The sequence below is a fragment of the Dipodomys merriami genome, unplaced genomic scaffold, assembly GCF_024711535.1.
Source record: "Dipodomys merriami isolate MVZ:Mamm:240054 unplaced genomic scaffold, mDipMer1.0.p SCAF_11, whole genome shotgun sequence".
Classification (NCBI taxonomy): Eukaryota; Metazoa; Chordata; class Mammalia; order Rodentia; family Heteromyidae; genus Dipodomys; species Dipodomys merriami.
Window position 1 is genome coordinate 5,111,319 of NW_027202382.1, and position 121,896 is coordinate 5,233,214.

At 38.8% G+C, this 121,896-nt stretch overlaps 1 protein-coding gene across 3 annotated transcripts; it reads left to right on the top strand.

Moving 5' to 3' along the window:
• Positions 1–77,055: 77,055 nt before the first annotated feature.
• Mtap (methylthioadenosine phosphorylase) lies at positions 77,056–119,791 on the top strand. Of its 3 annotated transcripts, XM_070008025.1 has the most exons (9): positions 78,550–78,639; positions 79,952–80,061; positions 89,679–89,765; positions 90,927–90,985; positions 92,892–93,059; positions 106,730–106,832; positions 110,259–110,498; positions 114,703–114,825; positions 117,836–119,791. In XM_070008025.1, the coding sequence occupies exons 2-9, from the start codon at positions 80,038–80,040 to the stop codon at positions 117,872–117,874; spliced, it is 843 nt and encodes a 280-aa protein (XP_069864126.1). In that variant the 5' UTR covers positions 78,550–78,639; positions 79,952–80,037; the 3' UTR covers positions 117,875–119,791. The 3 variants fall into 3 exon arrangements, 2 of the variants coding, with proteins under 2 accessions (XP_069864120.1, XP_069864126.1); XR_011368902.1 differs by lacking the exons at positions 78,550–78,639; positions 79,952–80,061; positions 117,836–119,791 and adding exons at positions 77,056–77,634; positions 111,598–111,673 and having other exon boundaries at positions 114,703–114,771; XM_070008019.1 differs by lacking the exons at positions 78,550–78,639; positions 79,952–80,061 and adding an exon at positions 77,070–77,634.
• Positions 119,792–121,896: the final 2,105 nt, after the last annotated feature.

A 121,896-nucleotide genomic window follows, 5' to 3' on the forward strand; every position in this document is an offset into this window, starting at 1 on the left:
TGGGAGGTAGGAAGCAAGCACAGGGCTGGCAAGTGGGCAGAGTGAGTCACCTCTTTGATGTGGAGTGGTTATTCTAAACACAGCAAAGGTGAGCAAGCATTTCCTTCCCCTGACTATAACTACTAAGGTATCAGCCCATTAGTGTAGGAAACTGAGTCACAGGCTAGGAAGCTTTTCGAGTCACAGGAAAGGAAGTTGCTGGTCTATACTACAATATCTAGTTTATTAAGATATATTTGGTCTCAACCTGGTAAAAATTCCATTCTGCTTTGGATATATAAACTAGTTTCCTCCATATTTCCAAAGTCTTTCCTCTCTGTTTCCCACTCTTAGTAGAATTATTAAGAAGTGTCCATGTTCAATGACACCCTTCAGAAGAATTAACTATTTAAGGAAATTCATCAATATTAATAAAAAGGGGACTCTGGTTTGTCTTGCTCAGAACATACAAATGCTATGAATAAAGGATGTTTCAAAGTTGCTGGTAGGCCAGGTGTTGGTGGCTCATGCCTGTCATCCTAGCTACTACAGAGGCTGAGACTGAGGGTCACGGTTCAGAGCCAGACCAGGCAGGAAAGTCCATGAGACTTTGTTTGTTTGTTTTTGAGGTTTTATGAGAGATTTTATTTTATTTTATTAGTCATTGTATTGTTTATTGAGCAAGTGCAATTTTTCAAAATGTTATTGTAAAGGTGATGTACAGAGGGTTACAGTTATGTAGGAAAGGTCATAAAGTACATTTCTTTTTTAAACAGTTTTATCCCATCCCTCATTTTCACCCATTCCCCGCCCCCACTCGCTCTCCCCCAAGTTGTAAAGTTCATTTCTAACATAGTGAGACTCTTATTGCCAGTTAACTACCAGAAAACTGGCTCAAAGCGGTAGAGTGCTAGCCTTGAGCTAAAGAGCTCAAGGACAGTGCCCAGGCCCTGAGTTCAAGCCCCACAACTAACAAAAAAAGAAAAACCTTAAAAGAAACTCATTTTTTAAAGAATTACTTATTTAAGAGCAGAGAGAAAGTGTTGCCCTTCTCATCGCTTTGGACTTAGCACAGAACTATGCTGGCATCTTAGCACAAGGATTACATTTCCTGTACTCTTTCAAAGCTGTACCCCAGGATAGAGTATCACAGTGAAAGATAGTTGCATGAGATCTGGAAGATGGAAGAGAGGTGACATTACTGTACTGCAGGTAGAAAGCAGGCATGGAATCTTCAGCAGATTGCAGAGGTAAGACTTTGCCAGGGACTTGTGGGAATTCTCACTCACCTCAGAGTTACAGAGATGAGATAACCGATGGAGGCTCTCTAAAACTCCTACCTTTGTGATTTTCCTGAAGTGGGAGTCTCTCCACTTTCTCTTTCTGCTGGTAGTTTATAATTCCCTCAATTAAATTTCTTTATGATTTAAATAGCTAAAATGGTTTCTATTTTCTTGACAAATTCTGCCTGACACATACATCAAAAGGGCAAAAGACATGCCCTAACAATTCACTGTCCATACATTTCTCAGGAACTATTCCCATCTAAGAATTCAGCATTTTCAATTTCTTCTTGTTTCAATTTCTTCTTATGAAATGAATTACAAAATGTAATACTCATTCATGAAATGTATTTCATTTATTTTTTCACATACAATATATTTCAAGCTTCAAGGCATCTTGATATAAGAAATAAATATATATTATATATTATATAATGTATATATTTCTATGCAGCCAGATACTGTATATGTCTCATCCTTATAATCCTAGATACTCTGGAGGCTGAGATCTGAAGAGTACAGTTCAAAATCAGCGTAAAATGGAAGGTCCATGAGTCTCTTATCGCCAATCAATATGCAAAAGGCCAAAAGTGGAGCTGTGGCTCAAGTGGTAGAGCACCAGTCTTGACTGCAAAACCTAAGGGACAGATCCAGGGGTTCGAACTCAGCATGTTGCAAGCTCGGTTGTTTTGGTTTCATTTTGGACATTCAGAGTTGCCTTCTGATATGAGGTAAGGTTTTAATTATTATTACTTTTTTGTTTGTTTCTGTGTCCAGAAATCATCTTTATTTAACAGATACCACTGAAGAACAGAGTTTACCTGTATCTATGTGCACCTGTTGGGTGGAGGTGATTATTTAATGAAAGGTAGGCAAAGAGGTGTTGTCTCCTGGAAAATCAAAATAAAGAATGCTGGCTCAGGTTGTGGCCTACTTCATCTGTTAATTATCAGTATCAGAAATTGATCTGAACTGTTCGGGAAATTGACAGATGATAAATAGCCTCAATCATTGTACATATTTTCCATGTCTCATGACTCAGAAACTATTATATTTTTATCTTCCTAATTCTAGTAGCCAAAAAATGAGGGCTGAGTCAGTCAAATATTTCCTGAATGAGTTTCAGAATGAACACTTACTCATGATAAATACCATTGTACGCAGCAGACTTGTTCTTGGTCAGTAGCAACTTGTGCCTAGATCATTACATATTTAGAGGGTTTTTTTTTAATTTAGCAGAACATGACTAAATGTTGTTTTTATAGCTAACCTGAGCCATCATAAAATCATATCTAAGTTCACTATTTTAATTTTGTGGTACTGGGGTTTGAACACAGGGACTTGTACTTTCTAGACAAATGCTCTACCACTTGAGCTATTCTCCAAGCCCAACTACTTGCATTTAAATTCTAATTAAAAAAAAAATCCAAGCTGAAAATGTCAGAGTAAACCTAGCCAGAAAAGATTTCAATGGGAAAAAATGCTTAGTAATTTCTTTAAGATGATTCAGGAAGATGATTGGTTCATTCTGAAACCTCTTTGTAAGAAAAATGCTTGCGAAAGCAATGACAAGTAAGTCTTAATGGGATTCGTGGTTTATTTAGGATGTATGCGTCCTCTAGTTTAGTCAGCCAAGCAAGCACACAGAAATAGTCTTCGTGGTGGAAAATAACTAAAATAACTGGATCTTGCTCAGGATAGATAGAAGCAGAGGTAATTTCAGCTACAGCAGCACAGAAAATAAAACAAGAATGGAACATCTACTGACATTAGACATTGCAAATTGTTGACTTGGAAATATAGGACATATTTGTTTAAATTCAATGCTACTGTGTTAATGTTCTGGGTCAAAATTTATGGAAAAGATATTCACAGAGAGAGATTTTTGTGCCAAAAGCTTATTAGCAGTACTGTTGGGAAGAATTCCCATGAGAGAGCAAAAGAAGCAGAATCGGACAGAGACATTTTCCCTGTAAATCAGTAATAACAAAGTCCATAGCCAGTCTTGTGGCAAGCTCAGAAAATGATATGGTTCATCAGAGATGTCCTAAAGAGAAGCAAAGGCATTTATGAAGCTGGAATTTATCTGTGAATTTTTATTGTCTAATATGTCAGCTGGGGCAATGAATACCATGGCCATAAAAAGAAAAATCTGGTATACTTCAGCATCCATTACAGTAAAAATAGTTTCATCCCTCAAAGACAGGAAATGCTGTGTCACGGAATGGTGAATGATATCTGGCTCTTGTTGAGTTAACATTACACTGTGTCACAGGATGAACCATGGTTCATTGTCTGGAAACTGAAAAGCTAGGACCAAATTGTAACTTGGATTTATTAGCTTCAGGCAGCAAAGCTACATAGTTTCCAAGGCCTAGTACAAAATGAAGTGCAGTCTCATGTTAAAATTGCAGGGGGGAAAGCACCATTAAATATGGGAAAGTATAAAGCCTTTTCCCCTCTGACTGTCTCTCAACTTGACAGGGTGTTTTTATCTAGTTGATATTGTTCTGAATTTTTTTAAAAAATTACAGGTAAATTTAAATCTTATATATTTAAAACATAATTATAAGAGAATTCAGCTTGTACATGACTGCGTGTTTTATTCTTACTGGAATAGTAAAAGGGTTCTGCTAACACAACTGCTTTATTTCATTTCCTCATATGCTTACATTACACTAGCCCTCTCTCCTTTCTACTTTATGGTAATTAAGGAAGGAAATAAAAGGGTGAAAAAATGCAGCAGTGATACTCTCTAGACACTGTGTTGAAAAGAAACTATACAGCTTGTGGGGGAAGGGGATAGGGAGGGAAAAACTGGGAGAAAACAAGGGAAGAGGTGACACTGTTCAAATGTACTCATTACCTGACTTATGTAACTCTAACCCCTCTGTAAATCACCTTTACAATAAAAAAATTTTTAATGCAAAAAAAATTTTAACTACAGATTACCTTGTATTTTCCCTACTTTCTTGGTTGTACTCCTGTGGTGGGGGTTTGGGGGGAGTGCGCACGTGTGTGTGTTTGTGTGTGTGTGTGTGTGTGTGTGTGTGTGTGTGTGTGCACATATGTGTGTGTGCATGTGCCAGTCCCCGAGCTCGAATTCAGGGCATTAGTGCTGCCTTTTAGCTTTTTTGCTGAAAGCTAGCACTCTACCACTTGAGATACAACTCTATTTCCAGCCTCACAGATTTTCCTCCCCTAGCTGGCTTCAAACTACAATCCTCAGATCTCAGCCTCTTGAGTAGCTAGGATTACAGGCATAAGCCACCAGCACACAGCCTAGAAGTACTCTTAAGTAAAAATGGTTGACTCATATAAGGGAATAGCATATATGAAATGATGTGATGGTATTCCTGGGTTATGTTTCCTGGAACACCATGGCCTTCTGTTTACATTTAAAGCCAATTCTGTTTTTGAACAGAAAGCTTTCCCAATCATAGCAATGACATGCTTTCCTTGTACAAGATTTGAGTTTTACTGAATCCCCACATACATCACGCCAAAATGCTGTGTTCAAATGACTGCAAGAACTGCTTTCATCTTCAAAGTTGTTCCATTAAAGATCTAGAGATATTAATGACAATCAAGCAGAGATAACGATGAAAGTAGAAGCTCACTGAGTGATTTGGTGGTTGTGATGAGTGGGCCAACTTTTAGATTTTAAAATATTTCAGAAGTGGGCCATTGATCACGAGGACAACATGAACCAGATGAACTAGTGAGAAAAGGGACTTGTGAGGAAAGGAATTGGCATTGAATAAAATTCAATCCAAAATGTTTCTTCTATTCTATCAAAATGCAATGTTTTAAGTATTGCTTATATTCCTTGAAATTTTGAAATTTTTGAAATTGACATAAATTTTTAAATAATAATAATGAATTTGTCAACTGAATTTTGAAACTAATTACATGTCAGAGAGATTTCCTCACTATATAGACATGTCACTACTGGGAGTTTTTTCATACAAACTAATGCAAAAAGCTATTTCTCACTGGGATACATTTACAACTAAATGATTAATTTCTATTGATTCATAATCCTAAGAATCAGAAGACTGTCTGACAATAAAAACATTTTAAAGCAATGCAACTAATATGCAATAAACCCCAACTTTAACTCATGTTGGACTTATGAGAGAAAATGACTGTGTGGTTTTGACAGGATACATTTATCCAACATTAAAAAAGAAAAGTAAAAAATGAAAGAAAAAAAAAAGAAAAGTTCCCAGTATTTTTTTTTGTCAGTCGTGGGGCTTGAACTCTGGGCCCTCTGCCCCTCAGCTCTTCAGCTCAAGGCTAGCACTCTACCACTTGAGCCACAGCACCACTTCCAAGTTCTGATAAGTTTTCATCTTCCAATAAAAATTAATTTCTTCCAAGGAGAAAACCTGTTTGGTTTATATTGTTACCTATGAAATTATATGTAACTACTGAATCATTGCTGTCTTATAATTCTGAACATGTTTCTATTGAATGATGAGCAGGCCATTTGAGTTCAGTAGAATACCAGGAAATGTAGCTGATTGTAAAATGCTGGCTGTGTCTGAGCATATCTAAAATAATGTGCTTTATTACTCAGTTTAAAATCCCCTGAGTCATTTACTACTTATAAATTAGAACAAGCTGTTGAATCAGAACTTAATGACTCCAAATTAAACTTATTTATCCAGTAAATAGAAAAAAAGAGTTTTCTAACATGACATATAAAATTAGACCGTTGAACAATTTCATTTTTAATTTGACAATTCTTATTTTTGATAAATTTTTAATTTGACAAATATTTATTCATAGGAATGGTAATAAATACCATAGATAAATGAAAGGCAAACTAAATGAAAACTTTTCTCTCAATGCTAGAGGCTGAGGAGGTCAAAAGCAAGGTTCTAGCAGATTCCATCTCTGTTAAGAACTTTCTTTCTGGCTTGCAAAAGGCAATGTTCTCACTGTTACATAGATGCCTGTGCAGAGAGCTCTGTGACTCTTCTCTTCTAATAAGGTTCCATTGCATTGGATTATAGTATCATGCTTATAACTTGATTTAACCTTTTTCTTTTAGAGAAAGGCTCTTTCTCCAGAGTCCTATTGGGAATTTGGAGATGATGCAAATATTAATTCCATAACTACAATTACATTAATTTATTAAATTATATATCCTTTCTCCTAATTTGTATACCTGATAGCCATTTAAGTTATTCTTAAACAGATTAGATTATTTTGGTGGTTCTCAGACTTGACTGCATATTAAAATCATCAAGAGAAATTTTGAGAAAAATACTAATGCCTGGAACCCCCTTTCAGGAATTTTTATTTAATCAATTTGGAGGGAAGTCTGTGAATATGTTATTATCATTGCAATTGATGAAGAAGAGGATGAGGAAGATGAGGAAGAGGATCATATGAGATGGTCACTTGAAAAAAATGTGATTGCATATACTTTATTCCATCATCTATACCTAAAACAAATCTGAGCTATACATTACATATTTATTATTTGACATAAGTTGTATGTACAATGAAATATTCAGGGCTATATAATTCAAAGACTTTTGATAAATATCTGTACACATATAACTATAATCCCCCCCAAATAAAGACTTTCTGTCACCAGTTATCCCCCTAAAGCCCCCTTCCAGTGAACTTCTTTCCCTCCAACTATAATTCTGCTTGTTTCCACCTAAAATTCATATACATGTCAAGACATAGTATGTATTCTTTTGTATCTGGCTCCTTTTAATAGTTTACATTTAGCCCTATTGCTGCATTCTTCCTTGTTTTCTTTTATTGCTAGCTAGCATTCCATTGTTATATATATATATATATATATATATATATATATATATAATTATGTATCCATTCTCTATATCGTAGTGTTGCTATAAACTTTCTCACGCAGATCTTTGTGTGTGTGTGCACTTGTGATTGTTTTTCTTGGGTATATATAAAGGACTAGAATCCTCCAATAGTAACATAGATTGAGGGTTTACCATTATGAGGAACTGCCAAATTGTTTTCCAAAATTATCATATCATTTTACATTCTCACCAACATTCCACATAGAAAGCCTTTGCTGCACATTCTTTTTTGACTGGCATGGCTGCTCTTTAATTTTCAGCATTTTAGTTACTGTGAAATAATCACTATAGTTTTCATTTGAATGTGTTTTTCTTAAGCTTATTGGCCATTTATGCATCCTCTATAGTATAATGTGCAAATATTTTGCTCATTCTTCAAAACTGGGTTCTAATTGTTATTATTCACTTGTCACGGTTTTAAAATAGTCTGTATGAAGCTCCTTTTGCTGTAAAATCATTTCGCTCTAGCATAGGCTTCACTTTTCAGATACATCTATAACTGATCTGTTGCTTTTGCCATATTTGAAATTCTTGCTCCTCGAATTTTCCCTAGTGTCTCTAAAGTAAGGGCTACCTTTTTCTTTTTGAAAACTTGTCTAAAAATTGTTCATTTGTTCCATCGATTCACCACTATGTTGAAGTTTGAGCGTTATTATTTTATTATTTATATTATTTTATTATTTTATTTTATTTCAATTTTCTTACCTGCAGAGTTTAAGCTTGAGTAGAAAAATGCCATGTTCTGTGTATTATATTAATTTTCAACCCAGTATAATTTAAATTAATCTAAATGTGGTTACTCATTTTGATGAAGTACTTCTGATTTAAAAGAAAAATCCTCCAAAACCTAGAACCAACATTTTTCCTCAAGTGATCTAAAATTTAGCTACCACTCATAGATGACACAACAGACACAAATTTGATTCTACTGTAAATTATCTTCAGATTATTATTACATAGAGAAGATAACTATTCAATACTTCATTCACAAAATAAAGTGTTATGAATATTTCATTTCAAAATCTTTTCTGACTTATAAATGAAAAGTCCAGAGTATACAATATTTTTACCTAGTTTCTTTACTATTCCTTCACATGTTATTACAGCATGTTAAACTAAATGAAGACATGAATGTTTCACATAATGAAAATCAAATTAAGTATAATGGAAACTAATATTGGTGTCACCATTCATAAGCAAACAATTGTAGAATCATCATAACTTTTATTGGAATATTTAACTCATCCTCAATTCTGCTTTTTTTTTGGCAGTATTAGGGTTTGAACTCAGATTTTGTGCTAGTAGGTGAGGAGAGTTCTACCACTTGAGCCATGCCCCAGCCCTATTTGCTTTTTTTTCTTATAGGGTTTTTATGGTTTTCTTGGCTGGCCTTTGGACTATGATCCATCCATCTCTATATCCTAAATAGCTGAAGTTTCAGGCCTGAACCTTACCCAGATCTGAATTCATTCTTCTCTCTGAATCCTTTCTTCACCTCAAGTCCTTCAGGCCATTAAATACTGAGCTATATTAGTATTTCTCTTAGGAGTTCTGTCTTATTTTGCCTACAATGTTTGTATCCTCTTTACTATTCCTTTGACCACTCTGAAGTATTTTAGACCCTTGCTCTTGAAAAAAAAACTATCTAATTTCTCACCTTCACACTTGGCCAATCTTCTTATATTCATCCTCAGAACCACTGCCTGCAAGATAATTTTCAAAGAAAAATTAATCAAATTCCCTCTCTACTTCTAATGATTTCCTTTAGCTCTTTCTTGTCTCTAGAACCCCAGATCCTCTAGCATAGCAACAAAATCTTGTTACAAATTATCCTGCTAATTATTCCAGTACCATTCTTATCTCCTGTCCATGGTACCACCCATATTTCATTCTAGGAACACCAACTTGTCACTTTTCCATCTATGATTTTACACAAGTTGGTATAGCTTTCCAACATCCACTTCTTTCTCTGGTGAGCTTACCTCATTTCAGATGAAGCACAGATGTTACCTCATTGTTGAGGAATCTCACATGTCTTTCTCACCAGATGTCATTACCAAGGTAATATGTCAAAATATTCATCAGATTGACAATATGAAACTAACGCTGGGTAGAAGACTCTGGTGTCAGGGATGAGTTTTTAAGACGCTCTTTTTAAGCGTGGGTAGTATGTGTTTTAATTTGACGTGCGAATTAATTAGAATACATAGAAAATATAATAATAAGTACAAGACAGAAGGATAGATAATTTTCATAATCAACATCATGAATTAGCCATGTACCTTTTTTTGATTAGGTAAGGAAATAAACTAACATTTGCCAACTGTCTTCTGAAGGTACATTTTCTTGAATATAGCTGTGCCATTTTGGCAGATAGAATACAACATGAGGGGCAAACCCCAGTGAAATCCTTTAAGGAGGATGACCATGAATATAACTGAGCTACCAAGACTGTAATGCTAACTTCTTTACATTGGCTTCCTCATTTATAAATGAGCCACCTTGGAAATAATTAAGGAATTTGAAAAATCATCTCTTATACAGACACATGCTTAGAACGTAGTAAATATTCGATAAATAATAGCTTTTGTACTCTATAACTATTGATTGGTTAAATTGTTTTGTATAAAAAGAAAGAAAGACATTCAAATGTTAGGCATTAAAGATGAAGAAAACTAAGTGTTCCAATTAAGTGGGGGAGATATAGGAAAGACTAGGTATTACACTTCAAAAAAGTAAGCTTTACCCTGTCTCATCCCAGAAGGTTTCAGATATTTTCAGCAAGTCTTCTTTTGCTAATAACTCCTTAATAAAAAGAATTCTAATAATATGGTTGCCTTCATTTGGTAAATCCTTCCTAACTATTATCCAATACTTTGGTGTTGAGGTTGAATACAATGTACCCAGGCATGTTGGCACACATCTATAATTTCAGCACCTGGTAGGCTAAGGTAGAGAGATCAAGAGCTGAAGCTAGCTGAGGCTACATAGAAAGATTCTGTCTCAAAATACCAAAAAGAGAATTAAAAAAAAAAGATTAAATACAATCTAAGGAACTACTCTGACCACATTCTGTCTTGGTTTTTCCTTGATAACTTATAATATCACCTTAAATTTTCATGTTCTCATCTAAACCTCTGGTATAGGTTGTCTACTTAATACCAATATAAGTTGGAACTATATTAACTGAGCCAGAGACTTCCAGCACTTATGGACACATTGCTTTTTAACTTATACCAGCATTGTCTACATCATTCACCGACAGGGTTAACATGGAAATAACTCAATGGTCAATGGTAAACTATTTTACCTTCCAGCTAAACAAAGCTACCCTTTAAAAAGCATCAGAATACCGAAATTACATTAGACTTGATTCAACTTGTTTCTCTATTGTAGCATAAGATTAAAGCATTTTTTCACCTACTTCCCCCACCCCCACTCCCACTCCCCGTCCTAATCCTCTATCCGGCTGATTCATAACAGCTGTTAAATAACCAGACATTTAGGTAAAGGCAAACTGAACCTATAAATCAGTGTGTGTGTGTGATATAATAACCAACTCTTTCAGGCACAGCTTTTCTCATACTGTCTTGGTTTGCTTTTCTAATGCTGACTTCAGCTGTAGCATCTGTATGAAGGGGTTTAGTGCAATTGTAAATACTAATCTCCAGGCTGCCAATGTCATTATGGAAATAGATACAACTAAAACTCCCAGTACATTCCTAGGGATGGGGATGGGAGATTTTGAGGGCATGTGTATCCAAAACTGTTACAATCTTGCTAGTTCTGGAGTCAGTATTACTAGGACATCTTGGCTATAAAAACAGAAACTAACATGAACTACTTGCTGTCAACAGAAGAGGAGAACTTTTAAGATGGCCATGGAACCTATTTTCAGGGATGCTATGGCACCTCGGGAAAAGAGCTGACACTAGAACCTTTAGAAATCCTTCAAAAATGTCCCCATTTCATCTAGGAGGGAAAAAATCAAGTTACATGAAGTATGTCAGGCTCAGGGAGATAAAGGATGCATGTTTTCTCCCATATGTGAAAGTTATATCTAAATTATAAACATCTACAAGGTCATATGCATATCCACACAAACATATTGACTAAAGTATACTGTATGCAGGGGAGGATTCCAATAGTGGAACTCCCTCCAACAATTATCTTACAGTTTGACAAAATAAATACAAGGAAGCAGAAACTTGTGGTATTAGGGGTGTGGGTGAGGTCAAGTGGAGGGAGGTAAATGGATCGAGAGAAAGAGGAAGCATGGGCAAATGTAGTCATAATATTCAATTAGTGTGTGTGTGTGTGTGTGTGTGTGTGTGTATGTGCGTGCGTGCGTGCGTGCGTGCGTGCGTGTGTGCATGCACATGTATGTATGTGAAAATGGGACTGGGAAAATTGAGGAGATGAATTGGGTTGGAAGAGATAGGAAAGAATGATGAAAGGGGCAACACTCCATGATCAAGATGCATTGTACTCATGAACTTCGTGTTGTATTGAAACCCCTTTATATAACTACCTAATAATTTTTAAAACTATAAGTAATATGGAAAAAAGAATGTCGCCATGTCATCTCTCTGTGTATATGCCTCTCAATCCATCTGTGCCTTTCTTTTGCTCTCTGCTGATCAGTTTTCTTTATGCAGAAGACATTGGCTTGTTCAGCAAGGCAAAAAAGACAATGTCTGAGGCTATATATCTAGACTATATATCTATATATCTAGACCACATATCTTAAGTGTTAACTATGTAGCTTAATTCTGATCTCCACTTCAAAGTCTGGCCTATAAGCTCACGTGGAACTTCTCTCTCTCCCTTCACCCTTCCTGCCTTTCTTCCCCCTCCTTCTCTCTTCCATCCCTCCTTTCCTTCCCATCTATTGGAAAAATGTTGAAAACTAGACATTGGACCACAACCGACAAAAACACCAAAAAAACTAGAAATTGGAGGGAAATTAGATCCAAGGTTAAAAGCAGCTCGGTCCCTGAAGAACTGCCCCCTCTTCCATCAACCTCCTCCCCTCCCACCAAGTATATGACATGACTGAAGAAAAGAAAATTCTATCCTAGTAAACTTTGTAAAGCTATTAAAAAGTAGGATTTATATTTATAGCATCTATTATAACTCTAAAGCAGGTTTCCTATTATGGAAAACTTCCATTGTGCAGCTTCAAACCTATAGTTTACAAATATGCGTCCCTTCCCACCCCTCATAACAACATTGATCAGTTGCCCTCAATTCTACACTTTCAGGAATCAAGCTGATTAAATATGACCCTTGATAAAAAGCAACTTGAAGATAAAGGCGGTTCTATCCTAATCAAAGGGGCCAGTAGAAGATTCACCCTATGAAGAGGTGCTTGTTAGAATAAAATCAAAACTTCAAAACTGAGGGTTGATTCCGTGTTACTGAGGAAGATTTAGGGCTATGTAGGCACATAGGGAGAGACAGTGCCCTGGTAGAAGTGACATCATCTCCTCTTCCTGGGAGACCACCCCTTGATCCTATCCCACCCCCACTTCCTGGACAAGTTGAGAGAACAATTCTGCAAGAGGAATGGATCTGCAAAGGGACAGGTGCCCCCTCTCCTTGGGGTGAGGTGGGCAGTGACCCAACTAGATGCCAGATCAGCCAAGACTCACCAAAAGAACTATGAGCCTACATACAGAAGGCTACCAGTTTCCAAGCCCCAGATCTCATTCTTTTACACTGAGACTATACTCTTCCTCTCTTCTTCCTCACCTAGGAGACAGGTGAATAACCTCATATGGCATAAGGTGACCTTCCCACAGGAGTCTGGCTTTGGGGTTTATACAAACTTTCTAATAGCTAAGGGGCTTTTCCTCAGTTTATCCTGACATGTTGTTCTTTCTATCTTTCTTTCTTTCTTTCTTTCTTTCTTTCTTTCTTTCTTTCTTTCTTTCTTTCTTTCTTTCTTTTTCTTTCTCTCTCTTTCTTTCTCTCTCTCTTTTTTTCTTTCCTCTTTCTTTCTTTCTTTTTTTTTTTTTGCTCTTACTTTGCCACTCTTTCCACTTTTCTTGCCTTTTAATTCTTCATTTGGCAGAAAAGAACCCAAACCCTAGATGGAAACACCACTTCTAACTTTTTTACTAGTCCTGATTAATACCCTTAACCACTTAAAATTCCAAGCTTAAGTGAGGACATTTTTAATGTCTGAATTATTATTATCTGAAACAATATTTTCTGAATATTATTAATATTATCTGAAATAACATTATCTGAAACCATCCACACAATGAAATGAGGCTCTCCATGAATCTTATGCAGTTTAGTATAATGTCCAAGATATCACAGAATAGTTGGAATTCCCAGATGGCTTGCTCAGTGCTCTAACAACAAGGATGCCATTCTGAAATATAATTCTATGTTGTGAGGAGTACACTAATGGTTCACTGGCTCAGTTGTATAATTTCCAGGATTATTATACTTCCAAATCATACTATGCACAATCATATACTAGGTATTAAGAGCAAAGATATCAAAGTCAGATTGCCTGAATATAGATCCCGATTCTACCACTTACTAGTTAAGAGATATATCCCTTAGAGTATTAGAGTATTATTGTAAGAATATTTTTAAATCACATATACAAGGTGGAAGGGATAAGAGAGGGGAAAACTTGGGAGAGAACAAGGGAGGGGTGACACTGTTCAAAAGGAAATGTAGTCATTACCTGATTTACATGTGTGTAACCCCTATATATATCACCTTACAATAAATTTTTTTGGGGGGGTCTGTTCGTGGGGCCTCAACTCTGGGCCTGGGCGCTGTCCCTCAGCTCTTCAGCTCAAGACTAGCGCTCTACCACTTAAGCCACAGCGCCACTTCCAGCTTTTTTCTTTTTGCTTATGTGGTGCTGAGGAATCGAACCCAGGGCCTCAGGCATGCAAGGCAAGCACTCTACCACTGAGCCACCTTCCCAGCCCCACAATAAAATTTTTTGAATCACATATACATGACTCTAGCACATAAGAGTGTTTAAAAGATAAACTCAACTCCTTATATTTAGCTGTTTAAATATTTCTCTACACTATTGCACTTCAAACTCCTAATACATGAGCATTAAATTTTATTGAAATTCTTGTTATTCAGAGTCTATCACATTCCCAGTCTAGCACATAATAGTTTCTTACTAAATGTTTTTAAATTAAAAATATATGGTATATAGTGCTATATAGAATATTTTATTTACTTTACAAAAATATAAATATTTTATATTTTCCTCATTTTGGGGGGGGTCCAGTCATGGGGCCTGAACTCCAGGCCTGGGCACTGTTCCTCAGCTCCTCAGCTCAAGGCTAGCACTCTACCACTTGAGCCACAGCGCCACTTGCAGCTTTTTTCTTTTTTGCTTATGTGGTGCTGAGGAATCGAACCCAGGGCCTCATGCATGCAAGGCAAGTACTCTACCACTGAGCTACCTTCCCAGCCCTATATTTTCCTCATTTTAAGGTCTTCCTTTTATTACTATTATTAAGGATATCCCTTCTTAGGCCATAGAATTCCTTTCTAAATGGCTTTAAGTTATGGACATTCTACTTCCCAGGGCTTCTATACCATGTGACTGTAGACATTTGGGGAGCCATGAAGCTCTTTAATACTGTAAACTGATGCCTGGGTTTTCCTCAGTCCTATTGAATTAGAATCTTGGGCTTATGTAACAGAATGTTTTCTGTTACATAAGGTAGAAGCCAGGGTAGAGAACCTCTATTCTAATTCATGTTGCAATGATGTATTAAGTATATGTTTCTTTCATTCTTGTAACATAGGTTTCTCATCCTTCCACTTGGTCGGCATGGTTATTAGGACAGGGTATTAGTCAGGGTGCTCCCCAGAACCATAACCAACACATACAGAGGAAGAGAAAAAGAGAGAGAGACAGAGACAGAGACACAGAGACACAGAGACAAAGACACACAGAGAGAGACACAGAGAGAGTCAGAGAGAGACAGAGAGAGAGAAAAGGAGTGAGGGAGGGAGAGAAATCACATAAAAACCTAGAATATTGTTTAGCAAAAAAAAATACAGTTAATTGTAGCCTAGCCAAGCTGACATATAAAATTAACTGCTACCAGCGCATAGAATCACAATTTTTGTTGATTCCTCTGCTTTTTAAAGTGTTTCCCATCACATCTATTAATATGCCCCAGGATGATTTACATTACAATAATCTTTTTCTTCAGAAAAAAGATAGGACAGCAATCCTAAAAGAAGTGGGAAGCAAACCTGAGGGGTGAGGGTTAAAAATCTGACTGAAAGTACAGCTATTATAATAGCCTGGGGAGAATTTTGCATGGCTGCCTTTATCTGCACAGTTCTCTTGTTTCCCATTCAATTCCCTGTGAATGTCTCTTAGAAAAACTGAGCTACTATGTCTGTCAAATGAATGTACACATTCATCCATTCTTATGGGAATTACATCCAGGAAATCTAGATTAATCCCAGATCAAAACTGCCAATGTAACCAGAAAGATTCTCCTCTGCATGTAGACACAATAACTATATCAACATTGCACTTTTCAAAAATTATGCTTCCAAATCTTGACACTAGCCAGAGTCCTCAATATAAAATTTATAGTGTGCTTTCCTTGCATGGATGAATATTTTAGATTTTAAAACACCTGTATAATCTATGGTTCTGAGGTCAAAATTATTTCAGGAAATACTACTGCTAAACAATGGCTTTTAGTTAATTTAAAAAATGGTTAGAAGGTTAGAAGATCCACATCTTCAGAATAATTGGAAATGTCCTCAGTTCATTTGACTCCAAGCATTTGAAAACAAGCCCTGTGTGAAAATTTTGTAAAATGAGTTTTGTGGCCAATCCTGCCTTCTTCACACTCAAAATCAAAAAGAAATACAGTCTTTAGAATTACTAGAGTTATTAAATAGTCAATAATTTTTGGCTTATATCTCATATATCTGTTAGATAATTCTTATATCGTTAATATAGAGGGTCTTGTTAAATTAAATGATTTATAGATTTGGTTAGTTCTATAAAATTTTAAGTGATCTTTTCTATAACAGTTCTTAGTTTATGTATCTGTGTATTGAATTATGCATCATCTCTATAATTAAAGTAAATGACTTATACTACTAATAAACCCACTTATTAAGAGAATAATTACTAGTTCCAGAATTAATAAAACTATCACAATTTAGGTCCTACCTGCTACTTTGGCTAAAGAGGCATGTAATGCCTGCTCAAAACTAAAAAGATATCTCCTGCTGACTAAAAAAAATAGGAATATGCTTTGAAAATTAAATCATAATCCCTTCTCACAAAATAAAAATTTTGTATATATTTGACTCCAAATGATTTAAATTTAGGCATGATTTTATAGATGTCACTAGATACTGTTGAAGGATAAGGAGTAATCTTGATGGATTAGGAAACTATTGATTTCCCTAAAAGTATTGCAAAATACTGGGATTGAAATGCAAAACTATGTGCATCAAGTTTGCCTTAAACCTGAGAGTTGGAGGAGATTTACATGGGCATAGCATAAGCTCTAAGAATGTGTGACCAGATCATTTTCAAGATCCATTACAATATGTGTTTATGACAAGAAAAAAAATGTTGTTTTAAATTTATAAAATTGCTTCATTTCCCCCTCTGCCTTAACTTGTAAAGAGAAAGATTTCCCACTGCTCAAATGCATTTTCAGCATGCTGGTAAAGGGGAACTTAGATGTTAATAGAAGCAAAAGGTGTTGACTTACACACTAAAAAGCTGAGCCAGAAAGCAAAGGGGAGGGGAATAAAAGTCAATCAGATTACGTTTGTGAACATTGTTTAAGTCAGTAAGAAAGGAAAGATAGGTGGGAACATATGGAAATAATTTGGAAAAAGTGAAAGTTAAGAGGATTTAAGATTTTTTTCTGCACATTTTCAGTACAGCTAAAGAATTACATTGAGTCTCAATTGTTTTGAATGTTTATATTAATGTGATTCCCTACAGAGAAGAAGCCATAGGGAGGCTAAGCTTTACTTACGTTACATTAACAATGACAATTATATTCTTTATTCAAAAATTGGAGTAATATAACTTCTCTATTTTCTCTGACATAGCACTCTAAATGGAAAGGAAAGATAAAGTTAAAGCACTCTTGTCAGAAACAACACATCTCATAATGACCTGAACATGTAATAGTAATTACTAAGGAAAGGGAAGGAACTGAAGGGAAGCTGTATTTGATCAGTGCAGACCATATGAATACACTGAAATGTAACTGCTAGTTTTCTATTGCTATGACCGAGTACCTGTGGTTACCAGTTTAGAGCAAAGAAGTTTATTTTCATTCACAGTTATGGAGGTGTCAGTCCAAGATCAGCTGGTTCTATTACTTTGAGCCTGTGTATAATACAGCACAACATGGCAGAAACACATGGTATTGGAGTTCTTTTCACCTCATGGTGGCCAGGAATCAAAAAGAGAGAAAAAAGAGGCTGCCAATATCACCCTTCAAAAGCATGCCTTCCAATAGCCTAACTTTCTCTAACTAGATCCCACCCACAATCAGATCACAATAGTGTCACAGCCTAGGGACCAAGATACACAGACATCTGCGGGACATTCAAGACCCAAACTAAAGCATCCACTGAACTCTATTTATGAACAATGAATGTACCTTATACAATTTTTTTTAATTCAGAATCTCAGATATTGTCCCAGAAACACTAAATTAGAATGCACATTTAACATGATCTTCAGATGATTTGTACACATATTAGAGTTAAGAGGCACTATTAAAACCATCACAGCATCTCTTCAAATGAACAAGTTACAATGTATATTAGAATCATCAAGGTTATTTACTGCATATGAATAGCCTGGATTCCCACCACAGGCCTTCAAGTCTAAACTCATGAAAGTGTGCTGCCTGACTGTGATACACATCAAAGCTAGAGGTGTAAGGTACTGTGCTATACCTCTGATGTGTTCTGATATTTTTCCCTGTCCATTTTTCCATTTGTATTTAGATCTAAGCTCATAACCATGTGCTACACTTACTTGATGATGGCAGCTTTTCTTCCTTGGTGTCAACTAGTATTCTGTCCTTTTAAAACCTAAAAATGCTAATCACATTTGGAAATTTTTTCTGGGCTAGTTTAATTGGTAATTCCCAACTTCTTATGTTGCTATTTAACTATTGGATAAAAGTAATTAAACACAATTAAAAAGGATAATAAAATCCTTTCCAAAAGGACTCTTTGTAGCTAATTCTACCTTTTACAGGTAATACTTTTGTTTTGCTTGGGATGTTTTAACTTAACAGAATATATTTTAATTTATAATACAATGCTTAAGGTTTTCAGCATATTTTTTAAAAAGAACGTTGCCATGCCAATGGCAACACCTATTCCTAATACCTTCTCTACCACCTGTCAGCTACTGGCCTTAGATGGATTATGCAACATTCCTAAGCCTCCTTGCCTCATCTGTAAAATGAGAATAATGACTCTGCCTGAAGGTTGGGCATTGCTCCAGCTTGTCCCTTGAGATCTCTTCCAACTCTGAGGTCCATGATTTCCTAATTCCACCAAAGTTAACAAACACAGCAATGATCATCATATCATGTTCTACATCTCTAGCTTCTTTCTTTTTCTCTTCAATCTACCATCTCCTTTCAATCACATGTATTATCTTCTCCCTTTTACTATCTCTAGCAGAAATGAATTAGAACATTCTTATCAGAGAAACTTACTTTCACTGTAACTTTAAAATATGCTTGTATTTAAGACAATTAACTTGTCATAGTTAAACCACCATGTGTCTATTAATTACCCAGGTAAGTGGGTGCAGGTAAAATGTATGGGTGTGGATAAAGAGCTTTGCTTGGGAAATTTAATAGTAGCCACTTAATTTAACTACCAACTGACCTCATCCAAAATGCATGAGAACAAAATGGCAAGGTGGAGTTTGGCAGGCTTCACCATAGAAACATGTCAGCAAATATTATTAGGGAATGAGAAAGCTGTAAGATTCGGCGAGCTTACTGGAACATTTCAAACTGGACAGATAATTCTGTTAGATATATACATATAAAAAAAAACCTAATTTCACCTATAATTGAAAAATTCTTATTGAGCCTTTGAATACTGCATTTAAGCATCTCTCATGGTACACAGCTTACAAAGGATTTGTTAGAGTTGTATCTTGCTATACAGATATATGACAACATAATATATTGGCTAAGAGCAGAAGCATTAGAACTTGACAAACCTGGGCATGAATCCTGGAGTATTTGTCATCGATGTAACACTAGGCAAATACCAAGTTTCCTGGAAAATAATGACTAAAGAAAATGATGTATGGAAGTCATGCATTCTTCCAGTTTCCATTGTGAGATTCACTGTAATATTTACAACATGCACATAATGTCCTTTGATTAAATTCTCCCCATCTATATCATTCTTTTGGGGAAAAGAGTAGTAGGGGTTGAACCCAGGGCCTTGTGTACTTGTTAGGCAGGATCTCTATCATTTGAGTCATACCTCCACCTCCCCTTTCATTCTTGTAGTAAGTAAATGTTTATTATGATCTCTCTATATGTCAAGCACAATGTAAAGGCTTTAAGAAAGGCAGGAGACCAGCTAGACAAGCCCCTACTTTCATTGAGATGGCATTCAAGTGGCCTACCACAATTCCTGCCTTAAAGTAATCGCTTAACAGTTAATAACTATTATCATTGTTACTGTTGATTTTATTATTGAATGTGTATACCTCCAGATACTCAGGTGGCAGGGTGGAAGGCTCATGATTTGAGGCCAACTCCAGGCAGAATGTTAGTGAGACCCCTTTTCAACTCAAATTGCTGGTATGGGAGTGCATATCTGTCATCCCAGATAAGTAGGAGGTGCTAGGTAGGAGGATTAGAGTCCAAGATCAGCCCCAAGCAAAAACATGAAACCCTATGTGAAAAGAAAATGAGCAAAAAGGATTTCAGTGTGGCTCAAGTGGTAGAGCACCTGCTTAGCATGTATTAGGCTCTGACTTAAAATCTCAGTACCATAAAAATAGATAAATGAATAAATAAGTAAAATGTTCTATAATTTGAGGTTTCTTTTTCTTTGTTAGGAGCAAACTCAGAATATTGTATATTCTCAAGTGGTCTACACTAAGCTATAATTCCAGCCCTTAAATGTATATTCCTTTGATCTAAAATTCAATGTTAAACCCTGAGTGCCACTAAACATTTTGTTATACATCGATAGGAGCTCCTTTCATACAGTGCAATTTGCACAACAACATTTGTTCTTGAAATCTTTAGGTCATTTCTAATCTTTATAATATATTACTGTATGTTATTCTGGCCTTCTTTAAAATATATTTTATATAATTAAAGGAAAACAAAAACATTAAAGTCATGTGTTAGAAGCAATTTGAGCTAACATTCCTGCTTTTGAAGGGTATTGTGTACTTTTGCTTCTTACTTCCAGATTGTTTTGTACTCCTTTTAAAAATATTTTTCTAAACAGTTGGTAAAAATCTTCCATGTGGGAATACCTACAATTATAGCAGCTGGTGTTTATATCAATTGACAAAGCTGAATTAAACAATTATTATCTGTATTTCTATGTGGGTAAAAACAGCAAACCTTTTAAGAAAGCACTGGATTTTAATGACACCCAACTTGTTGTTGATCATATCTTCTTGGAACTCTAGCACTTGGAATCAAAACTACCTATATGAAAAGTGATGTTTAAAATTGTGTAGAAGTTTAAACAAACCTTTTTGAAAATGATTTATAAATTTGATATGCTAGGTAAGCTGGCAAAAGTCTCAGAAATTTTCACATAAGATCTCTGATAAATTCTTAGCACTGAAAAATTACTTTAACAACTCCTACCTTTTATGTTTAAGGAAGGAAGCCTAAACAAAAGAAAATTATTTTGAAAAATAAAAAGATTTACCTCAAATTAAAGAACTTTTTATTATTTATCACATCTGTTTTGTTTTTATACATATTTGATTTTAAGCAGCATTATTGATTATTTATAAAAGTGGTAGGAATGAAGGCAATTTTATTCATTCCTTTCTAGCTTCATGGTAAATAAAATCCATTATATTAGAAATGGTGAATGGTGAATAAAGTATTTTCCTGATTGCATTATCTCAAAATTTAAGTGTACAATCACAAGATGCCAAGTGTCATGGGAGGTTAAGTCAGTGGTCATAGGGATTTTCAGCTTCTCTAGCCCTACGGAGAATCCAAAAGCCCTCTGTTACATATACAATGACTGACAATCAAAACTTAACTATATATAAAAAGACAGTGAAGATCATTCAAAGCAGTCAGGAATAGAACATGTAGAGAAAAAAGCTGGCTGCCCAGCTAAGCAGTACAGTACTCCCCTAGCAAGCATAGACCCTGAGTTCAAATCCCAGTATCACAAAATTAAAAATTAAAAATTTTAAAGAATGAAAATAGAAGATATAGAGAGAAGACAAATGTATTTCACTGAACCTCTATTTATTTTATTTATTCCCCATAGACACAAACACAACCCAGACCAACAACACCATAGGAAAAAAAGTTTTTGAAGGTCTGTGGCAGTCTCAAAGGGGAGAGGGAGATAAAAATGTATTTCAGGGCTACAGAAATTAGTTATTATTTAAGGGATGAACAGTCTTTTAAAAATGGGTCCAACATCTAGCATTGTACTTCTAAAACATTTGTCAATCTTTAACTCAACATTGGTAATAAGGAGACAAAAAATGTGGTTCATATGGTATAAAGAGATACTACCTGGTAAATATGTCAATAACTTATTTCATAAGTTTAAAAGCTAGTGCTTAGGAACAAAGGCAAGTTATAAATATACTAATCTTCCCAAATTCCAAAATCAAGTTTCAAAACAATTTAGTCTCTAATTTACTCAAGGTATTTTCATCTCCAATAATTTTTCATAGACAACATTCAATACTCAAATCAAAATATAGGCATACCAATGATAAGATTATTTCTTTGTTGCTTTGTATGTCCCTTCCCCACAGTATAACCCCTGCTTTCACTGTATTTGATGTCGTATAATTTGTGGAGGGGAAGGGGAAAAAACAAGTCGTTTAAATAAGGATACAGGTGGACTTGTTGCAACAATGAGAAGTACAAGTTGTCATGTCGAAAACGAACTTTACAACTTGGGGGGGGGGGAGGGTTGGGGGGTAGGGGGAGGATGGGAAGGGATGGGAAGGGTAAACAAAGGAGGAGGCTACAATGCTTGATAAGAAATGTACTCACTATCTTGCCCATGTAATTGTAACCCCTCTGTACAGTATTTTCACAATAAAAAAATTAAAATTAAAAAAAATGTAGGCATACCTATGCAAAGAATCAAACGATTTAAGCCAAGAGCAAAACTAGACAATGGAACCAGAGCAATAAATCAATCAAATGCTGAAGTTATTAAACACAGATTTTAAAACAACCATGATTAATATCTTCAAAAAGAGAGATCTTCAAAAGAGAGCACTTCATCAGAGAACTCTAGTCTTCTTTTACCAAGCAGTCAATTGAAAAACACCCAACAGTGGACCCATCAGCTGCACTGGACATTGATCAAAATGAACTAAGCAACTCAATGGCAGCGATGGGAGGGAGGGAACAGCTGTCACTGTGCAAAAGGAAAGGAATGTACACATCATCTGATGTGGAAGAAATAACTGTATTGTCAAAGCTCATATAACTCATAAACTTTATAGACCATGATAGACAATTTGCCCCATGAAAGTTAGAATATGTTTGTGAATTTAACTAAGCTTCACTATCCCATAATACTGTAAAATTTATGAAATTATGTAATCACTTAATCACAATAAAGAATTTGCAAACACATGAAATTATGAAATGTAAAAACATAACACCACTAATTAAAATTCAAATACAAGAAATGGGATTATATGATGATAACAGAATACAGAAGCAATTAGCTCAATTAGAGTTCAATAGAAAGTACAAAAATTGGTGCCCAGAAATACAAAAGGAACAAAACTACAGTGACAAAATAAACAGTTAAAGCACAAGAGGCATACATGTAGCACTCAGAGAAAAAAATCTAGCATATATCTAAGCTTCCAGAAGAAGAAAACACTGAGCAAAAACTTTAAGAAACTGATGAAAGGAAACAGAAATTTAAGGAACTCTCTGTGCCCCAAGTAAGATAATGACAAAGAAGACCATGCTTATACCTATTACAATAAAATTACTAAATGCAAGAAACAAAGGTGAGATTTTAAGAACACTTAAAGGGAAAAGCACATTATCTTCAAAGTAATAACAAAAACCCAACAGCTCACTTTTCACATTTTTTAAAGAAATATTGCAAACTAGAAAAAAAAGAAACAGTATCTCTAAGTTGTTGGAAGAATGTAATTCAAGACAATATGAGGAACACAAAAAAGAATAATATATAGGTAAATTTAAATGCATATTACCTGCAAAAATAGTAAGAACTGAAATAACCACAAACTACAACTTGCAGCTTGAAAATCATCATCCCAGTCTTCTGAGCCATATGCTATGCTAGTTGTTTGTCTGTGATGAAGATGAACTCAAGATCTTGTGCATGAGCAGAGCAAGGGTATCCAGACACTCTGGAGATACAAGAAAGACGTTCTTAAGAAACTCGTGAACATCAATGATACCTGATATTCCAGTTATTAAATTCTTTGCTGCTGGCAAATTAATCTATTGTTTCTTATATTCCTTTCCACTTCTCTAATCTAGATGTGTTGTTTTCTTTGACATAAGGATGCCAATCCTCTCTATCTCACTTCTCAAGCTTTATTTATTCAATGCTTTGGGGGTATAAACTTCAGTTTATCTATCATTTAAGCCTTCTCAGACCATGACCTATTGCTATTCTTGATATTCAGCCCAAACTGCAAGTATTTCTGTTCATAAAGAGTGTTTATGAGATCTTTTCTCAGAATTTTGGTTTTTCAAGAACGTTCTTGTTTACAAACCTTTCCCAGCTAAAGTGATATGCTAATGTTATAGAAGCAAAGCCGCAGAAGTGGAATTGAGATGGGTGTCCATTCATAGCTAGCATACAGTATGCAGCTGTAGAATACACAGTTGTGACTATGCCCACAGATAGGCCGACGGGTAAAGATAAAAGCTGCACCATCAAACCAGATGAGACGTTTTTCTAAAATCCAGCAGGTCTTCACTCTGGGCAGAGAAATGTTGCCTAGTTGGTATAAACCTGATAAGAAAATGTACCTTTAGATAGATAGATAGATAGATAGATAGATAGATAGATAGATAGATAGATAGATAGATAGATGTGAAATCATGGCTGTTCGTAACATTCTTTATTTGGAAATTCAAGATTTCAAAATACCAACATCCTGCCAGTTTAAGGGTACATTGTAGAGGGTACATTGGTAGAGGTCTCAAGGTGCTCAGCTTGAAATAAAGCAAACAAAAGCCATGTATAAACTTTGTGACCTTCTTTTCAGCTAATAAAGTGTTACATGATATAAGTTGGACCAATGAAATAAAACAGAAATCAAGCGCAAACCTCTGAGAATTTTCCCCCTAAAATAAACACTGCTTTCTCCTTCTTTCCTCCTGTTTGGAATATGGAAACAATGACTAGTGCTGAAGCTGCACTGTTCTGATATATCTAGGTGTATAACCAATGTTAGCCATTACATAACCACCAGATTGACCAGTTGGAAAGATGAACCCATGTTATTTTAACCAAAATGTTTAAGTGTTTCAGTTACATTTAGTTGAAATTTAATTGAAGAGTGATCCACCCCCTGAAAATGTAAAACACTTCTTACTATCTCTCTTACTAATGACCTACCAAGTGTTGTGTTCTCCAACAAAAGATTTGATGAATGAGTAATTGAATGAACTAAGGAATCATTCTATTTTTGGTGGCAATATATTTAAAATGTTAGGAGAAAAGCAATATCAAACACGTTGTCAGGTAATATGGATTAAAAATAGATGTCTGAACATAATCAGCCTCAGAATTGGCATTGAGACATTTCAAAAGTGGTTACTATTAAAGCTAAGCTGTTCATAAAATACATGCCTCAATTCAGCCAGCATCCTGCCTGAAAGAGGCATTAAAACTTGAATATTATACCTGTTAGAATCTACTTATTTTCTGTGATCAGCTTCATCAGCAATGGAGAGGAAGGTAATCATGGCCATGGAGATTATCAGTAGCATCAATGGTAAACCAACAGGGAAAACAGGAACTACAGTAGGGGGTTGAAAGTGCACCCCTTCCTCCTTCAAGGAAGGTCTCTGAGCAATTATGTCAAGATTAACAGATAAGGAAATGAAGATTTTTGTCTACTCTATTCAGGAACTTTTTGAGTTAAAGACCTTTGACCTCACTAGCGATTTCAGACTTCAGAAAGGTTCAAACTTTTGAAAAGTCATTTTACATTATTAGAAAGCTTCAGGACCCAACTACATCCTGCCATTTAGAGTACCTCCAGGACTTGGACTAGCATCATTGGCATCTACTGGAAATTTATAAAAGAACAGAATCTTGGGCCTATCTCAGACAACACTTTGCATACTAAAGTCTGAGATACAGTGCACCAGCAAACCCTATTGGAAAATATCTGTTTTGATATTTGAGTAACTGCTTGACTGTATTTAAATCAATATAGATAAGAGAAAATTTCAAACTTCTTTAATGTACAAAACTTTTCATTATGAACACATTTGGATTACAGATACATGAATTGGTAGAATTTGTGTGAAGATCTTTTGTGATACTTAATTTTTAAATTTCCCCATCTCTGTATGTATCTGCATAAACAAAGAAAATAACTTTCTGCTTTGCTTTTATTGAATGGTTTCCAGGACTGTGTGTCTGCTCTCGGGCTTTGTTTTAAGTATGCATGTCCTTTTCTTCTATTTTGTATTAAAAAGAAAAAGAACCCATTATTGTCAAGCATGTTGGCATTGTCTCCTTTATTTTTTCCTCCCTCTTTTGGGGATATATGATGGAAGTTATTATTTTCCTGTATCTCATTTTGCATTTTGTAATCTTTTGTTTTGTTTAAAAAGGGCTTTTATAAACACCCCCTCAAAAGAAGAAAACCCTTGGAATTTTAGTATCATTAAGTCCTATATATCAAATTTTAGAAAAATATTTCATGCAAGTTTTCTTCACTATCTTATAAAATGATTATGTTTTTAAAAATAATCTTGAGGATTGGGAAGGTGGCTCAGTGGTAGAGTGCTTGCCTTGGATGCATGAGGCCCTGGGGTCCTCAGCACCACATAAGCAGAAAAAGCCAGAAGTGGCGCTGTGGCTCAAGTGGTAGAGTGCTAGCCTTGAGCTGAAGAGCTAAGAGACAGCGCCCAGGCCAAGTTCAGGCTCCATGACTGGCAATCATCATCATCATCATCATCATCATCATCATCATCATCATCATCACATTAAATTGATAAATGAAAGAAAAGTATTCACTATTCCTCTCTGAAGACTGGGAAAGGACACCAGTCTTTCAATACTACATTTAGCAAATCCTGAAACTAGTCCCTTTCATAATGCTATGTGCTCTCTTTTATTCTCAATTTCAAGGTGAACTTTTGATTGTGTCCTTTAAGAGCCTACACATCCATGCAAATTTAACTCATTCTTTAATCCCTTGTGTCAGCATGAGCCAACATACTTTCACTAATAAGGAATCTCTAATTGGATGACATGAGAGAAGGCCAGATAACTCGACTGGAAGGCAGATGGTTGATTTTTCTTGAGCTCCTTTCATTTCCAGACATTCTTAAAGAAAACAAATAATAGCAAGGTTTGGCAATTGGAACCCTTTGTGCTAGCCATGACTATCCCAGAAATGAGAGAACTGTGAATAAAGTTATTGTATCTCTATTTATTCAAAGAAACATGCAAGGGTAAGCACGGGAAAGTTAACCTACCAAGTGCTTATTTCTCCCTTCCACAGATTTGCACATTCCTTACAAACAGTGGTTGCAGCTGTAAACATTGCAGGCCAGATGCGCAGGGGAAAGAGTATCTATATTTTCTTTGTAACCTATTAGGGAGGCACTAATTTAGTTCAATCTCACAATTCTAGTCTGATACCATAAGTAGTCGACTTGTGTAAATATTTTATCTGTTTTTAGTTAAAGAGCTAAGTCCTTCAGATTCCACCCCAGCCCAGTAACTCTCCAAGATGGCTTTTTGAGTAGTTTGTGATGAGTGGAACTTATGTAACCTCAGGATGACCTAAGAGAATACTGTTTTGTGTTGTCCCCTCTTTTCTCTACTGAGGAGCAAGTGTTCTGTGACTCTCTCTAATGGCTCTTAGGACTGGCTCCAGCCTTGAGCTTACTGGCTAATTTAGCTTGTATTCTGAAATAGCAGACTAGTATAAGCTTCAGATATGTCTAATATCTCTGAAGGATTTTGATCTCACCATGAGTCACACTAGTGCTGCATTCCTCTAGGACCCAGGTATGTTCTCTTGACCTAGTCTACTCAACTCAGTCATGATGCCCATTTCATGGATCTCGGGTTAGAAAGAAAGAAAGAAAGAAGAAAGAAAAAGAAAGAAAGGAAAGAAAGAAAGAAAGAAAGAAAGAAAGAAAGAAAGAAAGAAAGAAAGAAAGAAAGAAAGAAAGAAAGAAAGGAGAGAGAGAACAGGAAGGAAGGAAGAAAGAAAAAGAAAGAAAGAAAGAAAGAAAGAAAGAAAGAAAGAAAGAAAGAAAGGAGAGAGAGAACAGGAAGGAAGGAAGAAAGAAAAAGAAAGAAAGAAAGAAAGAAAGAAAGAAAGAAAGAAAGAAAGAAAGAAAGAAAGAAAGAGAAAGAAAGAAAGAAAGAAAGAAAGACTGCCCTCAGCATCTGCAAAAGGGTACACAGACACTCTTGAATCCTTTACCTGTCTTCCTTGCTACTTATTCCAATGTGATGTGCTATTTTCCTTCGCAAGAATGCAAGTAAATACTACAAAACTACCTAGGGGGATGGAAGTATAGAAAGAACACAAGAGACTGTGCACTGTCATCTCACTGTGTTTCTCTCTTCTCTTCCTCAACATCTCCAGAGCTAGAAGACAGAGACTTCTGAATTTCTAAAATTAAACCAAACAGGTATTTTAGCACTGTACCATATAGAATAAATAAACATTTGTAATGGTTCTATATTACAATGTTACAATTTCATATTTTTCTTACTGTCAGGTTGGCTCTTATTCATCAATAGTGTCCAATATTTTAGCCCTGAGTTGTTCTTTCTCTCATTTAATGATCTGAACAGGACTTCAGGAGCACTGGTACTACCTCCATGTTTGCACCTCTGATTGGCTCTTTAGAAACTGTAACTCTAACAGGTATAAATATTTTTGTTTCAGAATGGGATCAAAATATAAGAAAGAAGATCATGACAGAAAGGGACTTTTCAGAAGAGACATTTTGAACACCACTATTTTTAAAGGTAGCATAAATTTTTGTAAAGGATTATCTGGAAAGATAAATAATATCTAATGTCATCCCACAAAAGACAAGGAAGCAATCACTCATGTGAGATTGTGTTTTTTTAAGTACTATGATTTGAACCTAGGGCTAGAGAAATATTCTACCACTGATCCATGCCTGTAGACTTTTGTTGCACTAGTTATTGTAAGATAGGTCTCTTTTTGGTCCATGCTCACTTCTGGACTACAGCTCTTTTATTTTACACCTCCCACCATAGCTGGGATGACAGGCATATGTCACTCTACCCAGCTTTGTTTCATTAAATGTAGTCTCATGAATTCTTATTGCCTGGCTAGCCTGGAACCAAGATCCTCCTGATTTAGCCTCCTGCCTAGCTGGGAGTGTACAATATCACATTCAGCTGTTAGTTAAGAAGGCATCTTGGGAATTCCTGCCTGTGTTGATCTCAAACCTTGATTTTCCCACCTCAGCCTCATCGTTAGCTAGGATTGCAAATAAGGGTCCTAACTCTCAGGTAATGAGAACCTTTTCACTAATATCATGTAGGTTTTTTTTTAACACAAGGTGATTATGAAGAGCAGGCTGCTTCCCAGATGTTTCTAGCTCTCAGTAGGCAATTCATCCCTTGGTTGGTTCCCCCTTAAGTGGGTTGTTTTGCTGCTAGTGTCTCTTCTCCCTTAGTTTGCTTTGAAGTAATACAATTTGTATTATCAATTTGTATAGTGAGTTCCACAAGTATAGTCATATCATCACTCCTCTTCCTGTAAAAAATATTCTTTTGGGGGAAAAATTCATATCTTGCAATCTACAAACAATGATCTTGGCAAACGCATTCTGAATATTGTAGAAATTACGATGTGCAATACATTTCTATTCCCTGAGGACATGTTTCTGCCTTTCTCAGGTGTCTGGCAAGCCCCTAAGAATCATGATATGTCAAGGGTTTATTCTTGGCCTCTGTGCCACAACAATGGCATGTACCTTCAAAGGCATGTATACAGTGAACCACTTCCTCCAACTAACTCCTACCTTCTAATGGCCCATTCTACAATAAACACATCAATGTGTTCATCTATTAAGTTTTACTCACATTATCCAATCACTTCTCAATAGTGCTACCAGCTAGAGACTGACACATCAGCCTAATTTTAGGGTTACTGTATAGCTAAACCCATAGCGGAGATATACACATGAGTCTTTCCAACATCCCTTTCTTGCCCACAATTCTATCCCTTAACCTTTGACCAATAAAATAACAACTTGTTTTAATGCATGACTTCATTACTGGATTAATGAATAGAGTGTCCACTGCACAAGTCTTCAGTGTTAGCACCCCTAACCAGACAAACTACTTTCCCAGTAGCCACTTGCTTGAATTTTTGGAAAAAGCTCTACATAAATTCTTAATCCCCTAGTTTTCATAAAATTGCTTCCGCCCTAGGGGATAATGCTTGGCCCAGCATAATGGAACATGACATAATGGATGTCAAGAGTCAGGAAAATGGGAGGATGGGATTCATCAAAAAGGAAAAATAAAACCATAAAATGTTCTGCCAGATCTTTCATTCTAGACTTTGGAAAGTCGGACCTACCTTCATAGGCTTTGGTAGTCAAAGCAAAGTTTGAACAGTACTAAGAAATTTTGACATGTATAAATTGGCAACCTGTGTTGCTTCTGACTCAGCATAATTTTTTAAGCTGCCTGTCGTGTTTGTTAAAAGAGAAAATATCCTATATCCTGATTGTGATGGTTTTACAATAGGATCAAGAAAATAGGTACTGAGCAGTCTTTGGTCACAGTTAAGGGCCTTGTAGAAAATTGGTTAGAAATAGAGATTTCACAGGCCAGGTGTTCTCATGAAACTGACATCCCTAAGTCTACTTGGAAAAATCGTGGTCTTGTTTTACCTACTTGTCATTATCTTGTCAACAATGATTCTTTCATAGCCTCTGTAGATTTGAATTCAGTGTCCAGTGTTTAACAGCACCATTAAACCAATGATATAAATGACCAGTCTGTTTGCTTAGTAAAAAAAAATAGTTCTCCGAAAAAAGGGATAGGACTCAATTCCTTAACTTTTAAATTTGTAATTTTTCATAGTCCTGATTAAAGACATAAATTCAACTATCCAACTCACAAGTTGTGCAGAGATGGGGCAATATATGGACTGGTATAATCAGGGTACATATGGGCTTAGTATAATCCATTCGAAATATGTGCTCCCTCCTGCTTTGGAACACTATGCTGATACTTTTGATCAAGTTTTCTGACTAGACCAGAGGAGGAACAAGGAAAGTAGATTCCATCTCTGGCTTTGCTCCAAATTAAATACTATATTCACTAGAGATGTCTTAGTCACAGTTAAAAGTAACTTTTCTCTGGAAGACCTTCAACTTCACAAGCATTCGGTGAGAGCTACTATATGTCCAGGATTTCTAGGCTCTGTAGAAGAAACAGTGAACATAAAGAACTATCTTAATGATGCCTACATTCTAGAAGAGATACATAAAATATGTAAAGCATGTAAAATGACAAAAGTAATAGAAAGATATCAAGGAGAAAGCTAGGGGTCAATTTTAAATAGTGCAGTCAAGGAAGACCCTTCGGAAAAGAAACTAACATCTGAGTAAGAACCTATAGATGGGGTCTGAGAAGTTGGCTCAATGGTAGAGCGCTTGCCTTGCATGCCTGAGGCCCTGGGTTTGATTCCTCAGCACCACATAAGCAAAAAGAAAAAAGCCGGAAGTGGTGCTGTGGCTCAAGTGGTAGAGCTGAAGAGCTGAGGGACAGCGCCCAGGCCCAGAGTTCCGGCCCCACAACTGGACCCAAAAAAAAAAAAAAAGAAAAAGAAAAGAACCTATAGATGGTGAGGGCAAGGGTCTCATGGAGATCAGGGATGGTCTGTGTGACTCATGCAAAGAGAAAAGCTCTAAGAGGGAAAGATGCACATTTTCTTTTATTGCAATGTGGAGGACTGAGAGTAGAACTAGTGAATGCGTTGTAAAAATGTATTCTGTGTTTGATGAGCACTCTGTTGGAATATCTGCTGAAATTGACTTCAGGGTAGCAAAGACAAGTGGAGAAGCTAATCAAGATGTCATTGCAAACCTCTAAATGGCACATAATGTTTGCCAGGACCAGAGGAGAAGCAGTGAAAGCAGAGAGAAATGAACAAATCCATATATATTCTAGAGCCAATGTTGACAGCATTTGCTGATGGATAAGCTACAGGGTGGAAAAGAATGAGAGGAATCGTGCTAGACTCCAAGCTAGACTGAGAAACAAGAAGGCTGAAATCCAATGGGTAAACAGAATCATCTCATTTCAAAGAATCCAAGGCCGGGGCCAGATGGGTTTATATGTTATGTCTACATGCAAAAGAAAGCTAATATAGCTAGAATGAATTAACTACTGGTGTGTGTCATTTAAGGACAGGATATGTTCTCCACACATTTAAGTTTCATAACAGTAAATAATTATCCCTGTCTCATTAATTAGGAGTTGACATCACCCTCACTCAGCCTGTGGTTGAGTCTTACATAGAGAATGCTATTGAGTTTTTTAAGCCTTAGGAAAATAATGTGGGGTTTTATCTAATCTAAAATCAAGAGTTATGAATGAGAAAATGCAAACTTGAATGTGTGAGCAGAAATTAAATAGTATAGCAGAATACTTTGAAAACATGGAATCATGCCAAAGTAAATTTATGGCATTATAAAGTTTTAGTCATAGTATCTTTTCTTTCGGAGAGTTCTTTTCTTAAAATGCTTAGCAATTTTTTGCTCTCAAAATATGGTGAACTTAACAAAACTGGAGAAGAAACATCTTTTTAATTTTTAAAATTAAAGGAAAGGAACAAACTATAAATTATTCTATATTTTTATATTAACAAACCATCAAAAATGATTCCAATGTTTAATTCTACTTTTAAAGAAATACAAATCTCTGGAAATCTCAAGGATTGCTAGTCTGCTTTCTATTCACCGTACTTAATTTGTTTTTGAAATTGTGAGAAAGAAGTTCTGAAAAAGATATTGAAAATCCAGGTGCTAAGGCAAGTCATCTTCAGAAATGTGACTGTGGGGAGTTACTTAATTACTCTAAACCTTAACTTCTATAAAGGATAACAATGAATAGATAATATTATTAGATAGTAACTGATGGGCTAGTTGTAAGGGTTAAATGATTTAAGATGTATAAAGCCTCTATGGAAAAAATATGGATTTAATAGGGAAAACTTATTATTATCAGTAGCTTCAATCCATACAGAAACACAATGAACATTGCCCCAGTTTTTGGCTGTTTGGTTTTTATGATTTTAAGACAAGGTTTTACTTTGTAGCCCAAGCTAGATATAAATTCATGTTCCTCCAGTCTCAGTGTTCTAAGTGCTAGGATTAGAGACATGTGCCACCATGCTGCCCCAAGGTTGCCACAATTTTTTTTTTTTTGTCGGTCGTGGGGCTTGAACTCTGGGCCTGGGGGTTGCCACAATTTTTGAAAAGCTGAATTTTGAGACCTGCTCAAGTTAGGTATTTCACTCTATCATAAAGTAAGGCTTGACTTTCAAAGATAAAGGAATGAACGTTATTGCATTTTCTTTCCTGGAATTTGTTCCCTCCATTCTTGCTATCCATGCAGAATATCATGAATCTCACAAATATGATCAGTTTGCAATCCACTTGCTCATCATGGCCCCAAACACTAAAGCCTAGAGACTACTAATTATTTATTTAAGTTCCAGAATTTGACAATACCAATATACAATATTTTAAAAATGAATAGGTAATATAGTGGTACTCAAAAGAAACATTTTTAAGGCACAGTTCTTCTCTGATCAAAGAAGTGTGTGGTGGCTATCATGTTATCAACCCACCATACCTCCCAGTGATCAACAAGCAGATACACATGCCTCACTTACTGAAGGATGGAACCCTTACAAACTGGGCAAAACTCTTCTCTAGAATATCCTTGTAATAATGGGATATCTGTTGGGATTGGGGGGGAGGGAGAGGCTGGGAAGGGATGTGAAGGGTAAACAAAGGAGGAGGCTGCAATGCTTGGTAAGAAATGTACGCATTATCCTGCCCATGTAATTGTAACCCCTCTGTACAGTATGTTCACAAATAAAATTAAATTAAATTTAAAAAAAAGAATGGGATATCTGGACAATTAAGGAGAAAAGCCTGGTATATATCTATCCCTCAGAAAGAACCAAAATCAAAGCCTTCATCTCAAGTTCCAGTCCCAGAACTGTGAAAAAATAATTTTCTGTTGCTCTGGTACTCAGTCCAGTGCTCTATTACGAAAACACTAGCAAACTAATACACCATACAATTCATCCATTTCAAATGTCCAATTCCATATATCTTAATATACTCACAGTATGTGTGACCGGACCACAGTCAATTTTGGACATTTTCATCACCTCAATAAGAAACTCTGTATTCATTAGCTACTACCGTCTTGTCATCACACCCTCCTGAGCCCTAACCTACTTTCTTCTTTCTATAGATTTGCCTTTTGTGGACATTGCATATAAAATGGCCTCTTTCACTTAGCATGTTCTTAAGATTAGGTATTATAAGAAAGAAACAGAAAGAAAGAAAGAAAGAAAGAAAGAAAGAAAGAAAGAAAGAAAGAAAGAAAGAAAGAAAGAAAGAAAGAAAGAAAGAAAGAAAGAAAGAAAGAAAGAAAGAAAGAAAGAAAGAAAGAAAGAAAGGAAGGAAGGAAGGAAAAAAGAAAGAAAGAAAGAAAGAAAGAAAGAAAGAAAGAGAAAGAAAGAAAGAAAGGAAGGAAGGAAGGAAAAAAGAAAGAAAGAAAGAAAGAAAGAAGGGAAGGAGGGAGGGAGGAAGGAAGGAAGGAAGGAAGGGAAGAAAGAAAAGAAAGAAAGAAAGAAAGAAAGAAAGAAAGAAAGAAAGAAAGAAAGAAAGAAAGAAAGAAAGAAAGAAAGAAAGAAAGGAGGGAGGGAGGGAGGGAGGGAGGGAGGGAGGAAGGAAGGAAGGAAGGAAGGAAGGAAGGAAGGAAGGAAGGAAGGAGAGAGACAGAGAGACAGAGAGAGGGATTAGGCATTGCTTCAAGATCCACACATTGCTTGTTATATCCATTATATAGATACACCACATTTTGTTTATTCATTTGTCAACTGATAAACATTTGAATTCTTTCTACCCTCTGTCTATTATGAACAATGCTGCTATGAATATTCATGTAGAAAGTTTGTGTGTGTGTGTGTGTGTGTGTGTGTGTGTGTGTGTGCCAATCCTATGGCTTGAACTCAAGGCCTTGGCAAAGTCCCTGAATTATATTTTTTTTCTCAAAGTTAGCATTTTACTACCAGAGCCACAGCTCCAGCTCACTTCTGGCTTTTCAGTGGTTATTTAAAGAGTCTCACAGACTTCCTGAGCCAGCTTGAAACCACGATTATAAGATCCCAGCCTCCTGACCAGCTAGAGTTATAGGCATGAGCCACTGGTACCCAAGAGAAATTTCTCTTTAAAGGGGAAAGCATTATATTTATTGGATTATAACCTAAATGAATCTAGTGATGAAAACTCACTATTTCTTTGAACTGATTTTTTTTGAAAATTTCATGCTTTCTTATTTTCACTGGAGCCCCTCTCATTCCTATTTTAAACAAGCTATCATAATCCATTCTCGAAGACTGATTTGTGGTCTACTTGTTCAATGATTGCCTGGCTCTAAGTTGACAGAGGATTCAGGAAGTCCCTCAAGACAGAAGGAAAGTGACATTGTAAATGAAGTGTCATGACTATTATGAAGCTCAGATGGCAGGGACACATGTGGGTGAGTGAGTGAGTATGCATGTGAAGGATTGTGTTTGTATTCAGAAGCATAAAAGAACTCCCCAGGTGTGGAAGGGCTGGCCATATCATGTTAGGTTTAAATGCAGTGGTTGAAGCAATGCCAGGCAAAGGAAATATTTGATTTAGATGCAGTACACCTGGCCCATTAGCTCATCAGACTACACTACAGTTTTCACATAAAGGTGTGATTTATGAGAGTTCTATTTTATCAGTAGTTGTAATATGAACCCATACAGAGTGGGAAAGTCTCAGGAATCTTGATTATTGCCAAATTATATCATGAGGCTGAACACAAATTTATGAGTACATTGATGTAGCAGGTCACCAAGTCCCTGTTTTGACTAAGTGTTTCTTTCCAACTTTTTGACATAGGAATGCAATGTTTAAAATAAGAACATTCTCACAGTAATGATATAACAGGTGAGAGTGTATACTATGTCTCTCTGTCAGCTTTGTGAGAATAATGGTCTCTCATGTTGGTTTAGCAATTTACAATATGCCAGACATCAGGTTAAATGCTGGAGGTACTGTTGAGAAGTAAAATAGATGTGGCCCCTGCTCTCCCACTATCCCAGAAAGTTTACTCACTGATTTGTGTATTAGAAAATTACTCCAGACACATTTATGAGAAATTCCAGTTCTCTTAGAAACTGGTTAGACATATGTTTGTACTAGACACTGGGCTAGGCATAGCAAGTTGAGAAAACAATCAAAATATATGGCCCTTGCTTTCAAATAACTAATAGGCTAGAATGTGGACATGGATGTGCATATACCACATACCAGAAGATGAAGACTGTGTGCTATATACTAGCCTCAATTCCCATCAACAAATGAATAAAGAAAAGATGATATATAAACACAGTGGAGTTTTATTTAGCCATAAAGAAGAATACAATTATGTTGTTCTCAGGGAAATGGATCATAATGTTTAGAGAAATATTCAGACTCCGAAAGGCAAGTATAATGAGTGGAATTTAATGGAGAAAAAAGGCATGAAGATAAGAAGGGGAGTATTAGGGATATGAAAGGGATAAAAGTGGAGGAGGAAGAATGAGAAAGGGTAATAGAAGTGAAAATGACTTAAGAACATCATATACCCATATAGAAATTACATAACAAAATACATTAATTTGCATAATTACTATATGCTAATAAAAATCAAACATGATAAAACAACATTGCTCTATAAATAATATAATATTTTAGAATAGAGGTATTGAACCACACTAAAGCTACCAGCACAACTATGTTTACTGCAGCATTATTTACCATAGCTAAGATATGGAACCAACCCAGATGCCCTTCAGTAGATGAATGGATCAAGAAAATGTGGTATATATACACAATGGAATTCTATGCCTCCATCAGAAAGAATGACATTGCCCCATTTGTTAGGAAATGGAAAAACTTGGAAAAAATTATATTAAGTGAAGTAAGCCAGGCACAAAGAAACACAGGTCCCATGGTTTCCCTTATTTGCAATATCTAGTATATGTATGAGTCAAGCGGAAAAAGTCAGATAATGTGATGTTAGGAAAATGAATTCTTAGATAGGTATTTTAATGTTTTTTTTCTTTCATGCATGTGTTTCTAACGCATTTATAAGTTTATTTCTTTGTTGCTTTGTATGTCCCTCCCCCACAGTATAACCCCCGCTTTCAATATATTTGATGTCAGTATAACTTATGGAGGAGAAGGGGAAAAACAAGTCATTTAAGGATTCAGGTGGACCTGTTGCAACAATGAGAAGTACACATTGTCATGTCAAAAAGGAGCTTTACAATGTCGGTGGGGGGAGAGCGGGGCGGGGGGAGGCTTGGGTGGGGGGGGAGGGGGGAGGCTGGGAAGGGAGGTGAAGGGTAAACAAAGGAGGAGGCTGCAATGCTTGGTAAGAAATGTATGCATCATCTTGCCCATGTAATTGTAACCCCTCTGCACAGTATGTTCACAAATAAAATAAAATTTAAAAAAAAAGAATAGAGGTATTGAAAAGTAGGCATATCACAATCACTCATTCTGTGAGTCAGTGGGTGTTTGTACAGAGGAAAGGGTCTGTGGAGTTTTTCCAAAGAAAATGAAGGCTAAGATCTTTGAGGACTTAAAGGATTTGGACAGACAGTGAAGAAAGAATAAAAAATTCTAATTGGATGGAACAGCTTGAGAAATTGCCTAGAGGCATAAAAGTAATGTTTTGTAGAATAGCAACTAAGTAGACATCCTGTCTACTCCTTCTTCTGTCAGATCCCAAAAAGGAAAGGCACAAACTCAGATACTGCTCTGGCTAAATATTTCAGTGGAAAGCTAAGACCAATCTGTCATTCCTCATTTGAACACCTGGAAAGTCTCAAAGCACATCGAACCATGAACAGCTTTCTTGGGCTTGCCACATATTAAACTTGAATTTCTATGAAAGCAAAAGATAAGTTTAATAGGCAAATAATATTGATTGATAGAATCCCACCATGTCAACATCAAGTATAACTAAAGCTTAAGAAGTACAATATGTCTTTAAACAAAACTGACATTAAGGAGCTGAGAAGGTGGCTCAGTGGTAGAGCACTTGCCTTGCATGCCTGAGGCCCTGGGTTCGATTCCTCAGCACCACATAAGCAAAAAGAAAAAAGCCGCAAGTGGCACTGTAGCTCAAGTGGTAGAGTGCTAGCCTTGAGCTGAAGAGCTGAGGGACAGTGCCCAGGCCCAGAGTTCGGTCCCCACGACTGGACCCAATAAAATAAAATACTTAAAAAAAAAACTTACATTTAAAAAAAAAACTGACATTAAGTATTCCTCCAATTTACTATGGATGATCTTAAATTGACTATAGTTGGCAATGTTCTTGGATCTCTACAGGTTGAGGGAAAACTGTATTTAAACTTGAGGAAGGCAACACAGAATAGTGATAGGCCTTGATTCAAAACTCCCTTCTACCTATTAGATTTAACCTTTCAGAGTAATAGAAACTCACTGAGCCTCAAATATTTTATCTGCAAAATGTGGGTAACAATCATGCTTGCCTTAGGACACTATTGTGAGAGTAAAATAAAATACGTATTCAGCCTGATGCATGTACAACATTGGCGTCTATGCGATGTTATTGTAATGCAAGGAATCTGAGCTTCTTTCTATTCATATCTATAGCTGAATCCTGCTTCTGTCAGATTCGTGGCATCATTTTTAGTTTTGAGCCTTTGCTTCCTCATCAATACACAAGGAATTATTAGAAAGTAATTTATGATTTTTCCAGTACCTGACTCATAGCATATATATTTTAAAAGTTCTTATTAACATTATATAGTTCAAACTAAAGGAAAATTAAATTTTTCTCAGCAGCCATATTTTCTAAGCTTTCAAAAATTAATTTTTGCAAGGATTGTTAAAAATCAGCATCATCAATATAACAAGGCACCATATCAAAAGAAAAACCCAATACACAAAAATGTTCAACACCTGTATCCATCAGAGAAGTTCAGATCAAAACTATACTGAGATGCCATATCAATGGAAAGGCCATTTTTTAATGGCCACATACTAGTGACTTATACCTGGAATACTAATAATACGCAGGAGACTGAGATCTGAGAATTGTGACTCGAAGCCAGCCTGGGCAATCCATGATACTCTTACTTTCAATCAGCCACCAAAAAGCTGCAAGCGAAGGTATGTCTCAAGTGGTACAGTGCTAGTTACCTTCAACTGAAAAAGCTAAAAGATAAGGCTGGGAATGTGGCTTAGTGGTAGAGTGTGTGCCTAGCATGCATGAAACCCTGGGCTCGATTCCCCAGTACCACATAAACAGAAAAAGCCAGAAGAGGTACTGTGGATCAAATGGTAGAGTGCTAACCTTAAGCAAAAAGAAGCTCAGGGACAATGCCCACTCTGAGTTCAAGCCCCAGGACTGGCATATATATATATAAAGGAGTTAAAAGATAGTGACCAGCCCTGCATTCAAGCCCCAGTATTGTGCAAAAAAAAAAAAAAGTTGGTGAGGATGTGGAGGTAAAATGAAGTGTGCTTTTTTTTTTGTGGGGGGGGTTCCGCTCGTGGGGCCTGAACTCTGGGCCTGGGCGCTGTCCCTCAGCTCTTCAGCTCAAGGCTAGCACTTTACCACTTGAGCCACAGCGCCACTTCCGGCTTTTTTCTTTTTGCTTATGGGGTGCTGAGGAATCAAACCCAGGGCCTCAGGCATGCAAGGCAAGCGCTCTACCACTGAGCCACCTTCCCAGACCCAAATGAAGTCTTCTATATGTACTGTTTGTGAGAATGTGAATTAGACCAGCCATAATGGAAAGCAATAAAGAAGTTCCTCAAAAAATTAAAAATAGAATTTCTATATGATCCAGCTAACTCACTCCTGGGAATAAAATCAAAAGGATCAAAGTTGGTTTGTTAGATATCTTCAAATATGTATATAAATATATATGTATATATAAAACTTCTCTAGTTACAATAGCCAAGTTATAGAATCTGCTAGTGTCCACCAACAAATGAATGATGAAGAAAATGTGATATGTGTGTATGTGTGTATAATATTTGGACACAAACAAAAATAAAATACTGTCTGAAAGAAAATGGATAGAACTGTAGACTATGATGTTTGGAGAAATAAATCAGTCTTACAAACATGGTATCATATGTTTTTTTTCATATGCGAAACTTAATATGACAAAAATAAAAAGTCTAGGATGGGTCTATGGGTGTGGAAGAGGAAAAAGGGGGAGAAGGAATGAACATGGGTAATAGAAGGGGCAAATAGGACCAAAGTACAGTATATACTTATGAAAATCTCAAACACATTAACATGCATAACAAACATATTCTAATAAAAATCAGGCAAAACAAAACAAACATACAATTAAAAATAGTACCTTGCATTTTCTTTTCTTCAATTCCTACTTCATTTTCCTTTTGCCTTTCTCTTTTGCTTTTCTCTCTCTGGAATCACACTTACAAATGGCTGCTGCATTTTAGTACATCTACTTCATTTTGAGCTCATTCACTGGACTAAGAAGACAGTTAAGAATTATCTGCTGTGTAGTATGCTTTGGATGTATTCTCTCACTGCATTCTCAAAATACTCTATGACATAAGTATCATTATCATTTCTGATTTTTAATAGGTTAGGAATTGGAATACAAAATGGTGAAACATCTTTCACAAGGTTCTACAGCCAGTACTTGATAGATCAAGGACTGGAACCCAGACAATCTGAGTCCAGAGTCCCGGTCCCTATTGTTAATGCAGTTAAGTATTATTCTCAAGTCTGTTCCTGTGTTAAATGCATACATATAAGATATTTCATTGCCAAGGAAGTTATCATGTGTCATCTAAGGAGTGTAGTACTGAGTTGCACACAATATAAATGTGTATCTAATTAGAATTTTTTAAAAATGCTCTTTGTGCCAGTCCTAGAGACTGAATTCTGGGAGTAGGTGCTATCCCTGTGCTCAAGACTAGAGCTCTACCATTGGAGCCGCAGCTCCACTTCCAGCTTCTTTGGTGTTTAATTAGAGATAAGAGTCATGGATTTTCCTACCCAGTCTGGCTTCAAACCACAATCCTTAAATCTCAGCTTCCAGGGTGGTTAGGATAACAGGATTGTGCCACCAACACCTGGCTCTAATTAAAATTTCTTTTACAAATAGAGTAGGAACCACCAGAAATGGTCTTCAGGGTAATATTTAGAAGGTCTGAATTGTCTGAATCCATCAATTTCGTTAGCCATTTAAATTTGGGTAAACAACAACTCTGTGGTTTGATTTTTTTCATCAATTTCTAAACTACTTGCCTCACATGATTTTTGTAATAATTGAATAAGTCACATCTAAGAAACCATTTCTTTTTTCAGATCAGGGTAATTGCTATATCTATCATCTCAGACATTTTATCACATCTTTCTGTTAGGAACTTTCAATATTCTCTTAGCTGTTTTGAAATATTCAATTCAAATATTGTCAGTCGTAGTTATCCTACTGTGGTAGAGATTATAAGCTATTGCTTCTATCCAATGGTAGTCAATAACCATCATCTCTCTATTTCTCCCTCCCCTACACTTCTCCCAGGTTCTGGTAACCACTACTTTACTCTATACTTGAGTGAGATTTTAACCAAAATTCTAAGCCAGAGGTCCAACTGTAGATATTTCCATGTCAAGTTTGGACATTCACCACAAATAAAGACAAGAGTAGCAATGAGAATAGAGAACAATCACACTTCAGGAAAAGAAAAAAAAAGCATTTCCTGTCTTTGGTGTGCAGGCATGAGCTTTAGATTGAAATAGGGCAGGGGAGAAAGTACACACAATTAAAAAGTCACAGGGAAAGTATCACCTGATATCATTATCTCATTCTGCTTCTACAAGGGGTTCTGGACAAGTTGTTGTCACTGTCTTCGCTTGAGGAGAACAATATGATTCTAATGAGGTGATTACTCCTGTTCCAGTGTATAGCCTCATTATTACACATAATTAAGAGGCTGTGTTGTTCCATTCTTTTTTGGGGGGGGGGGTCCGGTCGTGGGGCCTAAATTCTGGGTCTGGGCGCTGTCCCTCAGCTCTTCAGTCCAAGGCTAGCGCTCTACCACTTGAGCCACAGCGCCACTTAGAGCTTTTTTCTTTTTGCTTATGGGTGCTGAGGAATCAAACCCAGGGCCTCATGCATGCAAGGCAAGCACTCTACCACTGAGCCACCTTCCCAGCCCTTGTGCTGTTCCATTCTTTAGGATAGTTTCAGTCTCTTGTCATAAACATAGAATTAGCTGTGGTAGCTCACACTTGTACTCCTAGCTACTCCAAGAGCTGAAATTTGGAAGAACACAGTTTCAGGTCAACCTGGGGAAAAAATAACTAGCAAGATCCCATTTCAAAATAAAAAAGCTGGTGTGGTAGCACACATTTGTTATCCCAGCTCTCAGAAGAATCGCAGTTTCAGACTATCTGGGCAAGAAAAGTAAGATCTAATCTGAAAAATAACTAAAGCACAAAGGGCTGGTGGCATGGTTTAAGTGATAAAGTATCTCCCTAGCAAACTCAAGATTCTGTATTCAAACTCCAGCATTACTAAAACAAATACCAAAAAAAAGTCAGATGAAACCAAGTCAGAGGCATTTTGCTAACACATACTGGACTGTTGAAAAGGAAGAATAAAAACTTTGGCAGAGATTTGTCATGCAAGGGTAGTTACACATGCTGTGTGTGGAAGTGAAAAGGAGCGGGGCTAGTCTACCCAGCAAATAGTGATGCAGGAAAAAAAAACCCTGGGCCTTGTGGTCTGAGGGTCTGTAGCCTAGGCTGAACTTGAGCTTGCTGTGTAGCAAGCAATCACCCATGAGTGATTCTTCTGATGAAATTACAAGTGTGTCACCACCACAACCAGCATGGATTTTTCATTGGAAGGAAAAGCTGGCCATACAACATGAACTCATCAGACACTGGAGAGCAACCAATCATTTCAATGCTGATGTCCAAAGGCTCTGGAGCGGTAGAGCACTGCCCAGAACCTGAATTTTAAACATCATTTGGATGTGGTTGGTTAGTTGACTGCTTGACCAACAGATTTACTTTACTCTGGGGTAGCATTCGTCTTATGATTGTGTTTCTGAATCCTCTGAGATCATCAGCCAATATATATGGAGCATGTGCTATGGTAAGATTTCATTGAAATGTATAAAGAAAATGGTTTTATACTGCCTCAAATCCCCTTTAGTCTAGGAAATATTTGCTATACATAACCTAAGTGTGTAGCATGGCCAGTATTCATGGAGAGGAGCTCAGGACCCATGATGACCCTAAACCCTTCAGTCCCAGTGTAACTGGAAGAGTAGGTTATATATCAAGGCCATTAAGAACCTCAGTAGCTCCCTGATCAGAATACAAATGTCAGCAAATACAGTCAGATCAATAGAGCTAACTCTGCATGAAGACTTGAAAACACTAGCTGTGGGCAGCTAGCTGTGTTTATTGGAGCCAGTCCCTGAAGAGCAGTTGGAAGTTAGATGGAAACTTTGGTGACTACAGTTGTGTGATGGAAGCCAGGAAAGTTGACTTGTAATTTGCACCCATCCAGAGAGACCAAGTCCTGCCCTGACCCCAATTAAATTGGACAGGGTTGGATGAGAGAGGAGTTGCAGGACCAGCTCTCATCTTGACACCACTCATTCTGCCTAGATCACAAGATTCCAGCCATGCCCCTATTTTTACATGTTTCTCCCTGACCAATGGGATACAAGAAGTGGGGCCACACCAATATTCCATACTACCTAGTAACACTGGTATTCCCTCTGTTGATTTACACCACTAAGAGCGGTTGAAAGAGGTAGAGGGTGCTGAGTGCTAAGTGAGAGAATCAAGGTGACTTTGGAGATGAAAGTAGACATAGTTGGTGATCCTCGTGATACTAGAGGTGATTTCAGAGACGCTGGAATGAGCTCCACATTTCCCATCCCAGCACAAAGATATCTGAGCAAACAAGATGAAAAAAAAATAGCTATAGGAAAGAAACTACTACAAGAATACCAGCAGAGAAATTGTCCTGATGGACCTGTAGAATACAGAAGGAAAAAAAGACGAAGAAAACTAAAAAGGCAGGTAACCCCAGGACAAACGCTACCGGGGATTATAGTTCAATTATAGGGGCAGCCAAAGATCACGCTGACCCTGAGCCTTCCCAACTTTGGGTACAGTCAGAGATGAAAAGATCAAGTGAGTCACTGGTCCCAATAGAACCAAGAATATTGAATTGCACTACTAATACCTGGTGCTTGCCCTAGACTCCAGCAGAACATAAAACTGGCAGCTCTGCAGTGAAATCAAGCAACTGAAGCAGGAAAAGAAAGACCTGTAGGATCAACAAGGGAAAAAGAATGAGAAGATGACCAGTATGCAGGAAGCACTGAAAACAGAACTTTAGCTCCACAAGCTATCAATAGAGAAGTTGGTTTCAGAAAAATTCAATTTACAATCTGCCCTAGCCTACAAGCAGCAAGTAGCCAATGAAAGAGAATTGGATCATGAAGATCTTGCCAGCTGCCTGCTGGCTTCACAGCAGCATGCTGCACAAGTAGAGAAGACATTGTCTGCAGTCTCTACCACACAAAATGAGACAGACAAGAACAACCCAGAGCTCATTAAAGACCTGAGCAATATAAAGCTATAGCTCCAGGAAAAGATCAGAATCTATGATGACCTGGAGGAAGAGAACACTGAACTTCAGGAGAGGCTGGGAGTGCTCCTGACACAGAAGGCCAACATAAAGATCAAAATTCACCAGTTTCAACAAGCACTAGTGGAGCAAGCAGAGTTGGAAAGACAACTGGACAATATGAAAGAGTAGTTGACAGCATTAAAGTTAAAGAGAGACAACTCTATTGAGGACCTGAGGGTGGAGAGCTTCAAGTGGCTGGAGAAGGTCCAGAAGCTCTTGGAGCAGATGAAAAAGGAGAAAGAAAAAGGGGTGAGGCAGGTGTGGAATTGAGAAAACAGCTGGCAGAGCTGCCACCCCCACAGCCTCCTACAGGAACCATATCAGGATGAGCAGCAGCTGCAGGCCCAGACCTACCAGATGCAAAAGGAGCTCAAGAACCTGGAGGAACAGCTTTACATCCAGATACAGGAAAACCAGAGCCTGGGACTCCGGCATATGGAGCAGCAAGAATGAATGTGGATACTGGAGAAGAAGGCTGAGGAATGGGATGAGCATGCTGAGGATCAGCACAAGATCCTTGAGATAATGGAAAAGGAACATGAGACCATGAGGTGCATATTGGTATACAACTGTTAGCTGAAAGATCAGCTGGTCCAGCTGACTGAACAGTGAGAAGGAGGAGTTAACCAGCACCCTGCACTCAGCGCAGCAGGTGAAGAAACAGCTGCAGGAGAAGCTGAGCCAGTTAGAAAAGAAGTTAGAAGAATGGAAAGAGATGGCTGGGTTAAAGAGCCAAGCGGCTCAGAATCTGCAGGAGCTGCATGACCTGGCTAGCTGCAGGAGCTCAGAGCTACCCAGGATCAGCACATGGCCTCCAGTCAGCAGCTGACCTCAGAGAAGGAGGCCCTGCAGCACCTGCTGAGGCACACCCCACTGCTGGAGCAGCTGAAGCAGGAGCAGGTGCAGAGCAAGTTAGGGGATCAGGTGGTGCCTCAAATTTACAGGAAACACTGACGTGCCTGGAAGCAACAAGACAGGAAAATGAGCAGCTGCGGGCCCAGCTGAACTTCCTGGCTTTTGCTTGGCAAGGTGAAGGAGTAAGCAAAGAATAAAAGGATGAGGAGGCAACTCCCCCTCATGTGACTGTCCCAGAGGACATAAACAACCCACAAACCATGAGGGCTTTTTACCTTAAAGCACTATCAGTTGCTGAATCACAAAAGGTGAAACTCAGCCAGCAGCTGCAGGAGCAGCAGTCCAGCTGTGGGTGCCTGGCCAACCTGGCAACCCAGTGCCAGACAGACCTGGAGCACCAGGCCCTCTTCCCCCAGAGCTGGAACCATGGAGTGTCTGGGGAGAGGAAGCAGAACAGACAGGTGCTCAAGAAGCTGCTTCATCCATGACCTGCCTGACAAGGTGATTACAGAGTCAAGTGGATGACCTCCAACATCAATGCAGCCAGCTGTCAGAACACATGACCGCCATCGAAGTCTGTAAAGAACAGATGGAAGTTTTTGATGGGCTGCATCAGGAGAAAGATGAGTTTGTTAAACAGCCATCTCAGGAGAAGAGGAATATGAAGGAACTGCAGGAGCTGCTGTTGCACCTTGCAGGTGTAGGCACTGAGTGTCAGAGCAAGATGTCTGCAGCTACCCAGATCCCAGCTGCTGAGGACCTCTCAGACCTGCCAAGCCCCACAAAGATGGAAGTTATGGAGGAGCAACAAGGTTTTGAAGAGGTGCTACTTGAAGACAATGTAGAGCCTTACCCAAGGAAAGGCTGGGGTGCCTTGCCCTCTGGATGGCCCCACCACAGAGCAGATCATGCTACTGCTGTCCCACAGCCAGCACCACCAAGAGCTTGCAGGCTTGGGCAAGGAGCCCTCCTTCCCTTTCTTCTCCAGGCTTTTGCAAATGAGTTTGAGATAATTACTATCTAAAACCCAACAGCCACTGCCTAGGCTTCTCTTGCACGTACTTCAAAATATGACAACTGTGTGTCATTCTCTTAAGCTTCTTAAAACGCTTGATGGGAAGGAGCAACTGCAAGCTAGACAGGGCAGAAACTGCTAGGAAGTAGCCCAAACTCTAGGGACATCTTCCATTGTTTGCTAGGGAAGAGGCCCATGTGATGGTTATTACAAAGAGTAAATTCTTTCCAAAGGAAGATGGCATAGTTTTCCATTAACATATTGTATTCACAATGTTATTTTATAAACTACTTCTATATAGCATATTCATTATTTTCTGATATATTTGAATGCTGACTTATAGAGTAGTTTTTATAATTCTTTAGATTTTTAAGGAAAAATTTATATTACTGAAATGAATTATTTCATTATTTAGCATCATATAGTGGTGCATTCATGCATTTTCAAAAATCATATTGTGTACCAACAGCACTGAATTTTTTTGTTTGTATTTTAATATAGTACAATGGTAGTACACTGAGGTGAAAAAACAGTACAAACTGAAAAGTGCTAGACATTTTGGAAAAAAATATTAATAGCACAAATGTGCTATTTTTCTACCTGTAGTGGAAAAACACACCAAAGAAGTACAGAAATGTAATGCAGAATAATATAATACAGAATCATAAAACATCTAGCATGAGAATATCAAGCATCTTGTTTTCATTTATGAATTGTTCAAGTTATAAATATGACATTTTGGTCACTGAATCAAGTAAGATATTCAAAAAATTTTAAAGATTTGGCATAAATCAACTCTTATCTTACTTGTAAGATAAGAGATAATCGAAACACTTAAGTTTATTACTGGGTGGGATGGAAGAGACTAGTAGTTTTGAAGGATCCTCAGCTGTGCTCCTAGTTAGACTGCATCCTCAGAGCTTCCTATTGGAGATCATCATTTGTTTCTGGAAATTGGATTGAACTTGAAAGGTATAGCTAAATCTCTAATTCGATAGGATTCAGGTAAGACTTCTGCCTCAGCTTCACAGGAAAGGAAACCTCTCTAAAACTTATGGATCCACAGTGTCTGAAACACAAGTATTTTGTATAAGATGCCCTTTTGGCACTTTGATGAAGCCATTGGAAATATTTAAATTCTCTGTTTTTCTTTCTTTGTGTTTTCCTTTTCCTTACTTTGACCAGAATTATGATGTGACTGCAATAATTAGGTCCAAAAGAGAAGAGAAGATGGTGGTATGGGGTTTTTGTTTTATCTTGTGCATCATTTGTGATCATTTTGCATTATAAGAAGGTGTATCTGACAGGCATAAGTAGTTGCTATTCTCTTGGCATTTTAGTATATAGTTTTTAAGTAGAAGGTGTCATAGATTGCTTTAATAATTATTTTTGTTCCATTAAAGGAAAATAATCAGGTAAAAGTGGTACTGGGATTCTTTTTTTTTTTCTGATCCTGGGTCTTGAACTTGGGGCCTGGGTGCTATCCCTGAGTCTCTTTGTGCTCAAGGCTAGTGCTGTACCACTTGAGCCACAGAGCCACTTTGAGCTTTTTCTTTTTTCTTTTTTTCTTTTTTTAAATATATATTTTTATTGTAAAGATACTGTACAGAGGGGTTACAGTTACATGAGCAAGGTAATGAGTCCATTTCCTATCAAGCATTGTTAGTCCTCCTTTGTTTTTCCTCTACTGTCCCTTCCCTTCCCACCTCCAAACTCCTCCCACCCCCACCCCCACTGGCAAAGTTGTAAAGTTTGTGTTCAACAAAGTTTCTTGTACATCTCATTATTACAGTGGGTCATCCTGCATCCTTATTTCAGCATTTTGTTATTTCCCTTCCCCTCTCCCAATTAGAAAAATGTATATAGAAGATGCAGGACACCAGAATCAAATACAGTGACAACAGGGGTTATACCATGAGGGAAGAACATACAAAGAAACAAAAAAAAATCACATAGTACATTATAAGTACATTAAAAAGAACAAAAAGAAAGATAAAAAATCTCTTGGGTCCCTATCTTGGGGTTCATTTCACTTAATATCAAGTTATATGGTCATATGTACATAGCTTTTGACCTCTTCTGCTTGTTCTGAGTAGTTAGTTTATTGGAGATAAGAGACTCACAGACTTTTCTGCCCAGGCTGGCTTCCAACCGTGATCTTTAGAGCTCACCCCCCTGAACAGCTAGAATTACAGGCTTGAGCCTAGGCTGGCACTGAGATTCTTTAAATGCAAGTCAATTGCAGCTCATTTCTTTTTCTTATGGTCTGCTAATGTGTTCTACCATTGGCATCTCATGAATCTATATAACTGCAGGAAATGGGCAAGTATATGAATTTAGGGATGTAGGATGCTCTCCAAACAGGAAATACAAAACAGTGGCTCCAGGCAGTGGACAACATAATTTCTCAAGCTGCCAGAAGTAGTATAAAGTTCCCCCTCATGTTTTAGTACCCCCCCTCATTTTCTTTTCCTTTCCAAATATAAATAATGTGCAAACCTTTGCATATTCAGGTTTTCAATCCCACCAAGAAACATTGTACTTGAGTGATTACAGAGTAGACAACACTACTCCTAAATTCCAGAAGGAAAAAAAAAGTCCAAAATCAAACCACAGAGTTGATGAGAAGACCCTGGAGGACTCAAAGCTTGTAAATGAAACACATTGTTTCCTTTAGTCTGAGTTTCTCCTTTGATGAGAAAAACTCTAAGATACACAAAAAGAGTCCTTTATGGCTTGAGGCTCTTAGGTTGCTAATAGCTTTTGACAGTGTGTTACAGCTTGTTTAATCCAATTGAATTTGATTATTCATGTCAGTAACAAGATAAACTAGTTGACAGAAAGAATTTTTTCAGCCACTGGTTCATATTAATGTCTGAAAATTCAGCTGTCTAGAAAAGGAGATAGGGTAGGGGGAAAGCCAGAGAGACATGATTGTAATCCCAAGCTGTTTCTGAAATTTGATTTGACTATGAGAAAGCACTGATTGTAAACCAAGACTATATTAATGTTAATTCTTTAAAATAGAACATTTTCAGTGAAGTACAACATGCACACACACATGCACACGTGCGTGCGCGCACGCGCACATCCAGCTGTTATGGAAATCTTGGTTGTTTTCAGAATATATAACACCTTCCCTGTTTGTATCCTTTACCTAGAATATCTTTCTCTTTACTTACAAATTCCTCGTTTTTCAAAATGCAGGGAAATTATTCCCTTTGCAATGAAGTCCCCAGAAACTCCCTCAGTGTCACACAGCAATGTGAAAGTCCCCTTAACTCAGTTCTTGGGATCTAGAACAATCCTATCTGTCCCACTGGTTCAGGGAGATTCCTGTGAGAAGGAGTGTTGGTGGAGATGCTTCTCCCCTCTAAGTCAAAATATTCACACTTTCAGTGCAATTCGAAAACTTGCAGTTCCTTTGCACTGCTACTAACCCATCATAAATGTTGGTATATCTACCTTGATGCCATGGCTCCAATCATTACTCTTATCAAAACATTGTGTATCTGCTTCTTTCTCTGATACCAACTTGCATTGTTCACTCTTACAGCGATCATGCCTCTTCTCCACAGTGGAATTCTTCAGTAGACATTTGTTCTAAGAGTAGGAAAGAGCATGAATGATTGGCTGGATAGAGAAATTATTTCAGGAATGCTATAAGCAGTTATAAATCATAATTGGTAAAGAAATGGGCAGAACATAGTTATATTAACTTGTATAGAGTGAGCTGGAAAGTTCCATCTTGTAAGTAGCCACCAGCACTGACATGTCTGTGCTGAGATGTGCTACAAGTGTTCAATGCACACTGGATTTCAGAGTCTTGCTATAAAAGAAGCTAAATAGCTCAGTTTTATCTTGATTACATGTCAAGATGAAAATTTGATATTTTGAGTTATAGCCTATTAATGAAAACTACATTTACATGCTTTTTATTTTTTGAATGTGGCTGGTTAAAAAATAATAATCCAAATTTTAATCTTACATGAAGCTCACTTTTATGACATATATTTCTCTGGAAATATATAAGTGGCATTCTTAGTGGCATTAATTAAGAAATGAGGTTTGGTTCCTGAATAAATGAGTCTAACTTCAGCCTAGCAGATGAAAGCCTCAGTGTAGGGAAAGGAAGGAAGTGGGTTTTTACTGTACATTTATCTCCTTGAAAGTGCATTAAAACTGAACAGAAGAACAATGGTGTAAACATTAATCTCTCAACAACTTTTGACTCTCCACTATTTCAAAAGTATCTAGTCAGCCACACTTCCACTGAAACTTCTCATACAAGCCACTAGGAATTTGCTGATGCAAACTTCTCTCCAACTCCACAGCTGTATCAGCTTCATTCATGTGTATGTATGTGTATACATGTATATTATATATATGTATATTCTCATACATGCATATTCAAACCTATATGAAGTACCTTGTGTCAAGATCTCTTTCTGCAAAAAGCATGCAGTACTATTAGGTAAATATGATTGCTATAACATATTGGATTTAAATTAACTGTTAGTTCTTATTTCTCAGGTAAACTGAGAAGACCATGTATAATTTAGATTTGTTCCAGAATTGCGTGATGAGAGTTCCTGTAGTGTCAAAAACTGAGATGAGAGAGAGTCCCCTTATAATTTGAGCTCTAGTCCTTAAAGTGCAACCTAAAGCACATTCAGGCAAAAATTAGATTCCTTTAAACAGATACTTATTAGGGGTGCTCCTAACCATGTGTTTCCACCCAGGAAACCTCAGTCATCATGACTTGCACACTGCATGTTGGTCCTCCTAACTTCAGCATGCTTATATTTGTAGAGAAGATAGCCATGTTTTTCATATGTGTGAACATATATGTATTTTTAGTGCTTTCTTGTAAGACAAACTTTATTTCCATGTATTATAGAAAACAAAATTTTAGAAGTTGGATTTTATACACTTATTTACAACAGATTTTAATATACTTCCCCAAAACATCTTAGAGTTCGTATTCCCACTGTAGGGAATTAATTCTGTCCAAACTGCAATATATTGTGTTAGTTATTTAGAGATTTGACTTTCTTCAGTGGTAGGAAGTCTATGAATGAAATAAAAATACCTTAAAATTTTCCAAACTTTTCCTTTGATTCTACTTACCACCACTTGTCAGTGAAATGTTCCAGGAATGAGGAATTGGCAGTGAAAAGAAGGAAGGAGAATGAGAGAACCCGGGCTATTGCCATTAGAGTTTCCTATCCACATTAGTTTTCATAATGATCTTATATTTGGGCAATTGGTTCAGAGTACAGATGCTAAATGTATCCATCTATGTGAAATACTTTAAACACTAATTTAAATACAAACTGAGGAGCATCTCTCCCAGATAATTGGAAATACTTTGATACAATCTTTGAGGTGTTTTCAGAGTTTCTCAACCATACAAGTATATTACAAGTTATAAGTGACTTATGAAGTGGAATTGCAGCAAGCACTGATGTTAACTGCCTATCCTTCAGAGTATAGGTGTCATCTTTAAGCAGTCATGACCAAGGTAGAGATCTGTGTCAATGCTAGTCTAGATGTGCCTCGTCCTTGTGTCTCAAATTTGTGTTTTTAAGCCATGATATTTCCTACACTTCATACTGCTCTTTGGTGGATTAAACCCTTCTTGGGCATAGAAGGATATGGTAATTTCAGAAGGTAGAAAATTTCTGTATACTTAAATTAAGAGTTACAAAGGCAACTTCATTATCTATATTGATATTGCTCCAGTTATTTCTGTTTCTGTTTTGGGATTCATTAAGTCTCTATTGCAATTAGAGTTATCATGATACTTACAAGTGACTCCTGTCAAATCTCCTAGCCTTCACTCCTGGACCATGAGTGGAAGGGTGGGATTCTGCTGTGGCTTTCAGAACAAATAACACCATTTGCTCATATTGGCCTTTGGGTTGACTCCCAGATGAAATTCTGTCTTCCACTACAGATATGTCCGTCGTATAGAGCTCAGACTAGTCTACCATGACTGGTATGAGCTGGTTTTAACCCCAGTGAATATCGTGGAGGGAAACTGACTCACTGTTCAATGAGGAAAGCAGTCCGCACATTCCCATTAACTCAGTAAACTTTCTTCAAGGTTTTTTTAATGTTTTTTATTGTAAAAATAGTATGCAGCCGGGCGCTGGTGGCTCACGCCTGTAATCCTAGCTACTCAGGAGGCTGAGATCTGAGGATCGTGGTTCAAAGCCAGCCCGGGCAGGAGAGACCGTGAGACTCCTATCTCCAATAAAACCACCAGAAAACCGGAAGTGGTGCTGTAGCTCAAGTGGTAGAGCGCTCGCCTTGAGCTGAAGAGCTGAGGGACAGCGCCCAGGCCCAGAGTTCAAGCCCCACGACCGACAAAAAAAAAAAAAAATAGTATGCAGAGGGTTTACAGTTACATGAGTAAGGTAATGAGTACATTTCTTATCGAGCATTGTTACCTCCTCTTTTGTTTTTCCCTTACCATCCCTTCTTTCCCCACTTCCTCAACCCCCTTCCTCCCACCAAGTTGCAAAGTTTGTTTTCTACATAGTGTCTTGTACATCTCATTGTTACAATGGGTCAACCTGTATCCTTGTTTCAGCATTCTCTTCAAGGTTTTTAAGCCTCTTTATGCATCATTAAAATAGACTATGGTGATGAGATGCTAAGATGCCAGAAAATTTTCTTTGTCCACTGAATTCATAAGGCGTTGAAATTAGGACTAATGAGATTCAAGTTACATCTGAGGTTATAATTCCTGATTCTATGGTTTTAAATCTAGCAGAAAATCAAATACTTTGTCTTCTGTTATGAGACATTAGAACAGAGGAAACAATTTTGTTATGATAGAGGAAGTTCAGAGCACTCTAAGGTCAAGAAAAAGTGAAGAAAAATCCCTCTGGAAGCAGTGCTATCTGAAAGTTAGGGAAAAGGTGATTCAGTTAGAGATAGCTAATAGAAGAGGGAGAGGAGATTTGAAGCATTCCTCAAGTCATTCATTTGTTTATATAAATCAGACCACAGTGAAATACATAACTGAGAAATTCAGAATGGCTTGTTTATATCTGGAATGTGCACTCCAAAAGTGAATTTGTTGGAAAATTAATCCGCAATTCCTATGTTGATGGTAGTAGGAAATGGGGTCTTCAGGAGGTAATTTATTAGATAAGATTATGAGAATGTGCCTCTTGCAATGGCTTTATAAAAAGAAGAGAGTCTCACCATGCACTACCTTCTGCCATGTTACAATGCAATAAAACTCCCTTTGACATATACTGGTGCATTTGAACTTCCCAGCCTCCAGAACTGTGAGTTAAATAAATCTCTATTATTTGTAAACTATCCAATCTATGGTATTCAGTTATAGTAACAAAACAGTAAGATGCTGAAATTCAAAGGGATAAAGCAAGATGTCTCTAAAACCTTAGGAACAGACTGAACTTCATCCTCAGATGCCAGATTTAGCATGCATTGTTTCTACTAGGTGGTAATGATTCTGGATGTTGAAACACGTTATGTCGTTTAATCCTCAAAAACTCCAGCGTATAAACACATCAGGCACATGCACACACGCACGCATGCGCGCGCGCACACACACACACACACACACACACACACACACACACACACACACACACACACACACAAAATGTCTTAGTACAAAAATGCCAATAAAAGAGAGTTAAGCAAGTGGAGAAGCTATTGAAAAGTAGTTTAATCATGTCCAAGTGCATATTATTTGTCTTTTACTATCCATTGGATTAACTTGTGGACTTATAGACATATTCTAGTTATTTCAAATGAGGGAAAACTGGCAGCCTATGTTTGTCTGAGTCTGGCTTGCGTTGCTTAATACAATTTTTTCCAAGTCTTTCTATTTCCTTATGAATGGGGCAATGCCATTCTTTCTGATGGAAGCATAGATTCCATTGTGCATATATACCACATTCATCTACTGAGGAGCATCTGGGTTAGTTCCATATCTTAGCTATGGTAAATAATGCTGCAGTGAATGTAGTTGTGCTGGTGGCTTTAGTGTGGTCTTGTTTGTGATCATTTGGGTAAATGCTCAGGAGTGAGATTTCTGGGTCATAAGGAACCTCTATATTTAGTCATTTGAGGAACCTCCATACTGCTTTCTAATTAAAAGGCACTTTAAGCATTCTTTGCACAGTTGAAAACAAAGGAGGATATTCTTTGGAGAGGTTCACAATGGCTCAATAGCTATGTGCATATGACCAAGTATAATGATGCTTATCAAAATGAATTCCAAGAAATGGAAACAAGAGGGTTTTTTTTATTATACTGTTTGCAGTTATTTCTTTTTTCTTTCTTTCTTTAGTTTATTTCCTGTTGTCACTGTTTTTGATTTCTGTACCCTTTGCCTTGTATATGTTTATCTGATTTGGGGAAGGATAGGGGAATCATAGAAATAGTGGGACAAAGGGTGAAGCAATTCAACAGTGATACTCACTAGATACTATGTTGGAAATGAACTTTACAACTTGGTGGAAGGGGTGTCAGGAAGGAAAAAAGTGGGAGAAAATGAGGGAGGGAGTAAAACTGTTTAAAAAGAAATGTACTCATTACCTGACTTATGCAACTGTAACCACTCTGTACATCACCTTTACAATAAAATTTAAAATTAAAAAAGTAGTTTATATCTATCATAAAGCATACTGAAATTGGGAACCACATACGGATGTTTCTAGCTGAACAGAAGTACCATTTCTGCAGACTACTGTGTAAAACAAACAGTTGTAACCCTTGAAGTGACCATCTCAGTGTAAGGTCTGCACAGGGATACTTACCTCCCTCTTGGCTAAGTTTCTGCCCAGTATCTGTTATCTAGGTACTGGAAGACATGTAAGCAGTTACCTTCCCCTCCTGCTAGGTCACATCCTGGGCCACCTCTGGTCACATGCCTCCCATCTGACCTTAGGAGGGTCCCAGACCCTGAGGTCCTGTCCAGATCCAGTGTGGCCACACCTTTCCCCTACCTGGCCACACCTCCTCCTGTCCCTGGCCTAGATAAGTACTGGCCTTATGGGTGGGTTGACCCCTTCCTTTTCAGCCATGCCTCTCCACCATGCACAGTGGGGGCAGCAGTTTGGTAAATAAACTTCTTCTCCTGCCTGAATATTGCATGGTGTTCTCTTCATTAGCTACCTAATGAACTCTACCTATTTAATATACCTTACATTCATCATCTTCAGCATCATAAAGCCAAGCCCTGGTGCTGGTGCCAGCACATCACACCAATGTATTTCATGATAAACCCCATTTGTGTTTTATTAAATATTACCTTAAATCCCCAGCTGCATAACTGTGAATAATATATTTCTATAGTAAATCCTTCACCAGGCAGTGATCTAGACTGAAACTAAAATTGCCTCAAGCACCTTCAGTTTTAGTACTTCGTTCCAATGACTTTAATCTATGGCTTACTTCATAAGCAAATAAATACCAATATATCTACTAAAGCCTAAGCACTATTTGGCTGACAATACTATTCTATGAGAGGGGAAAAAAGTGAAATGAGGTTCATTTATAACATGACAACTATGTTTAGAAATCTATTAATTTCACTTGTAAGGCTCAAAGCAGACAGCCAAGACAATCATTTCTTTAATTACTTGTTCTTTATCCTTTTTCCAATGACAAGCTGTCTTTGGATAGCTCTTAGCACTAAGCTGAGGATGCTGGCTGGGACAAGCTCTATCACCCACAAAGCTCCCTTCCACATAACCCTCCACATAACCCTCTTGCTGTTCCAGCAAGTAAACACTCAACTATGTTCTTTCATATATATTCAGCTCATGGATTTAGGCCCCTAAGTTACTAGCTCTTCATTTCTGTCTTCCTGTCTTAAATAACTCAAAACAGAATAAATAGTATGAACAGTGAGTGTTTTTTTCCTACATATCTCTAGTGCATATTATGTGCATATTTATGTGCATATTATGATATCACTCAACTGGAGGTACATCACTAAAGACAGAATGCTAACAATCTATGATTTAGAACAACCAGCATTTATTCTTATACAATGGATCTGTAAGTGGGGTGGTTTGATTAATCTGGACTTTTCAGGATATGAGTTGGCTTGACCTTCACTCCTGGCTACAAGTTTTCCTCATACTGTTCTAAATGGTTTTTGTTCTGGAATTGGGCTAACAGGGAAACAGCTCTCCAGGGCATATTCTTTTCATACTGAAGAGCTTGGTTATAGGAAGGCAAGAAGAACCATTCAGGTACATTTCACTGGCATCTATTTCATCAAACCATGTAACATATCTAAGCTTAAGTTTAAGGAAGTTCAAGAGTAGGCAAAAGTATAGTTCACTAACATGAGAGCAGAGCGACAAAGGGAATGATGCAAGCCTGGCATGGGGTAATATAGAAAATGCCCATCTACCACAATGGTCTTTATCCACACCTTATATGAGCTTCCTGGTGAGCCAGTTCCCGGCAGTAGAAAAAGAAAAAGTAGAAAAAGAAGAAGAAAAGAAAAAGAAAAGGAAAAGTAGAATGTAGAAAAAGAAAAAAAACAACATTTGGAATAATTATGAGTTCCCAGAAATAAATAAAATTAAGGTGCTCTGGATTTACATAACATTAGATAGTTTTATTCACTAGCATCTTTAATTCTTGCATTCTTTTGCATGCATATCTTCTACAATTGCTCTTCCCATTTCCCTCCTGTTTAGATATTTCATTGCTGAAATTAGCTACAGAAAAACTGTGCTAGTTCAGGACTATGAATGACCTGGCACATTTCTTAAGTAATCTTGAGCCATTCCTTCAGTATTTCTTAGCCTAAGATATTCTGTCTGAATTATGGCAATATCTGCTATGGAGATTAGATAGAAAATATCAGACTTAACAATACTTTTGGCATATATTAAGGTATAAAAATTCAAACTATTTTTCTTCAGTCTGTCCTTTCACCCAGCATTCACTACAGAAATATTTTTGTTTGTTCATTTAGAGTAGACAGTGAACACCAGTGACAATTTGGGCCATGCCATTGGGGGTTATCAGAAACATATCATCAGGAGGACTTTCTCACAGGTCAGCAAATCCTTTGCTTTGCTCAGTTCAGTCCTATTCAATATGTTGTGGTATATCATGAGGTAAGTATAAGTTTGGACCTCCAAGCAAGACAGTGTTTAATTATATAGTCAGTTTTCAACTAAGCTATGACGAAGCCTGGCATCCTTCTGGCTAAAGGGCTTTAGATTCTGTAAATATTCCTTTATGACAAAAGATGAAGTACCCAAACTTCACCTCAGACTTCATGTTGATCCCTGTGGTGGTTCACATCTGTAATTCCTACTACATGGGAAGGTGGTATAGGTAAGAGGATTGTAGTTCCAGGCCAGATTGGGCAAAAAGTGAAAACATATCTAAAAAATAACCTTTAAAAAGAAAAAAGAAAAAGAAGACAAAAGGAGGTGTGGCTCAAGTAGTAGAATGCTTGCCTACTTACATTTACAAGTGTCAGAGTTCAATCCCAAGTATTGCTGGGGGGCGGAGGGGGGGGAAGGGGGCACGGTAAAGAAGCAGAAGGAAGGAAGAGAGGGAAGAAGAAGATGGGATGGAGGGAGGGAGGGCAGGAATAAAAAGACAGAGGTCTTTTTCACCATTGTATACTCTGCATATTTAGCATTGGCACAGTATAACTATAGCTAGACAAGAAGTTTAAACAAACTGAAGGACTTCCTAATTAAATACAAAATAAACCCATTGCTTTAACTTCTCAACTCAAATGAACTTTCATTACTCTCATGTGTGTCATCTTTAAACTGTTATTTCAAATAATTGTCAGTCTAGGGCTTTAAAATTTGAATTATACTAAATTACTCTAAGATATTTATTGTAAATCAGCTGAATTTCCTACTTCGTATACACGCAGAATTTAGGGGTTAAAAGAGAGATCATTATAATCTTTCTAGAGATACACTTGAATTTATAAGATGAATAATAATGATAAAATGCAAAACTCTAATTATTCCACAGCTGGATCTTTACACAATTGGATTTTAACTTTTTAATTCTCAATTAGAAAACAAATAATATAAGTGTATGTAGACTTGTTTATTTTTATTGTACTTGCTTTGGAGCAAAAAGAAAATGTTTGGCAATCATCTAATATGATTGTTAGAAGTCATAGTTCAGAATTTGAACTCAAGTAGTAGCTCAAGGGTCACAGAAGAATTTGATAAACTATGAAGTTATATAAATATGTTAAGACATAATATATACATCTGTACATATACAGCATATATGCAGTTTATGTATATAGTATGTACACATGTGTATATGCTATATCTATGCATAATATATACAGTATAAAATATATACAGTATATTTGAATCTGTTACTTGTTATAAATATGTGTGTAGTACATAATGCTATACAGTTAATATACAATGCACATATTATGTAAAGTATGTTGAAATCATCTCTTTTTGTGACTGCCTACAACTAGTTTTAAAACTGGCCCAGCAAAATCCTTTTATTTCTGTTTTTACCACAGCATCTTGGTATGGAGCAAATAATTAATAAAATACCTGTTTGGTGTACTAAAGTTAACCTTGAAGAGTAAAAGGCAAGGTTTTGTTGTCTGCAGAGAAGGAAATGAATGAGGCACATTTTTCTTGTAAGCATTTCTGGGTTGTAACCTTACCAAGCTAAGTGTGCTCATTTATAACCACAAATAGCACTTTTGTTTTTTACTGGTGAAAAGAATTAAATTAACATAATTTGTGCCAGGAATTGATGCAATAATGTATGTGTTGAATTGCTACATTAAGAAATCAATATTTCTAGTTCACACTAAACACATTACCCATCCCTTAATTCAAAAGCAGGAACAGTGTTTATGCCTAAGATGAATTTCATGAAAAGAAAAGATAAATTAAGTCCTCAAACCCAGGGAAAACAATAAGATTTCAGCATTGTCTTTAGTTCTAAGTTTTTCACTCTCTTTGGGGCACAACTTTTCCTTTCAGGAACTTGTTGTTTGGAATTCTGACAATCTAATGCAAAAGGGAAAGCAAAGATTCTTCAGTCTCCATCTGCTCTTAGTTTCTTCTGAATGTGAATCCCTTATTCTATTTCTATTTCTCTCTTATTGCTAATTATCATCTCAAAAATCTAAATAACAGATGTTTATTATGCTAGTTTCTGACAATGTTTTTTTTAATCTTCCTTATGTGGCATAGCAAACTCAAGAATTTATTTAAAAGAAAAATAGAAAAATAATTTTTTGGTGCCAGTTCTAGGGCTTGAACTCAGAACCTGGGTACTGTCCTTGAGGGTTATTTTTCTCTCTCAAAGCTAGTGCTTTACCACTTGATCCACAGTTCTAAGTATGCAAAATTTTATAAATTCAGAAAGATGCAAATGACAAATATCCAACTGAAGGAAAAATCATTTTCACTAAATGTGCAAACAGATAAGGATTATTATAGATAATAATATATAGATGATAATAATATATAATCATCTTTATTATCTATATTTTAAGTTCATGGGAATATATATTCATACCAGTGGTTTAGTAGTCAAATGATATGAACAATAGTTTCATGAATAAAGAAATATAAATTTTATATAACCTAAACAAAAGAAACAAAAATTCAAACTATTAGGTTTTTTTATCTATTAAATAAGCTAAAAGCTAGTAAAGAAGTGTAAAGCAGGGCGCCTGTGGCTCACACCTATAATCCTAGCTACTCAGGAGGCTGAGATCTGAGGATCATGGTTTAAAGCCAGCCTGGGCAGAAAAGTCCATGAGACTCCAATAAACTCCAATAAATCTCAAATAAACCACCAGAAAACCGGAAGTGGAGCTATGGCTCACGTGGTACAGCACTAGCCTTGAGCTGAAGAGCTGAGGGACAGCACCCATATCCAGAGTTCAGGCCCCACAACCATCCAAAAAAAAAAAAAAAAACCAGTGTAAAATATTCACATAATACTTGTGAAAGTGTAACAGAGCAACCAATTGGGAAAGATATTAAAATGTCATTTTATATTAAAATGCTCAAATTTTATCTTCAGTGAATGAATTCAAAATCTTCATTGTGAAATTATTCACAAATATGAAAAATATAATAAAATTATAATGTAAAAATTGAAACAAAGGGATCATTGCCAAACTGGTACAACAAAAACTGTGTAGCACTATTTACCATGGTGAGAACAAGGGACTTCATGGAGCTATTAACTTCATATCATGAAATGTAAATAGCACATGCAAAGGTATTTATGCAGATAAATAAAAAAGTCATTTTAAACTATATATGTTCTAAGATTGCACCCAATAAAAATGCAAGCAATTTGTACAAAGATTACAAGGAGTGACACTGTGGCTCAAGCGGTAGAGCACTTGCCTTGAGCTGAAGAGTACAGGGACAGCGCCCAAGCCCAGAGTTCAAGCCCCACGGCCGACAAAAAAAAAAAAAAAAAAAGATTAAAAGGGACTACATTTTTAATTTCAACATTTCAAACCTGATCACAGTAGCAGCTAATATTTACTAAGTAATTATTACATGCCAATCACTTTTATAAGAGCTTTGTAGGTTTGATGTAATGCTCAAACAAAGTTATTGAGTAGGCACTATTAATAACTCCATTTGTGAGACAATTGAAGGAAAAAGACTAGTAATAAGTTTTTTTTTTCAAGAACACTAAGTTATAAAGTAACATGGGCAGAAATCAGACCCAAGCAATCAGGCCTCATGATAACAGAATTATGGATTATTTTCCTTTTCAAACTTTACTGTATTAGGTTTGCTATAATGCTTAAATTATTATTATTATTATTATTATTATTATTATTATTATTATTATTATTATTATTATTATTATTATTATTTGTCGGTCTTGGGGCCTGAACTCTGGGCCTGGGCTGTCCCTGAGCTCTTCAGCTCAAGGTTAGCACTCTACCACTTGAGCCACAGCCCACTTCTGGCTTTTTCTGCTTATGTGGTGCTAAGGAATTGAACCCAGAGCCTCATGCATGCAAGACAAGCACTCTACCACTGAGCCACCTTCCCAGACTGCTTAAATTATTTTAAAAAAAACAACAACTCTGTAGCCTTTTTCACTTAGAAAAAGGCTAATGTATGAAAACTATATCTCTAGAAAAATAAGAATTAGCATACCATTCCCAAGTATTATTCCTAATGAACCAGTTACTCCATCAAAAGAGAAATCAAACCCCAGTACTGCCAATAAAGAAAAAATTAAAAGACAAATATTTTTAAAAAATAAAGCAAGAGTTTTTTTAAATCTACCTACAAGGAGAATGACAGTACAATGCATTGTACTTGTAAATTATCATGTTGAATTGAAACCCAGCAGGTACTTACAAGAAATAAGTAAGTCTATACCAATCCCCCCTAAAAAAATCTAGCTACAAAATACAAATAAAATTAGATAAAACTAAGAAGAGGAACTAAAGGAAACAAAAAATTAAATATAAAGTAAAAATAATAAGAAAAATATAGTAAAAGGGAAAAAAAGTTTTGCACAATGAATTGGAAGAGCCAGTATCATTAATATTTGACTCCACTAGACCTGGGGGGAGAGGGAAAAGTGGTATAAAGGAGTAGGTGCATCATAGGTGGCCTTTTTTGTAGCTCTTCTCTGTTCCCACCATCCTGGATGGAGCTGCATGACAGCTCAGGGCCAGACGTGTCAAAGGTCATTTGTCAGCATCAAGCCTACATTCATTTTGGGACATTCCCTTCTTTGCATACCAGGAGGCACTTCTGGCTCCAACAAGCTTTGTGGCCTGTGGGCCAGGCAGGTTCCCATTTGATGTGCCCCTCCCCAGTCAGCGTGAGTGGCAAATGTCCAGAACAGAGGACAGAAAGTGAAGAAAGCAAACAGAGTTCATCACTAGGGGTAAAGGAAGAACCAAGGGAACCTGTTACTCTACCTGCTGGTCTCAATGTTTTAAGAGTCACACACACAAACACACACACACACGCACACACACGCACGCACGCACGCGCGCGCACACACACACACACACACACACACATTGCTACCAACTGCAGTAAACCATGCTGAAGGAAGGAAAAGGCTGTGGAAACTAAGTGATTGAAGGATCTAAGCCCAGAGCTCTTCATCCCATCCTACACCAAACCACACGTTGTAGCCAAGAAGCTCTAGAAGCCAAGCAATCAGGCAACCACAAGTTTGGATCCCTCCACCCCCGAAGTAATCCACAGGTTACAGGTCTCACAGAGGGCAAGGCCATTAACCACACTTAAAGTCCAAGCTCTCTGATGTTTTAATTTCTCATTGGGTCCATGTCTGACCTTCTTCTCTGTGACTGCCTCTTGAAGCCATCTTTCATCCAGACACAATGGAAGGATGTCCTACTTTTACTGAATTGTGATTATTCCCTTTTTTCAGGTTCCCAGAGTAGGTTAGTCTCAAACACTAGGACCCTCTCAAGATGGTGCCTAGCTTTAGATCTCTGAGTTATGGGTTATTTATTTTCCAATGCTAGCAAGCCATGCTGAGAGAGTCACTGTCACGCTAAATCCCCGCTCTGAGTTTAAAGGTTGTAGGAACAGCTAACACTGCCAATCTGTTGTCTCCAGAGCTGCCTGGATTAGCTTTTGGTGTTAGTTTGGGCTCTTCCCACCAGACTCAGGAGCTAGTGTTGAAGCTGAGTCTTGCTCCTACTTTTCTGTGTTGCTTTCTTGTTTCTTCATGTTTTTAAAATGTTTTGTTGGCTCTTTCTTGAGTCTCAGTGCTCTCCCTCTTTTTTCTTTTTTTCTTTTCTTTTTTTTTTTTTTTGTCGGTCGTGGGGCTTGACCTCTGGGCTTGGACGTTGTCCCTGATTTCTTTAGCTCAAGGCCAGCACTTTACTACTTGAGCCACTGGGCCACTTCTAGTTTTCTGGTGGTTAACTGAAGATAAGAGTCTTGCAGACTTTCCTGCCTGGGCTGGTTTTGAACAGCGACACTCAGAACTCAGCCTCCTGAGTAGCTAGTATTACAGGCCTGAGCTACTGGCATCCAGCTCCCTCTTTTTATCTCCTAGGAATACAATCTTTTCCTTGTTATCTTTCCTCTCATTCGGTCATGCAAATGAAGTCCCTGAGGTGTAATTTCAATGTGAGGTGGAAGATTGGAATATATTTATTTCCAGTCAGTCTTGTCCAACTATGAAATCCTTTTTCGAGAATTTTATCTAGGCACTCTCACAGAAAATTTTAGGGAAAAACTGTGTTCTCGTTTTCTTTTTTCCAAAAAGTAGTTGTAGATATCCACACCAAGCAGACCTCCTCATGGGTCATAAGCTCTCTACTCTCAAGGATGCTCTTGTACTATTGTATTTTGAAGCACAACTATGTGTTTTCAGGCGAGTTTCTTCCACTAGACTGTAAATTCTGAGGGGAAAAAAATTGTCATTCACTTGAGAGTGCTGGAGGGTAATTTATTATATAGCCTTGGATAATTTTGAAAGGAAAAGAGGGATTTAATAAATACTTTAGAATAATAGATATAAACTTGGATGAGCCCGAGAAAATTAAGTCACGTGAACATCCTACCTATAGCCTTCAGCAGAAAGCTGTAACCACTGGTTTCAGACATACTTGGTCCCAATCTGGATTTGACATCAGTCACCTATTTGGCCTGGAGCATGTTGCTTATCTTCTCTAAGCCATAGTTTCCTTACTTGTACAATGTGCATGTTAAGACTACCCATTTCAACTTGGAAAAATTTATATTAAGTGAAGTAAGCCAGGCCCAAAGAAACATAGGTCCCATGGTTTCCCTTATTTGCAATATCTAGTATATGTATGAGTCAAGTGGAAAAGGTCAGATAATGTGAGGTCAGGAAAATGAACCCTTAGATATGTATTTTAATGTTTTTTTCTTTCATGCATGTGTTTCTAAAGCATTTATAAGATTATCTCTTTGTTGCTTTGTATGTCCCTCCCCCACAGTATAACCCCTGCTTTCACTATATTTGATGTCAGTATAACTTGTGGAGGAGATGGGGAAAAACCAGTTGTTTAAGGATACAGGTGGAGAGCTGGGAAGTTGGCTCAGTGGTAGAGCGCTTGTCTTGCATGCCTGAGGCCCTGGGTTCGATTCCTCAGCACCACATAAGCAAAAAGAAAAAAAGCCGGAAGTGTGGTGCTGCGGCTCAAGTGGTAGAGCGCTAGCCTTGAGCTGAAGAGCTGAGGGACAGCGCCCAGGCCCAGAGTTCAGGCCCCACAACCGGACCCAAAAAAAAAAAAAAAAAATATTTTGGAAGTGGCGCTGTAGCTCAAGCGATAGAGCGCTCGCCTTGAGCTGAAGAGCTGAGGGACAGAGCGATAGAGCGCTCGCCTTGAGCTGAAGAGCTGAGGGACAGCGCCCAGGCCCAGAGTTCAAGCCCCACGACCGACAAAAAAAAAGGATACAGGTGGACCTGTTGCAACAATGAGAAGTACAAGTTGTTATGTCCAAAACGAGCTTTACAACGTCGGTGCGGGGGGGGGGGGAGGGGGGGGGGAAGGAGAAGGATTGGGATTGGGGGGGAGGGGGGAGGCTGGGAAGGGATGTGAAGGGTAAACCAAAGGAGGAGGGTGCAATGCTTGGTAAGAAATGTACGCATTATCCTGCCCATGTAATTGTAACCCCTCTGTACAGTATGTTCACAAATAAAACAAAATAAAATTAAAAAAAAAAAAAAGAATCAAGGTGTCAGGATCCAGCACAAGGAGGAGCACTTCATAGATGCTCATTTAAGATTTATTACGGTGAAGTGTTCTAAGTATAAGAGAGGCTAGAGCCAGGCTCCTCCTGTAGACAATTATATGAAAGAGAAATACACATCAAGAAAATTCTACGTTTAAGCAAAATAAACACGTGGATCATGAAAAAAAAAAAAAAAGACTACCCATTTCAGCCAGGCATTATGGCTCACACCTGTGATACTAGCTACTCAGGAGCTGAGATTCTAGGATCATGGCTCAAAACCACCCTGGCAGCAAAGTCCATGAGACTCTTATCTCCAATTAATTAGAAAAAGCCAGAAGTAGAGCCATCACTCATGGTAGAATGCTAGCTTCCAGCAAAAGAGCTCAGGGACAGTGCCCAGGGCCTGAGTTCAAGCCCCAGGACTGAAACAAAAAAAATCATCTCAACCAACTTATTGGGTAGAACAATATATTCACCTTTCAAGGAGTAAGAAGTTATGAGGTTCCTTTTAGATCCCTTTTTGGTCTCCCAAACCTGTACTTTTTACAGATTTAGTTAATAGTAAAAAGCCATCAAAATGACTTCTACCATTATTTTTGTCAGTCTTGGGGCTTGAACTCTGGGCCTGGGCGCTGTTCCTGTGCTCTTCAGTTCAAGGTGAGTGCTCTACCACTGCAGCCACAGCACCACTTCCAGTTTTCTAGTGGCTTACTGGAAATAAGAGTCTCACAGACTTTCCTGCCCGGGCTGGCTTTGAACCGTGATCCTCAGATCTCAGCCTCCTGAGTAGCTAGGATTACAGGTGTAAGTCACTGGCGCCCAGCTTGACCTCTACCATTTTGAAGCATTGGACAGAAGACTATTCTCTTTTCTGAAGTGTTCCCTTCCGTAAGCCTCCATGGTACTCTGGGGTGCCATTCCAATAGCAACCTAGGCTTTATTACAAACCTGTGTTCCTTTTTCCTTCAAGGCTGGCCTTCAAGCTCAGTTCTTGGATTACTCTTCTATTCTTACTTTACTCTTCAATTCTTCATTGAAGCTATCTCTTTTTAGGACTAGGTCAGTCCCATTTCCTCTAGTTTGTAATTTTGTACAGAAGGAGTAATGATTAAGGTTTCTCCTCCCATCCCCATGACAAATGTGCTCAGGAGAGCACATTTGTTTTTGTGCAACTCTTCCTGAGATGATTTTTGTCTTAGTGCAAACACTCAGAGACACACACACACACACACACACACACACACACACACACACACAGGCACACACACTAGAGCTTGGTTTAATGAATTAATTAATTAAATACTGGTGGAAGAGAGACACTGAGGCATCTCGATTGATCAGGTCTGCATAGGTATCTCATGGAGAATAGATACAGTGTTTGTGGACTAATGCACCCATGCTGTTGTCATGGAGTGGGTCTGAAACTGCAAGAATGGTTTTGTTTCCTCTTCTTTCTGTCACATTCCCTCTATATGCTTATGAATTGCCTTCCACCATGAAGTGCACAAGAACAAGGCTCTTGCTAGATGCCAGTACCTTGACATTGAACTTCCTAGCCTGCATAACTGTGAAAAATAAACTTCCTTTTTTAAAAATAAAAATAAAAAATAAAAAAGGCATCAATAAACCATAAATTTTTCTTTCATTTCAGTGGATATTTGTGGACCTAACTCAGGTATTCTATAGAACAGAAATTTACCAGAAAATGCAATGAACATAAGGTATTACGATGTCAGTTGAGCCCACAAACTACTATGGAAATCTATTGGCAAATTATATCTTGTCATGTTCAGCAAGTGAGCCAAGAGACCATAACAGGAATCTGAGCAGCTTTGACATTTCTGGTTTTGAACAATATACTTCGTAAAAGTAACATGAAGTGTGCATTCAAGTTCATTTAGCTTGTTTGATATAATAACCCAGTAATTATTTTGTTGAAATATCCTCTGAGACCATGTAGACTTTCTAAGCACTGAATTTTCTCATTTAAGAACCTTGTTTCAAATTTTAAACAACAAATAGAGAACACAGCATATGAGAGACTGAAAAAGGTGAAAATCAGAACCGCTCTGTAATTCTATAGTCATTCTATAGTGGTTCTTTTTCAGACATGCTTCACTTCCATGGGAAGCCTCTCTCCCGCACATCTCTGCCCTCTATTCATTCTGGGCCAGACTATTGGCTGGGTATATGTGCTCAAGCCTGAGGTATCTGCCTCATGTTGCCTCTCATATCATGGTTTCTATGCCCCACTTTACATTGCAGTGTAATGGGCAATGAAGGCAAAGAACCAGAGGTAATTTGTAATGCATGTAGTGAGTTTGGCCCAGGTGTTGGGGTGGGGAGAGATGCTTTCTGTATGTCCACACTCCATATTCTAGAAAGTCTGGAAATCTGGATATAAGAGGTCTCAAATTTTAAACGTTGACACTTCATTTTTAAAAAGAAAAAAATATTCCCAAATTCAGTCCATTGACCCCCTAATCACAATGCTGGTTCACTTTGGTTCACCTGTAGAGGTATTGTTCTCATTCAGCTCCCTAAACATAGCCTATGTTCTAATCAGATTCATTTGGTAGTAGCTGTATAAATGCACCCCAAAGGTTTCCTCTACAGTGCCTCTAGACATGTGTTCTCTAGTCACATGTTCAAAAGTGCCTACTCTCTCTCTTTTGTGTCTGTGGATACACTGAAAGCATCTCTCCCACTCCAACACCTGGGCCAAACTCACTACACAATCCTTTGTACCTCTCTGTCCCCAAAACCTTATAACCTCATATTCTGCCTATATTTTGTTCTTTCTTATTTTCCTCACTCCTCCTAAAAGCTTCCCAAAGACAGGAGCAGTAATTTATTGATCTATGTATTCTCATCTCTAGTTTCAGTACATAGTATAACAACTCCTTCATCAATATGATCTTTCTCATCATCATCATCATCATCATCATCATCATCATCTATAGGACTTACCATGATTACAAGTACTTTACAAATATATACTTATACCCTCACAACAATCTAATATAATCATCTTCATTTTGTAGATGAAGAAACAAGCACAGAGTGTGACAAGAATCAACACCAAGTAGGCTAAAGTCAGAGATCATAGTTCCAGATCATGCTTTTCTACCATATTTCCTTCCACATGGCACATTATAATTCTTTGGAAATAAAGTTAAATCTAAAGGTCATTGCCCAGTCCCTACTGTTCCCCCTGACCATCCTTTAGTATTCCTTGTCTCTATCTTAGGTATCTTTTAGTTGCTAATGAAGTAGAGAGAGCTCAGAGATAGATTTACCAAGGACTATAATCTCTAAACCCTCTGAGCCTTCCTAAAGTCATCTGCCTTGATTCAGCTTTGGCTGACCCAGTGATAACCCCACTAGGTAGTTTCTTTGGGTGCAAACAGCGACTTAAGCAAATATGCCCTTTCATGTTTTTTTTTCTAGTACTCTTTGTTATTGTAGTGAAATCCAAGTTGGACTTGATGTGAGAAATCAAACAACAAAGACAGGGGGACTTTTTGTTAGATACAGAAATGTGAGGGAATGCTTTTTAATTCCCATTCAAGCAGTTACTACTTATCTGCATGGCTAAGGAATGGTGGATCTGAAAAGAAACTAAATGCTAGACTGATCTCTGCTCCTTCTCCCAGATGGAAGTTTCACAGGCATGTTTGAAGTTTCGGGTCAAGGGCTGTCACTCAGAAACCAGTGTGTCTGCTTTTCCTTTACACTCCAAGTAAGCTGACTACTGATACTGTGCCTGTTCTTATCTGATTACCAATGTCCAACTAAAGTAGCTAAATGTTTAGAAGAGGTGAAGACCTGATAATACATAAGAGGAGCTGAGATACACTGCTGACACTTAAATAACATAGCCAAGGACATGAGGGAAATCATTTAGTGCTATTAATCAGTAATCTAGAACTATTGTGTTTATGTACTTGTCTTTCTCTGGGCTGACTTTGGTGAATTAATTGAGCTCTGAAAAATCTGATAAAAGAACTTTCTAAATGTACACAGTAAAATACAAATGTTTTCCATCAATTACAGCTCACCTTTTGTAGGGCTTAGATTTGACATTTGAGAAATGCTTCAAAATGAACTAAGTACAAATGGTTAAAATTCAGCTTTCCTTTAATTTACATTTGAGACATAGAAAGCTTACTCTTTGATTTAACATTGATTTTTTAATAGCTTTAATTTTTAAATAAGATGTCATCCCCTATTCATGTATTAGTTTATTTAAAAAAAAAAAAAAAACTGGCCCTATGTCCCTGACTGATGAGAATTGCTGCCATCTGCAGGCTATTCGCATATAACCCGCATGAAGACTGAGGTCCTTCAGGAAAGAACTATGAAAACGACACACACTGTTTTACAACCAGCTGGGCTAAATCACAAAAAGAGATCATTAACATCTATTAATTATGTACTCTTCACCCTTTTCTCTCTCTTTCTTCTCTTTCACACAAGAAACCAATATTACTCAAACTAGACAACACTAGATTTGGGGGGTGGGGTGGAAACACAACCTTTTGCTGCCCCCTACTGTTTATATTCTTAAGCATTTCTCTGTTTTTATCACTAATACTTTTATTTTTGATTGACACATAGATGTACATATTTATAGGGTAGAATATGGTGTTTAATATGTGAATAGAGTGTATAATAAACATATCAGAGTAATACCATATCCATCACTTCAAGCATCTATTTTTTTCTCTGTTGGGAAATTATTCAATTAATTAAATTATTAATTCTATTAATAATTGTCCAGCGTTTTCCCTTCTGTGCTGTAAAACATTGAAAAGTTGTTCTTCTTAACTGACTCACTCTTTACTTCTTTCTATTAGCATCTACTATTTGTAAAATTGAATTTCATTGTGATACTGTATTTCCATACATGCATACAATGTTCTTTAATCCAATTTACCCCATTTCTCTTTCTTTCTTTTTCTTTTTTTTTTTTCTTTTTTTTGCTGGTTGTGGATCCTGAACTCTGGGCCTGGGTGCTGTCCCTCAGCTCTTTCAGCTCAAGGCTAGCACTCTACCATTACAGTCACAGCACCACTTCCAGCTTTTTCTGCTTCATGTGATGCTGAGGAATTGAAACCCAGGGCCTCACGCATGCAAGTCAAGCACTCTACCATTGAGCCACCTTCCCAGCCCCCATTTCTCTTTCTTTACCCTTCCCTATTTCTGTACCTAGTTTGTTAAAATAAAAAATTAATTAATGTGCTCATTTGGTCATTTAGTTCATTTGGTTATTCATTCAAAGAATGAATTATGAAACTATGAACAAAAATCTATTTGAGTTATAAGGAATTTTTATGTTTAATCTTTTAAGGAAACTCCATACTCCTTTCCAGAGTAGTTGAACAAGTTTACATTCCCACCAACAGTGTAGTACTGTTCCCTTTGGGCCACATCCCCACCAGCATCTGCTATTGTTAGTTTTCTTGATAATGGACAGTCTGGGGTAGAATCTCAAAATTGTTTTGATTTGCATTTCTTTTAAGGGCAGAGATGTTGAACATTTCTTCTTGTGTCTATTGGCCATTCTTACTTCTTCTGAGAAGTCTTTCTTTAAATCTTTAGTCCATTTACTAACTGGGTTCTTGTTTCTTTGAAGATTTGTTTTTGAGGGCTGGGAAGGTGGCTCAGTGGTAGAGTGCTTGCCTTGCATGCCTAAGACCCTGGGTTTGATTCCTCAGCACCACATACGCAAAAAAAGAAAAAAGCGGGAAGTAATGCTGTGGCTCAAGTGGTAGAGTGCTAGCCTTGAGCTGAAGAGCTGAGGGACAGCACCCAGAACCAGAGTTCAGGCCCCATGATCGGACCCCCCACCCCAAAAAAAAGATTTGTTTTTGAGGGGTTTAATTTTTTGAGATTTAAGTATATTTAGATATAAGGCCCTTGTCAGATGAATAGCTAGTAACAATCTCCCATTCTCTGGGCTTTGTATTTTTTTTTTTTTTTTTTGCTAGCTATATCCTTTGCCATTCAGAGACTCCTCAATTTGATGCAATCCCATTTATCCAGTCTTTCTTTAATTTGTTGTGATTCTGGATCTGTATTTAGGAAGTTTCAAGCCATGCCAAACGAGCCCTAGTGTTTCCACTATCTTTTCCTGTAATATTTGTGCACCTGGGAATTTATCCAATTGACCCAAACTACCAGTACAACCATGTTCACTGCAGCATTGTTTACCATAGCCAAGATATGGAATCATTCCAAATGCCCCTCAGTGGACAAATGGATCAAGAAAATGTGGTATATATACACAGTCAAAGTCTATGCTTCCATCAGAATGAATGATATTGCCCCATTCATAAGGAAATGGAGAAAAAATTATATTAAGTAAGACAGACCCAAAGAAATAGGTTGCATGATTTCCCTCATCTGTAGTTAGAATGTGCCTATAAATGTATAAGTAAACACAATGGATAGAAAATGACAATAAGGGCTGGGAAGGTGGCTCAGCGGTAGAGCGCTTGCCTTGCATGTCTGAGGCCCTGGGTTCGATTCCTCAGCACCACATAAGCAAAAAGAAAAAAGCCAGAAGTGGCGCTATGGCTCAAGTGGTAGAGCACTAGCCTTGAGCTGAAGAGCTGAAGGACAGCGCCCAGGCCCAGAGTACAGGCCCCACAACTGGACCCCCCATAAAAAATTGTAGAAAATGACAATAAATTACACCTAGACATGATAAATTAAACAGGACTCTTAACATTCACACAGTGAGACCAAAGGAGGATATTCTTGAAATCATGAAGGCTCAATAGCTATATACATGTGGTCATATAAAATGATGGTTATTGAAATGAACTCCAAGAAATAAAAACAAGAGGTTCTTTAATTATTTGTCAGTTGTGGGGCTTGAACTCTGGGCCTGGGTTCTGTCTCTCAGCTCTTCAGCTCAAGGCTAGCACTCTACCACTTGAGCCACAGCGCCACTTCCAGTTTTCTGAGTGGCTTATTGGAGTTACAAGTCTCACATACCCGGGCTGGCTTTGAACCATGATCCTCAGATCTCAGTCTCCTGAGTAGCTAGGATTACAGGTGTGAGCTACCCGCACCCGGCAAGAGGTTATTTTACTTTTTGTAGGGCTTTTTTTTTCTGTTTTCTTTTTCTCCTTTTGTCACTGTTTTTTATTTGTGTACCTGTTATCTTGTATGTAAGTTTATCTTATTTGGGGAGGGCAAGGGAAAGCACCTAAATGGTGAGACAGAGGGTGAACTAGTTCAGCAGTGATACTCACTAGACACTACTTTGAAAATGAACTATACAACTATACAACTTGTTGGGGAGGGGGTTAAGAGGGAAAAAATGGAGAAAATGAGGGAAGAGGTGATACTGTTTTAAAAGACATGTTCTCGTTACCTGATTTTTGTAACTGCACCCTTTCTGTAAAATAAAAGTAAAAAACAAATAAAATTTAAAAATAAAAAATCTATTTGAAATGGCATACAAAATTTTAACCAATGGAACAAGGAAAGAAAAATATGTTTTAAAGTGTTCCTAGAGTCCATCAGTATAATGATACCAGTATCCTCTGCTCCATTTTACAGTTGAATTCGAATTTTCTCCAGTGACTTTCAATACTCCATTTACCACTTCCAAGCCACTTGAAGTAACTGGCAGTTCTTCAGAAATGACTGTAGAGTGGTGTGCCATGACTTTAAACTTAGTACCTTTATTGTCTCCCCCAACCCCATTCAAGGACCTGTCCTTCAGAAACCCATCATGAAGTGTTCCTGTAGCTTGTTATGTGATTAAGACTCCCCCTTTCTGTTTTACCCCCCTCTTCTGTTAATTTGTAAAAGTATATTTATTAATTTACATATATTGATCTATCTGTGTATTCCAAGGATATATCTCATTTGATTTGATCTTTTTAATTCTCTTCTGAATTTGCTAATATATAATTTGGCACATGAACAGACAAGACAAAAAAACATGACTACCTCAATAGATGCAGAAAAAAAATCTTGACAAAATACAACCTTTTGTGATAAAAACTCAACAAATTATATAGAAAAGGGATGTTCCACAGTACAAAGGTTATATTTAACAAGCCCACAGTTAACATCATACTTTCCAGTGTGTACATATGAATGTTCATATGGATAGCCAACAGATATACAAACACAAAAGAATCACTAATTACCAGAGAAATGCAAGTTAAAAGTATAATGAGATATCATTTCATACCTATTGTAAAGACTATTATTAAAAAAAAAAAAAAAAAAGAGCAAATGCTCTCATTGCTGTTTCTAGATCAGAAGTTCCTGAGGGCTGATTGTGTATGGGCCAAATTTTGTTCTCCCTAGAACACTTATTTTAAGCATATTACATCCTGGGAAGAATGATATAGCAAGACTTCAGACTTTGGCTGGAGAAGACTTCTTAAAGGTTTTCAGCCTCCTAGTGACAGTCACATCTACCCCGGTGATTTCTCAAACATACTATTCTATCTAGAGTTTTTTTGTTTTTGTTTTTTTTTTGGTCCAGTCATAGGGCCTGAACTCTGGGCCTGGGTGCTGTCCCTCAGCTCTTCAGCTCAAGGCTAGCGCTCTACCACTTGAGCCACAGCGTCACTTCCGGCTTTTTTCTTTTTGCTTATGTGGTGCTGAGGAATCATACCCAGGGCCTCATGCATGCAAGGCAAACGCTCTACCACTGAGCCACCTTCCCAACCCCTATGTAGAGTTTTAAAAGATTAGTTTAAGGGTGGATCCACAGGCCTCTTGGTAAGGTAAATTTTAAACCTGTTTTTGGAAATTTATGCCTAATTTTTTTACCAATGTTTTTATTTTGGCCATATTAGTTTAAACTAGGATCTTGCACATACCAGACAAGTGCTCTATCATTTGATCCATTTCCCTAGTCCTTTTTGCTTTCAATATTTTTCAAATAGCATCTCATATTTATGCCTGGGCCAATCTGCATCATAATCCTATTTATACTGTCCATATAACTAAGATTACAATGTGGCTCACCACATCCAGCTTTTATTGGGTAAGATGGGATTTCATGAACTTTTTGCCTGGGCTAACCTCTCCCAATTTCTAATCTCTGCCTAAGTAGGTAGAAACACAGGAATGAGCCACGAAGCCCTGCCTGGAAATGTACACTTTAACAGGAGTTATAAGTCTGATTATATATTAATAGGGGAAGAGAAGGAAAGTCTTAAGGTTGTAAATAAAATGAAGTTTTTGAAGAAGCGAATACATTGAAAAGATGAGAGCCGGGCACTGGTGGCTCACACCTGTAATCCTAGCTACTCAGGAGGCTGAGATCTGAGGATCGCGGTTCAAAGCCAGCCCGGGCAGGAGAGACTGTGAGACACCTATCTCCAATAAACCACCAGAAAACCGGAAGTGGCTCTGTAGCTCAAGTGGTAGAGCGCTCGCCTTGAGCTGAAGAGCTGAGGGACAGCGCCCAGGCCCAGAGTTCAAGCCCCACCATCGACAAAAAAAAAAGAAGAGAGGAGGGAAAGATGAGAGGAGGATGATTCAACTTCTCTTAGTCTCCTCATCTATAAAATGAGTACTATACTATTATTTACATCAACAGCTATGAGGATTAAATAAATAATATATGGCTCTTATCTGACACCAATTGCTCAGGAAAGAAGACTTGGAATTCCGTATAATTAAACAGCTTCTGCACAGCAAAAGAAACATTGCTGGAATCAAAAATATTCTGGTTTACAGAATGGGAGAAAATCTTTGCCAGCTATTCCCAAGATGAAGAACTAATATGCAGACTATTTGAAGAGCTCAAAATATTAACCACAAAAAGATCAAACAATCTAATTAATCTAATTGATCCAATTAGGCAAGAGAATTGAACAGGCAGTTCTAAAAACCAAAAATACAAATGCACCAAATACATGAAGAATGCTCAACCTTAGCAATAAATGATACTGCTAATCAGCACAACACTGAGAATCTGCCTCACTACAGTCAGAATGCTATCATCACGAAAACAAAGTATTCAAAGTATAAAGCCAGGCTGGACAGGAAAGTGAGACTTCTATCTCTAACCACCCCAAAAACCTGGAAGTATAGTTGTGGCTTTAGTGATACAGCTAGAGTCCTGTTGTCAGAGCATTTTAGACTTTTGACAGAAAACCAGACATCCAAGTACAGAGCACAAAGAAAGGTTTATTGCTGGGAAAGGGGGCGGCAAGCCCCCTTCTCACAAGGGAGAAGTGAGAAGAAGCACCTGTTATTGTCTAAGGTGACCTATATAACCTAGAAGGCTAGGAGGCAGAGACCCTAGTGTGGACATGTGGGCCAGGGGCTTCATCATGGGGGACTAGGATTTATGGGTGCTGTCCAAATAGTAGATAAGGGGCCCTGCAGCTGCCCATACCTGAAGGTCACTCTAAGGGGCTCTTGTTTTATATGGTGGTAGCTGCTCCAGAGAAGTGCCATCCCAAGGTAAAGGGGATTGGAGGCCGATTATTTACTGCCTTTACTAAATGGGCCTAGTGTTGCCTAGGAAGAGAGCATGCTAAGCTGTGGAGAGGGGAAGGAGTGCACTAAGCTACGGGAAGGGAGCTCATTGGGCTAACCCCTGTCTCGGGTGAAAAAAGCTAAAGGAGAGTGCCCAAGGCCTTGAGTTCAAGCCCCAGTGCTGGCACGTCCACACACAAAGAAGAAAAAAAGGAATGGAGATGTGACTCAACCAATAAGAGTGCTTACCTAGCAAGGGAAGAAGCCCTGAGTTCAAACTTGTCCCGACCCGCAGGACTTCAACGAGGGCGGTGAACCTAAGCGAGAAGGAATGAAGGGACAAGAGACACGAAAAAGGACAGCAAGACAAGGATTCTGATCAAGCTGCCAAATTTTATTTTTCACACAAGGATATTTATATGCTTGGACTTAGGGCGTGGTGCAAAGGTGGTCGTTAGTAGATTTAGGGCGGGGTGAAAAGATGGTCATGAGTAGCTGCAGGGTGTTTACTTTAGGGCGTGGTGAAAAGGTGGGATTCTGTAAACTCAGCCTCAGATTGTTCCAGAGATAGTTAAGCCTATCAAGTATGAGAGACTTAACTTTTGGCTCCCAACAAAACTCTAGTACCATTTAAAAAAAAAGAAAGAAAGAAAACACCGTGAGAAAACTTAGACTAAAGCAAATAATCTTGAGGGTGAAAATCTATACTGACAAAGGAAACAGGTTATACAGACAGCTAAACAGACAGCCCAACAAGGCTAATGGAAGACAGTGACACTTGGAATAAAACTGTGGGTCACGGTGTTTTGCGGCTGTAGGGAAACAAGTCAGGCCTACCTCCACTGTCCTTAGCCTTTCCCAGAGAAACGGACAGCACGTCGGTAACCTAGAGGCCACCGTTCAAATCGTGCCACCCCAGTGGGTGGCTTGGAAGAGGTTACCCCATGAACCAACAAAGCTGTATTGAATTACTCCAGAAGGAAGGGTTGGGGGTGGGTCCTCGCAAGGGTAGATTGCTGGTATTCAATGACGGTGACATGCTATGCATCCTGAAAGCACAGAAAGTGGTCCACTGGACTTTGCCTGGTAGAGCCAGGCTGAGTCTGGCAGAGTCTGATCTTAAAGGCCGCCCTCAAACTGAAGATGGGTGAACCACAGGGTGAGACAGGACGATTCCTGCAACGGAGTGCTTTACTCCGTTATGTGTGTGTGTGTGTGTGGTGTGAGTCCGTCGTGATTTGAACTCTGGACCTGAGCACTGTCCCCGGGCTCCGGGGGCTCCAGGCAAGCGCTTCGCCACTGGAGCCGGGCCCCGCCCCGCCCCGCCCCGCCCCGCCCCGCCCGCCAGTGCGTGGCGGGAAGGAACCTCAGCAGCCCGCCAGCTCCCGCCGCGCACGGTCGCCTCCCGCGAGAACTTCAGTGGGGCCGCGGTGGGGCCTGACTTGAGCAGCGACCCGGGCACCTAAGGCTGGGCCGAGCGCCGCGGCGCCTGCCCGCGCCATGCTCCTCACAGGGCCTGGAGGGAAGAAAGTTCCGCGAGCTCCCTAACGAGCGTGCAAAGCACCGCGTCAGAAAACCGCAGAGGCGCCTCAGCCCAGCGGCCGCCCTCACGAGCCCGCCTCAGCCCGGCGGCCGCCCTCACGAGCCCGCCTCAGCCCGGCGGCCCGCGCGGCCGCCCTCACGAGCCCGCTAGAACGAGGAACGCGCCACCGGAAGGGTCCGCCGGAGGGCGGGACGCGGGAAGCTGGATTTGAGGAGGGGGTGACGGGAGGGAAGCCCACGCGAGCAGCCAATCGTGCTGTCCCCGGGAGGAAGAGGCGGAGTCAGGGCCGGCCCCGGACTCCACTCCGCGCCGCGCGCTCTCCTCGCCGCCGCTGCCTGGCCGCCCGCCGCTGCCCGGCCCGCTCGGAGCCCCGCGCCCCGCGCCGACATGGCCTCGGGCGCCGCGCCCGTGAAGGTGAGACCCCAGCACCCTTCCCCGGGGACCGCCGCCCGAGCGCCCCTCACTCCCCCTGGGGGGAGCCTACCTGCTCCCGCACTGCCCCGCTTCTCTCCCCGGAGATGCCCCGGGCGGGGGGTTGCGGGTGCCCCGGCTGGCTCTGTCCCGGACGGGACTTGAACTTGCGCCCCGTTGACTCCCCTGACTGTCCGCGGCCCACGTTGGAGAAATGCGCCCTTGCTCTTTGGCAAGCTTCCGGCTCCCCCCCCCCCCCCATCAGTCAAACTTCGCTTTTTCTTTCTCCTTACTGAGATTTTCCTCTGCACCGCATATGCGGGGGTTTCTGAGACTGTGTGCGTGTGTGTGCGTGTGTGTGTGTGTGTGTGCGTGTGTGTGCGTGTGTGCTTCCCGGCAATGGGGCTTGAACTCGCGGCCTGGGCGCTTTTTCGCTCAAAGCTGGTGTTCTGCCATTGGAGCCGCAGCTCCACTTGGCTTTTGGTGGATGATTGGAAATGAGAGGCTCTTGGGTTTGTCTGCCCGAATCCTCACATCTCAGCCTCCTGAGTAGCTAAGTTTACAGACATGAGCCCCCGGCGCCGGACTTTCTGAGACTGTTTTTTAATACCGCAGAGGAGCCCCGGGAGCCTTTCCGTAAGTCTGCTTAGCTCCCTGTTTGGAGGCGTCTAGCTTGAAACCGCTTTGTCTGCAAACTTGAAACTTTGAGCTCAATTTTCTTGGGCCCTGGGTCCTCAGAGGTTTGGTCATAGAGGATCATTGTGTGTTGGGAACCTGTGGCCCGAGGGAGGACGTGAGTTCTCAGAGATGCAGAGAGCTTCCCTGGAGCTTTTACGACAGAAAGTAGAATTCCAGAACACAGGGAAAATTGATCATAAAACCAGACTATTGTTCTTGGCTAAGAGCACAGAACCTTTAGGAATTCCAGGACCATGGGACAGCAGGTCCCTGTCTTCTCCAGGCAGGTCTTGATTCCTTGCACCTTGTGTCCAGTTCTCTTGGTAACAGGTAAATCTCTGCAGTCAGTGTGCAGACAACTTAGATTAGCAGGAGCCATTAGTAAAGACAGGAAGGGATGAAGGTGCTGCAGTGAGACTTAGATATGCTTGTAAGTAGAGAAGCTAAAATGGAGAATTTATCTTTTCTCCAATAATCAAATCATTAGGTTTATTGTTGGGACACAGCTGTCTGCCTTTTCTTTATGCAAATACATGTAGGGTGTCATCAAAAACAAGAGAGAGATGATATTTAAGACAGTTTCATTCGAATGAGGTTAGTTAGTATTCTCCCTGATGCTCAGTTCCTCTGTAAATTCAAATAGCCAAGAGTGGGCAGTGCAATTGAAGCCCAGATGTAAATATTGAATGATGGGTATTTTTGGTCTTAGCAGGCATCTGGATTTAAAATTAAGAGGTACAAATTATGCTCATACTGCCTGCTGGTTGCTCTCTTTGAGAATAGAACCAGTGACAATTTTTTGTTTTTGAGAAACTGCATTTTTCCATTTCCCAAGACTGCTATAGAAATATATATAGGAAATATGAAATGTCAGTATCTAGAGCAAAATAGGCTAATAAAAGCCATCTGCTGTCCCCATGTCATGCAGTAGTGGAAGTGGAATGCTTGTTCAAGACCGTATGACCCTTTTTGCAGATGTAAAACTGAGGCCCTGAAAGGTCAACTGAGATGTCCAGTGTTCTAAAGCAAAGGCCTGGAAAATGACAGAATTGGGTCTGGAGCCTGGCATTCCACCAAGATGGGAGTTATTTCTGAAATCTGATGTGGTTCCTATGTCCTATTTTGTTGTGTGAGTAAAGAGGTTATTCATCCTTAGGAAGCAGGCTGCTTCCCTAAACCTACTGGATACTTCATTTGTGGGCATAATAGACATATTTTTATGTCTTGAGTTCCATTTTTGGCACCAGCACATGGCATGTCACCTGGCTCATCCCCCGCCCCCTTTTATCTAGTCATTTAGTGTGCTTGGAAATGAAAGGGTAGTAATGTTAAAACTCAGCTCAAGGAGGTAGTGAGGGAATGAAAGAGATGTGGAGCTAAGAAACCCACAGTCATATACCAGCACCACCACTTCCTGTTGGCAAATTAACCCCAGAGCTTTAGCCTTCATGAATGGCAATAGTGCCCTTATAAAAGAGGCTCCAGAGAGCTGTTCTGTCCCCTTCCTTCCACCATGCAAGGCAACACTACCTATGACTCCAAGAACAAGCCTCTCCAGATATGAATTTCCTTTGATCTTAGATTTCCTGACTTGCAGATGTGACAAATTTTTGTTGCTTATGTCTGTGGTATTTTGTTACAGCAACTTGAACAGAGTACTAACAAGCTGATGTGAAGATACAGAACCTGACTTCTGTCAAGACAGCATCAAGGTCTGAGGAAGAAGAAATGAGTAGAAATCTCAGTGCTAGTGTATGTCAGAATTCAGGGGCCTGGACTAGTAAAAAAAAAATTGGATTTGATTCTAAATGCATAAAAGCCATTAGATTCTAAAGAGAAGTAACATCTGATTTACATTTTTAAGTGATTGCTTGGCTGCTGTGTATAGAATAAGCCATGAGAGAAGAGCTAGATCTGGCCAGAAGCCATGGCACTGGGGTGCAAATCTCAGCTGGTAGCTGCAGATGGTAAAAATCTGCAGTGGATAGAGTGGGGAGTGGCAGGGAGAGAGGCAATGATTCCTGGTCTGACCTGTGGAACCAAAAGATGGTAGCACTGATGAATTGTTTCCAAATAAGAAGCTAAAAGGCCCATGAGTGACTGGTTAATAAAGGATTCTTTTCTCTAACACACTGCTGGGTAAGGAGTCGGGTCATGAGTGCTGAGGGGCCTTTATTCTATAGATGTAGAGTCAGGTATAGATTGAAGGAGGGTAAAAACCGTGACTCAAGTAAGAGTAACTGAGACATTTTATGGTTCGCTGGATCCAGGCAGGCACGAGGATACCACATGTGGGGCAGCCATGGATTAACACCTGGCATTGTCCAGAAAAATCTCAGGAGACATTTTCCTTCAGCTTCAGCCATGAGCAGGTGACGTATATGACTGAGTAGAAAGCCAAGCAGGTCTGTAGCATCCAAAGAGAGGCCATTCTGGAGGGCTCTTTCTGTGAACTACAACTTGCCCATCAGCTGCCCTGTTTTCACTCTAGGGAATAAAGAAGTAACTTGTTAAGTTACATTTTCTGAAACAAAGAAGAGATACGGTCTTACTATACATGGGTAGTGGACTGCTAACACAGTGGTGTTAAGAGAGACAGCAGGTCATGGTAGGTGGTTTGTGGAAATGGGGGAAAGCAAAGGAAGGACAGGGTGACATTGTCCAAGAAGAATTGTACTCATTACCTGACTTGTGGAATTGCAACCCTTCTGTTCTATACCTTAATAATGTTACATTTTGAAAAAAATTCTAAAAAGCTTTCTTTGGGCCTGTCTTGTCCAAGGCTGAAAGAGGACTTCATCCTGAAAGTGGTAGTCTGAAATTGGAGGCAATACTTGGGTACTATTTGAAAATCAAATGACCAGTGCCTTGATTTTTTTTCCCCCCAGCTTGGGTCACAAGTGCATTTGGGGCAGGATAGTTCTTCTGCAGGATTGTTCTGAGCATTGCAAGCACATGGACCACATCCTTAGTCCCTCCCTGAAAAACACCAACAGCACTCCCCCAAGTCACTGTATGGCCAGAAATGATCCATACTTCATACTTAACATATAACCTCTAGGGCCTCTTCTCACTTAGTTGAGGGTGCCCCCCTGAGCTTCATCCCCAAGAGCCTACCTAGGGAGGAGAAGTAGGGGCAACAGGCTTGTATATTGAGCAGCAGAGAAAAGTGAAAACATTGGATATTTTATTGCCTTGAAAAATTAATTTGGAGTGTGTGTGTGTGTGTGTGTGTGTGTGTATGCTGGTATTGGGACTTGAACTCAAGATCTCATGCTCTTAATTGGCTTTTTCATCAAGACTTGGTGTTCTGCTATCTGAGCCACACCTCCTCTTCCTTAATTTGGATTTTATGTGTTTGCCAGCAATGATAGATATTGAGAAACTAATGCCATATTTTATAAATCTCAATCTATAGATTAAATAGAAAAACTACTGAGAGTGGCAAGGAAGAAACCAGATAAGGTAAAGATTTGTCTACAGTGGACTCTGGATTCAGTTCTCTCTTTGTTTTCTTCGTGCTGGTTCTGGGGCTTGAACTCAGGGCCTGGGTGCTGTCTCTGAGCTTCCTTTGCCATACCACTTGAACTATAGCTCAACTTCTAGATTTTTCTGAGTAGTTTATTAGAGACCAGAGTTTAATGGACTACGATCCTCAGATCTTGGTCTGTTGCATAGGTAAGATTACAGGCATTAGCTACCTAACAGTGATTGTAGTTGTAATGTGCTGCCTATGACTCCAAGCCATGTATAATGGTTCTCAACATGTACAGTCCCAGGGCCTCACCTGGCGCTTTGTTAGAAAGTGAATTTCTAGTCTCCAACCCAATCTAGCTAAACCAGAAATTCAGGAGGCGGGGCCCAGAAATCTTGGCTTTAACAAGTCTCAAGATATTAGATGTTTACTGACTTTTGACATAGCTGACCATGGGTGCTTGGATAACAGTGTCCTGTGCTTTGGAACAAGCTCTTCAGCTGACTCCTACTCTAGATGTTCCTTCCCTGTGGCTGCTGTCCTCATCCTGAGTACCTTTAAATGACACGTTGGCTCAGGTGGGGAGACCAGAAGTCCAAAGTGAGCCTTAGGAAGAACTAAGATCAAGATGTTAATAGGGCTGATTGATGGCTCTTGGAGAATCAAAGGGGGAATCCATTCGCTTGTCTTTTCCATCTTCTGGAGAGCCCAGCATTCCCTTGTTCACAGCCCCACAGTTGTCATCACCTTTTCTTTCCCTCTGCTTCCATCATCACATCACCTTAAGTTTACTTTCTTGCCTCCCTTTTATAAGGGTCCTCATTACATTTAGGACCAACACAGGAAATCTAGGATACCATCATGTGGTCCTTGATGTAATGACATAATGTATCATTCATAGATTCTAGGAATTGGTCTGTAAATAGGATCCTTTAGGTCTATGTAGTTTACTCGATATCCCCCAAAGACATATATACTGAAGTCCTGGTCACAAACCTCTGGCACTTTTTGAGTATGAGAGGGGGAGGATTGGAATCCTTAGGAGGCAGGGCCTAGTGGAAGAAAGTTAGGCTATGAGGGGGCATGTCCTTGAAGGGGATATTGCAACTCCAACCTCTTCTTTCCCTTCCTGTGCCATGATGTGAGTGAGTGGTTTTGCTCCACCCTTCCATAATGTCCTGCCTTGACACAGAGTCAGAGTAACAAAGCCAAGTGACCCTGAAGTGACACTGAGGCAAAATAAACCTTTTCTCCTGTAGGTGACTTTTACAGTATTTTATCATGGTAACCAAAAGCACACTAATATAGGGATCATTGTTCCATATACCTCACTCAGCTAGCCCACATTTCAGCTATTTGTGGCTCAAGTCCTAGAGTAGAATGGTCAATTCTGACTATGTATCATAACCACCTGAGAGCTTCAGTAAATTGTGCCTTGCACATTAATCGGGATCTGAGACCTAGGCCTTGGTATTGAAAGCTCCCCAGGGGATTTGTTATATATCAGGTGATTGGAAAGAATGCTGTGCCAGAAGCAAAGAAGAGCTCTAGAAAATACAAGTGCTGAAGAAAATTTTCCTTAAAAATCTGATGGACCGTTTCAGGAGTGAAGTATCTTTAAAAAGAGGTCCACCCCTTAGACTAATGCCATTTCTTTTCGGGGAGGGTGCAGTATTGTTTGTGTTTTGTGTTTTTTGTTTAGGTTTAGAGCCACAAGCTCTATGGCTGTAGAAGCTGTGTAATTTTATTCTTGGGTTTTCTATTCTGTCCTTTTTGTTCTTCTGGTATGCTTTTATGACAGTACTATGCTGTTTCTACGACTATGTCTCTGTAGCATAATTTGAGGTTCAAGTATTGTGATACCTCCAGGATTGTGCTTTTTGTTCAAGATTATTTTGGCTATTTCAGGGCCTTTGTTCTTCCATACTTCTGTGTTAAGTTTTAGCTTGTTTTTTTTTTCTCTTTGAAGAATGACCTTGGAATTGAATTGAATTGAATTTATAGATTGTTTTCAGTTGTATAGATGTTTTCACAATCTGCCAACCCATGATCATATGGGAGGTTTTTCCATCAGTTAGTGTCTTCTGCGGTCTCTAAATGGCCTGTAGATGGTTGTGTTCTCTGTGTCTTCACTTCTCTTGGACTCCGTCTAGGCATTGTCCGCAAGCTTTTTTGCTCAAGGCTAGTGCTCTACCACTTTGAGCCACAGCTCAACTTCTGGCTGTTTAGTGGTTGATTGGAGACAAGATCTCATAGACTTTCCCACCCAGGCTGGCTTTAAACTGCATCATCAGTGTTCGCCCCCTGAGTAGCTAGGATTAACAGCATGAGCTACTAGTGCTGGGCTCATACAAAATGAAGATTCCTTTTGTATGGTGTCTGTGCCTCTCCCAGTGACCTCATTTGACTTTAATTACCTCTGTGAAAGATCCCATTTTCCAAATATAGTCACATGCTAATGTACTATAGGTGTTATAGTGAACTTACAAATGGAAAGAGCACCCTTCCTACCTACAAAAGAGGTTCTTGGAGCAGGGTTTAATCACCAGTTAGCCCTTTAAATCATATTGGTAGTTTTCAACAGGTGTTTGGCCACTCTGCCCCACTACAGCTAGGCTACCCAGATTTTGCTTCCAAACCAAGTTGGCCTAACAATAAAGGCTTCTGTCTGCTCCTCTTATCAAACTTTTTAGTAGCAACCAGAACTGAAGGGCTGAAATGCTTAGATCAGGAACTCTGCCAGCTCTGGCGCTGGCATGAATTGATCTCTGCTGTTTGGGGTTGTAGTATTTTGAAAACATCATTATGGAACACTGCCCAGGATTAGAACAGTTCCTGAGACCAGAAAGTAAAGTCTTCTGGGTCACCAATGAAAGTAGACTCAGGGTAGGGATTATTATGCAACTTTTTTTTTTTACTGTGAAAATACTGTACAGAGGGGTTACGATTACATGGGCAAGATAAGGAGTACATTTCTTATCAAGCATTGTAGCCTCCTCCTTTGTTTCCCCTTCCCATACCTCCCCCACTCCCACATCCGATCCTCCCCCACCATTTTACTCTTGCTGAAAGGAAGCATTCTGGCTGGGTAAGCAACCCTTTGGATAAAATGCTTTGACAGTTTCTGAGAGTCAGAGCTTGACTCTTGTTTTAGAGCGAGTTGGCTTATTGGTTTCCTCTGTGGGAAAGTGGGAAAAACCAGGAACTGTTGGTTAAAATCTGGCAGTGACCTCATCTGACCAGGAAGTCCCTATTTCAGAGCTTGGGTAATAAAAAATTCCTGACAAAGCAAAATAGATTCAGAAATTCTTTAAGGCTTTGAATGCATGCCTGTCCTGAGGACTAGTGCTCTGGTCCTGGGATCTGACTGGGGCTTGTTATTGTTATTCTGAGTATGAATGTCTGATAGAGGATGAGCTCATGAAGGAATCTATGCAATATTGGGAGAAAACACATGATAACGAGGAAGCCTCAGAGAACTCTGCCCCTAACCTAGCTTTGCTCCTTGTGATATGCTCTTAGATTTTATTATTTTTAGTTTTCCCTCATTGGTAAAATAGGACTAATACAATAGGGCCTGTCTTACAGCTAACAAGATCAATAGAAAGCCCACAGATTGGGAGAAGAATTTCACTATCCATACAACGGACAAGGGTCTCATATCTAAAATATACCTGGAACTCAAAAAATTAAATCCCCCAACAACAAATCTTCAAAGAAACAACTGCCCAATAAACAAGTGAGCTAAAGACTTTTAAAGAGAAACTTCTCAAGAGGAAAGAAGGATAGCCAATAGACACATGAAGAAATGCTCAACCTCCCTAGCCATAAAAGAAATGCAAATCAAAACAACATTGAGATACCACCTCACTCCAGTTGGAATGGCTAAAATCAAGAACTCTAATAACAACAGATGCTGGAGGGGATGTGGACAGAAGGGAACCTTACTGCATTGTTGGTGGGAGTGTAAACTTGTTCAACCACTTTGGAAAGTAGTATGGAGGTTCCTCAAAAGACTCCACATAGAGCTCCCCTAAGACCCAGCAATCCCACTTTTGGGCATTTACCTAAATGTTTACAAACAAGACCACACTAAAGGTACCAGCACGACTATGTTTATTGCAGCATTATTTACTATAGCTAAGATATGGAACCAACCCAGATGCCCCTCAGTAGATGAATGGATCAAGAAAATGTGGTGTATATATACACAATGGAATTCTACGCCTCCATCAGAAAGAATGACATTGCCCATTTGTTAGGAAATGGAAAGGCTTGGAAAAAACTATATTAAGTGAAGTAAGCCAGGCCCAAAGAAACATAGGTCCCATGGTTTCCCTTATTTGCAATATCTAGTGTATGTCTGAGTCAAGCAGAAAAGGTCAGATATGGTGATGTTAGGAAAATGAACCCTAAGATATGTATTCAAATGTTTTTTTTCTTTCATGCTATTGTTTCTAACACATAAGATTATGTCTTTGTTGCTTTGTTCCTCCTCCACAGTATAACCTCTCCTCTTCCACAGTATAACCCCTGCTTTCACTGTATTTGATGTTGGTATAATTTGTGGAGGGGAAGGGGAAAAACAAATCGTTTAACTAGGAATACAGGTGGACCCATTGCAACAATGAGATGTACAAGTTGTTATGTCGAAAACGAACTTTACAACTTTGGTGTGGGGTAGGGGGTGTGGAGGATTGGGTGGGGGATGGGGAGAAGGATGGGAAGGGATGGGAAGGGGAAACAAAGGAGGAGGCTACAATGCTTGATAAGAAATGTACTCAGGGCTGGGAAGTTGGCTCAGTGGTAGAGCTCTTGCCTTGCATGCATGAGGCCCTGGGTTCGATTCCTCAGCACCACATAAGCAAAAAGAAAAAAGCCGGAAGTGGCGCTGTGGCTCAAGTGGTAGAGCGCTAGCCTTGAGCTGAAGAGCTGAGGGACAGCGCCCAGACCCAGAGTTCAGGCCCCACAACCGGACCCAAAAAAAAAAAAAGAAAAGAAATGTACTCATTATCTTGCCCATGTAATTGTAACCCCAGTGTACAGTATTTTCACAATAAAAAAAAAAAATAGGGCATGTCTTACAGAGTGGTAGAATTATCAAGTAAAAGCCTTTGAAACACTTAGCATATACCTGTGATATGTAAAATGTTCAGACACACTCACTTATCACAAAGGCAAATACTGAGTTGCTGATTAAATTTGGAGGCTGGAGGAAGCATAGATACCATTGAGAACTGAGAACTTGGGTGCTTCATTCAGCTGTACTTTGCTGTAGCCAGCAGGGGGCGACATTGGCTGCATCTTGATACACTGGCCTCCATCTTGTCTAGTTCCCTCCTGTGGTCCTTGTTATGTTGTACCCCTTCCAAGAAATGGATTTCTATTACTAACTGTTCCCAGTTGGATGACCCAGTAAGCTTATCTGCAGATCATTCAAATGTCAGAGACCATCCTAGCATTTCTAGCATGCAATAGCCACTTGCTTTCAAGTCAAGCGTTAATAGTTCCTTGTTGCTAATAATGCTGGGTCATCATGGAGCCAGCATGGTGTGTACTGAAGCTTGGAGCTGTTGAGACTGAATTTCAGCAGGATACTTGGCTGGCATTTCTTAATTATTGTGATCTGCTGGAGTAGTGGGTCTAAACTAAGAGGATAGTTCCAAAACAAAATTAGATTTGTTTTGTATGTATAAGCCTGAAGGCCCAATGTTGAATTCAAAATATAAGAGGCTGTGCCCAGGGAATATCTGGAAACAATCAAGTTAAAGTGGTCATAGTAGCAAAGCCAAAAATTTTACAAGTAACTGCATTCCCTAAGAGGAGGCCGAGATTTCAGTCAGCAATTATCTCTGTGGCCTAGACTGGGGACATGGGCTGGGCATTAATCTCATTATTGATGGTTCTTCAGAGGTACATGAAGGGTAAAATGGAAAAGCCACACTGGAGAGATGACAGTGAGTGCATAAAATGGCATATTTTTGGACAAATATTTTTGTTAAAGTGCATATTTAAATGTATTGAAATGAGGGAATGCTACTGTTGGTTTGAAAACTATAATACTGATTAGTTTTCAACTGTAATAATACTTAGTTGACACAAAATATGCAACCTGCTGCCATTTCCATAACGTACCACAAGGTGGCAACCACATCAGCTGACTTAGTAAGGAAAAGTGATGAACTCAAGTTTTTTGGTAAAAATCTTGCTAAATTATCCTTATTTTTTTCCTGATCTTTTGTTTGTTTTTTTTCTCTCCAAGAAATGGAAAGAAAACCATTTTTCTACATGTTGATATAAAGCCACTTGTATCATCTAACTTGAAAATAATTTTATTTTCTATTTTTATAGTATTTATTTATTTTTGATCAGTTGTAAAGTTTGAACTCGGGGCCTGAGTGCTGTCCCTGAGCCTTTTTATGCTCAAGGATAGCACTTTACCACTTGAGCCACAGCGCCACTTCTGGTTTTTGAGTCCTTAATTGGAGATGAGTCTTATGGGACTTTTCTGCCCGGGCTGGCTTCGAACCATGATCCTCAGATCTCAGCCTCCTGTGTAGCTTAAGATTACAGGTGTGAGCCACCAGCGCCTGGCTTAATAATTTCATTTAGATACCAATTCTTATCGCTGGAATTAGAAAGCTTATTTTATTTAGTAGAAATATAATTCAAGTGAGAATAGACCTGAACTTACTTAGTGAAAAAACAAAAACAGAAAAGTACTTCTCCCTACTCCCCTTCCCCCCCACCCAAAAAAAAAGCAGCTCAGGTCATGTTCCTTTATTAAAGTTTCTAGCCATGTCTTTAACTTGTCACTATTTAAATATTTTCTCTGTGGGGTGTCAGCCCCGGGAAACTTCACTAGTTACTTGGTTTTTAATTGTAACACTTGAGTTAATATTTGTCCTTGTAATTGTTCTTATTTGTGTTCCTTAGTCATCAAGTCAGATTAACTGTTAGAGAATAGAGCCACATTTCCCTATCTTATCTGATGACCAGAACTTTCAGATGTTTTAACTTTAATTTGAACTATAAATTAAAACTCCCTTTGAATTATTTTATTCCTATATAATGACTTCATTGTATGTGAGGTGTCATTTATGCATACTTTCATGTATAAAGTGAATTTTTAAAAATGTGTGAATAATAGTATTATTTCAGGAACTGGAAGTTGACTTTACACATCTGCATTACCCTCCAGTTCCAGAGGAAGGAAGGTCCCATGTCATCATGTCTTTATCAAATGGCCCCATGAGACATCATTACAAATGGCTATAAGTAAAATTTTATTTCCCAGAAGATTGCTGAACATCCTCTATTCTGCAGTCCATTTGATGGAAATAAAATTGGTCAGAAGAATTTTCTACTCACTTGCCTACCTTTAGGTTCTGTTTCCTAACCTAAAAGTACTTTTCTGTGCTTATTTTTAATTCAGTTAAAAATCAATTGGTAGAAGCCAAAAAGGTAACCTATATTGTGCTTATTTTTAAAACAGGGATCCTTAAATGGTTATTGATTTTTTTTTAAAGGCCTTTGAATGTTTTTTTTTTTAATTTTCAGATTTTTGAAACTGGTTCTGGGGGCTGGGAAGGTGGCTTAGTGGTAGAGCATTTGCCTTGCATGCATGAGGCCCTGGGCTCGATTCCTCAGCACCACATAAGCAAAAAAGAAAAAAAAAGCTGGAAGTGGCACTGTGGCTCAAGTGGTAGAGCGCTAGCCTTGAGCTGAAGAGCTGAGGGACAGCGCCCAGAGTTTAGGCCCCATGACCGGACCCCCCCACCCCCCAAAAAAAAAGGGTCTGGAGAAGAGTGAATATGAATAAATGAATTTGCCTAAAATAATTACTTGTTTCTGATTAAAATAACCTGGTATGTTCTCTTTTTTTCTCCCTTAGATTGGAATAATTGGTGGAACAGGCCTGGATGACCCAGAAATTTTAGAAGGAAGAACTGAGAAATATGTGGATACTCCATTTGGCAAGGTTAATATCCGGTTGAGGGAGGCTTGTTAGCTTTTTCTCTTTCTCCTTACAGCCTTAACTTTAAGTTAGGAGAAGCAATTGCTGTAGTGTTAGCAGCCCAGGGCTCTCTGATCCAGGCATAGAAGCTGCCATTAGTTCCATCATCTGAGAAATATCTGTACTTCCCAGCTCTTGGATTGCAGTTCTTAGACTGCACTGTTTTGGTAACATGGCTAGTGAATGTGTAATAGTACCTTCTCATTTTCAGTGTATATTGTTAGAAGCCAGACACTCATTTCAGACATAACAACTGTACTCTTTAAATGTATATTCAAATCAGCTTCTGCTTCTAATTTGGAGGTTGATTAGGGGGCAGACTGATGACTAATAGAATGAGTATCATTTTTCTGTGCTCTGGCTCAGAGGAGGAGAATCTTAGGGATCCAGAGCACAGCCAGTGTTAGTAGAATTGGAAATGAGACTCCTCTTTTCTTTGGACAGGCTGCTTATTCTGGTATTAACAGCCTAAGCCAAGAGGAGAGTGTCTGCCTACCTCTAATTCCATACTTCTAAACCTTATCATTCCTCTCATTCTCCTAGGAAGGTCTCTACATTTGGCCATCCAACCAAACTGACGAAGTTCTTTGGTTGCCCTTTTGTCTTCCAAGACCAGTTTTTATCTCAGCCAGCCACTTCTTAGCCTTGGTTCTCTGGACCTTCCCCTGTGTATTTCAAGTCATCCCTTGGCTTGAGAACTGTCTCCCAAGCAGATAGTTCCAGTTCTGAATTCTTCACAATGCAGCATTAGCATCCTAACCTGTCAGCCTTTCATTGTCACATCTGTTCCTGAGCCTACCAAATACTCTTGACACAACTGAATTTGATTGCTTATTATCACAGTCCCCTGGCAGTGTTTGTTACAAATAGACTCTAGTAGCTGGGATTTGCACAGGCTCTGAGACAATCTTCAGAACCTGGTAAGTTTCTGCCAGTAGAAAACTTAGTAAATTTTGATGGTTGTGTTGATCAATAAAGTCTAGTCTGTAAGTTATATCGCCAAACTCCAAGTTTTATGAGCCTCTTGTGGTTTAACAAGTCAAGTGACAGTTTGTTGTTGTTGTTTTATTGTTTTTGCATGTGGTTTAAAATCATTGACTTGTAACAATTTTTTATTGCATGCAGCCATCTGATGCCTTGATTTTGGGGAAGATAAAAAATGTTGATTGTGTTCTTCTTGCAAGGTAAAGTATTTTAAGCTTTTTGGATGTCACTACTAACAGAAACTGAATTTTAACAAACACTAAAATGAATAATGATGGAGTGAGGGGTTTTTTTGTGCAGTCTCAGGGCTTGAACTCAGGGCCTGGGTGCTGTCTCTGAGCTTCTTTCTTGCTCAAAGCTAGTACTCTACCACTTGAGCCACAGTGCCACTTGTGGATTTTTCTGAGTAGTTTATTGGAGATGAAAGTCTCACAGACTTTTTCTGCCAGGGCTGGCTTCAAACTACAATCCTCCTGAGTAGTTAGAATTATAGGCATGAGTCACCAGTACCCAGATGAGGTATGAATTCTTGTGCAGTACTACAATCAGCACATTTCAGTCACTTTTTTTATTTTAGGAGCAATTGTGTTTACTTGGTAAGCCAGTGACCTCATGACTAGCCCTTTCGCATTGGAAGAGTAGACCAACTAATAAAACTGAAGCTCTGGTTCAATTTTAGCTACAAGAAGAAATTATTCCCTTTGTTCATTTTTTTTTCTTCTAATTATCAAGATAAAAACAATGCTTCAGCTGGGCTCTGATAGCTCACACCTGTAATCCTAGCTACTCAGGAGGCTGAGATCTGAGGATCATAGTTCAAAACCAGACTGGGCAAAAAAATCCTGAGACTCTTATCTCCCATTAACCACCAGAAAACTAGAAGTGACACTGTGGCTCAAAGTTGTAGAGCTTTAACTAGCCTTGAGCAAAAGAGCTCAGAGACAGCACCCAGGCCCTAAGTTCAAGCCCCATAACTGACAAAATAATAATAATAAAATAAACAGTACAATAATTTATTCATAACCTTATGTGGCTGTAGTTGTGAGGAAAAGCATAAGGTCCCTGAACTGGGTTATTTGTAATGTTTATCTCCTAGATAAGGCTAATATTGTCCCCTGTTACAGAGGAAGCAACCTCATTTCCATCAACCAATTAGAAATTAGATTACATATATTAGTTTTCCATTCCTGTGGTACAAATTAGTAGCTTACCAGAGCATATGTTTTCTTATAGGTCAGTGTCTGGCACAGCTTCATTGGGTCATCTGTTTGGGTCTCACAAGGTCAGGTCACTTATGGAGTTCAAGGACTTTGTTCTAACAGAATCTAGTTCATCACACTTGTAGGAGGGGCTTTGAGAGGCAGCCCCTATTTCCTGTTATGTGGCCTCTCTCCGGCAGTTGGTGAAACAGCAGCTTGTCAAAGTGAAGCCTCATCCAGAAAGGAATAGAGGGATTCATCTAGAAACTGGGGTTTATTTTATTTTACTTCATTTTTGTCCAGTCCTGGGACTTGAATTCAAGGCCTTAGCACTGTCCCTGAGCTTTTTTTTGCTCAAGGTTAGTGCTCTACCACTTGAGTCACAGCTCCACTTCTGGCTTTTTGGTGGTTAATTATAGATAAGAGTCTCACAGACTTTCTTTCCAGCTGCTTTCAAACCTTAATCCTCAGATCTCAGCCTCTTGAGTACCTAGGATTACAGGCATGAGCAACCAGCACCTGGCTTTGTGTTTCTGTTTTTATTACTTCCTGGCCATCTATCCTTTTCTGTGTAATGACCCTATGATACCTGATGTCTCACTCTGTGGTGTTCATGCCCATCAAGATAAACACACACACACACACACACACACACACACACACACACACACACACACACACACACACACACACACACACACACGAGTGTGATTCCTTGGTGAGTTATTGCATGCGTCAGGAAAATAAATTCATGGAATATAAAATACTTAATTATTGCCTGACATCTGTTCCTTCTTCCTATGACAATAAAAGTGTTTTAGTGGAAAAAGTCTGGAGAACATTGTAGTAGGTTACTCTTGTAATTAAAACAGCCTGATCACTTGTATACTATTTCACTCTCCCTCAGACATGGAAGGCAGCACACCATCATGCCTTCAAAAGTCAACTACCAGGCAAACATCTGGGCTTTGAAGGAAGAGGGTTGTACTCATATCATAGTGACCACAGCTTGCGGCTCTCTGAGAGAGGAGATTCAGCCCGGTGATATCGTCGTTATTGATCAGTTCATCGACAGGTGAGCAAACACCTCAAAAGTGTTAGGTTATGATAGCTGGTCAATTCAAGCTCAGAAGAGAGATGTATGAGAACCACAGAAAAGGGCAGTGCAGGATGCAGACTCATTCTCAGCTTTTTATTATACAACTTTCTAGTTTTTAATGTTTTTTACATAGTAATTTTATAGATTGATGGGTACAGTTTGATACTTTGATATATGTGTGCATTGCACAATGATTATTAATGATAAGCTAAAGAAATTATCTCACTTGGCTGGGAAGGTGGCTCAGTAGTAGAGCACTTGCCTTGTATGCCTGAGGCCCTGGGTTCGATTCCTCAGCACCACATAAGCAAAAAGAAAAAAGCCAGAAGTGGCGCTGTGACTCAAGTGGTAGAGCGCTAGACTTGAGCTGAAGAGCTGAGGGACAGCGCCCAGGCCCAGAGTTCAGGCCCCACGACTGGACCAAAAAAATAAAATAAAAAAGAAATTATCTCACTTAAGCAATTTTTGAGATTTACATTCTGAGCAGTTTTGAAATGCATTCTAAATCACCATTAGCTAATCATAGTATTGTACAATAAATCTCAGAAACATTCCTCCTATGCAACTGTAATATGATGTCATTTGTCCAACATCTCTAACTTCCAGTAAATAACCATTTTACTCCCTACTTCTATGAGCCTGGCTTTAATTTCCACATAGAAGTGTAGCCTTTGTATCTGCCTTGATTCACATAGTTTTTATCACAAATGATAGTTGTCTTTTTTATGGTTGAATAGTATTCCAGTGTCCATCCATTCCTGATGAATACCTACACTGATTACATGTTCTGCTGTGGACATCTCTTCCACACATTGATGTCATTTCCCTTGGGATATGCTTAGAGGTTGCACTGCTCCCTACCCTTTACTCCAATGATGTATGACTTTGCGTACCGACCAGCAATGTGCAGGTTTTCCCATTTCTACACATCCTCACTTATTTTTTGCCTTTTTGGTAGTAGCCATTCTAACAGGTGTAAAGATGGTAGCTTATTTTAATTTTAATTTGCATTTGCCCAATGATTAGTGATATTAAGCATTTTTTGTGTATCTCTTGGCCAGTTTTATGCTGGGGTTTGTGTGTGTGTACACGTGCCCGTACCCCACATGCGCATGTGCCCATATATATGTGCTTTCATATGTGTGTGCATGTTTGTGCCCCGGTCCTAGTGCTTGAACTAGGGGACTGGGTGCTGTCTTTGAGCTTTGGCTAGCATTCTACCACTTGAGCCACAACACAACTTCTGGCTTTTTGGTAGTTAATTGTATCCAAGAGTCTTTTGGGCTTTCTTGCTTGAGGCTGACTTTGAACTGCAATCCTCAGATCCCAGCCTCCTGTGAAGTTAGGATTGCAGGCATGGGCTCATGGTAACTGGCTTTTATGCTGTCTTTTGAGGAATATTTCTTCATGGCCTTTGCCTCTTTTTTTAATGCTGGTCCTAGGGCTTGAACTCAGAGCCTGGGTGCTGTCCCAAAGCTTTTGCTCAAGGCTAGCAGTCTGCCATTTGAGCCACAGTGCTACTTTCTGAAGAGCCAGAAGATAAAAATCACAGACTTTACTGCCTAGCCTGGCTTCAAACCACAATCCTCAGATTTCAGCCTCCTGAGTAGCTAGGATTACTGGCATGAGCCACTAGTGTAATGCTCCTTTGCCACTTTTTTTTTTTGTTTTGGTCGGTCATGGGGCTTAAACTCTGGGCCTGGGCACTGTCTCTCAGGTCTTCAGCTCAAAGCTAGCGCTCTACCACTTGAGCCACAGCACTACTTCCAGTTTTCTGGTGGTTTGTTCGAGTTAAGAGTCTCACGGACTTTTCCTGCCCAGCTGGCTTTGAACTGTGATCCTCAGATCTCAGCCTCCTGACTAGCTAGAATTACAGGTGTGAGCCTTTGCCACTTTTTTAATCTGGCTATTTTCTTTCTATTTAGTTGAGTTATGTATATGCTTTTAATATTATCCAAATACACAATTTGCTTATGCTTTTACCTAGCTTTTACCTATGCTTTGTCCCTTTATAATGTCAGACTTTTTTAACATGTATAACTTTTTTTAAAGCATAAATTAGTATTTCCTTAATTGTTAGGTATCTGGGCTTTCCTTTTTTCCCTTTTGTGTCACAAACCTTTTTTGTATTTCACATAGTTGATTTTGGTTTTTCAAAAAGGGGCACAGAGATAGACTACTTTTTACTATATACTTAAAAAACCTTCTAGTCTAAAGATTTTTTTCCCCTTTTTTCCTCTTTTCTCCCCTCATTCTGAGTTCTATTGACTGCATAATTAAACGTCCAGTGCCTTCCTGTCCCTTGTGTTTTCTGTGAACTAAAATCTAGCTCTGCTCAAAACCAGGTATAAACCTTCCTCCTGCCTTGTGTTAGGCACATGGTATCAATTCTTTTTTCACAGTATTAAGATCATTTGTTTTATCTACTTCTTATCTTTTGGACTCAGTTACTGAAGACTTACTTAAGAACTTTGGGAAAAGTCTTATTGTCTTGCTTTTTCATATTTTTAGTGTTTTTGTGTTGCAATTTGTTCATCTTTTGGGATGGATATCTCTTATGCTTTTAAGTGAGGATCTACTTAGTAAGCAGCCTTCTTTTAAGAGTTTAATCTACTATACAATTCAGTAAGGAGAAAACAATCCACACTAACACACACACACACACCAAAAAAAAAAAAAGATGTATAAAAATAGAATTTTTTAAATAATAGAAGATGGCAAAAGGAAAGAATATGAAATAAAGATATGAAGAAAAATAGTGGGGGAAAGTACAATAAAGCAAATGTGAATTGTTTTTTAAGTCAAAAAAGTCCACCACATTGAAGAGATGGAGACACTTCTTTCCCAGGCTCAGTCATGGGTGGGACAAAGTGATGTTTCTTCTCAGATCCAGTCAGACAAGTCAAACCAGATGGGGCCTTTAGAAGTTGAGCCCGTCCTTCCCTGTCTTGCCTGCCAGGCCTTGCCTGCCTCCCTTCCAGCCACTATGAGCTCAGCATGATTGTTGCAGTGCTATATTTATATCAGTGAAGGAAATCTCACTTGGTTGAGTGATATAACTCAGGCATTTATCACTATGCCCGTGGGTGTGCCCAAGCAGTGACAGTATATCCTCTAGATGTCTCCCAGTTTCTATTTGTGAAAAGGGCAACCAAAATGTGTGAAGAGGGCAACAAAAGCAGGCTGTGTTGGGCAGTTGAGCCATGGACAATGGGTGATCTTATTAGTCCTGGCCAGGCCAGCCTCTGTCTTAATCTGTGCCTTTAGTCTGTATCTCTGTACCCTCATTGATGCCAAAAATTGGTATGTTTTGTCTCTCAACCATATTCTATAGGTCCTAAACATTGTAGTAGTGCTTTTTTCTTTATTAAGCATGAATATAATAATCAACCTTGTTTTAAGGTCCTTATGTTCTGCATTTTTAAAAAAATGAACAGGGGTTTACAGTTATATAAGGTAATGAGTACATTTCTTATTAAACACTATTACCCCCTCCCTCATTTTCCATTCCCCACACCTCTCCCCCTTCAAGTTGTAAAGTCCATTTCCAACATAGTATCGTTGTTGTATCATTGTTGCATTATTAGTTCATCCTTTGTCCTGTTGTTTCTGTGATTCCCTTTCCCTTCCATGGATCAGATAAGCTTATATACAAGATAGGGTATATAAAGGGTACAGAAAACTAAAACAAAGAAAAAAAAGAGAAGTAACTATATACATGACATAGAACCTCTTGTTTCCAATTCTTGGAGCTCATTTTGATATGCTTCATTATATATGGTTCTATGCTCTTAGCAATTGGACTATTATGATCCCCTACTAAGTATATCATAGACATATTCTAGTTATTACAAATGAGGGAAATCATGCAACCTATATTTCTTTGGGCCTGGCTTGCTTCACTTAATATATTTTCAGGTCTTTCCATTTCCTTATGAATGAGGCAATGTCATTCTTTGTGTTGGAAGCATAGAACTCCATTGTGTACATATACCACATCTTGGTCCATTCCTCTTCCTAGGGGCATCTGGATTGGTTCCATATCTTAGCTATGGTAAATAGTGCTGCAGTGAACATGGTTATACTGGTAGCTTTAGTATGGCCTTGTTTTTGGTCATTTGTGTAAATGCCCAGGAGTAGGATTACTGGGTCAGAGGAGAGCTCTATGTTTAGTTGTTTGAGGAACCACCATACTGCTTTCTAATTGATGTAGTCCATTTTGGATACTTTTCACTGAGCATTCATACAAATCTATACATAGCTCCTTTCTCAGAGATGAAGCTGCCACTTTTGAGTGGAAGTGTCTTCCATTTCCCTTTGTATTACAGACCATGCTTCCCACATGTAGATGTGTGTCTGCAGTTTACAAATTCCTGGACCCAAGTGGCTCTCAGTGTGGCCCAATGGGACTAATAATAATGCAGACTCTACGTTTGTAGACCTTCCCAGCCTTTCTTTCTCTTTTGTTTATGGTCCTATTGAGGGAGATCTTCCCAAGTCTTCATTCTGAAGTCCTGTATTTCTGAGATTAGAGTAGACCTCTTAGATCATGAGGCCTAGTAGTCAACACCAGGGAATATGATTTATATATTATCATAACTAAAATTTGGAGAATATTGTCTAAAGATAAGATTTTAGGGAGTCAAAGAAATTGATGTCTTAGTTCCTCTGCCTTCAAGCCTAGATGCTCAAGGGAGAAGAGTTATAGCCATCAGAATTTACCATGATGAGGGGCTGGGAAGGTGGCTCAGTGGTAGAGCGCTTGCCTTGCATGCCTGAGGCCCTGGGTTGGAGTCCTTAGCACCACATAACCAAAAAGAAAAAAGCCAGAAGTGGCGCTGTGGTTCAAGTGGTAGAGCGCTAGTCTTGAGCTGAAGAGCTGAGGGACAGCGCCCAGACCCAGAGTTCAGGCCCCACGACCGGACGCTAAAAAAAAGAAAGAAAGAAAGAATTTACCATGATGGATGGGATCCAAAATCTGTAGGAAGTCAAGGCCCAGAAGCACCTTGGAGGGAGATGGTATAAAGTTTATCACAGTAATGGTGTCTTCCTCATGACTTTGGGACTCTGAGTGGACCCTGAAATTCTTGGATTTCCTCTTCTGAATCCCTGAATCCTAACGATATCTAAAAGATCCAGGACCACCTAGAAAAGGATTTGACCTTTATAAGAGTGAGACATGCCCAGAACAAGTCAGGAGTAGGCCAGAAACTTACACAGAGATCATGAAGCTAAATGGTGTCCCTTCATTTCTTTCCATTCCATCTGTAGCTGCCAGGGAACCCGTTAGATTCCTAAAGGGTCTTACTCTTGAGAGAGAAGATAAATCTCCCAGCAAATTTTGCCACTGTTGTACCCATTAGCCTTAGAAGATGAAGAATTCAAACAAGAATATGATGGTGATGAACCACTTAAATTCTCAAATGATTTTTCATGTGTGTCCAGTGGGAAGAAACTCCCATCCCAGAGGCAGCAAAACACCACTTTCCAACCTAAGAAAACATTCAGGAGGGTGGACATAGAAATCCCAAGTCTCGGGCTGGGAAGGTGGCTCAGTGGTAGAGTGCTTGCCTTGCATGCATGAGGCCCTGGGTTCGATTCCTCAGCACCACATAAGCAGAAAAAAAAAGCTGGAAGTGGTGCTGTGGCTCAAGTGGTAGAGTGCTAGCTGAAGAGCTGAGGGACAGCGCCCAGGCCCAGAGTTCAGGCCTACGACCGGACCAAAAACAAAACCAAAAAAACAAAAAACAGAAATCCCAAGTCTTCTGGTTGATATCACTTGGGCCAGGGAAAAAAAAGGTAGATAAATGCAGAGACCTAGGATTTGGGGGAAGAACTATGTCATCTTGAATGGGCTGATTATTCAGGGGAGAGTTTGTAGAAACTTGTAGCCATCTCATCTGCATACAGTCAGTTGAAAGGGAGTGATCTGGGCCTTTTTTCAGTTACTTTATGAGTTTGGCAGTTTAGAGGGCTCTAGACCAAGGCAATGTTCTAGTTTCTAAGCTAGGGATTTTACTGTGGACAAGGCTGTTAGAACAGTTTCTTAGGCTACGGGATATTTTGCTGCTCCTGGCTGGGGCCTTGTGGGCTATCGGGAGTTGGGCTGGAATTTTCTGATGGGATCAGGAGAGGATGAGGAATGTGGCTATTCCCTTTACTGAGTTTTTAGCCTTGCAGTATTGACGTATGAAAGGAAGAACTAGATATGTGTATTTGTAAAAGTATCCACATCATATTAAGCTTAAAAAAATGAATGGTTCATGCCTATAATCCTAGATATTGAGAGACTGAAATTTAGAGGATTAAGGTTTGAAGCCAGGCTGGACAGAAGAAACTCTGTAAGACTCCCATCTCCCATTTAACCAGCTTAAGTGACTTAGTGGCTTAAATGGGTAGAGCACCAGCCATGAGCAAAGAAGCTGAGCAAAAGCACACGACCCTAGTTTAAGCCATAGTACTGTCACACACATAATCAGATTAGTAGGATCTGCTTTGTCACTCTGAAAAACATCAGGGTCAAATTTGCAAACAAAACTAGTAAAGAGGAAGGTGTTGTTGTTGTTGTTGTTGTTGTGTTGTTTTGTCAGTCATGGACTTGAACTCTGGGCCTAGGTGCTGGCCCTGAGTCTTCGGCTCAAGGCTAGCATTCTGCCACTTGAGCCACAACGCCACTTCCAGTTTTCTGGTTGGTAATTGGAGAGAAAAGAGTCTGACAGACTTTCCTGCCTGGGCTGGTTTTGAACTGTGATCCTCAGATCTCAGCCCCCTGACTAGCTAGGATTGCAGGCATGAGCCTTTGGTGCTGGGTGGAAGGTTTTTTATTTTTTCACTTTCCCCAAGCTAGTCAAGTGACCACTTGAGCTGTGCCTCCACCCCTTTTTTAATCGTGGTGTATGAGCGAGAGAGAGAGAGAGAGAGAGAGAGAGAGAGAGAGAGAGTGTTCTCTTAATTCCTCAGACTGGCCTTGAACTCATTATTCTCCAGTTTCTGCTTCCTGTTAGTAGCTGTGATTACAAGTATTTGCCATCACGGCTAGCCTAAATTTCTGACTTTTCAATAGTAGACTTTTATCGTTAATGTTTTACATATAGATTTTTGTATTTGTTTGTGTTTGTTCATTGGTTTATTTGTTTTACAATGGGAATAATATGATCAAAAATGAAGATTCCAACTGCAAAGTGATTTCTGTAAAGTGTGGCCAGCATGTTGTACTGTTTGGCCTGCAGGGTCTAAGTTTTGCTTGAAGAATGCAGTAGACTTGAGACCTTCAAATTCCTTTCTGGCTCATCTCCCAAATTCCTTTGTCACTTACTTGTCTTCATCTGCTAAATGAAGGAGCTGGATTGATTCCTAAGGTCTGGTGTCCTCCTTTTAAAGCCTGTTTTTTGTTTGTTTTGTTTTGCTTTGCTTTCTTCTTGCAAAAAGTATTGGGAGAGCCCTGGGTGTGCTTTTGCGATCATTCTGACTCATCAGGAAAGTCCCACTGTAAACACACAGTGCTAAAGGATGGGTCTATATCCGTTAATTTTCCCTGCCCAGAGACAGCCCTGCTTTGGGTTTCCCCCATGATGTCATTTACATAAAGTACTGGCCCCCAAGTGGGGTGTACTCAGATGCCATGTATCTCTTCGAGCTCTCTTGGGCATTGGTAGGGTGTGACGATTAGAAATCAAAACTCATGAGCTAAGCATGATGGCTGAAATCCCAGCGCTTGGAAGTCTAACCCTGGGTTGAAGCCCTGGTACCAGTACCAAAAAAAAAAAAAAAAGGTAAAATGTTTATGGTTTTCCACACAGCCTTCATTCTAGGCTACTATGATCCTAAGAATAAAAACACCATATGGTGCATGTTCTAGGTAGGTATACCAGGATGTATGTACAATGGTTCCCCAGGGAGTAGCCTAAAACATTGATCTCATTGGACCTGAGGAAGCCTCACAGATGAACTAGGACAGTGACCAGGATGATTATGAAACTGCTGGATAAGAATAATAGGCCTTAACTGCTAACAAGGAAGCACTGCCTACATACTGTAGTTTATCTTCTTTTATGGGTATGTAAACTGTCTTATCATCGTGTATGTCAGGCTTATGCTTGAGCCATACCCTCAGCCTTTGTGCTTTTATTTTTATTGGTTTGTTTTCAGATAGACTTCCTTGCCAGCTATTTGCAAGCTGTTCTAGAACCATGATCTTTCTATGCCTACCTCCAATTAGCAGAGATAAGCGTATACTATTACACATGGCAGGATTTTTATTCATGTACTATTACACAGCATACCATTTAGCAAGACTTCATAAAATACAATCAAAAATAAGAAGGTATACAATCTATTTCTTGAACAGTCTCATCAGGATATAAGCATCAATTTTTTTCTTTCTTTTGGCACTATAACCAACTGGACTCTTAAAATTAAAGCAATGGGAAGATTGTCATGATATTATTCCAAATTTGTAGCTTTTCAGTTTCCTCTGATTAAAAGGACAGGCCTACTCAGCTTCTTAATCCATTATTGTTCATCTCAGCATTCCCTCTCTGTCCATACATATTATTGTTTGACTATTGGATATCTTTTTAATGATGCTGGTAGAATTATTTTTCCCAAACAGTCTTCACTTGTAACATTTTAATTGCCAATGAATTAATTGACTCATATCTGCGTGCTGGGGCTTGTTGTAGACATGGGTCATGTTTGGAAACCACCTAGGAGGTATGTGGTTATGCTTATGTTTGCCGGGGCACAGGTAATTTCCTTGTTGCAACTCTGTTTCCCTCAAGAACAAATACTAACAAGTAGCTGCCCTTGTGCTCATTCAAGGGTCTTGATTGAACAAACAGCCTACCTGTAAATGCTCTATGGGTTGAAAATGTATAGTGTTTTCCCCTTGACTATTTTGAACTCATTTCTCTTGACAGTATACAATTTATTTGGTTTCTTCGCTCTTGAAAATCAACAGGTTTGTTTTTTGTTTTTTTTTAATGTGTGCATTTTTTTAAAGTACATATCCCTTTGACAGTAATTTGGGGGGTATCCATGACTTAAAACCCATCAAGATTCATACTCCTGGGTTGGAGGAGAAACGTACAAAACTGACCAGTGGAACCCTGATGGAAATAAGTGTTTTACAATGAGATTCCAAGCCAATGGGGAAGTGAAAATTTTTGCTTTGCTAAAAGGGTGTTGAAGCCAGCATAGGCAGACTTTGAGGAACAGTTCATTACTACTATAGAAGCCATATGTGGGTCATTCTTAAAGTCACAGAAATGTATATTTCTGCTTCCTATTGCTACTATAACAAAGGATCACAGGGTGGGGGGGAAGGATGGCAAGGGGAAACAAAAGAGGAGGCTACAGTGCTTGATAAGAAATGTACTCACTATCTTGCCCATGTAATTGTAACCCCTCTGTACAGTATTTTCACAATAAAAAAAAAAAAAACAAAGGATCACAAGCTTGGTAGCTTAAACAGCACAAATTTATTATCTTCTGATTCTGCAAGTTGGGAGTATAACATGGATCTCATGGTCTAAAAAGCCAACAAAGGTGACAAGGGCTCATTATTTTCTGGATCTTATGGTGAAATCCATTACCTCGCCCTTTCTGCTCTGCCTTTCTTGCTTATGGCCTCCATCCATCTTCAAAGCCATTAATGATGGGCAGAATTCTTCTACCACTCTTCTGGCTCTTGCTTCCCACTTACCTGTGAAAGAATTCTTATGCTGACATTGCTATCACATAGTTAATCCAGAATAATCTTTCTATTTTCTGGTCAGCTTCATGGTAGTCTTAATTAAACCTGTTACCCTAATCATAGGTTCTGAGGATTAGCATATGGACATGGGAACATTATTTCATATGTAAAATGAAGGTGGCACTGTATTATAGTCTATTGAGATAACAGCCACTGGAAATATTTGCATTCTTCCTTTCATTTCTTTTTTTGTTTGTTTGTTGGTTGGTTGGTTATGGGGCCTGAACTCTGGACTTAGGCGCTGTCCCTCAGCTCTTCAGCTCAAGGCTAGTGCCTAGTGCCCTACCATTTGAGCCATAGTGCTACTTCCACCTTTTTCTGCTCATGTGGTGCCGAGGAATCAAACTCAGGGCCTCATGCATGCAAAGCAAGCACTCTACCACTGAGCCTCCTTCCCAGCCCTTTCTTTGCATTCTTACACCAGCCTGTTTAGGCTACTACAGAAATAGAATACCATAGACTGATATAGCTGCTAAACACCTTCTAAAGGCTAAGAGATACAAGAAAAAAATGCCAGAGATCTGTTGTTTGAAGGTTGGTTTCTGAGTACCATCCTCACATAGCAAGAAGGTAATAGCTGGCTTGCTGACATAACCATCATGAGGACTGTCCTATGACTTAGGTATATCCTCCTAATACCATCATATTATGGGTTAGGATTTCAATATAGAAATCTGAAGGGCACACAAGGTTTCAAGATTGTATCAGTGAAGATGTTTCTCATGGCTTAAAAGAACTTGGGTTGTTGAAGTAGCTCAGGACACACATTCAGTGATGAAATTCAAATCCAGGGGCAGAACTATCACTGGTTGGCATATGGTTGAACTACAGTTGTCACTATATAAGAGCTATTTTGGCTGGAAATTGGATGTGAATTTGTAGCTTAGTCAGGTAATAATTCTTATTCTGGGTATGTGCATGGCAGATTTATTCCAGGCTCTTATCTGAATTGTGAAACATCTGATTTCTTTAATGAAGACCTTCAGAGGTAGGTCACATGTTCTTAGAATTATATATATTTCATTGTCAAATTTACTTGGGAGATGTCATCCACTCTAGCTGTGATGGTAAATCCCATTGTTCTTGCTCAGAATTGTATTCTGTATTATAGATGCTATGCAGCTTAAGCTGCTTTTCGTAGAGATTTCTGTTTCAGTCATTTAATGTTTCATTGTACTTAAGTGACCCTTAGGTTAATAGTGCAGAACACCACAAATAGGTAGGTAGGCTATAAAGAAGCATTTCTTACCTATAGCTGCATTTCTGATGTTGTGACACGATAGTGAAACATAGGATTTAATGTCCTTATTTCCCTGGGGTCCCTTACAGAGTTGAATGTTCTGAGACCTCAGCTTTAGCTGACTGCTTGTTGTCTCTAGCCAAGACCTTACTTCAGATCTGCTGGTGGATTTAATCCTGGTGACTTTATAAATGAATAGACAAGCATTATTTTTTTAATATTGGAAAATTGAACAGGCTTCACTATTTGATATAAGCAGTATATTTAGGAATTCAGGGACCTTTGTTAAAGAGAAATATATAAACTGTCTTGAAAGAGGGAATTTAGTTAGCAAGTAGCATATGAATAGAACACAGTAAAATATAATATGTATTATACCTTAAGACTAAAAGCAAGGGCAGAATAAGAGGGTGATAGGATAGCGAGAAACAGGGAGGGCAAGTCAGGCAGAGAGATAAAATAGGGTGTATGCTGGTGTAAAACCAGTGGATATCCTTCTTGCCTGCTTTTATAATCAAAATTTTAAGTGGGAATGTTTCAGATACTTGTCTCCTTGAAGACAAACCCAGCTGGAGGTGAGGGTGTGGCATCATTTTCTTGATTAATCTTTCAAACAGAAAAGCTTCTGTTGATGTAGGCTGGAACAGTCAGTTAACCTGTCATTCATTCCCCAGTGGAATTGTTTGGGGATTAATTTACCCTTTCCCATAGACACATAAAACCTTCCCACCCCTCTCTCTACCTCCCTTTTTAGAAAAAATTGACTATCTTTTCTGAGTTACTCATCAGTTCAATTTTTTTTGGGTTTTTATTAATGAGTATAAGTTTAAAAAAAAAAAAAAAAGGTTTCTTATAGCCAGGTAACAGTGGTTCATGCCTATCATCCTAGCTACTCAAGAGGCTGAGATCTGAGGATTATGCCAGTCTGGGCAGAAAAGTCCATGAGACTTTTATCTCCAATAAATTACTCAGGAAAAGTCAGAAGTGGAGCTGTGCTCAAGTGGCAGAGCACTAGCCTTGAGCACAAAGAAACTCAGGGGACAGCACCCAGGTCCTGAGTTCAAGCCCCAAGACCAACACCAAAAAAAAGTTTTCTCATGAAAACAAGAGAAAAGGAGAGTGATGGAAAGGGTAACTGATCAAGGAGTAACATGGACATGTTAAATTGTAACCTTCTTGTTACTGCCATTTGGAGATAAAATAAATTGTTTAAATAGGGATACAGGAGGACTCATTGCAACAATGAGATGTACAAGACTTTATGTCGAGAAACCAAATTTACAACTTTGGTGGGGGGGTGGGAGATGGGAAGGGGAAACAAAGGGAGGAGGCAACAATGCTTGATAAGAAATGTACTCATTACCTTGTTCATGTAATTGTAACCCCTCTGTACAGTATTTTCACAATAAAAAAATAAACTTATGGCAAGTAATTTTTGAATGATTTGGCATTGGATTAATTTTAGCTACTCTTTTTAAATTTTAATTTTTTATTGTTTTTATAAAGGTGATGTATAGAGGAGTTGCAGTTATGTAAGGCAGGTAATAAGTACATTTCTTTTTGAACAATGTCACCCATTCCTTCGCTCTCTAGTTCATTTTCAACATAGTGTCTAGTGATGACCACTTCTGCATTTGTTCACCCTTTGTCCCTCCATTTCTATGCCCCCACTTATCCTCCCAAATACAAATAAATGAACAAACGGGACAGAAAACAAAAACAGCAACAAAGGGGAAAAAAACTGCTTGTTCCATTTCCTGGAGTTTATTTTGATAAATCTTTATATGATCAGATGCAAATAGATTGCGCCTTTGTGTTCCTCTCCTAAGAGTATCCTTCGGTCTCACTGTGTGTGAATGCCTAGAGTCCTGTATAATTTTATCACATCCCAGTGTGTTTTAGGTCTAGCTTCCGCATATAAGAGAAAAGCTGCACCCTTTGTCTCTCTGAGCATGTTTAGCCACTCTTTTTAGGATTCAAAGCTGATTTACCAAAAAACATGAACTCTAAGACTCTTGAGAAATTAGTGGTAGAGGAAAAAGCTAAATAAAGCAGGAAAGAGACCTCATGTGGGGGGTAAGATAACAGCTTCTTCAGGGCCATTAGCCTGAAAATTATATTTGGGGTTGGAAACTGGATTTACTCTTAATTTGGAGACTTGACTGTGAAATGTGATGTACAGACATTGGTTTGGAACATGATTCTAATAAAGCCATTGTTTAAAGAGTTTTTTGGGACGTTGATGAGACTTGCACAAGGTCTGCATCAAAGCCTGGGATTTGTACCCATGAAAAAGTGGACAAATGAAGCAAATTTGACAAATTTTGGGGAATTCATGAATCTGGGCAATAGGTATATCTGGTTCATTCTGTAGTCCTGTGCATTTGAGAGAGTGAGACATTTCTGACTGACTTAAGCGTTTACCTGCTCACCTTGAACCCATGGTTCAGTTGTACCTTCCATCACATATGGTCACACTTTAATATTCTGTTAAGGAACATATCAAAGAGCCACATACCGTCCTGAGCCTGTCATCATCTTATCTGCAGCTGTAGATTCTGGACTGAAAACTAAAGGGTTGACCTTCAGAGGATGGACCAGGTGGCTTAGAAAAGAAAAAGAAACTTTTGCTTTATTCTTTTTTTTTTGTAGGACCTTGATAAGGCCTCAGACCTTCTATGATGGGAGTCATTCCTGTGCAAGAGGAGTGTGTCATATTCCAATGGCTGAGCCATTTTGCCCCAAAACAAGAGAGGTTTGTAGTCTTTCTTGAAGATGTATCAAAATAGAGCATAAGAGCTTGAGGTGTCCTCTGCAGTTATATCAGTTGGTTGAGCAGGTGGGCCCTTTTTCTCCTCAAGTGTGCTTATTAATACAAGATTTTTCGTTATGTCAAAAAGAAACTTTACAACTTTGGGAGGGTGGAGGATTGAGGGAGTGGGGGGGGATGGGAAGGGTAAACAAAGGAGGAGGCTACAATGCTTGATAAGAAATGTACTCATTATCTTGCCCATGTAATTGTAAGCCCTCTGTACAGTATTTTCACAATAAAAAAAAAAGATTTTATAAAGAGTGTTTTCCCTTTGTTAATAATGCTGCTACTCAGTCATTGTTATCTGAAGCACTCAGAGTTGTGACCTACTTTTCTTTTTTAGTACACTTCAAGTTTGTCAGAATACCTATTAAATATTTATAGGGTAACATATTAGTCATGAATATATAGTATGAAATTAAATTACTTAAGGTCAGGTTTGTCCTATGAAAGGTAAAACTTTACAAGTGTCTTGACCTGTGCCTGTCAATACAGAACACCCAATGGTTGGTGAATCACATTACTATGGATAATGTAACAATGGATCAGTTTCGGTTTTTTGCCAGTTTGAGTGTGCTCATTTGCTCATTATCTTGCCTCTTCTCCAACATTGTAGTAAACAATGCAGCAACACCAAGGCTAGTCATGATACAAAGTAAAGAACCTAAGTTGTAGTTCTCAGAAAGTAAAAAATGTCTGTTGGAACTCTTATGTCATTGCCTGATCCACATGTGCTATTCTTACAGTCTTAGGTTTGAAAGTCAAGCACAACTCAAAAGACCGAACTGTTGCCAGAACTGCTTAGTAAAATATGTCTTTCAAATTCACAAATAGTGAATATAACACTTGTTCAGGTGGTTTTAACACCTGCATGTAAAAAGTAAATGATTTCTTTTAGCTTTTTATGTTCAGCCCTAGGTAGTTATGAGAAACCAGTTTCTGTAGAGAACAGCAAGGATATCTGAACTTTACTCTGATCTCAGACACAAATCCAGATTCTTAAATGGGACTTGTGGAAGGAAAGTATTTCAGTTATACTGTTGCATATTGATTCTTTATGAGTTGTATGAAAGGTACACTTTTTTAACCTTAAAAAATAGCAGATTAAGTTTATATGTGTATATATAATATAGATAATTTCATATCATTGTATATATAATATATGTCTCTAGATAATTTCATTTATGCTACTACTAATCTTACTCTCAAATATAGCACTGACCAAAAGACATTTGCTGCTCAGAGTAAGATGAAGTAGGATATAAGATTCTTGTCTATGTGAATATAGAGGCAGCTTAGAAAAATAGGCTAAGAGAGGATATGCATGTCAGCGTGAAATCTGAGATTCGTTGCCAAGAAGAAACCAGTGGCTTGGAGAACTAGGAGTTGGCTGGGAATAAGGAAGCACCACAGACCTGCATAAAGTGCATATCAATGTGGCACTGTGGTGTTAGTTTCCAATATAATTTAACCCCCCTCAAATCAAACTGATTCAGCTAGTATTAGTCAAACCAAGAACTGAGTGAATGCTGGGGAGGGCAGTTGAGAAAATGGCAAAAATAAGGCATTATTTTGTTTTTCTTCCTTATGAAAGAGGTTTTAAACTATCTTAGAAAGTATAAAAAGTAGCTGATTTTTGCCACTTGGTAATGCTTGCTTTCAGTACCAGTGTATCTTTTATTTACTCGTGAGGAAAGATTGTCACAGTGAATCAATGTATTAACTATTGTGGAAATGGCACCACTTGTAGTCATCTCGGGAGATAATCTGCAAGTTCTGACACATTAAGTATATTTAACTTGGTAACCTCATGTTGCTAGTCCCCCTATGAGAATTCTAATAGCTTCAGTAAGACAAAGACATGAAATCATCTTACTTCAGAACTTAAATTGGACCCAATAGTTTTTTTTTTTCTGCTGCCTTAAGATGGTATTGTCAGCCCATATGTTTCAACCCATATCAGTAAGTCTCCTTTTTCCTTTCCTATAATCAGGGTACTTAGCTCTTAGGGTAATGGTGAGGACCTATGTAGGTAGGTAGGTAGGTATATGAAACCACTGTGAAGCTTAGCCAGGATATACAGGTGGATTGGAAGACACTTGAAGGCAAGATAAGTACATATATTTTGATAGGTTCCATTATCCACTGCTAAATCTTTTGACTTTGAGTTATTCCATTTTAGATATGTAATGTCCCACGGCCTTTTGCCTGTTATTTGGAAAAGATTTAGGAGCTTTCAGTACCAAGCATCATTAAAGGACTACATTAGCATTTAAATAGTGTTTACAATGTTCCCAGCACAATTTTGTGTTACTGTGTGCCTTATTTAATCCTTGTAATATCTGAATTATACAATATTATTACAGACAAAAAAGATAAAGCATAAAGACATTAAGTACTTTCAATGGTGTTTTAGTGGTTAATAGTTACTAATTTGATTTAAAAATTTTGAAAGCTGGGGGCATGGTGATATGCATCTATAATCCCAGCTATGTGGGAGGAAGAGATAGGAAGACCAAGATCTTAGTCCCATCCAGGCAAAAACAGAGACCCCATCTGGAAAATAAACTATAAAGCCAAAAGGACTGAAGATATGGCTTAGGTGATAGAGCACTTGCCTAGCAAATGGGAGGCCCTAAGTTCAAACTTCAGTACTCCAAAACAAACACCACCACCACCACCACCTCACACACACAAAGGGAATGTTAAAGCTCAGGCTAAGACAGTAGGAAAAATAACTGATAATTTGAAGATAGAGGTAACTATTAATTTGAAAACTCGGGACAAAACAATGAAAGTTTTAATAGTTCTAAAATACTTGTTCAGAGAATAAAAGAAAGCCCCAAGGTAAATTTCTTGGACAGAAGAAAGTCAGTATAGCCCCCTTCTCACTTCACTATAGATTCTGGGAATTGCAACAGGCAAAAGAGAAATCATTTTCTACCCCAAAACAAAGATTTTCTAAAAAGCTGCAGATTCTGTATGAAAGAGAAGTGAATGCTAATTTTTCAAGAGCTCAGGAAGTAGAATTCAGCACAGCTGTTGGGGGCTGGTGGGGAGGGGGTATACAAGAGGCACCTTAGGTGAGCCTCAGAGGTCAAGAGCTAGGAATCAAGTCTGGATTCATAGCCTACATTAGTTTCCTGAAGTTGTTCAAAAGAGATGGCATTAAAGCACATAAGGGAACATGAGTACAGAGAAAGCCCCGTGTTGCCCTGGTAGCCATGAACTATGTGTTCAGGGAGCTGGGAGAACTGTGTAAATGAGGATAGAGTGAGGGCATATTTTAAGTAATTAACTTGCTAAACATCAGGGGGAAATAAAATCATAGCTTGAATGTATGTTTTCAGTTTGTTCTTCTTTATCTAGGTCCTCATAGAGACTGCTAAGAAGCTAGGACTTCGATGCCACTCAAAGGGGACAATGGTCACAATCGAGGGGCCTCGTTTTAGCTCTCGAGCAGAAAGCTTCATGTTCCGCACCTGGGGGGCAGATGTCATCAATATGACCACAGTTCCAGAGGTGGTTCTTGCTAAGGAGGCTGGGATTTGCTATGCAAGCATCGCCATGGCAACAGATTACGATTGCTGGAAGGAGCATGAAGAAGCAGTAGGTGGAATTTTCTTCTCAACATGTGTGGTGTGGGTTTCTAAGTTTTAATGAGCCATTAAGGGTGCATCTTTATTCCTTCTGTATTACTTCCAGAAAGTGTCTCTCTCTCTCTACAAAGTTTTAAAAGTATTAGGTATTAGCAGATATTTTGTAGAGGTCTCATTGGAAATTATGAACAAAGATCCTTATGGCAAAAGCAGGGGAACTCATCCAAGGATCGACAGTTAAAATTACGTTGTAGACATGTGGCTATTAAGAATCATGTTGAGAGTTAGCCTTACTTTAAGGATAAAGGTGTATTTTGACTGTAATTTCCTTGAGCAGTGCTACATTTATTACATTTACTTTCAGGGGGAAAAAGATTCTGTCTCTATCCATCTATTAAACCTACCACTGCTGGATGCTGTGTAAATAGATAAGTCCTAGGAAGAAAGCAGAAATTAGCAAAATAAGAAAACTAAAGGTTAGGAAGAAACAATGTTGTGAGATGAAGAAGTACTATCCAGATGACTAGACCAAGATTGGAAGTCAGAACCCTTCCTGGCTTAAGTGTGTTGAGAAAGGACGTGATTGAGAAGCAGAGAGAGGGAGAAGGATGAGCTAGCTACAGCAGGGCCTACAGACTGGTAGGGATTTAATTTAGCTATGGGGGTAAGGAGGTATTAGGCAGGGGAAACAAGATCTAGCTAGACTTTGAAGATACTGAACGCTGAAGTTAAGCTTTCAAAACAAACATTTTTACTGTAGAAAACCTTAAACATCTATGAAACCCAACCTGCACAGTTACCAACTATGGCTAATCTCGTGTTTTAGTTAGTCCCCTATATAACTTCTTCCCCCACCCCTTCACCCCCATTCTCATTTTGAAATTAAAAGTCTTCTTTCAACTTAAAGAAAAATAACCGCAACACCATTATTGTACTGAAACAGTATTAATTTCTTAATATAATCAAATGCTGAGATTATTCTCATTTTCCTTCTGATCTTAAAAAGTTTGGTCAAATTATGATCCCCTACTATCCACATGTTGTATATTTATGGTATGCTTCTTAAAATTCTTCTTAATCTAATATTCCCTCTTTTTTCAAAACTATAGTGAATGAATTTTGAAGCAAGAAGTGTAGATGCTGCCTAACTATATTCTTGGTGCTGGTGGTTTCACAGAGAACAAGGCAAGGTATTCTTGCCATATCTGTTCATGTGTGCAGTGTTTGGGGACACAGGTGAAACTAGATTCTTTCTTCCTAGTGAGTTCTTTATTTTGACTCCTCATTATGATATGCTGTTGCTAAGTAGTAATATGCCTTTTTATGTAAGATATGTGAAAATCCTAACTTAAATTATACCATGATGTTTGGTTTGGCAACTTTGTAACTCATGGGACAATTCAGCCTCATGACTTTTGTGAAGCTGCTTCCAATTAATTAATTTTAGGGGGAAAAAAAAAAAAAAGAAAAGCTCCAGCTTGGCTGGATTGATTTTTGCTTGGAGTTTTCTGTCAGTCTTAACATATATGCCTCCCTTGCAGAAGGTTGAAAAGCACCCAGAGATACTTATTCAAAAACAGAGAAAGTAAACTCTGTCTAAAGTAAAACTCTGTCATGAAGACAAACTTGGTTAATTCCACAGAGGAGAGACGTACACAGAGATGACATCAACTCAGCCAGTCATGTGGCATTGGGCTTTAAACAAATATGTGACCTGGCATGGCAAAGAAGCATCTAGAGTTGCCTAAACCTGCCCTTAATTCTAATTTCTCCATGACTACCAATACTAGGGTAGTTTGACGTGTTTGATGTGTTTGACGTGTTGCCTTTCTGCAACATAAAGTCAGATTTGAGTTTGAGGGATGGAGTTTCTTTTTTTTTTTAATTTTATTGTTGAGGTGATACTCAGAGGGTTACAGTTACATAAGTAAGGTAGTGATTACATTTCTTGTCTAACTTGGGGGTAGGGTTTCTTTAGTTATAATTTTGACCTTGCAGAATTACTAGGAGAATAAATCCATTAGTATATGTAGAACATTCGCTCACAGGAGGGTGGTTGTCAGATGGTAACCACAAGGGAATTGGGAAGGGGGAGTATTGTCAGAAAAGTTTGCAAAGATTATAATTTATGAAGTTTGAGTTGACCTTGAATAGAGGGTTAGATTTTTTCCTGTGAGTCACAGGGTCAGTAGGAAGGGCATTTTGGGTGGAGCCCAAGAGCAGAAACAAAGGCAAGAGAAGTCAGAATCAGTGTAGCTGTATCAGTCACAGGAAAAGCTCACAGAAAAAGTAAGAGTAAGGTAAAGCTCTTGGCCACTTCATGTCCCTGCATTCTATGACTCAGCTAAAGCCAGGCCTTATCTTGTATTTGGCAAGTCCCCAGCTGGCCACTGTTTTGTGTTACACAGTAGTGGAAACTTCCTCACTCATGCTGCTCTTACCTTTTTTCTAAGTACATCAATTATTCTATCAGTTTATGACCAGTCACATTTCATCTATGATTTTAATCCAGATACATTTCAGAAAGTATCAAACATAATCACATTGTATCTTAACAGTAATTTATGTTGTTTTTTTCTAGTAACATTTCTATAAAGAAATCATAGTTCTGGGCATGATAACACATGCCTAAAATTCCAGCACATGGGAGACAGAGATAGGAATATTATGAGGTTCAGGCCAACTTGTACTACAAGAGAGCTTTCTCAACAAAATGGAGGGGGAAAGAGAGGAAGGAAGCCCTTGTCCTGTTGAGTTTCTCATAGTTTAAGTTTGCTGATTACTAAAATCTAACAATAGTTTAACAGACTTCTTTATTTTCCATGTTTTCTGTAAATTGGTAGAGATTTGATCAAACTCACGAATGTAACTGGTGCTTTGTTATTCTGTCTGGAAGCACATATTGACTGGGTTCATGTGTGGGTGTGTATATGTGTCAGTCCTGGGGCTTGAACTTTGGCACCCAGACTCTGTCCCTGAGCATTTTTGCTCCAGGCTAGCATTCTACCAACTTGAACCATAGCTCTACTTCCTGTGTTTTGGTGGTTAATTGAATATAGGTAAGTGTCTCATGGACTTTCCTGCTTAGGCTGGCTTCAAACCACAATCCTCAAATCTCAACCTCTTAAGTAGGATTATAGGTGTAAGCCACCACCAGCTGGCTTAAGTAGGGTTGTTTTTGTTTGTTTGACTAGTTAGTTTAGTTTTCTTTGTTAGTTTGTGACATTAACAGCCAATCTATTAATTCATTAGTACTTAGACTTAAAATGGAGGCTAGACCAGCACAAGTGGCTCATGCCTGTTGACCTAGTTATTCAGATACCTGAGATCTGAAGATAATAGTTCAGAGCCAGCTGGAGCAGGAAAGTCCATGAGACACTTACCTCCAAATTAGCCACCAAAAAGCCAAAAGTGGAGCTGGAGTTTCAAGTGGTAGATCACCTCATCGAGCAAAAACGCTAAGGAACAGCATCCAAGTAAGCCCTAGTACCAGCAAGCATGTGTGCGCGCGCACACACACACACACACGCACGCACGCACGCGCACGCGCGCCTTCTGTTTGGTTATCCAATACAGCAACCCTTTTAAGACTAGAAAATATTCTACTGTGGACAGGGAGAACAGCCTTATTTTAAAACTGTGTTAATCTGAGGTAATTTTTCAGATACCCTGTTGAGAGCTTTCAGTGCTTTTCAGAAATACCAATGGGTTTCTCCCCAGAACTGAAACTATTGTGATAAGTGAAGTGTTTGGGCTCCAGGGCTTGAGTTTGTATTAAACGGGTTTGGCTTAGGTTTGTGTTGTCTATTCAGGCTGCTGTCACAGCAGGTAACTATCACAGGTAAATACCTAGGCTAAACTTCTAGACACACACAGAAAAAAGTCAGTCTTCACAATTTTAGAGTTTGAGGAGTCCCAGATGATTCGATGTACAGGGAAACTTACTTCCTCCTAGACGTCTCCACACTGAACCTCACATGGTTAAAGAGTGCAGGAGTACTCTGTAACCTCTGTCCCAATTCATGGAACCTCTCCTTTACCACCTGATCACCTCTCAAATGTCCTAATACTCTTTCCTGAGGATTAGGTTTCAACAGATGTATTTGGGAGGGACACAAACATGCACACCATAGCAAGGCTGGAATGCAGAAAAAATGTTCTGTAGAAAGCAATGGACTTTTAAATTCTAATGAAATCCTATGTTGTTTTTCCAGGTTTCAGTGGACCGTGTTTTAAAGACCCTGAAGGAAAATGCCAATAAAGCTAAAAGTTTACTGCTTACTACCATACCTCAGATAGGGTCCATGGAATGGTCAGAAACTCTCCATAACCTGAAGGTAAGTGTCCTTCCACATCTGTAAGCAGACTCTCCTGTAGATCTTTAGCTCCTTTTTTCTCTTACTTGAATTTCACATTTGGTCCATCTCTTCATGTTTTTTTATGCAAACTTGGATTTATCTTCAGTGAGTTTCATGCCTTTACTACTGTACCAGCCCCTTGTGAAGCTGTACAATCACTTTCTGGCTGATAAGAGCTTTGGAGACTGAGGTCAGGAGAGTTTCCTTATCTAGTGTCACACATGCTTCACATTGTCCTATAGTGTATTCCTAAGTTCAAAACACATGATGTCATGTGGATGTCTTAATTAACCACGTTAGGTAAGAGTTGCCTCAAATTTTTTGAGTTTGTGTATTTATCCTGGTATCTAAAGAGGCTCTTTCTTGAGATGTCCTAGAGCATATCTATACTCTTAGGTTTTATGACAGAAGCTGAGGCAAAATATGGAAGATTGATGGGAACCCTCCCAACCTATGCCATCTAGGAGCCCAGGAACTGGAGCCAGAAGTTTTGTGTGATAAGAGTGGTCTGTAATAATCGCTGATTTACACAGTGTGAGTGCTCTATCTAGCAAAGCTGGTTTGAAACTACCAACCCAGAGCCAATGAGAAGTTAGGAAGTAGCACGCACAAGCTGGTACAAGCAGACTCCAGCACATTGCTGCAACATCAGTGACTCAGCGTCTAAGACTGGAAAAGTTGGGAAGGCCAAAATCCCTTTACTACTAGAAAACACGTCTCTTGGTTTCAATCATGTATATATCTATAGCAAGCAAATGGTATTAATGAAAATGGCTTTCAATGAATACATGATACTCTCTTCACCTTTAAATGTGTTATAAGTGTTCAGACGTAGGAAGCCTTTTTTTTTTAACCTATAAAGAACAGATAGCGGGGCGGGGGGGGGGTGATAGAGCCACTTGCCTAGCAAGCACAAGGCCCTGAGTTCAGACCCTAGTACCATTTTAATTTTTTTTAAAAAGAAAGAAAAAGAGACAAAAAATATATTCTATAAATTAGTGAATTTGGTTTAGATGGTTAGTTTAGGCCAGATATCAGTAGCTGCTCTTGCTTGTAATCCTAGCTTTTCAGGAGACTGAGACTTGGAGGATCATGGTTCAAAGCCAGCCTGGCTAGAAAGTCTGAAAGATTTGTTTTCCAGTGGTAGAGTGCCATTCATGAGCAAGAAAGCCAAACAGACCACAAGGCCTAAAAATTAAGTCATAACTTGATATTGGAAAAATAAAATAAAGAGAATGAAAAGCCTTAGTTCAGACCCTGGTAGCAGCAAACAAAAAGGAAGTAGGGAGGCTGGGAAGGTGGCTCAGTGGTAAAACCCTTCAGACCTTTAGGAGGAAATGTCTTCAGATACAAATGAAGATGACTATAAATTGCAACTATTAGTATATAGAGGAGGCAGCATGGAGCCAGTGATGCCAGGAATAATTGAGCTCCTAATTCACAATTCCCCTTGAGTTGTAGGCTCCCAAGCCTTTCTGCAGCCAGAAATGGTAGAAACCAACCTCAGAAAAGGCCAACCAAGGACCTCCTGCCCTGAGACCCTCTGATGAAGAGAAGGCTGGGAAGGAAAAGAAGGCCTGCAACTCCACTCTAGGAATGAGATGGGATCTCACCCTACTTACATCTGAAGACAGGAGGCCTCTTTTGAGGCATAGTTTAGACCAGCCACCAGCACATTGGTGGGTGAGGCACCAGATGGTGTCTGACTCAGCCCAGATGTGTTCCAGCAAGAGGCAGAGACTATGGTCTGCCCTCAGCCAAGCCCAACCTTGTTAAAATTGTCATAGCTCAGGTGGTGTGAAAAATAAAAATGCTCAGGGTTCTCCCCTTGGAAACTTAAATGTACTTCCAAAGAATCCCTAGAGGGTGAGAGGAAAGATTTCAAAGTTTGTTAGATACAACATTGCCTGGGCAGGGGATAATAGGAGGCCTGGAACAGTATAGGAGAAGGCTGGACAAGGTCCTGGATAGGCAATGCCTGCTTCAAGGCCCATGCAACCTGGGTCTAGAACATTGTATCTCCTTAGTGATAAGAGAGAGGTAGATGCTGCATCCATCTTCATTTCTCAGGTGGGGAGACTGAGGCACAGAGGGATAGGGAAGAAGGCTGAACATAAGCAGAGCCACTCACCCATATGATCCCCTGGAGTCTACAGAAGGCAGTGTCTCCTGAGACCTGCAGGAGAGAGCAGTCTCCCATCATGGGCAGGCCAGAGAGGTTGTTTTGTTGTCTTGTTCACTCTTCTTATTTCTTCCTTTCCTTTCATGAAAAATTTATCCAAAACCCATTATGTCAGGCTAAACAAGGTTATTGAGGCTGGTGGGGTCCATGTTCTCCCAGTCTAATAAAAAGATAATATATTCTGGAGCCAGGCTGGACAATGGTAGCAAGCTGAAGCTCCCCAGTAAATTCTGAGATTAGGAAGGTGAGAACTGCTAGTCTGTAGTGCATGTGTGCCAGCATGTTTGCAAGTTGGATGTGATGCATGTTTTCAGTTTTGGGTGAGTTTATCAAGTTGTAATCCCATTGTAAGTCAAGGAGAATCTAGAGATACAGATTAGGTGATAGAGTAGGTGATAGAATCTCTGGTTTAGTGGATCTGTGTTCATGTATTTCTTAGTGCCATCCATTGAGGCTTTCCAGGAGCAATGACACTCTGAAAAGCATGCCATAACCCAGATCTTCTAAATGTGCTTGTTCACTAAAATGACCTGGGGCTTCCTCAAAAAATAAACAGTCCCTGCACTTGGCAGGACAGAAGATGAACCTAGGATACCTTATTTCCCAAAAAGCACCATGGGACATATGAAAAGGGCACACATGCCAATCTAAAGAGAGTCCCCACCTAAAAATAAAGTCCTCACTCTAATCAACAAAAACAAAATCTGAATGGGTTTTGTTGTTTTAAATATGTTCTAACAAGCAATCCAGATAATTAGCATGCCCACCTGCAGCACTTACCATCTCTGCCTGCTTTCTTCCTTTCAGAACATGGCCCAGTTTTCTGTTTTATTACCAAGACATTAAAAGAAAGCATGACTGCCCCCAGAAAAGAAGACTTTCTGCTACTAGTCATATTGAGAGTTTTACTTGAAGAACAGGGGAAAGACATGCCCTTGCCTATATCAGAAGAAGAATGTGGTAAGAAAGACAAGACATTGAATGTATTACAGACTCCACTGAAAAGACTGATACTCGTTCAGGATGCAGAAGAGAAGCAAATGACCAATGAACAGGGAAAACTTTACATTTTAGGGAAAAACCAAAGATCCCATTTCACCTCCTTCCCATTAAATTTGCAACAAAAAATTGGGGACAATATCCAGTGTTCTTTGTTGCCAGAGAATATGAGAAAGAAAATAGGGCTCAGGCTGCTTGTTTTGATATGATTGTAAGTTGGTACAGTCTTCTTGGAGGTCAGTTTATCAAAATACATCAGATGCTTGACAGTACTTATGCACTTTGTTGGGTATTTCTAGGAACTTCTCTAAAAATTATCAGATACATGCGAAGAACTTTGTATAAAGAAGGATGTTAAATAGTGTTGCTTCTAATAATAGCAGATACTCAAAATAATCTGAATATCCAACAGTTGTAGGTAAGTTGAGGTTTAGTTATAATTATGCTGTGAAACAATCAACTGAAGATCATATTTTCACATAGTAATGTCCTAAGGAAATTGTTCTAAAGTAGGAAATTTTTTTTAAAAATAACAAATTTTACAGTACTACTTTTATCTTTAAAATGCTGTGTTGAAGCCCGGCGCCAGTGGCTCAGCCTGTAATCCTAGCTACTCAGGAGGCTGAAATCTGAGGATCATGGTTCAAAGCCACCCAAGTAGGAAAGTCCGTGAGATTCTTATCTCCAATAAACCACTCAGAAAACAGGAAGTGGCGCTGTGGCTCAAGTGGTAGAGTGCTAGTCTTGACCTGAAGAGCTCAGGGACAGCGCCCAGAGTTCAAGCCTCATGACCAACAACAACAACAACAACAACAAAAATACTGTATTGATGTATAAAAAGACTTGAAGGAAAAAATATATAATCTTTCATTATATCTGGAGGCCATGTACTGGATATTTTTTTCTTTTATTTTTAATTATATTTTTCTATGGTGAGTATAATCAAGTAATGAAGTTGTAAAAATTAAAATGGGAATTTGGCACTAGTGGCTCAGACCTATAACACTGGCTACTCAGGAGGTGGTGATCTAAGGATTGTGGTTGAAAGCCATCCCAGGCAGGAAAGTCCATGAGACTCATCCTCAGTTAACCAGCAAAAAGCCAGGAGGGGAACTATGGCTCAAGTGCTAGAGTACCAGCCTTGAGTGAAAAAGCTAAGGCACAGTGTCGAGATCCTAAGTTTAAGACCCAGTACTGGCACAGGAAAAAAAATAATTTAAAATGGACTTAGAAAAATTAAGTTCTTAAAAACAGTTTTTGTTAATGAAGCAAGAGTCAAATAGCAATCTAAACAGTAGTGTTGCTTAAGGGATTTACATAATTCACTTGATCATTGGTGACTTTGCAGTCAGATCAGTACTTGGGTTTACAACTGTGTCCTGAGAAAAGCCATGTGTTTTAATACTGAGGTAGTTGAAAGTCAAGCATGTCAGATGTTTTTAAAACTAATACTTGTTTCTACTCCATTTATGAGTTATTTTACATGAGTTGGTGTTTTGTGTTTTCTAATAAAAGGCTTTTCCTTAATATTTTTTACCATTAATTTTCTAAAAATGCCTATTTTCTTAAATTTACAGCATAAGAATATCTTTTTTCCCCCTCAGAGGTAGCTTCTTAGCATGGTCTGTCACAGAATATTTAAGGATCAGAATTCATGATCTTTTGTTTAAAGAGTCTGTAAAATCAATGTGTTGATGTTTATGAGATTGGCTTTAAGATAATAAGCTGCTAATTATAAACAAATAAACCAATTATTCTCAAGCATGATGTTGAGCCATCATTCCAGATGCATGTGATTATGACTTTTAGAACTCCCTCTTGCAGTGGTTTCAACTCTGGTTATTGGGGATTCTTGGAGAATCCATATACTGTTGTAATGCAGTCCCCTAATTTCCCCTCCTTTTTAATTGGTGTCTCAGAATGTCAAGGCAAAAAAAAGCTTTATTTGCTTTAATTTGTCTTCATCCAGTAATTTTTTTCTAGCAACCTCATGCTTCTCAAGTGACTAGAGCATACTCTCAGTCTTGGGTAGGGTCTGATCATTTGTATTTCTAAGTACCAGGTAATGATGTTGCTAGTCTAGGAATAACACTTTGAGAACTGCTATCATAGCTAGTTCTGACTCTTGTGCATCAGATCCCGAACCTCTGACCTAATTGAGATCATCACTGTGGCAATGGTGCCTTTCATACTAATTTTCCTCTTTATTGGATTATTTCACCACACAAATATGCTTTATTTCTTTCACATAAGAGTGGGGGTGGTACGGATCAAACCCAGGGCATCCATGCATGCACCCACCTCATAGCAAGTGCTGTGTTACCAGCTCCCATTGAAATTCTGACTCACCAGAAGCCAGCATGATTTAAAAAAACAAAAAAATCATTACTCAGTTATTTTACTTACTGAAAGCCTAAGTCTTCAGTAAACCCATATGTCCCCACATGATCTCTACTCACTGCTCTTTATCCCTGATCTCCTTTCTCACAATTGTCTCTCACTCTGCTGGAACACTAGAATATTTAGTATTCTCCTACTAGGAAAACTCCCCAGATAACCTTGTGGCTCACTACATCCCTTCCTTCAAACCTTTACTCAGAAATAGCCTTTACTGGGCTGTTTGAATGAAGGGCAGTGCCCATGGTGTCCTCCATACTTCTAAGGAACTCTTCCTTGAAAGCTTTTTTTTTTTTTTTCTAGTTACTAAAACTACACACCCTAGTGTTTATTTTTTTCAAATTTGTCCACTGCCTATATACAACATGCTCCCACTAAAGTATAAACTCCAAGAGTGAGAATCTTGTCACTCAAAGTTATCCCAAATAACCAGGATAGTTGAGTACTCAGGCTCCTAGCTCATACTGTTTTGAACATACGGCTTCTCAATTCATGTGTTTGTTATGTTTTGTCCTGTTCTGGCTTGCTCTGGTCTCTTCTCCATCACTGATAGAAGTTAAATGTGAGCTAATATGTATTCAGTACCATTTTTCATCTTGTTTTTTTTTGAAGGCAAAGGAAATGGTCCAAGATTCCTATGCTAAGATATTTAAACGAGAGAAAACATTTAGAAAGAGTTTGACTCTATCAAGAAAAACGCAAAATCCTCTTAAAAGTCCCTGTTTAATTTCAGAAGGTAAAAACAACCTCTGCTAGTCTCAAAAGTCTCAACAAAGCCCTCACCATATGCTCTGTAGGACCCCTTCTAAGTCCTGAGGTGCCCTTTCCAAGCAGGATTGGCAGCCAGAGGAAATAGAACTAAGGACAATGTCTCCTTTCCAATAAGGGACCTTAAACAATGAAGGCAGAAACTAGATAGACTCTGTGAGGATATAGGTTGCTTTGTGTAGGAATCCAGGGACATTGTTTTCAGCTTTTGTTGCATTTTTTGTGCTTCTCTCCTTTTGTAGATCTCAGTGAGATGCACTGTATTTCAGATGCTGTCTAACATGCTGATGATGTAATAAATTATACTCTTCCCTTCGCGGCAGTGGCAGGACACTTGAGCTCACGCGCGCGCACACATACACACAGAGCTATCAGTCAAATCAGGAAAGCAAAGGTAATTCATAAACTAGCTATTCTAACAATGAACTTGTGCTTCCAGGAGGGCATGAGGAAATGCCAGCAAACAGGTTAACTTTGACAACTTGAAGAGTAACTCAGGAGCCAAATGAGAATCCAGACCTCTTTAAGAATAGGGTCTTCTAGCCTTTAGGAAGTACATTCTGATATACATCCTGACTAACATGATCTCAGGAAGGAATAATTCTGGGAACCTATTTTACTAACAAGGAACAAATGGAGGAGGGGAAGCAGAGGGAGAGATTAAAGTCTCAAGGGCAAGCCCACTTTTTTGCAACACTGAGAAA

Bases quoted from the DNA above. Each gene is read 5' to 3' on its own strand.
- Mtap (XM_070008019.1), top strand. From the start codon at position 77,608: ATGGCCTCGGGCGCCGCGCCCGTGAAG. The intron at 77,635-89,678 runs GTGAGACCCCAG...TTTCTCCCTTAG, and splicing joins CGGGCGCCGCGCCCGTGAAG to ATTGGAATAATTGGTGGAAC. The intron at 114,826-117,835 runs GTAAGTGTCCTT...TCTTCCTTTCAG, and splicing joins AAACTCTCCATAACCTGAAG to AACATGGCCCAGTTTTCTGT.